At 35.9% G+C, this 127,473-nt stretch overlaps 16 protein-coding genes, 1 non-coding gene and 2 pseudogenes across 24 annotated transcripts; 10 read left to right on the top strand and 9 right to left on the bottom strand.

Moving 5' to 3' along the window:
• The first annotated feature begins 14,856 nt into the window (after nt 1-14,856).
• On the top strand, nt 14,857-18,350 carry LOC115720847 (uncharacterized). Of its 3 annotated transcripts, XM_030650033.2 has the most exons (12): nt 14,857-15,644; nt 15,743-15,853; nt 15,957-16,043; nt 16,320-16,376; nt 16,477-16,622; nt 16,717-16,867; nt 16,952-17,089; nt 17,323-17,394; nt 17,474-17,547; nt 17,636-17,777; nt 17,932-18,010; nt 18,095-18,350. In XM_030650033.2, exons 1-12 carry the CDS (start codon nt 15,450-15,452, stop codon nt 18,190-18,192), a joined length of 1,350 nt encoding a protein of 449 aa, XP_030505893.1. In that variant the 5' UTR covers nt 14,857-15,449; the 3' UTR covers nt 18,193-18,350. The 3 variants fall into 3 exon arrangements, 2 of the variants coding, with proteins under 2 accessions (XP_030505893.1, XP_030505894.1); XR_004012326.2 differs by lacking the exon at nt 18,095-18,350 and having other exon boundaries at nt 15,323-15,644; nt 17,647-17,777; nt 17,932-18,016; XM_030650034.2 differs by lacking the exons at nt 17,932-18,010; nt 18,095-18,350 and having other exon boundaries at nt 15,322-15,644; nt 17,647-17,778.
• A 1,097-nt stretch (nt 18,351-19,447) lies between these two features.
• Nucleotides 19,448-23,122, top strand: LOC115719375 (uncharacterized). 2 transcript variants are annotated; one of them, XM_030648393.2, is made up of 4 exons: nt 19,448-19,907; nt 21,489-21,979; nt 22,063-22,294; nt 22,401-23,122. In XM_030648393.2, the coding sequence occupies exons 1-4, from the start codon at nt 19,652-19,654 to the stop codon at nt 22,877-22,879; spliced, it is 1,458 nt and encodes a 485-aa protein (XP_030504253.1). In that variant the 5' UTR covers nt 19,448-19,651; the 3' UTR covers nt 22,880-23,122. The 2 variants fall into 2 exon arrangements, with proteins under 2 accessions (XP_030504253.1, XP_060967054.1); XM_061111071.1 differs by having other exon boundaries at nt 19,781-19,907; nt 21,123-21,979.
• On the bottom strand, nt 23,076-28,966 carry LOC115719374 (uncharacterized). The gene is made up of 12 exons (XM_030648392.2): nt 28,773-28,966; nt 27,182-28,621; nt 26,619-26,626; nt 25,902-26,077; nt 25,748-25,808; nt 25,545-25,643; nt 24,981-25,075; nt 24,665-24,778; nt 24,125-24,192; nt 23,865-23,975; nt 23,545-23,776; nt 23,076-23,443 (listed from the first exon to the last, which is right to left on the bottom strand). The coding sequence occupies exons 2-12, from the start codon at nt 28,519-28,521 to the stop codon at nt 23,333-23,335; spliced, it is 2,415 nt and encodes an 804-aa protein (XP_030504252.2). The 5' UTR covers nt 28,522-28,621; nt 28,773-28,966; the 3' UTR covers nt 23,076-23,332.
• A 3,373-nt stretch (nt 28,967-32,339) lies between these two features.
• Nucleotides 32,340-34,928, bottom strand: LOC115721330 (uncharacterized). Of its 3 annotated transcripts, none has more exons than XM_061111072.1 (7): nt 34,715-34,928; nt 34,588-34,641; nt 34,436-34,509; nt 34,184-34,301; nt 33,661-33,719; nt 33,414-33,535; nt 32,340-33,041 (listed from the first exon to the last, which is right to left on the bottom strand). In XM_061111072.1, the coding sequence occupies exons 1-6, from the start codon at nt 34,850-34,852 to the stop codon at nt 33,457-33,459; spliced, it is 522 nt and encodes a 173-aa protein (XP_060967055.1). In that variant the 5' UTR covers nt 34,853-34,928; the 3' UTR covers nt 32,340-33,041; nt 33,414-33,456. The 3 variants fall into 3 exon arrangements, with proteins under 3 accessions (XP_060967055.1, XP_030506462.1, XP_030506463.1); XM_030650602.2 differs by having other exon boundaries at nt 32,340-33,037; XM_030650603.2 differs by having other exon boundaries at nt 32,340-32,898.
• A 768-nt stretch (nt 34,929-35,696) lies between these two features.
• Nucleotides 35,697-39,270, top strand: LOC115719400 (protein SUPPRESSOR OF GENE SILENCING 3). Its single transcript, XM_030648435.2, has 6 exons — nt 35,697-35,861; nt 36,566-37,486; nt 37,602-37,899; nt 38,017-38,261; nt 38,586-38,731; nt 38,819-39,270. Exons 1-6 carry the CDS (start codon nt 35,712-35,714, stop codon nt 39,027-39,029), a joined length of 1,971 nt encoding a protein of 656 aa, XP_030504295.2. The 5' UTR covers nt 35,697-35,711; the 3' UTR covers nt 39,030-39,270.
• Nucleotides 39,271-39,864: 594 nt separating this feature from the next.
• On the bottom strand, nt 39,865-44,051 carry LOC115719057 (uncharacterized). Its single transcript, XM_030647944.2, has 12 exons — nt 43,542-44,051; nt 43,307-43,453; nt 43,103-43,217; nt 42,473-42,573; nt 42,276-42,379; nt 41,997-42,034; nt 41,565-41,800; nt 41,180-41,273; nt 40,895-41,085; nt 40,588-40,807; nt 40,330-40,497; nt 39,865-40,233 (listed from the first exon to the last, which is right to left on the bottom strand). The coding sequence occupies exons 1-12, from the start codon at nt 43,791-43,793 to the stop codon at nt 40,067-40,069; spliced, it is 1,833 nt and encodes a 610-aa protein (XP_030503804.2). The 5' UTR covers nt 43,794-44,051; the 3' UTR covers nt 39,865-40,066.
• Nucleotides 44,052-51,211: 7,160 nt separating this feature from the next.
• LOC115721194 (protein DYAD) lies at nt 51,212-54,254 on the top strand. The gene is made up of 8 exons (XM_030650452.2): nt 51,212-51,522; nt 51,749-52,203; nt 52,280-52,666; nt 52,760-52,817; nt 52,922-53,005; nt 53,124-53,482; nt 53,563-53,677; nt 53,773-54,254. The coding sequence occupies exons 2-8, from the start codon at nt 51,881-51,883 to the stop codon at nt 53,872-53,874; spliced, it is 1,428 nt and encodes a 475-aa protein (XP_030506312.2). The 5' UTR covers nt 51,212-51,522; nt 51,749-51,880; the 3' UTR covers nt 53,875-54,254.
• Nucleotides 54,255-56,283: 2,029 nt separating this feature from the next.
• On the top strand, nt 56,284-59,615 carry LOC115718751 (calcium-dependent protein kinase SK5). Its single transcript, XM_030647574.2, has 7 exons — nt 56,284-57,026; nt 57,142-57,285; nt 57,856-58,008; nt 58,133-58,248; nt 58,693-58,860; nt 58,946-59,170; nt 59,247-59,615. Exons 1-7 carry the CDS (start codon nt 56,483-56,485, stop codon nt 59,418-59,420), a joined length of 1,524 nt encoding a protein of 507 aa, XP_030503434.1. The 5' UTR covers nt 56,284-56,482; the 3' UTR covers nt 59,421-59,615.
• Nucleotides 59,616-59,785: 170 nt separating this feature from the next.
• LOC115718752 (uncharacterized) lies at nt 59,786-61,689 on the bottom strand. Of its 2 annotated transcripts, none has more exons than XM_030647575.2 (3): nt 61,489-61,689; nt 61,251-61,394; nt 59,786-60,105 (listed from the first exon to the last, which is right to left on the bottom strand). In XM_030647575.2, exons 1-3 carry the CDS (start codon nt 61,651-61,653, stop codon nt 59,962-59,964), a joined length of 453 nt encoding a protein of 150 aa, XP_030503435.1. In that variant the 5' UTR covers nt 61,654-61,689; the 3' UTR covers nt 59,786-59,961. The 2 variants fall into 2 exon arrangements, with proteins under 2 accessions (XP_030503435.1, XP_060967053.1); XM_061111070.1 differs by having other exon boundaries at nt 61,251-61,391.
• Nucleotides 61,690-70,642: 8,953 nt separating this feature from the next.
• LOC115718509 (uncharacterized) lies at nt 70,643-72,386 on the bottom strand. The gene is made up of 3 exons (XM_030647307.2): nt 72,130-72,386; nt 71,905-72,048; nt 70,643-70,870 (listed from the first exon to the last, which is right to left on the bottom strand). The coding sequence occupies exons 1-3, from the start codon at nt 72,286-72,288 to the stop codon at nt 70,727-70,729; spliced, it is 447 nt and encodes a 148-aa protein (XP_030503167.2). The 5' UTR covers nt 72,289-72,386; the 3' UTR covers nt 70,643-70,726.
• A 1,069-nt stretch (nt 72,387-73,455) lies between these two features.
• On the top strand, nt 73,456-75,931 carry LOC115718480 (uncharacterized). 2 transcript variants are annotated; one of them, XR_009686485.1, is made up of 4 exons: nt 73,456-74,079; nt 74,502-74,948; nt 75,033-75,230; nt 75,767-75,931. XR_009686485.1 is itself a non-coding variant. In XM_061111069.1 (3 exons), the coding sequence occupies exons 1-3, from the start codon at nt 73,547-73,549 to the stop codon at nt 75,094-75,096; spliced, it is 1,044 nt and encodes a 347-aa protein (XP_060967052.1). In that variant the 5' UTR covers nt 73,456-73,546; the 3' UTR covers nt 75,097-75,822. The 2 variants fall into 2 exon arrangements, 1 of the variants encoding a protein (XP_060967052.1); XM_061111069.1 differs by having other exon boundaries at nt 75,033-75,822.
• A 532-nt stretch (nt 75,932-76,463) lies between these two features.
• On the bottom strand, nt 76,464-84,711 carry LOC115721384 (probable manganese-transporting ATPase PDR2). Its single transcript, XM_030650669.2, has 22 exons — nt 84,469-84,711; nt 84,122-84,385; nt 83,506-83,598; nt 83,225-83,403; nt 83,057-83,129; nt 82,798-82,970; nt 82,553-82,724; nt 82,081-82,185; nt 81,876-81,986; nt 81,682-81,768; nt 81,410-81,592; nt 81,181-81,231; nt 80,963-81,088; nt 80,661-80,740; nt 80,412-80,520; nt 80,062-80,190; nt 79,744-79,809; nt 79,513-79,584; nt 79,085-79,236; nt 78,238-78,349; nt 78,031-78,147; nt 76,464-77,912 (listed from the first exon to the last, which is right to left on the bottom strand). The coding sequence occupies exons 2-22, from the start codon at nt 84,368-84,370 to the stop codon at nt 76,842-76,844; spliced, it is 3,510 nt and encodes a 1,169-aa protein (XP_030506529.2). The 5' UTR covers nt 84,371-84,385; nt 84,469-84,711; the 3' UTR covers nt 76,464-76,841.
• Nucleotides 84,712-87,088: 2,377 nt separating this feature from the next.
• Nucleotides 87,089-89,053, bottom strand: LOC115720928 (putative pentatricopeptide repeat-containing protein At3g15200; annotated as a pseudogene).
• A 367-nt stretch (nt 89,054-89,420) lies between these two features.
• On the bottom strand, nt 89,421-93,068 carry LOC115720926 (pentatricopeptide repeat-containing protein At3g63370, chloroplastic). The gene is made up of 2 exons (XM_030650139.2): nt 92,861-93,068; nt 89,421-92,556 (listed from the first exon to the last, which is right to left on the bottom strand). The coding sequence occupies exon 2, from the start codon at nt 92,508-92,510 to the stop codon at nt 89,610-89,612; it is 2,901 nt and encodes a 966-aa protein (XP_030505999.2). The 5' UTR covers nt 92,511-92,556; nt 92,861-93,068; the 3' UTR covers nt 89,421-89,609.
• Nucleotides 93,069-94,518: 1,450 nt separating this feature from the next.
• On the top strand, nt 94,519-98,753 carry LOC133035201 (probable disease resistance RPP8-like protein 2). Its single transcript, XM_061111068.1, has 3 exons — nt 94,519-95,665; nt 96,389-98,249; nt 98,350-98,753. Exons 1-2 carry the CDS (start codon nt 94,615-94,617, stop codon nt 98,218-98,220), a joined length of 2,883 nt encoding a protein of 960 aa, XP_060967051.1. The 5' UTR covers nt 94,519-94,614; the 3' UTR covers nt 98,221-98,249; nt 98,350-98,753.
• A 2,966-nt stretch (nt 98,754-101,719) lies between these two features.
• LOC115720571 (putative disease resistance protein At1g50180) lies at nt 101,720-105,305 on the top strand. Its single transcript, XM_061109723.1, is given in 6 exon segments — nt 101,720-102,188; nt 102,191-102,745; nt 102,848-103,111; nt 103,114-103,424; nt 103,569-104,515; nt 104,605-105,305. Coding segments are annotated over 5 exon segments (2,535 nt in total). The 3' UTR covers nt 104,505-104,515; nt 104,605-105,305.
• A 109-nt stretch (nt 105,306-105,414) lies between these two features.
• LOC115720570 (putative disease resistance protein At1g50180) lies at nt 105,415-109,215 on the top strand (annotated as a pseudogene).
• Nucleotides 109,216-112,062: 2,847 nt separating this feature from the next.
• On the bottom strand, nt 112,063-115,146 carry LOC115719573 (U-box domain-containing protein 4). The gene is made up of 2 exons (XM_030648668.2): nt 114,669-115,146; nt 112,063-113,179 (listed from the first exon to the last, which is right to left on the bottom strand). The coding sequence occupies exons 1-2, from the start codon at nt 115,010-115,012 to the stop codon at nt 112,324-112,326; spliced, it is 1,200 nt and encodes a 399-aa protein (XP_030504528.1). The 5' UTR covers nt 115,013-115,146; the 3' UTR covers nt 112,063-112,323.
• Nucleotides 115,147-122,942: 7,796 nt separating this feature from the next.
• On the top strand, nt 122,943-123,049 carry LOC133035255 (small nucleolar RNA R71). Its single transcript, XR_009686532.1, has one exon. It is a non-coding gene; the product is annotated as a small nucleolar RNA R71 (small nucleolar RNA).
• The last annotated feature ends 4,424 nt before the right edge of the window (nt 123,050-127,473 follow it).

Raw genomic sequence — 127,473 nt, 5'->3', positions numbered from 1 at the left:
GTAATGGATTGGTGAGTGTGACAATGAGAGATTTAAGTCCTGTCAATTGTCAAAAATGTCATATTTCTTACATTATATTATATATATAAAAATCTATACTTTTATTTTATGACAGTGAAGGAAGGGAGTGCCTTGCCTTGCCTGGCCTGGCCTGACACACTCCTCCTTGGCCAGCTAGCTAGCTAATAGTTTGCCTTTGACCCCAAACTCAACTCAAATCTTCCCTCCTTTTTTTATAGTGTGTTTGGATATAATTATTAGGCTAATTAAGATGTTTGGTCTCTGAACTTTGACATGTATCAAATCATGCTCTCTGAACTTTTTAGGTCATCGAAAATACCCCCTTAACTATTGAGATTGTTGGATTTAAGGATGTTTTTCTAATTTTAGTAAAAAAGTCTAACATAGATGAAAGTTCAGAGGGCATAATTTAGTACATGTCAAAGTTCAAAGGGCATGATTTGGTAGATATCAAAGTCTGGGGAACATGATTTAGTACATAAACAATCATTGAAATAGTAAAATTGAATAAAATTAGACAAAAGTCCTTAAATCCAACAATCGCAATAGTTCAGAAGGCATTTTCAATAACCTTAATAGTTCAGGGGGCACGATTTGGTACATGTCAAAGTTCAGGGGGCAAAAATCCTAATTAGCCTAATTACTACCTAGTTTAATTATTAGAGTCTTAATTATACAGTCTAGTAATTAGGGATGTTTAGAAACTCAAGATATAATTTGTTGACCGAGGTTTTCGGCAACTAATGAAATATGAATATGATAATGAGCTGTAAGAAAGCGAGATGAAGACTTTTTACGTGGTTGGGGCGTTAACGAGCCTTAGTCCACGAGCCACTGATATTTATGGATGTCTTTAATACAGATCTTACACTTAGGAGAATGTTTCTCTCTTTAATACAAAGAATGTTCTTGGTGAGTTTTTTCTCTGTTTGCTCTTAAGCAGCCAAGATTCTCCGACCCCATTAAATGAGCTTTGAGGGGGTATTTATAGTGTTTTAGAGGGGCAATCCCTAGAATTGTACTTACACATGTGTCTGTAAGTATCCATAAAGTTGGGCATTTCCGATGAATATACCATGGGTGATGCATGGTCAAATCCCTAGGTGCTGTAGGGTTTTTATGGAGAATGTCCTTTTTGTCTTATGATTGACGTGACTCTTCGCAGAGTAGCCGTCGCTAGACTTAAATGATCATTCTTTGTAAGCTATTTGTTGTTTGGGGGATGTGCCGTCAGACTTTATTGCGTGTACAGTCCCAACACGCTTCCTCCCATGCAGCATTAAATGCGACTTGATGTCTCGGGAGAGACCTGACACATCCCGGAGTGCCTTTGAGCCATGTTCGCTTCCGGGAGTACCTTGTACTCCGGGTGCATCTTCCGGGACCCATTTGAATAACGCTTCCTGGTGTCATACAAGGGCTTAGCAGTTCTCTCTCAAGTAATTTGATCCACGTGTCCCTTCCTGACTGGTCCACGTATATTGGGCGATTTTAGGAGCAACATTTACCCCCCAAGCCTTGTTTACTTAGTAAAAATAAACCAAGGCTTGTCCAAGTATCTCCAGTTGACTCCTCGTTTCCCCAGCTCGAGTCTCGAGCGCGTGGGGGACACATTAAATGAGGTTATTTAATGCGATACTACGTTGTTCGTAGGAATGTTTCCAGCCGCCTCCTCGGTCTTACGATACGACGTGGGGCGCGTGAAGGTGTGCCTAATAATGGCATTAAATGCAGTGATTCACTTTTGCAGAGGTCGATTCGTTTTACGCCCCCTGATTGATGCGGCGCATTGATGGTGTCAGACGGATACTCAAACGTTTGCACCGCCTTAATGGCGGATTGATACGCTTGCCCGTTGATCTATTGGGAATTCGAATCGCGTGCTTCCCTAGCAGGTACGATTGGTAGGTGAAGGCGCCTGTTCCTCATGCATTTTTGCCTATAAAAGCCACCACCTTTCCTTCATTTTGGTTACTTTCCATTCCTTACCATTTTTGCTCGAATTTCTCAGAGAGAAAATTTCCTCAAAGTAGCACGAACCGCCTTAACACTTGAACATTTTCTGTAATCTTCCAGTGTTCGATTTCACCAGTGCTTCTCAACTCTCGCTCAATCATTCCCAGTACCCCCGGTTCAACAATCAACTGTAAGTTCTTCGAATCTTTAGACTCTAGCATGCTTACATTTATTTTGTTTGTTTTCTGGGTTCGTACTCAGAGATTTCTGGAGTGTGAGTGTTTGAGCTCTTTGAGTCCTACTCTTACGTTTCACTGTAGTAGTAGTAGTCGTACAGTTTTGTTTGAAGAAGGCCGTGTATCCTTCGTTTAGCATTTGCTTAGGGCATAGGAAGACCTTTTCTTTTCCTTTTTGCAAAACCGCTTTTACTGTTATTTTACTGCACCCGACACTCGTTCAGGGATTCTCTTTCGAGTTTCCCAGATGACACGTGTCCGGAGGGGGCCTCTTTCCAGCGGTTAGGGGACCCCCACTCCCTTTTTTCTGGTTTAGGGTTTGATACGGGGCCTAACTGCTGGGTTTTTTCTTTTCGTTTTTCTCGAGCATATCATGTACGCCGGCTCAAAGTCCTCGAAGAAGAAGGGGAAGAGTATTGCTACCCTGGAGGAGGTTTCTCTGGGACCTGTTGCCCAGGAAGGGTACAAGTCCCGCGCCACTGGCTGGGAGGCGGCCGAGCTTCGATCGACACGACACCGCCCTCACCAGCTGGAGAACATCATTAACGTGGCTGGAATCAAACCCTCTACCTCAGGGACTTTCCACCGGCCTCCTCGTGACTCGGAGACACCCAACCTTAACTATGATGGCTTCGGGGCTTGGAGTCAGACCCATCTGATGGCCGGCGCAATGCTCCCGCTCCAGGACTATTTTGTTGATTTTCTTGTTTTTGTCGGCCTTGCGCCATACCAACTTATTCCTCAAGCGTACCGCCTGCTCTCAGGCTTATTTATTTTTTATGCCGCACGCGGCTGGGGGTCTCCCAGCCCGGCGGAAATTTTGTATTTTTACGAACTTGTATCCGTCCCCAAGAAAGGGGACAAACTTAAGGACGGCTTTTATGGGTTCCGGATCCACCCTGCTAACGAAGGGGTGGTTCCGTATAATAGGCAGACTCATGTTAAGGAGTACCGCCACCGATTTTTCTTCTCCTCCGGTTTTAGGGCCGTGGACCATCCGGAGCTGCTCACGGAGTGGGTGCGGATCCCACCTTACCAGCGGACGCTCACCACCCAGGCGTTCCTTCGAAGGGCCCAAGCCTTCGCCTCTTACGACCATGCCGATCTTGACGTCGGGGGCTTGGTCACCACGGAGAATTGCAGAAAGGCCAAACTTATCCTTTCTCACCAATCCGTGGATGACTCCAACCTTTCCAAGGTTATCTGCCCTAACGTGAGGGCGCCAGTCGCGGAGAAGGCCTTCCGGGATGAGCTTATTGCTACGGCAGAGAAGAAGTACCAAGATTATCTCTACCGGAAGGCCCAGGAGAAGGCGTATTCCAGTGCCCAGGCTGCCTCTGGGAGAGGGCTCCGTGTGGGGAGCCCGGTGGTGCGAAGGAGCCAAGCTATCGGCGGGAAGTCCGAAGCTAAATTTTTTGATAAGATACTTCAAGAAGAGATTGGAGGTCCTTCCGCCGGGGGACCTCTTCGTCTTGAAGGTTCTTCTGAGAACCAGGCTTCCCGGCCTCAGCCTTCAGTCCGAACCAAACTCGGGGCGCTCCCGGTGCTAGCACTTACAGTGCTGGTGGTAAGTCTCCTTTGATAATTCAATATGTCCCTTCTGTTGATGAATATACCAGTCGTAGGCCCATAGGGTTCGACGAGCGTCTACGTAGGTTTAAGATGCCGTCGACCCGGTGGGGGGATCATTTGAAGGAGTTTTATTTTACAAACTTAGGAGATTACCTAGGTCGGTCCCGGATGGGCCCCGGCCCTCCGGAACCTATTCCCTTAGGTCCGTCGGCTTACATAGCGTCCAGCTGGTTTCGGCCCTCGGACAGTTACCTTGGAGATGATGCTGCCAGCATTAAAGTTCAGGACTTTGCTAGGGCCGAACTAGGGAGTCCGGGTAGGAGTAGTTTATTTACTGCGCCTTTTTGCAAGTAGTTTCTCACGGACTTTTAACACTTGCTTGTTTTAATGGAACAGGTACCTCCATGGATGCCATCCTGGAACGGCTGGCTGGGGTCCATACTCCGGTGGCTCCTCCGGCTTTCACCCCCTCTCCCCCGGCCCCTTCCTTGAAGGTTTCTTCCGGCGCCCCTCCCGAAACCATCGACTTGGTGGATGACGAGGAGGTGCTTCCGGGAGAAGGCCAGGGGAAAGGATGGGACTTCTCGGAGGAAGCCGCCGAGGGTGCTGGAGACCCTCAAGCTCTCCCAGTGATAGCAGAGGAGGACGAGGAGGAGTCAGAAGTGGCTCTGATCCGCAAGCGCAAGGGCAAGATGATTGCCCAAGACGAGCCGAAGAGGCCTCGGAGGGCCGACACTCCCGCTCATGGCCTAGACGGCGGGGTGTCCCCGATGGAGGAAAATCCTGCTCCTCCTCGCATTGAGCTCACCCCAATTCCGGGGGATGAGGCCAGGCAGGAGCTTCGCATAGCGAAACACAACTACGCTATGGACGAGTACTCCCGGGGATATGCCGATGTGGAGGCCCTTAGGAGGATCCTGCGGGCGGAGGTTGAGGCGAGCATTAACCACCCGGAATATCATGATCCGTGGAACCTCAACCTGGATCCTTTGGCAGACTGGTTCCGTCCCCTCCTTGGGCCCACTCTGGCTCCTTTTGCTGCGGAAATGACCGGTGAGTTCGCCTCTCAGCTTACACGCTGTGCGCCCAAGCGGTTTGCCACTTGTGCTTCCCTGAACTCTATCTTCCAAGTCCAGGACCTCAGCCATTCCCTCACAGTGGTAAGTACTTTGCAATTTCTTACGTTTCCTTTTTGGTGTTTGTATTTTGTTTTCCTCCTTTGAGGAATTTTTCCTTACATCCCCTTATGGCTCAGCTTGCAGCTGAGGCGGGTCGCCTCTCCAAGAACATTATAAGCCATGGCTTCGCTCTGTCCGATTTTGGGGACATGAACGACGTCAAGAAGGTCCTTCAAGACCTTACTGCGGAGAGGCTGATCTACCAGGAGGCCGCCGAGCGCCAGGAGGCTGCGGCCAAGGCTAAGGAAGAGAGGGCCAAGGCCAGGGAGGAGGAGGCCATCCGGAGGGAGGCTCAGGCGGAGGACATGATCCAGGCCGAGGCCCAGCGGAGAGGCAGGATGGAGGCCCATCATCAGGAGGAGCTGAGGGCTCGGCGGGGCTGCCGAGAAGGCCAGGCGGGACCTTCGGGAGGCCAGGGAGGCTTTGGACGAAATGGCCGCCAAGGTGAAGTCTCTAGAGGAGACTCACCAGTCGGATATTGAATCCAAGGCCGCTCTGGCTGCGGAGTTGAAGGAGCTTCGGGACTATAAAGATCAGTCTATTAGGAAGGCCAAGAGGGCCGAGCTCCTTTCTCCCGTCTCCTGCGCCCGGTGCCCGAAGCGCTTTGATGATGGTGTCTACATGGCTTGGGCCACCAACGATCAGAGCATCAAGCTTTCTTTCTATCCCAAACCCGAGGACATGATTGCCAAATTTCGGGAGAAGAAGAAGAGACTTGATGCTGAGCTTGAGGCACGGATCGGACCTCGTCTTCCGCCACGGGCTGACTGAGCTGCCCTATTATTGACCCAGATTATACCCGTTCTTTTCATAACTCTTTTTTTTTTCTTTGTACATATTTGCTGCTGCCTTAGAACAGTTTACTTACAGGCGGCAGCCTTTATTTAAAGGGGAGACAATTTAAGGCCTGTCCCCGGGCCATTTATATGTGTATGACCTAACCTTCGGGTTAGGATATTTTATTATATATATATTTTTTTTTATATATATATGTGCGATCTTTTCTCCACACTTTATATATTTCAACCTGTCCTTTGGCTCAGGATTTCATACTTACGCCTTTTATTTTTTGCGCATGTTTATGACCTGCCCTTTGGGTCAGGATATTTTACTTAGCTTAACCTGCCCTTTGGGTCAGGATGTTTTACTTAGCTTGACCTGCCCTTTGGGTCAGGATATTTTACTTAGCTTAACCTGCCCTTTGGGTCAGGATGTTTTACTTAGCTTGACCTGCCCTTCGGGTCAGGATGTTTTACTTAGCTTGTTTTTGTTTGTCCGTGCGGTATACCCTAGTACCCCCCTGAGTGGCATAGAAACTTTGTTTTTAAGGCACTCAGTTTTATTTAATATAGAGGAGGCATACATTTGGACGGTACAAACCCTTTAAACAAAAGCTAAGTTTAATTCGCTACTGGTAGTATTTTCTGAGGTGATCGGCATTCCAGGCTCTTGGGACAGTAATTCCGTCCATTCTTTTCAGTTTGTAAGTGCCAGAGCCGATTTCGTCCTCGATTTCATATGGTCCTTCCCAATTTGGTCCAAGTACCCCCACTCCGGGTTCTTGGGTGGCTGGGAAGACCCTTCTTAGGACCATGTCACCGATAGCGAATTTTCTGTTTTTAACCTTGGAGTTAAAATACTTGGTCACCTTCTTTTGATAAGCGGCCATCCGTATTTGGGACTCATCCCGGAGTTCTTCGACTTGATCCAGAGCTTCTTGGAGCAGGGCCTGATTGGTGGCCGGATCATAAGTCGTTCTCCTGTGGGATGGGAATAATGTTTCCACCGGGACCATGGCTTCACAACCGTACGCCATTGAGAACGGCGAGTGACCGGTTGTGGTTCTGGGGGTCGTCCGGTAGGCCCACAATACCCTTGGCAATTCTTCAGGCCAGTTATTTTTACAAGCCAGCAGCTTCTTTTTCAAGGTGACCTTTAGGATTTTATTGACTGCCTCCGCCTGGCCGTTTGTTTGAGGCCGGGCTACCGCGGAGAAGCTTTTCACTACTCCGTGTCGGTTGCAGAAGTCAGTAAATTCCTCGCAATCAAATTGCTTTCCATTGTCTGAGACTATTTTATGAGGTAAGCCGTATCGACACACTATGTTTTTGACAACAAAGTCCAACGCCTTCTTAGCGGTTATTGTCTTCATAGGCTCAGCCTCTGTCCATTTGGTGAAGTAGTCTACTGCTACTATTGCATACTTTACTCCTCCTTTTCCCGTAGGTAGAGACCCGATGAGATCTATGCCCCAGACCGCGAAGGGCCAGGGGCTTGTCATCAGCGTGATCTCATTTGGAGGAGCTCTCGGTATGTTCGCGTACCTTTGGCACGAGTCACACTTTTGGACATAGTCTATACAATCTTTTTTCATTGTTGGCCAGAAGTATCCCTGCCTCAATATTTTCTTTGAGAGGCTGGGTCCTCCCGTATGATCTCCACAGAACCCTTCGTGGACCTCCAGCATGATTTGTCTAGCTTCAGGGTCCGATACACACCTTAAATAAGGCATGCTGAGTCCTCTCCGGTAGAATTTGGTCCATCATTACATAACGATGAGCTCGATGCGAATCTTTCGAGACAGTGCCCTCTCTTGGGGCAACTCACCTGTGGTTATGTATTTTATGATGGGGACCATCCAGCTGGGTTCTTGCCCAACCGTTTGTGTGGTCTCTTTTATTTTGATGCTTGGCTCTGCCAAGCGTTCCACGGGTACTACCCCCAGTTCTTCGATTTCACTATCCGAGGCTAACTTAGCCAGACAGTCCGCATGAGCGTTCTTTTCTCGGGGGATTCTTTCTATTTTGTAGTCCGTGAACTCGTGGAGCAGTTCCCGGACTATTGTTACGTACGCGGCCATTCTTTCGCCGCGGGTTTGGTATTCTCCGGAAACTTGGTTTACGACCAGCTGGGAATCACTGTAGATTTCCACCCTCTTGGCTCCTACAGCTTTAGCCAATCTTAGCCCTGCTATTAGAGCCTCATATTCGGCTTCATTGTTCGAAGCTGTGAAGTTGAATCGGAGTCTTTTGGAGCCGCAACCCAGTGGGTGATATCATAGCTACTCCGGCTCCCGAACCGTTTTCGTTTGAAGCTCCATCCACGAATACTCTCCAAGTGGGGATGGGTGGCTCCGGAGTATTGGCTGTTGCCTCGGCTTCATTACATTCGGTGATGAAGTCTGCCAAGGCTTGGCCTTTTACAGAAATCCGGGGCACGTAATGCAAGTCAAACTGACTCAATTCCATTGCCCATTTGAGGAGTCTTCCGGAGGCTTCAGGTTTCTGGAGGACTTGCCGGAGTGGATGATTGGTCAAAACTCTGATTGGATGGGCTTGGAAGTATGGTCTCAGCTTCCGTGATGCCATCAGGAGGCAGAATACCAGTTTTTCGATGACCGGGTACCTCGTCTCGGCTCCTATCATGCGTTTACTAACATAGTACACGGGATGCTGGACCTTTTCTTCCTCCCGGACCAATGCAGCACTGACCGCATGTTCGGAGACCGCCAAGTAAAGGAACAAGTCTTCTCCAAGGACGGGCTTTGATAGGATAGGAGGTTTTGCCATATGGTCTTTTAACCTTTTGAATGCCTCCTCGCATTCGTCCGTCCATTCGAACTTTTGGCATTTCTTCAGTATGTTGAAGAAGGGTATGCACTTGTCCGTGGATCGTGAGATAAAACGGCTCAACGCGGCTACCTTTCCGGTCAAACTTTGCACGTCCTTATGTTTCCTGGGGGATGGCATCTCCAAGAGAGCTTGAATTTTCTCCGGGTTCGCCTCAATCCCTCTCTGGCTGACTATGAAGCCCAGGAATTTTCCTGACTTGACTCCGAAGGTACACTTCTTCGGATTGAGCTTCATGCCGTATCTCCGGACGACTTCGAAACATTCTTCTAAGTCGTCTGCATGGCTATTGCATGCTTTGGATTTGACGAGCATGTCGTCTACATATACTTCCATGTTTCGTCCCAGGAGGCTTTTAAACATCCGGTTAACCATTCTTTGATAGGTTGCTCCGGCGTTTTTCAGTCTGAAAGGCATGACTAGGTAACTTGATATACCCCCTTATCGGTCCTGAAGCTAGTGCACTCCTGGTCTGCCGTATGCATCTTTATTTGGTTGTACCCAGCATAGGCATCCATGAAAGATAGCAGTTTAAATCCGGAGGTGGCGTCCACCATCTGGTCAATCCTGGGCAGCGGAAAGCAGTCCTTTGGGCAGGCTTTGTTTAGATCTGTGAAATCTATGCAAACCCGCCAAGTTCCGTTCGGCTTGGGCACCAGGACCGGATTGGCCAGCCATTCCGGATAGTATACGTCGCGGATCATGCTGTTGGACAAAAGTTTATCCACCTCTTTCTCTAAGGCCTCGGCTTTCGCCGAGTCGAGCGGGCGTCTCTTTTGTTGTATAGGGGGCATGTCCGGATTGACGTTGAGGACATGCGTGATGACATGAGGGCTGATGCCGGTCATGTCCTCTTGGCGCCACGCAAAAACATCAATGGCGCCCTTCAGTGTTTTTATTATTTTATCCTTTTCCTCCGGATCTAGGCCTTTTCCTATCCGGAGTACTTTGGTGGAGTCGTCGTCGCACACTGGTATCTCTTCGACGTCCTCCATTGGTTCTACGACCCTTTCGGATCCTATACGAGGATCCAACTCGTCTTCTTCAGCCTTCTCTACTTCGGGGGGCCCCCGGACCATGAGTACTGGCAAATGGGTGGCAACATTGTAACATTGCCTGGCCTCTCCTTGGTTTCCCCTCACCGTTCCGACTCCGGCTTCCTGGGTGGGAAATTTTAGGCATAGGTGTCGGATAGAAGTTATTGCACCGAAGTCGACGAGGGCCGGTCGGCCTAAGATTGCGTTGTAGGCTGTTGGACAGTCTACCACCACGAAGGTGCAATACTTAAACGTGCTCTGTGGAGTGTCCGGGCACAGGGTAACTGGGAGCCTGACTTTTCCCATCGGGATTAGAGTTGTCCCGTTAAACCCTGTGAGCTGCGATCCGCTAGGAGAGAGGTCCCGGTCGGTCAATCCTATCGCAGTGAAGGCCTCTTTGAAGAGCAAGTTCACGGAACTTCCATTATCAATCAGGACCCTGGCCACCACTTTATTTGCAATGGGGGTCTCTATGACCAGCGGGTCGTGATGAGGAAAACGCACCGTCTTGGCGTCTTCTTCCGTGAACGTTATGGGTTGGTCCATTAGCCGAGGCCTTTGAGCTGGGAGTTGAGTGACCTCCCACACTTCACTGTGCCTTGCTGCCTCGGCATATCTCTTTCGCTCCTTCCGAGTGTTTCCTCCGATATGGGGACCTCCGGAGATCATGGCTACCCGTCCATTAGGCCGAGGCGGTAGTCCGGGTATATGCTGGGTGTCACCTGCGGGAGCAGCTGGAGGCAATACTCCTGCTGTACCCCCTGGTGTCCCCGAAGGCATGCCCCCGGCCACCTGCCCCGGGTTAAGGTGGGGTAACCTATTTTTGATCCACTCATAGAGGTGGCCCAACCGGATCAGATTCTCAATCTCATCCTTGAGATTTTTACACTCGTTGGTGCTGTGACCGATGTCATTGTGATATTCGCACCTTTTGCTCGGATCTCTCCGAGAGCTGTCCCTGTACAAAGGCTGGGGTCTCCGGTAATGCGTATTCTGCCTTGTGGCAAAATAGACACGTTCCTGGGAGTCCGTGAGCTCTGTGTACTGGGTGTATTGGGGTGTGTACCCCTTCTTTTGGCGCTTCTCTCCCGTTCGGGTGCTGCCCTTGGAAGACCTCTTGCTTCTAGACCCTTGAGTGGGGCCTGTTAAGCTAGCGGTTGGGGTAGCCTGTGAAGGAGCCCGTCCATTCACCCCGGACGGATTGCCGTAATGGGAAGATGCCGGGGGCAGAGCTTGCCCTTGGTTGTACCCGGGAGTGGCAGAAAACTGTATGCCACTAACCGGAGGGGTCGCGGTCGGGGCAGTACCCGAGGGCGATACTCCTGGCATGTATCCTGCTATCCCGGTGGGATAGTAGCCTCCGTAAGCCACAATCTGGGCTTCTTCGAGGTTAATATATTTTTGGACTCGCTTCTGGAAGTCCTGAAGGCTAGCAGCGCCTTCTTGCTGTAATTCGTTCCAGAAGGGAGTCCCAGTACGGATTCCTGCTTGGAGAAGCGCAAGCTGTTGTCCGTCGTCAACCTTCTTGGTCTTCGAGGCTTCCTCTCGGAACCTCTTGATGTAATTTTTCAAAGTCTCGGTGGGCAGTTGCTTGATGTTAGTCAAGGCACTAACTTCCAAATTGACCTTCCTGGCGGCGACAAATTGCCTCCGGAAGTTGGTTTGGAGTTTGTTCCAACATCCCACCGATCCTGGTTCTAGTTTCTTGAACCACTCCTCCGCCGAACCGCTCAGAGTGAGGGGGAAGCATAGGCACTTGGCGTCATTGCTGACCCGCATGACTGTCATGACTCGGTTGAATCGTGACAGGTGATCACTGGGGTCGGAGTTCCCAGTATATGCCGCCATTTCGGGCATTTTGAAGTTTTTAGGGAGCTCCGCCTCCAGGATATGCTTGGCGCAGGGCTCCCGGTCCTCACTGTCCGAGTCGGAGTCATCTCCCTTCTGCCTTCGGGAGACTCGGGCAATATCTTTTCGAAGGCTGGCAAGCTCTGCCATAATCCCTTCGTTTACAGTACCCGAGGAGACTTCGGGTCTGTATCTTTTTTGATCAAGGTGATCCCGGAGGTCACCTTGATTCCCATTGATTTGATTTCTCAAATCAACGGGCGGACATTTCTGTCCTCCTCTTCCTCTACCCCCCGGTTCCTGGTGCACGGAAACGCTCTTTCGGTCCCCTCGATCCTGAGGGCCAAGACTCCCTCTTCGGGGCTTGCCCCTCTGCGGACCTTTCCCTTTAGGGAAATCTGAGCGGACCTTGCGCGGATCCTGCGCCTTTTTCTTCCGACCAGGGGCAGAAGTAGGGTTTTTCGTTTGGTTTTCCTCAGCAGGGTGCCTTATAGGGCTAGGTTCCCTGGGCCTTTGTTGCTGGGAATTGGGCGACGACGTAGCTGGCTCCCCATCGAGTCCAGCGGCCATTGCCTTGGGATGCACGTGAATGCCAGCGGCCTCCATGGCTTTTTGCATGGCTAGCATCACCTCGTGCATTTTTTGATTTTGCACTTTCTGAGCTTCGATCTCAGCTTCGTGATCGATGGCTTTTTGCCTGAGGAGCACCAGCTCTTGGTAGCTTCCATCATCGTAAGCGTATTCGTCGAGGTGTTCCTCGTGGTTCTCATCTGGAACTTCTTCCTCGGACTCCTCTGCTGCTCTTGAGGCTACATCCTCTTCATTGGGATCTTGAGCGTCTTCTAGAGGGCGAGGGTGACGTGTAGCTCTTGTCTCCACCATTGTTGTGAAGTTAAATGCTTGTTGCGAAGCAGCTTTCCTCAGCTCTCAATGAAAGCACCAAAATGTTGACCGAGGTTTTCGGCAACTAATGAAATATGAATATGATAATGAGCTGTAAGAAAGCGAGATGAAGACTTTTTACGTGGTTGGGGCGTTAACGAGCCTTAGTCCACGAGCCACTGATATTTATGGATGTCTTTAATACAGATCTTACACTTAGGAGAATGTTTCTCTCTTTAATACAAAGAATGTTCTTGGTGAGTTTTTTCTCTGTTTGCTCTTAAGCAGCCAAGATTCTCCGACCCCATTAAATGAGCTTTGAGGGGGTATTTATAGTGTTTTAGAGGGGCAATCCCTAGAATTGTACTTACACATGTGTCTGTAAGTATCCATAAAGTTGGGCATTTCCGATGAATATACCATGGGTGATGCATGGTCAAATCCCTAGGTGCTGTAGGGTTTTTATGGAGAATGTCCTTTTTGTCTTATGATTGACGTGACTCTTCGCAGAGTAGCCGTCGCTAGACTTAAATGATCATTACTGTAGCGCTGTTGTTTGGGGGATGTGCCGTCAGACTTTATTGCGTGTACAGTCCCAACACGCTTCCTCCCATGCAGCATTAAATGCGACTTGATGTCTCGGGAGAGACCTGACACATCCCGGAGTGCCTTTGAGCCATGTTCGCTTCCGGGAGTACCTTGTACTCCGGGTGCATCTTCCGGGACCCATTTGAATAACGCTTCCTGGTGTCATACAAGGGCTTAGCAGTTCTCTCTCAAGTAATTTGATCCACGTGTCCCTTCCTGACTGGTCCACGTATATTGGGCGATTTTAGGAGCAACATAATTGTATTAGTGTGTAATCCGAGATAATTATACAATTTAGAATGATTGTTTGATTATGTAATTACACTGTAATTGTGTAATTAAAAGTAATTGAGGGCTTCCATTTAACTCTCCAATTCTCCAATTTTTATAGCTCCATAAAAATTAAGTGTAATTATTAAAAACTTTCTATATTAAACATTATCTACTAAAAATATTATCGTATAAAGTATTTTATCAAACAAAATATTAAAAATTCATATATAATTATCTCATATCCAAACACAATATAATGTAATTACTACCATTCTAATAATTAGATAGTTACTTCTAAATATACCCATTAGATTTTAAAATATAATTTGAGTTGGTAATTACTTATGAATTTATAATATTTCTTGTTTAATAAAATAGTTAGTAATTATATAAAAAATATATTTTTTTTAGTAATTACATTCAATTTTCATGAGTGATCAAAATTGAAGACAGTAGTTAAAATTCCTCTCAATTAATTTCAATTACACAGTTACAATGTAATTACATGGTAACACAAAACATATAAAATTGTATAATTACTTCAAATTACACACAAATTTAATTATACAATCATTTTCCAAAAACAAACTTAATTTTATTTATTTATTCAAAACAAATAACAACAAACAACAAACAAGAAACCTTCTTCTTCTTTTTCATTCTTTCTTTATGTTTACTTTTATGATTGTACTTATACTAAGGCACATGACAATATGACATGACCAAAAAAAAGACAAATTAGACATGTTTCATTTTTGTTGTCAAACACATGTAAAGTAATAATCTACCTATGCTTATTATCTATACATACATACCACATGTAAATTGTAATCTAGTAATGTTGGATTAAATATACTTATATTGATTAAGCATCTTATTCTTTTATTAAAATAATTAAATTATAATAAAAAATAAATAGTAAATTGATGATGATGATGATTATCATGGCTGGCGTGCAAGGCCAAGGAGTGAGTTTTTTTTGTTGAAAATCACAATGAAATATATGTAATAATGTAACCAAAATGGCAGGCATTATTATTATTATTATTATTATTTACTAAATGAAATGAATTGGCTTTGCTTCAAAGTGCCGCAATGAATATATTACATATGCCCCATTTTTATATAATTATTATGTTTTTTTTTTTTAAAAAAAAAAAGAAAAAATTAGTTGACTTTACAATATATAACATTCTCTTACAACACAAGTGAGCTCAACTCACTATGTAGTGATTCTTGAGTTGAGTTGAACACTTTAACTAATTTACTAATTACTATTACTAAGCTCATACTCATTATTAACCTCATCAAACCTCTTTTTGTTAAAAATTTATAAATGAAATTAAAATTTATATTAAACATACATATAAAATTGATAAAAAGATTAAAATACCTTTAACTATTAATTATGAGACAACTTTAGATTGAAAATTAGAATGAGTATTCAAATTTTTAAGTTCTCAGTTACTTTTTTAGATCAAGTTACTTAAAATCAGAATAAACATTATATTTATAGGTAAAATACTTTATTAATGTTTAATTATTAAAATATTTTAACAATTAGCTCAAAAAATTATAGTAAATAATTAAAATATTTAATAATTAAATCTTACTACAATTATTCTCTCATTTAGTCATTATTTAAATTCATATTATTCTAACATCTTTTTCTTTTCTTAAGAAAAAAACATCTTTTTCTATGTGGATATATAACAAAGAAATTAAAATATAATACATCTTATAATTTAATCGTGCCTCATTTATTTTCTTAACCAAAAAAAATTATACACTAACATATACAATTTGTAGTTTTTATAGTATTAAAAACCTTTTTCTTTTCCAACATATATTATTAATTTTTCTTCAAAAAAAAAATAAAATAAAAGGTGTATATGATATGATACTGTATCTAACAACAAAATTTAAAGAATATATGTTAAAAGGCAATTAATTAATATTTAGATTTTATATAATCTACAAAAGGTGATATTGATATTAATTATCTTTGATTTTGTTTCATAAAAAACCAACCTTTATTTTTCTTCAAAAAATAAATAAAAGAAAACCTTTTTTTAATTTAATTAAATTAATTTGGGAATTTGGATCAAAATAAATAAAGGGGGAAAAAATTGAAAAGACCAGTTCCTGTTGGAGTTCATAAAGATTTGAGATTTGGGAATTTGGGAATTTCGATTAGGGATTTCGGATTTGTTGCAGAAGAAATCAGCCATGAATTCCAACTTCAATTTCAATCGGAAGAAGAAGATGATGGTTCTCACCGCCGACGAATCGAAAACGCTTTACACTTTTCTCAGAGCCGACCAACGACCTCTCAATCACATCATCTCCGATTTCAACTCAGTTTTCCCCACAACCTCTCTTCCTCACTACATCGCTTGCTTCTCTCTTTCCACTCTCTTACAGGTAACTTTTCTTTCTTTCTCATCTTCATTTTCAGTTGTTTCGGTTTTTTAGGGTTTCAATTTAGGTTTTTTTTTTGTTGTTGTTTCACCTTATTTCAGGATAAGAAGATGCTTAACTCTACTCAACGGTTGATTGCGTTTGCGCTTCTTCATCAGTCTTATTCTTCTCAGACTTCTTCTGCGAATCCATTCATTACTCTTTTCATCAATGTATGTTTCTGATTTTTTTTTCTGTTTGATCTTATGAAATTGGTGATGAAATGGTTTGTTGCATATTTTTTACAGTCTCGTATTCATTTCTTGTTATTATTAGGCTGCTTGCAATGATGATGCTGAAAAGTGTGAGAGGGCATTTCTTCTTCTGCTTTTAAGCTCAGATACTTCCAGTAATGGCAAAGAGGTTTTCATTCTTCATTTTTATCTCTTTTAAATTTGGATACCAACATTTCATTGATTAATTCTTTCAGCCAAAATTGAACAATATGTAATGAATGATTAGGAGGCTGTTTAGAGGTAATTAGGCAGCTAAGTGTTAGGTTGAAGAAAGAATTGGTTAGGGATGGATTGTGAATTTTATATGAATCACAATGTACTTGTTCTTTATGTCACTCTATAATTTGTTGCATTTCTTTTGTTATTTACAGACTTTAATATAGATTTCGGATTTACATTGCAGTTTCTTAAACAATCTGCTACAGACTACATCAACGGTTTTGATCCCTCGTCAATGAATGTATGTAGATTGTTTCTTTTTACAATGCACAATATGTAATAATGTGGTTATGTCACTGGACAGTCCTGTTGATTTTTCGGTTAATATTCGTTTGTATCAGGCATTCCCTCAGCAAGCGCAGTTGGAGCAACAATACTGTGACAAAGCTAATCCGGAGCCTTATAACTGCCTATTTAAAGATGGCTCAGTTAGAAATATCATTTCAGACCCTGATGTTCCCGATGGTTGCGATCCTAATTCATCAGAGTATTTCTGCTTTCCTTTTGCCCATTTGTTTTACTTTAAGCTATTTTTCTCAGTAAATTTCATGCATATATTGAGATTGATGATCATGTTCTAGGTTTGATTTGCAATGGAGAGACAAACCTAAGATTGGATCTGGTGATAGAGATGAGACAGTTCTGGGGTTTCTGTCAAGTTTATCAATGGAAGGGTTAGGTCCTCATTGGAGCCGGCCTGTTCCACCAAGACTCCCACTCCAAGATGGTGAAGTAAGATACTTTAAAGTTAAAAGTAACTTATTTTAGTGCTCACTTGAGTTTTTCTTTTATTGATATATGAATACTGTATTTCAGTTGGTATGGCTGAACCCTGGTGATAATCATGAACTATTATGGGACTATGGTATGTGTGTTGATACTAGCAGAGGAACAGCAGTAAGAGATTTGATCACCAAAGCTTTGAAAGGGCCACTTGTTCCTAACCAACAAGAGGTGCTGATGTACATGTTATGATATATTTCTGAGTACATGAGTGTGTGTTTTCATCCTTTTATATCTTTTTGAAGTTGAACCATGCATATCACTCAAGAGTATACCTGCTAGGATTCCAGTTTCAAAAAAAAAAATCAGTACATATACATAACTACAAGTCATGTTCATGTTAATGGCGTATTTCGGAGTGTTTATTCTTAGCTAACCCAATGTATTCCCTTTTCTTTTTCCAGCAAGTTTTATTGGAATTGGCAAATGACCCTAAACTTGTATATCACTGTGGACTCACACCAAGAAAGCTACCAGTATGTGATTCTGTAACATAATTGTTGATTTGCATCATTGGTATTTATTTATCCCAAGCCAAACTCGTATCTCTTTCAGGAACTGGTGGAAAATAATCCTCTTATTGCTGTTGAAGTTCTTACGAAGTTGATAAATTCCCCTGAAATAGCGGAGTACGTATTTGATACTTTAGTTTATTTATTTACTTTAGGTGCAATTGTTATAGATTTGCTTATTCTGACATGTCTTTCATAAACATAGTTACTTTACAGTGCTTGTCAATATGGACATGAGTCTTCACTCAATGGAGGTTGTGAACAGGCTAACAACTGCAGTAGAACTTCCTTCTGAGTTTATTCGGATGTACATAACTAACTGTATATCATCCTGTGAGAACATCAAGGTACTTCACCCATGCCCTTGTGTTTGTTTTTGTAATGTTTGAATGCTAAGATGTGAAGAAGAATCCAAAATATTTGCAGGTGTTCATGCATGTAGTAATGTTGTCATGGTTATGTTATTTTATCATATGTTTTATCCTTTTTTTTTGGTATCAGGACAAATACATGCAAAACAGACTTGTGAGGCTCGTATGCGTTTTTTTGCAGAGCCTTATCAGAAATAATATCATCAATGGTGAGTTTTGTTTTGGTATTAATATTACTATTGAGAGTGATTGGATAGGTAATAATTTTGTTTGTTTATGATGTATGGTTGCAGTTAAGGATCTGTTCATCGAAGTTCAAGCATTTTGTATCGAGTTCTCGAGGATTAGAGAAGCAGCAGCATTATTTAGGCTTCTCAAGTCATTGGAATGAATGAACAAACAAATTGAATGATTTCATCATATGCTTACTTAGCTTCTCATCTAATTTCTCTTATATTACATTTTGTAGATAATAATAATGCTTTAATTGAATCGAATTGAGATGTCATTTTTTCAGTGAAAGATATTGAAAGAATAGCTATTTGTTTTTGTGGTGTTCATCTCTTACTCAAGGCGATAGAGGAACTTGGTTTATCTTCCTTTCTTTGGGTGATTTTAACTTATAACAGAGAAACAAAAACTTGAGTTGGGGATATCAATTTGGGAGGAAAGATTAAACCAACATTTTGATGCAACAAAATCAAATCAAAACCAACAAGCAAAAATAACTCAATGGAAGTTGTTGTGAATGAACATTCAAATCTCTCTTACTCTCTTTCTATTTGAGCTAGTGTTTAAAAAATAAGATATTAGCAAATATATATATTTTTATATTTATTATTATTAGTAAGGTACTTCGGCTTAAAATGGCCTCAAAATTATTGAAGTCACTTTTGTTAGAGCAAGAGTGTATATTTCACCAATTTAGTGTAGATCTTCAAATATACACTACATTATTGTGCACCAAATTACACATTATACGATCATAAATTTTAATATGATGTGAATCGTATTATTTAATACGTAAAAAAATAATTTGTATTAACTTGTATTATAATATTTACGAAGGGTCTATGATTGGGGATCACAACTCCAAACTCGGCCTCGGTCTCGAACTCCATATCAGACTCCAAACTTGGACCAAGACCCCAAACCCAGACCTTGCCCTGGCACTGGCCCCAGCCCTAACCCTGGACCTAAATCTAGGCACCAAACCTGGCTTCGGCCCTGAACCCTAGATCTAGACTGGGACCTCGAATCTAAACTTAGACCCTACACCCGGACCTTAAACCTAGACGGGATTGGAGTTGGAATATAATTTTACACAAGCTATTAATACAAATCAATATCAAATATAGATATAGTATTGTATTAAATAATATTAATACAACACAATAGTATATAACACAATACAATACAATAAGACGTACCAAACGAGTTCTTAGAGAGCAAAACTTCACATGTCTATACAAATTCTATTTATTTTTTAAAAAATATATATATTAATTTTGTTATTAATTAATGTTAGAAACCCTTATGATTTTCCTCTTACATACAATTACATAGAAATAGACTAGACAATAAAAAAAATCAATAAAAATTAATAAAATTATTTTTTTTTTTAAAAAAAAAAAAAAAGTAAAACCCTAAACCACAATTCATAATTGGAGTGAGATTGTTCTTTCTTTCTTAATTTGCCCACTTATCAGTTCAAAGTTTCAAACTTTCTATCTCATAACTGATTTTGATTTCTGGGTTTCTCATTTCAACGCCTCAATTCATTATCAACACTAAAAATTCTTGAATCAATCAGAGAGAGAGAGAGAGAGAGAGTTGAATGAATCTTACCCATGTCTGCTGATCCTCGTGGTGCTTTCATGGATGAGGATGCTTCTTCAGGTGGGTCCGGAGACGACTCAAGCAAACGTCTTCAACCCGGAGGTCGTCGGAAGAGAAGTCGCAAAGCCGCTGGAGATGCCATTGTCGATGCTATGCTTCAAATAGCTTCAGCTTCGAAGATGAGAGCAGCTGCAATCATGAAGAACAATGAAGAAGACCCTTTCTCAATTACCAAATGCATCAATGTTTTGGATGATGAGATGCAAGGTCTTGATCAGAAAATTTACTTTTTTGCTTTGGATTTATTTGAAAATAATCCCAATGCTAGAGAAACTTTCATCTCACTTAAATCTGAAAAACGCTTCCCATGGTTGCAGAAAAAGTCCATTCCTTCTTCTTCTTCTTCTTCTCTTCTACCTGATTAAAATTACTCTTCTTTTGCTTTGCTTTGTACTTAAAAATTTGATTTTTATTTCTAATGATGACATTATTATTATTATGCCCCTTTGCTTCATTTCTCTGATTTTAGTATTGGGTTTTCTTTTTTAGTGTTTATTTTTCTTGTTATTGAAAATTCCATGGCATTGTAATCTTACATGATATTATTATGCCCTTTTGTGATTGTTTTCAACATGTTGCCACTATTTTTTAGTTGTGTCTGTTTTTTCTTGTATAGCTACCTTTTTCACTTGCCTTGATCTTTGTTAAAAGTTTATTACAAGTTTCTAAGAAGTATCCTAACTCTATGTTGTTCATAGTCTTTAGATGGATAGAGAATTAGTTTAGATATCCCTCATTTTTTTAAGAATGTATGATTTTAGATATATGATATTAGGATTATTTTCAAATAAATCCAAAGTAAAAAAGTAAATTCTCTCTTGCCTTGCTTTGTGCTCAACAAATTGATTTTTATTTCTAATGATGACATTATTATTTTTTTTATTACTATGGCCTTTTTGGTCTTTCTTAAAGGTTATTACAAGTTTGTCATCCAATTTTCTAGTTTGCTTTCTCTTTAGATGGATAGAGAACTTGTTTAGATAGATACTTTCACTTATTTCTTTAAGAATTTATCTTTTTTAGGATTATGATTATTTTGAAGAAAGGTGTTCATTTTTGCTACAAAACAAAAGAAACACATACTGCTGATTTTAGTATTGGAGTCTTTTTTTAGTGTTTATTTTTCCTGTTATGGAAAAGCCATAACCATATATACATACCAAAGTAGTACCAAATCAAACACCAAGCAAAGCAAATGCCCTCTTTGTTTATATAAATATATAATGTCTTGTAGAGAAAATAAATCTTATTTCTAACGATGACATTACATTCTTATTATGCCCTTTTGCTTCATTTCATGTTTTTTCAACATATTGCCACTATTTTCTAGCAGTTGTGTCATCTTTTTCTTATATAGCTACCATTTTCACTGACCTTGCTCTTTGTTAAAGCTTATTACAAGTTCCTCGTCCGATTTTTCAGGAGTATTCTTAATCTATGTTGTTCGTGGATTAGTGTGCATGCTCTTTAGATGGATAGAGTACTTGTTTAGATAAATGTTGGATAGAGAACTTGTTTAGATAGATGCTATCCCTCATTTTTCCAAGAATGTATCTTTTGACAATGTATGATATTATGATTATTTTCAATGAAGTTGTTTATTGCTACAAAAGAAAGCATATACTGCTGATTTTAGTATTGGTTTTTTTTCTTTAGTGTTTATTTTTTCTTGTTATACCAAGTAAGTAGTACAAAACCAAACACCAAGCAAAGCAAATGCCATCATTGTCTGTATAAATAAATAAAGGCATTGCAATCTTGTAGAGTACATAAATCTTATTTGTGCAGATATGTCAGAGAAAAGCAAGGATGATTTTGACTTAGAATTGGATGAGATGGAATTGATTGCAGCAGCTGCAGGCTACTATTACTATAACACCTTAACAACTCAACCTTGTCCTAGTTTATCACCAACCCGAGGCTGTGGATTCATGACTGAAGTTCTAAATGGTCCTGAAGATCTTTGTAGGGAGATGTTTCGAATGGACAAACATGTCTTTCAAAACCTCTGCAACGTTCTTCGCCAAAAATCCATGTTAAGAGACACTGCTGGTGTTATGATTGAGGAACAGCTAGGAATTTTCTTGAACATTATAGGCCATAATGAGCGCAACCGAGTTATTCAAGAGCGGTTTCAACACTCAGGCGAAACTATAAGTCGTCATTTTAACAATGTATTAAAGGCAGTCAAATCACTGTCCCGGGAGGTTTTACAACCACCACCAGTCAACACTCCTTCAGAAATTATTGTTAACAATAGATTTTTCCCTTATTTCCAGGTTTTGATTCTATCAGTTTGGTTCATATCTTATGTTGCTGTTGTATAGTAAGTCATCTTTGAGTCAAGCTTTATCTTACACAGGATTGCATTGGAGTTATTGATGGAATGCACATCCCTGCCAATGTCCCAGCCAAGGATCAATCCCGATTTCGCAACAGAAAAGGTTTTCTTTCTCAGAATGTATTGGCTGCATGCACATTTGATCTGCAGTTCATCTTCATTTATCCTGGTTGGGAAGGCTCAGCTGCTGACGCCCGTGTATTGAGGGCCGTTCTTGATGATCCCGACCAAAACTTTCCTCAAGTTCCACAAGGTTTAAGCATATTATAACACACCACTTTATCTGCTTTGATTACTTTAGAACATAATATATTTTGCACAAAAGTGAGGTTAAAAGACAGTTATTTACATGTATTTAGGCAAATATTACCTGGTTGACATGGGATACTCAAACATGGAAGGCTTCATCGCCCCATACGAGGGAGTCCGGTGTCACCTTCATGAATTCAGAGGTGCTAATCAGTTGCCTAGAAATGCAAAGGAGCTATTCAACCACAGACATTCATGTCTAAGGAATGCCATTCACAAGTCATTTCATGTGTTGAAGACTCGGTTTCCAATTCTCAAACTCGCCCCACAATACGCCTTTCACATTCAACGGGACATAGTTATAGCTGCTTGTGCTTTACACAACTTCATCCGCCGAGAGGAACAAGATAAGGATTGGTTGTTCTCCAGTGTGGAAGGTATAAAAGTGGATGTGATGCCTGATATTCTTGATGAACAGGCTGAAATTCAATTGGTTTCTTCGATACAAGAACAAGTCGCATTCTCAGTAAGAGATTCAATTGCTGCAGCTATGTGGGAGGACTACATTAATAATTGGGATGAATGGTGATCCAATCCAATGCCTCTTTCACCATTTTCACTTTGTAGCTTTCCAATTTGTTTTGTTCTGAAGAAGAGACTAAATGAAAATCAATAGGAGGGGTTTTGGCTTTTGTTAGAAACAAATATTTTAACTTTGATTCATTTACAAATGATTCAGAATTCAGATCATGGGATCTTTTTTTCTTTTGTCAAAATTCACTTGGTTGGAAATCTTACAATATTTGATTTGCTCTTTATACATTTTTGACAACCATCTTCTTCATCGATGTTTGAGGTGTTAGAATAACATTTAGCTTAAATTTATAGAAAATGAACTTGCATACAACAATTACATCAAATTCTAAATAAATAATTAATAAATAAAAAGAAGGGGGTGTTTTATTCTATCCGTACATCAAATCTTAGTGGGTACAAGAAATTACATCAAGGAAAAGAGTAGATATGGATATGGTGAAGAAAGCTAATTCATAGAAAGAAAATGCACCCGAGCAAGTGTGTATTCCTTTCCGGCAATCCAAACACCAGTTTGCGACCACTGAACGTCTTCCCAGTCGAGATTCTCCTCCAATACCTGAAACACCATAGCCACACCGTACAGTGTGTCATTTCATTTTCATTCGATGAACAACGTTACAAACGCAAAATGTATAGCTACGAACAATGTATTTATACCTCCACATATTCGAGGGGCAGTGGAATCCCGACTGAACGCATTACTTTCTGTGGAAGAGGCTTCTTACATCGAGACCATCGGAATGTATCAATGACAATGTTTTCAACATCATTTCTTTCACCATTTGCAGAATGTGAATGGTGATTATGGGACTTCTCTGAATCGGGTTCATGTGACTGAGATGACTGCGTTGCTCTCACCATCTTCTCTCCAGTGAAACATAGCTCATACCTAAATACAACACATAGTAAAGAGGATAAGAAACTAACTGTTCCTGTTCTTACATGATTTTAACTCATGTCGGGATAAGAATTATTACCTGCGTGAATGTGTCTCCAAGTACAATACTTCTCCCTTCTTCAAACGCGCAGATGTATAAAGTGGTTTTTTCAGACCCTTGTCTGCAACTATGCTTATACTGTACTTGATCCTACAGAAACAAAATGCATCGTTTCGGATTAGATATAATTGGAATTGGAATCCTTGGTGAGATGAGTTGAGTTATGTGTTATGACTTCACATATAGTCAAACATAGATTCTTATATACAGTACAGATAATCAAAACGAGACTGGCTTACCAAGGCTCATTGCAGAGGTTGTATTGTATTGTAACTTCTCGCACAAATCTCTGTTGTCGCAATGCATTCTAAAGAATGAAATATTGTGAGCCAATAAATACAGAAAAATATAGGTGATTGAGCGTGTATGACAAGTTAAAACTCACACAGCACAAATATTTGCAAAATAATCGCAGATAACAAAATTTCGCTCTATACTGAATTAAAATGAGAAGACCCTAACTTATTTGTATATGGCCTCATATTATATACATTGTTCAGACCCTGCTAATCTACTGTAGCAAAAACAAATGAAGATACAGCTAATCCACCCAACTCCACAACTTTTCAGAAACATGCAGAAATAATCCTTAAGGCTGAGATTAAGAAACAGATTAGACTGTTGGTTAGTTGAGTGGTAGGATTAGTCAGTTAGAATTCCATTGAGCTATTGTAATCAGAGTGAGAAACAAAAGACAAGGCAAAGAAGAATTTATGGAAAGACAGACATGTTTCAGCATATATAAAACCCAAAATTGAGTATAAGATGTCAAGTAATACCGAAGCTGCAGCCCTTGTAGTCATCGTCCGCTCTACAGCCACGGGAGCAAGGGTCGGCTCCACAGTAGATGTATGTGTAAGACAAGGCTCAAGATCAATGGTTCCACCACCTTTCTGAAAAGTTTAAAGGTAAGAAGATACATCAAGATTATAACCCAGTGGTACCATGAAAAATCTGTAATCAGTAATTTAAGCATCTTTTAGAGTGTTAGAAAGAACCCATGATAAATGGAACAAAATATATAAAAATCTCAGCAATCACTAACTTGTCAAAAGACATAAATAAATAAAAAAACTGACTATCAACTTTTAGCACCTTCACAATGCAACACCTTTCAACACGGTAGCTACAACCAATTGCTGCTCCCCACGCACGAGAACGAACGTTGTTTCTCAGGGTAGATACATAACCTAATAAGTGCTAGAATTAGAGTAAACAAAGAGTGTATACACAAGTATGTAACCAAAATGGCAATAGCATAAAGTGGAAAGAAGAAAAAAGGTGTTTAGTAACTACAAAATGCAATTTTTCATCCTACAATTCCCCAAGCATGTGCATGATGATGACCATAAACTATTGGATAGACAAAAGAAAGAATTCTGTTAAATCTATTAATTGGAGCTTCCTTGTTAAGTGATTATAATTGTGAGTGAAAGACCCCAGATTATAATGTGTGTAATACCACATATACCACCCTATACTAATGGACAAGAAAACAAAAGGTTTTGAAACACAAAACAAAAGAATAGAAGTAGGTGGAAACAAACCAAATAGAAGCTAAAGTAGCAAAAATGAAAAATATTTGGATCATTGGCAAAGGGCTACAAGTAATGAGAAGTTAATGTGCATAAAAATCAAGTACAGATGAATCCTACTTACAATCTTGAGGAGGTAGCACCCTGATAGTGGCACGCAACTCCTGTATAGCAGAAGGCGGAGGAGAAGCTGTGGGGCGGCAGTAACCAGTATGCATGAGAACTGTAATGCGTAATTGTGATATTAGTACTAGACAGTTTTCTCATACCACCAGGGTCTTAGACAACATTAATATAAAATTAATTTCAACTATCACACTGACATACCGGCCACAAGATCTGAGTCATCTGTGTATATGTCCGTCCCCCAAAGCTGGCCCCCTCTAACCTGCACATAATGGCATTTTTAAAAAAATCATATATAGATAACCAAAATTTGCAACATCAGTAAAAAAATTCCTCATCACAAAGCAGATCATACTTGGCGATTTGTGGCAGTAACATGCTCAGCTGGTATCCGTATTTCAAGTGTAGGTCCACTACTTGAACTTTCCCCATTCTTTTCAGTTTGTGATGCTTCATACTCCTTCCACAACCTTATCAATTCTTGCATACATTCACCGACTTTATAGACCACGGAGGAAACCTCGGTTTTTCCTGTAACTGCAAGCAACTTAAGAGACATGTAAAGAAAACTAACACCTAAAACACAAAATGTGATAGAATTAGGTGTCCAAGTATGCAAATTTATAAAAGCCAATGTCGTATTTGCAATACCTCATCAGGTATAAGTATAACCTCACAGTAGAAATCAGCTTTTACTAGGATTCAACAACCAGATTCTAATATCATCACAATCCTAAAAGCCTAAAACTGATTTGAAAATTGGTGATAATTAATGATGATCGAAAATTTAATATTTTTATTAAATTTTGGACGCCACTGAGTATATTTCTAAGTACAAGTTGTGTTCAGATTTACCCATTTTCACCGTCTACAATCAGCCTTCAGAATCTGAAGTCTAGTACCTCTAAAGAACTAACCATGTTATTTATTCACTATATAACCTTTGCATTTCCAAAAACATACACACAGACATTGCAGAGGTAAATCAGGGATTTCACCAGGGCATCACTTCCTCTGAAATTATGGCAAACTTAAAAAGCTCCACATAATGTAAATGATTATGACAACTCACCTTGAGATCTGCCACCAAAGAAAACAATGAAAAAGAGAACATCAAAAATAAGTACCAAAAAAAAAGGAAGAAAAGCTGTACAATAAACAGCATAAAGATATATACTTTTGATTTCGTTTAACCTTTGAAAAAGAAACAATGTACCAAAGCTTCTATTTCCTGGTCCACCTTATCATAACCTTTATCCATATCCAGTTCTTTTCAATAAAAAAAAAAGAGTCTAATCCCCAATATCCCTGATATAAATGCAGTGATAACTATGCAATTATAATGTGTTCTTGATGTTGTATTCCAAATCGAATGCTTATGAACTATTTTTCACAAATAGCAATACCATTTATGTTTCCTTAAAGACAAGAAGCTATAAGGAACAAGCATGATATAGAAACCAGACTACGAGGCTATATCTTAACTAAAAATTGATAGGTTTAAGTATGCTTAGCAGAAAATCCTGTAGTCTATTTCCCATTCCAGTAAACAAATAAAACTTAATCAGTGAACTAATCACATGTGCAAATGAAAAAATAAATAAAATATGGAAAAGGAAAGAAAGTACCACATACCCTTCATGATCTTGAGTACGATTCCTAAAACGGGGCTCACGGTTTGTCACTTGAGGGCTAACCCGAGACCGTTGCATTCTTTTACGCTGTTGCACTCCATAATTATTATAAACTTCTCTTTCCCGTTCAACAGTCCCTTCAGCATCTGCACATCCATCATCTGATTCTTTTTCAAATATCCTGCTGCGTTTTTCAGGTCTGTCTCCATCTCCATCACCATCTCGTTCTTTCTTTCTGTCTCTAGATTCTTTTTCTGCAGTTTTCCAGCTCTCAGATTCTTTATGTTTCTTTTCTGACAATAAATTATCCGGCTCTGGCAGTCGGTTGGATCCTCCATCCCCGACATCTTTGTCATTACTCTCTTTGTCTGCTCCAGGCCACAAGTCTCTCTTAATAGGGTCCTTTTCCCTTTCTTTTACTCTTTCCTTATCTTTGGTAGGGTCCTTCCTCTCCCACTTCTCTGCATATCTTTCCTCCTTTGCCAAGTCTTTTACATCATTACTCGTATTAGCTACTTGCATAGTACTCCTACGATCAATCCTTTCCCTCTCTTTATCCCCCCAATCCCGGTACTTGACATTCATATCCTTCCTTTTCCTATCCTTATCCTTCAATTTGTCATCAAATTTGTTCTCTCCAACAGCCTCATGGGGTTCTACATGATCCTTCTCCTCGGCAGTGGAAAAATCCTTTCCAAACTCAGAGGGATCCGTATCCGCAAGTGAGTGGGGATCAGAAAATCTTTTTCCTACGTAGCCGCGAAACACCCCTGAATCTTTCCGATTCAAGTGAACTGCAGAGACAGAATAAGCATCCTTGTCTGTCTTTGCTTCACTCTTAACATCCTCCCTATCATGTTTCATCTCTTTACTCTCATGCCTTAAATCCTTGGGGTCAAGCTTGCCCCTTTCTCTCTCCCTGTCCTCAGAGGGCAGATAAGGATTAGGAATGGGAGTAGGAGTGGGAGTGGGAGCAGCAGGAGTGGGAGTAGGATTGAGACTGGAAATGGTAATGGGGTTTGGGTTAGGATTGGGTTTAGGACTGAGACTAGAACCAAGACTGGGATTTGGATTGGGATTGGGATTGGGATTGGGATTGGGATTGGGGTTGGGGTTGTCTACATGGGCTTGAGTTTCAGATAAATATCGAAAAAGGGCAGAAGGTCTCCTCTCAAGATCTCGAGGATGAGTATGAGGTCTAATATTGAGAGGGATTTCATAGGTAGTGGGATGATGATATGCAGTAACAGTGGAAGAATCTTCATGGGAATATTTAGTATTATTAGTATTAGCAGTAACAGTCGAAGTTTCTTCGTGAGATCTTTTAGGTGCGCCGCTCATACTATATAATCTTTTTATTGTAAAAACAACAATAAATGAATAAAAATGTTCCAAAAATTCCAAAACAGAGCATGCATTTGATGTTGCTCACAACCAAACCCTAAACAAACAACAAAAATGCATTCGTATTCATAATCATCGTAATCATATTCAAATTCAAATTCATATTCATACAGTTACAGCTCATCCTAATTAAAACAAGAAAAACCCTAAAGAAAAATGCATAAAAAGAAAGAGAGAAAGAAGGTTACTTTAGTTGTAGAACAAAGAAACTGGAATTTGATGATGATGATGATTATGTTTGCAGAATCAAAATCAAAATCAAAATCAAATGTATAAATCTCTGATTTGGTGAATTGAATTGAGTTTGTTGTTTTTGGTTACACACTCAGTCTCTCTCTCTCTCTAATCTTTTATATGACTTGTCTAATTCTTTCCTTAAAAACTAAAATAAGAGTTATTTTTTTTTTATATTTATATCCTAAAAAGAAAAAAGAAAAAAAGCAAAGCCCAACAAAGGCCCATTATGGACATTCCTTTCCTTAAACGACAACAAAAATATAATCTAATCTCTTCCAATATACTACACTAGTTTAACCTTTTAACTTTTAAGGGTATGCCAGTGTCTTTTTTCTATAAAGGGATAATTGGGACAAATATTACTCATTTTGTAATACTAAAAAAACATATTAGGGTTCTACATGGATTAGCTCGCTATGTTTTTCGGGTGAATAGAGAACTAGTATAGTTTAATGAAATTTTTCTTTTATTGGAGTTTCTTAATACTTAGAGTTTCTAAGTTATTCATGGTACAAAAAAAAAATGTTAGAATATTAAATAAATTAAAAATTCAAGACAAAAATATAATGATTTGCAGATTTTAAATGTGTTTAGGGTAATAATTAGTTTTTACAAGCATAATGTAATTATGTAGTAATTTAATTTTATGCAGTTTCTTTTTAAATATGAATTTTAGTTTTATTTAAAAGATCATCTGAATTATTTAATAATAAAGAATATGCGAGAAATAAGAATATTAAATGCTAATTTTTCATTCCATGTTTATTATTAAATACTAAGTTAAATCATGATACATGAGTCGCTATAATAAAATTGTAATCTATAAGTTGTTGATAGTTAATATCAATGATAAAGATTTCGAACAAGTTTCCTTAACCAAAAATCCACATACAGAAATTTAGTTAAGACTAATAATTAAAAATCGAAATTCTACTTAGTAAAAACCAATAATAAAGGCTAAAGATACTGATTAAAAACCGAAATTTCACGTAGAAAAAGAAAAAAACTAAGTATACTTAATAGTAATATATACATGAATATAAAGAAAATTATAATGAGCAAAGTTCAATTTTAACTATTGGAACTTACCTTTTGTTAAAAATGGTAGATATATTATTGCAACCTGTTGAAAATTATGGGATTCTATCTCAAAACCAATTGGTTATGAGTGGATTAGCTCATATTCTTATATATGGCTCAATATTTTTACATTTAATCCATGTGAGACAATGTTCTCCAATATCCCCCCTCAAGATGGTGGCTATTTTTGCTCACCAATCTTGAATCACCTTATCACATACCCTGTCATTTGCTCGCTTATTTTTGTTTGGATCTCAAATGTCTTTGCACCATCTGGATCTCGTGCAGGTGGCTAACCATCTAAATAGGTGTGGATCGAAAGCCCGCTAGGAATATGGCTCTGATACCATGTTGAGAATCATGGGGTTCCATCTCAAAACACATTGGCTATGAGTGGAGTAGCCCATGTTCTTATATATGGCTCAATACTTTTACATTTAATCCATGTAGGACTATATTCTCCAATACAACCTAATAATAAAAGGGATATTGGCGGCTAAACTACTTGAATTTTAATTTTTTTAATACTTAACCACAAAAATTGATTTTTTGGGGGCAAAACTACCTTAACTCGTATTCTGTTTTGCTCTGTACCCCTCCGTCCAAAAATCACAGTTAAGTGCCACAGGTGGCCCACGTAATAATAATTTTAAAAAATAATTATAAATATTTAAAAAATTATAAAATTAGAAAAAAAAAATTTATATTGGCAGCTAAACCATCCGAATTTTAAATTTTTTAACACTTAACCACAAAAAATGAAAATAATTATAAATTTTTGTTTTACTTTTTTTTTTCTTTTTCTTCTTTCTTCTTTCTTTCTTAAACTTTTTGAAACCCTAATCTCTCAACCCTCCCTCCCATGCCCTTTCTTTTTCTCTCTCTCGTCTCACCACCTAAGACCTCACTAGAGTCGAAGCACCCAGACCCTCGCCGGAGCCATTTGCCCTCTCTCTCTCTCTCTCTCTCTCTCTCTCTCTCTCTCTCTCTCTCTCTCTCTCTCTCTCTCTCTCTCTCTCGATCTTCTCCTTCCTAGACCATCTCTCTCTCTCTCTCTCTCTCTCTCTCTCTCTCTCTCTCTCTCTCTCTCTCTCTCTCTCTCTCTCTTCGTGGTGATCGCCGGAGGGGGTCGGACTGAACGAAAAAAAATAGAGGGGGGATCGGAGAAACATCGAAGGAGAGAGAGAAGAGGGCAGATCAGGATTGGGATTTTTTGGGTCGTGGAGTTCAGCTCTGTGGCCCGTCTGACATGGGGTGGTCGGAGAAGGTCGACGTTGTGCACCGTGAGAGAGAGTGTGTGAGAGGGGAGTCGGAGAAGGTTGGGTCGTGGGGTAGGCGACTGGGTGCTAGGGTTTCTTCAGTTAAGAAGAAGAAGAAAAGAAAAGAAAAGAAAAGGGAAAAGTGTTAAAAACGGAATGGAAGAGGTAGTTTTGCCCCCAAAAAAATCAATTTTTGTGGTTAAGTGTTTAAAAATTTAAAATTCGTGTGGTTTAGCTGTCAATATCCCAAAAAGAAAATATTTTTAAAATTATTTTGTTTTTTTGTTTTTTTTTTAATTTTTTAAATATTTATAATTATTTTTCAAAATTAATATTACGTGGGCCACTAAAAAGTTGCCATGTCTATAAGTGTGTACACGTGGACAATCCACTGTGACACTTAACTTGTCACTTAACTATGATTTTTGAACGGAGGGGTACAGAGTAAAATAAAATGCGAGTTTAGGTAATTTTGCCCCCCAAAAATTAATTTTTGTGGTTAAGTGTTAAAAAATTTAAAGTCAGGTAGTTTAGCCACCGATATCCCATATATAATTAATATGTCAATATCTATTACTGTAATTAAAAATATAAAAAATCTTACAATTGTACTTTAATAAAATGTGTCAAGAAAATAAATTATATATATATATATCAATGCAACAAAAAAAAAATGTGAGAATAAAAAATAAACAATAATTAAAATATGAAAAACTAAACAAAAGACTATAAATAAATTGTTGGTAAAATTTACAATAACAACGTCGGAAAAATCATTGGAGTAGACATCAACGGTGAAAAGTCGTTAGAAAAGTCATGAATGCTGAAAAAGTCACCAAAATTGTCATCGTTGTTAGAAAAGTCACCGAAATTAGATGTCTTAGATCTAAATTAAAAAACAAAGGTATTAAAAATAAGCATGACATTGTACAATTTATTAACAATATTTATTAAAAATTATTAAATTGAATTCTATAAAACTCGTTACTTAATTTACTAATAACAATATAACACTTAAAAGGATGTTAGGCAACAATAATATTTATTTTAGGATTTCTCATTAAAAAAGATTCAAAGTTGACATGACTATGAGTAGTGTGACTGTGCATATTTAGTGTGTGCATATCATAACTTTAAAAATTAGGAGTGTGTGAGGCATAAGTAGTTAAGTACATGTTGTTTTTGTGTTGTTGCAATTTCTTTATTTATTTTATTTGATTTTTTTTTTTTTTTTTTTTTTTTTTTATTAATAAAACATACCTTCATAAAACTAAAGTGGTGATCACACCACCACCCAAAAGTTCAAAAATACCTAAAAACATTAGCATGGGCTTCCCACACCAGAAGCTGGTGACAAGGGTTTCTTGTCAACTAATGTGTTGTACTAATTGCAAGAGTTTGAGCAAAATAAAAAAGGAAGAGAAATGTTGAGGATTCGATATGAGTCAATTTTTATTACAAGCATGCAATCTTCAATGGAAGTGTGCCTCCACTGTTGCATAGACCGATTTGGCGTGGCTACAAACAGTTCATCTAGTAAGAACTTTGCTTGATGCAACCAGTTTACAATTATCCTGAAACCTTCACACAATGTCCAAATTCAAAACTGTTCGAGCTTTGTCTCACAAATCGTCTTCTCGCCTTTGTCATGATGAGATTGTCTTCAAAGACTTTCACTCGCAAAGGTGATCGAGTTGGACTTCTTGCTCAATGCCTATCCCAACTCGTGAAAACCCAACTATTGTGAAAAAGACATTCTTACTTGTTACATTGATTTTAAACGAAAAGTTCACAATACTCTCTGCCTATAAATACCACTTATGGTAGGATTTATTCTCTTCCATCTTTTGACTTTTCACATTCGAACAAATATTACCCTGTCTAACAGATTTATACATAGTATTATAGTTGTTAATGTAAAATTTAGATATGAGACAAGTAATATAATCACTCACATTTTGCAAGATAAGTTATCATGTCAATAAGAATCAGACTATCAGTTTATGGTTTATTAAAGAAATGAGTCAAAGACAGATAAAATACACTTTTCTGTTTCTGTATCTCTACTTTGGATATTATACTTACAAAGTACAAACAAACAACAAATGTCTCACAAAATGACACCACTCCAACCATATTCTGTGCTTTCTTGATTGTGGCACATACATTGCATATAAGTGTTATTATGTCAACATTGTTAATCTCTCATCAAAATACACAGAATTTGGTATCAAACAAGAAAGGTAAACTGACCTCCCATTGTGGATTGGTAGTGTTATGTGTTCTTATCATCAGCCTAGAAATCAGTGTCAAAACAAGATACCATAACCTTGGATACCATGGACCTAGCAAAAGGGATGTAGCTCAAACTGTACCTGTGTCATTTGATTACAAGACCAAATTAATACACAAGTTGTTAGTTACTATCTATATCTACTAAACAAAATACACATAAAAGAAAGAAACAAGGAAAAAGAAAGAGAGTAATTTAATTTATTACCAGATCAAAGCACCAAACTCTAAAATAATTGCAAAGAGTGTCAAAAACTTGTTATGAACCTGCAAAACAAGAAGAATCATAGAATGAAATGATGATGATGATGATGAAAATAAGATAATAATGTATGGTTTCGTTTGGTACCCGTATTAAATCGTATTGTATAGTATTATATTCAATTATATCGTATATTTAAGGACTTCTATCTAATTTCGTTTAATTTTACTAATGCAGCGATTGTCTATATATTAAATCAAGCTTCAACACTTTAATATATACCAAATTGTGCTCCCAAACATTGACATGTAACAAATCGTGTCCCTTAAATATTCGTCAATGTCAAAGTTCTATTAGTAAAATTAAACGAAAATCTTTAAATTCAACCATTTTTATAGTTTGGGAAATTATTAACAAAGAATTATGATTCGGAACATGTCAAATATCAAAGTTTGGGCAGCAAAAATCATAATTAGCCAATAAGGTAATATGGTGTAATAAACTGAGTCTTAATATATGAAAAACTTACATAGAGAGCACAAAACAAGGCAATTATAATACTAGCAAGGTATATGGCCGTGGCATAGATACGAACAGGGTCAAGCATCATGGTCACCTGTCGTTTAGGGCCTATAAGAAATCCTGTGCTGCAATTAGAAATGAAAATGAAGTGAAAAACACAAACTCATTCATTCATTCAATCCAAAACACTGTAAAGATCAAAGCTCATCAGTTCAGCTCAGCTCAGATCAGAGCAAGCAGACTAACCTTAATTACTTACCTTCCTAGCGCAAGAAGATTACCAAGAGTAAATGCGATTCCAAACTTGATAGGATTAAAGAAGACAAGCATTGACTGTCAAAATCTCGGTTAGTTAGTTAATCACTCTCAGTGTCAGTATGAGCAGAAATTGGATTTAAAAAATGGATTTACCAGAAGAGTGCAGGCCAATCCAGAAGCCAAACAAATTGCGAATCCGTAAAATCTCTGAGAGAAGATGAGATCTGGTTATGGCGAAAGTGGATTGAAATGAAGAAAGAAAGAAAGAAAGGTTAAGTACCTGAGTGGTGGACAAGGTGCAATTGCGATTGAAATCGTCAATGAAGGAATCAGATTGTTGAGCAGAGGCTTCTTCTTCGTCGACTTCCATGCCTACAAGCATCTTCATCCTCTCCACTGCACTGTTCATCTTCTCCATTTTTTCTCCAAATTTCACAGACTCAAACAAAAGAGAGAGAGAGAAGACTATTTATTAAGACAAGACAATCTCTCCTACTTCTTAAAAATTACTCTCTTTCTAACTAACAGAGTACGTATTAAGCAATCCTTCCCAGGCCCAGGCCCAGGCCCAGGCCCAGGCCCAAACCCCGGCCCAATTAAGTAAGAGTTGCATTATTTTGTTTATTTTTAAAGGATTATTTCATATTTTTTAACTAAAAAAGAAAAAAAAATGAATGTATGAATTATAACTTACCTATACATTATTTTTTTAATTTTTTTAAATTTACGGTTTGAATTGCTCCTATAGTTTTTATATGGGTTGATATGTGAATTTTAGTTGCGATTTAAATTGTTCTGTTGATTGCTATGTAGATTTTCGTAAAAATGTAAAAAAAAAAAACTACTGTGTAAAAATAAAAAAAAAAATAATTTTTTTTATAATAAAAATATGAGCTATTATTTTCACATTATATTTCATGTTATTTGCATGTCCTTTTGTTGTTGTTTTAATATTGTATATATATTTTTTATTATTATTTTCGTGTTATTTTTATAAAATTGTAATCAAAAGAATAAAAAAATTGTTAAATTAAAATATATATATTTTGATAGTATACATATTTAAACTCAACCAAAAATATTTTATGTAACAAACACTATTTTTAAAGCATATATCGTGATATAAGATGATAAATTTTTGACACAAAATATAGTACCAAAAACCTTCCCAGGCCCAGGCCCAGGCCCAAGCCCAAGCCCATGCCCATGCCCAAGAGTAATTGAGGAGAGAGAATATTGTTGTCTTTAAAAGGGAAAATAAAAAGTTAAAATGAATAATGAATTGGTGTCCGATAAAATCATTTAAAACGGAACCTTCCTTTTCATTTCATTTCATTTCTTCTTCACTTGTTGACTCACTCACTCGCTCACTCACTCGCTCACTCACTCGGTCTTCGTCTTCCTCAACTCTTTCTTCTTCTTCTCAGGTAATAATGTATCTTATCTAATCACTGCATTTTCTTTTCGCTTTCTTTCTATATGATTATCGATGCTGATTCTTCATTGTTACTTTTGGCTTTAGCTAGTTTCAATATTTATATATATATGCTATGAATGATGATCAGCTGCGTCTTTACAGTTCAGATGATTATAACCGCAAGAAAGGAACAGTTTCTTCCTGTTAATACTCGTTCTTGTCCTAAATTACTCACTGTCAGTCTCTTAGGTCTTTTAATAACTGTTTTTTCAGTGAGCAGAAAGAAATTTGATATAATGTTAAAGAAAATGTAATTAATCTCAAACTTTGGTTTATGTTAGAAAAGAAAAGGTGCTTTTTTTTTTCAAAAAAAAAAAAAGTTGATATAATTTATCCTAATCTTTATGGCTGCATGTTACTGAAAGAGGTTGTTTTGGTATGAATATTTGTGTAATGTTTTGTTTTTAGAAAAGAAAGGGTTTTCTTTCTTTCTTTTATGTTAGGTTTTTTTTTATGAACATCATTGTTTATGATTGCATGTTAGTGGTAGAGGTTGTTCTAGTGTGAATACAACCATGGTGTTTGGTGTGTCAGTTCTTTTGTGTTAGGGTTTTAAATTTTAATAATCATCATGACCAAAATGTACTGTACATCTTTTTCATGTAATTTGTGTTTATAGAGTTAATTTACATTATCTGACTCTGCATGTTTCAGAAAGGGATTATCAAGATGAGTTCAAGAAGGGCATCTTCATATTCTTCATCAAGCAAAGGTAAAGCTGTAGCAAATAATTTTGAGCAGCTGAGCCAATCTGTGGAAGGTCTTTCTCTGGAGTCATCCCAAGACAGCGGCAAGTGGGAGGAAGTGACTACTAAAAAATCGAAGAACAGAGCTGGAAATGGATACAATGCTGCTAAACCATGGCCTACTCAAAATTCCAGCCCCAATGCATGGGCTAAGAAGCCTGTTGTTGGAGGAAACCCGAGGCCATTATCATCCGCTTCCCCTCCGCAGCCTTACCAAAAGGCCCCTCAGCCTCAATCCATCATTCCCCCGCCATTACAGAATGGATGGAACTGGCAATCAAGACCAGCGTCACAACAACATCTGGATAAACCCCAAGTATCTAATCCTTCTTTCGATGAGGAGGATGATGATGATGAAGTCCAGGAACATGATGACGAGTCTGATGAATTGGAGGATTACAGTGATGATGATGAAGATTTTGACTCCGATTCGAGCGAGAAGAGCCATGATGCTCTTAAAAAAACGAAATGGTTTGTTAAATTTTTCAAGATCATTGATGATCTGAAAGTTAGTGAGATAAATGATCTTGAAAGGCAATGGCACTGCCCAGCGTGCCAAGGTGGTCCTGGCTCCATTGATTGGTTCAAAGGCTTGCAGCCCCTAATGGCTCATGCCAAAACTAAAGGGGGTGACAGGCTGAAACTCCATAGGCAGTTCGCTAAAATTTTGGAGGTGGAGTTGCGGAATAAAGGAACTTCAGTTGTACCTCCTGGTGAAACTTTTGGCAAATGGAAGGGATTACAAGAGGAGGAAAAGGATCATGAGATAGTCTGGCCTCCCATGGTTATTGTCATGAACACCAAGCTAGAGCAAGATGAAAATGAGAAGGTAAATCATAATTTCAAACATTAATTGGATAATGTATGTGTGTGTTTTTCTTTTAGAGAATAGGTTATTAATTGCTATATAAATGCTTAATATTATTTTGGATATTTTATTTTAGTGGATTGGGATGGGTAACCAAGAGTTGCTAGAACATTTTGACACCTACCATCCTGCTAAGGCTCGACATGCATATGGTCCACAAGGCCATCGGGGGATGAGTGTTCTGATTTTTGAGGCATCAGCTAGGGGCTACTTGGAGGCTGAACGCCTCCATAAGCATTATGTAGCAAAAGGATCAGACAGGGATGCTTGGAATCGGCGTAATCGAATCTTGTTTTTACCTGGTGGGAATCGCCGTCTTTATGCTTTTCTGGCTGTTAAAGAAGACTTGGATCTTTTTAACCAGCATTCACAAGGTCTCTCTCTTACTTTGTGTATTGATTGTATGGTTCTTATTTTAAATGTGTTTAATATAATTTCTTGTTCATTTGAAGATCTTATACAATACACTTTTCCTTTTTTCACTTTGTTAGGGAAGTCAAGGCTGAAGCATGAGATGCGATCATATCATGAAACGGTCGTGACTGAGATTAGACAGATGAGTGAGGACAATCAACAGCTTGGCTACTACAAGGACAAATACTCCAGAGAACATTTGCATAATAAAAGTCTCAAAGCATCTATGGTTAAGGTTTCTAATAGGCTGCGCCAAACTTTGGAACAAAATCGAATTGTGAGGGAGAGGAGCAAGATGCAGCATGACGAGAACACAGAAGAGGTAATTTAACAACTTCTGATGAATGTTCCTTAAGATTAGTGTGTTTTTATTATAGTGGAGTGTTATATATGTTTAGGCGCACCCACATCACATCTATATAAAGAAAATCTCACTTGACCCAAGTTCATATATGGTTTATGCTTTCCTTTCAAGTCCCATTTTCAGCTTTTGAGCTTATAGGACATGTAGTGATTTGCCTGGCATAGTTGATATCTGCTGTTTTGCCTGAAACGTACTCCTTTGTGTAGCTCCGTTATTGCAATGTCTTATTGATTCTAATTCCATTTTGGCTGATTTTGTTGTCTCTCTAAAAAATAATTACAGATGAAGGAGCAAGAGGAGTTCTTTAAGGAACAACTGAAGATCATCCAAGAATCAAGAGAGGAAAAGGAGGAAAATTTTGAGCGGATACAACAGGAAGAACGTGAAAAGGTTTCCAAATCAAAGGCTAAGACTTCAAAGAATGCAGGGTAATGCGGCTGACTTTTGGATTTCTTATTGAACTTTAATTAACACTTGATGAATGTAAAATGTCCTTTTTCTTTTTTCATGTTCAGAGCTGAAGAAATCTCCAAATTTGTGGAGCTACAAGATAAGGAGATGGAACTTTATGTGGAGGAGAGGGAGAAACTCGAAAAAGCTCACGAAGAGAAGATTAAAGAAATGAAAAAGAGACATTTTGAGGAGGAAGTACAACTTGAGAAGGAGCTGAATGAGAAGTTGGCACTTCTCATGGAAAAGTACTCTCCTCTCCATCCCAAAGAGTAATGTTCAAATTAAATTTAAATATATTGGTATCAAAATCTTGCTTCTTCATTGTGGACTCCAAACAATTTACCAATCTGCTAAAAATGTTTACAACATAATTAGGTTATTAATGTCTTTTTAAGTTTTTGGTTTGTTTTAGTATGTAATCAATCTCTCTTTGGAGAAAATTTTCACAATTATATCCAAATATTCTGGCATCTTGAACATGTAAATAATATACATTTTACAAAGCTTTGTAATTTTTTTCCTTTTCACTTTTTTGGATGATAGTTGCTACTTTTTTAGTGTCTTGTTTTTGTAACTTTCAAACCTTTGAAATGGTTTTGGAATTGGAATTTTGACTTTTTACTTGCAGTATAGTTTGATATTATAATAAATTCACAATTACATTCCAATCCCAAATATACTCATTGCAGTATATACTATATTAGTTATTTACTACTACACATTTATAGAATATTATTATTCTGAAATTTTTGAAAAAAGTGGAGTTTGGGTAATTTATTTTAAAGAAGTTATGTGAAAGTATGCTATAAAATGAAGAAAGATATAGTAGAGAAACCGTCATAGTTTTAAGCACAAGAATGTCTAGTTAGATTACTGAGTTAAATTGTCCTTCAAAATATCTCCTCATTTCAATAATGTCTCTTTGCTCATATCATATATGGTAAAAACTGTATTTATTTTAGAAATAACTAACTGCAAGTTTTTACATACAATGGCTTAAGGGATACATGAAATCAAATTGAGTCTCAAACAAGGATTAATTTAATTTTAGTGGAGAGACTGAGAGTGGAGCAAAAAAAAAAAAAGCTTTGGTAAATATCAAATCAAATTGAAAAAAATGAAAAGACTTTACTATAAAACTGCTGCTGCTGCATCATATGTTATCAAATTAAGTTGGAAAATTAATAGTAACAAACAAAATTTAGAGAAACCCTAACAAATAAAAAAAAAACAAAAATAATTCAAACCTAACTAAGGGTTTTAAGTATAGTGTTAATAGTTGAGATTATCCAAAATGTAAAATCAGCTAACTAATTGGTCTTCTTCTCATCCTCATTGGCGACTGTGGTTGTCGCATCTGCTGCAGCCCCGTCGGTAAGCTGTTGATCATCCTCACCGCCAAAACCAAACTCATTTACACGTTTCTTGTCCACTGGATAAATCCATCTTTGGTACACATATATCAAAAATATAATATCTGCAATTCCAAACAATTTGAATCAGATTAAAACACAAGTAAATAGTGTATAAGTTGAAGTGGTGGACAAGAAAAATGTACAAATAGGATTCTCACCGTCACGGAAGACAGAAAGGCGATGTAGTGTTGGCATTTTTATGACAAAGGCGAATAAATCGTCGATGATTGTGTTGAGGAACTTGTATGTCATCTGCCTCCACGGTAGATGTGCCACAGACTTGAGTTTATAGTTTATAAAAAGCTGAGGACACATCATTATGAAACCTGCACGAACCACATCACAACACAATAAGAAAACCAATAACACCGAAATCAGTCTTTTCGATTATAGTTAGAATAAGTTAAGAAACTTACCGAACATATAGACACAGCTTGTGAGTGAAGAGAGAATCCAAGAATACCAGCTCCTGTGACGCTCATACTTGAGCGAATAGATAGACGAACACACAGCAAGGAAGAAAAGAACGTAGGACAAATACTTCATAGCCGTGTCATCATATTCTTTTGTCTTGTTACTTGAATATGACTCGCGATCTCTGAACCTTAACATAGGGATCCTCCCGGTTCTATCAATCTAACAAACGAGAAGAATGATTAACTTAACATACTCCCCATGAAATCTTATACATTCAAAAAAAGATGGATGTACTAAATGTGATACCTCAATGTGCATGGCTTTCCCAATTTTCCAAAATTCAATGCAGCAGCCAACTCCAGAACTTGCAAGTATCATCCAGGATGTATCGTTGTCGAGAAGATAGAGAAACACTATGAGCTGACTTATGAAATTCACCACAACAGACTTTGCAGAGAGTCCTTCCATAGACTTATTTTTGTTCCAAAATTGGATATCTGTATGGAAAAAAGAAAATTCGGATTAGTGTAATGGTGGAATCTCGAGATTTTATAGAATTAAAGAGTTTGATCTTGAAAGTAAATAACTCACCGTTCTTGAATGCCAAGAAGTCGAACACTGAATGTAATAAAGAGACCACCATGGTGATTCCTAGTAGGTAAGGGTTCCCTTCCACGAATACTCTCTGAAATAAGAAATAAAGAGTTTAGAACTTTTAAGTCAACAGGCACTACGAAAAGGTAGATATCTCTTTCGGCGCTAACATAGAACTCGACAAAATTTAGTTTACAGATTTCCAACCACAACTGAATTTACTAAACTGTGTAGCAACTGTTACTAGCAGCATGGTGGAGGATCATTATACATAATTATGTTGCCAAAACAATTTTAAGTCATCCAAATCAAATTGGGAAGACTAACTACAAATCCAAGATCAAAAGCAGATTAGAATTTTCATGTAATAGAATAAACACACCTTTAGTTCATCAGCCTCGCCTTCAATCATGCTTCCATAACTACGGTGAATCTGGAAAGACTGATCAATCTGCAAAAACAGCTGCCACTTGGTCATGCTTATGGGACCCACCTCGAGATTAAGTGGTAGCTCTGTCACTGTTTCATTTAAAGGTATTAATTTATCTCGGAGCAACCAAAACTCGTTGAAATAGACGGTTGGGTAGTAGTTCCCTGAAGTAGGCTCGACATTCAAGTCTGCAATTCTAAAATTAAGGACCTCAAACATCACAGATTGCTAATTAGTAGTTTGACATGTACAATTATATGCCTTAAAACACAAGCATATCTCACACAAACAAATGAGAGGAACATGCTCTTAGCTCCGGATATGTAAGTGACGAGGACATGCTACCGGAGACTTAAGTACAAAACTATAAAATTTCAAGGATACATGGAGCAATATTGGGTGGTACACCATTGTGAGCATATCTGCCAAAAGGAAAAAAAGGGGGGGAAATTCAGCTATTAGGAGTAAAAGAAAGCTCATCAACTAATGAAGAGAAGCAAAATGTAATAATGAGTGAGCATGAGTGTCCTTATGGAACTATCTTCTAATGACTCAAATATCCTCATACAAACACTAGAGATTCAATACTAGTATTCATGAAGGAAATATAAAGAGCAAACTAATGACTACTAAAAGAGGAGAAAAATAAGTTAATAAGCATACCGAGTGAAATCATCAACCAAATTAATTGTAATATTTGGTTTCCAATATGGTAACCACTCTGCAGGAGCATCATCTTTAACATCACCTTCAGTATCTTCATCAACCTAAAGCAACAACCACAAAATCTATATGTTAGCATTGAACACAATAATTTATCACATGTAAGGAGTAAAAAACAAGAAAAGGACAGGGCATACCTGTGTTACAGTTTGAGTTTGAGTTTGAGGGTCATCAGAAGAAGCTCCCAATAAACTCCTCTTCTTATCATTTTTCGACTTGGGAAAGTATGCTACGATTGCTGAAAGAGGAAAGAAAGAGTGAGACACAAGAAAATAGAGTGTGAAAGAAATATGGTGAACATATTTACTCGGTACCTTGTGTTTTTATCAAAAGAAAGAATTTGTACCCTATGTTTTGAATAATGCTCATATAAACTCTGACTTTTGAAAATGTCCATATTTGGTATCTGAACTCAAATTTGATCAAGAAAATTGTATCAATTTGATCGATCTGTTGTTAAATATGTATGATTTCAAGATACATTGTATCAGATGAGCATTATTAGAGAGAAATGCTAAAAGGCACCAGTAGTGCCTAGTACCTTCCAACATGTCATATCGCTATTGGTACGATACTCGTCCCATATAAATTAATAGAATAACTTTTATAGGGCATCGGTAACTAATCACAAGACACCGTCTCTTGGTGGTGCCTGGTGCCAGCCTTATAGCAATGCTCTTATTGAAAGCACAGAGTACCAAACGAGTACACACCCAACAAAGAACGAAAGAAAGAGAGTGATAATACTTATAGATAAGAAGTCTTACGATGTGTCCTTCCAAATGCAGCAAGAGGAAGATACTCAGGATCATTTGGGTCAGGAGAAAAACCAGAACGAGCAAAGAAAACATGAACATACACAGTTGCATTGTTCTTCACAGCCTAAAAAGACAATGATATCAATTATTTACAACAACCATAACAAACTGAAATTGGATTTCAAACTTTGATCAAACAATTCAAACGCATACCTCAGATGGATAATACTTCAAAGAAAGAGTTCTACTACTCTCAGGTCCCCAAACAGCATAAGGAATATTATTTTCATGCCAAAGAAGGGCACTTTCATTACCAAAATCATTAAATTTCTCCTTCTCAGATAAATACACCCACATATCCTAATCGATCCAAACAAAAAAAAAAAACAATTCAAATTCATGAACAACAGTGAAATCAAAGCAAAATCCAATAATTAACAATACAAACCAAAGGTTCGGCCTTGTGGAAAAGATTGGAGATGAGAACTGGAGGCTCTGAACCTGGGCCAGTGGGGCGTTTGGAAGTGAAGAACTTTGAAGCGAAGTACCAGAAGACTGCAATTCGAATGATACCGGTGATTGTTTGGCCAAATCCAGCGGCTGGTTGTTGTTGTTGCTGTCTTTGTTGTGGAGCTCCGCCTGCTACTACTGCAGCGGCGGCTCCAGCTCCGGCTCCGGCTGCTGGCGGCGCCATTTCCATGGTCGAGGGTTGAGTTTTCTCAGATTGGGTTCGGATCTGAGTTCAAATTCAACACCGATCGAGAGAGAAGAATTCAAGGTGAGATATTTTGCTTTATATATAATTAATAATTTTTATTTAATTATTTTAAAGTTATTCTTTGCAAACATCGAATAGTATCGAACACTATCAATCTCATAGTACTAGTGGCCTGCTCCTCTCTCTCTCCTTCATTCTTTTTTACAAATATCTTATCAAAATTTGGGTAGTTTTTTTGCTTGCTCAAAGTAGTATATGGTTTCACAAAATATATTTTTCGGTTAGACGATGAGCTATTAAAGTAAGGTTATTACGTTTTTTTTTTTAAAGAAGTTAGGTTCTTACATTATTTATGGATATTTACATCATAAATTTATAAGTGATAACTAAAAATAATATTTTACTACTGAGTGTTTGGTATAGTTGGTTAGATGATTTTACGTTAATGAGGCGTTTACTAAACTGTAATTGGAATCAGAATAATTAATAAGAGAAATGAATCGATTTAAAATAAAAAATAATCAAAAATAATATTTTATTATGCTGTTTATTAAATTGTCCGAAAAAAAATCCAGAATTATATTATTTTATTTACATAACTAGGAAAGGTAATAGAATGCTTTAATTTGACAAGATTGTCATGGCTATAACATGCAATTATTTTTTGTTTATAGATTTTTAAAGGGTATATTTATCTTTTTCATTTTTAATTAAGGGTAAATATCATTTTAGATTCTGTATGTTGCAAAAGTTACCAATTGGACCCTCTGTTTTGTTAAATGATAAAATGAATCTTATATTTTTCAAAATAGTACAAATAAGACCCTAAACTGATTTTTTTTGTATTAAGCGATTAATTATTTAGCTCATTTTTTAATTCTAATTAAATTACATGATATTATTTTAACTGATTACGATTAATAAAATTACATGATTCATTAAAAATAAATTACTACTAGTAATGTGTCAATTTAAATGTAATTTAAATGTTAGATCTCATATTATTCAAATTTTATTGGATAAAAAACAATGACTTTATCTAACTAGTATGTTCACCACTAGAGGCTAGCTCAAGTGGCCATAAAAGGGTGCGTTTGTGTTGGAGGTCCTAAGTTCGAGTCCTAAATTATGCATGGTTGTAATATATAAACGCTTAAATAAAAAAAAAAAATATCTAACTAGTATGTTTAGCCTCAAGTTTTTTTCATTATTAGGTACAAGAATGGTACACGATATACAATATATGAGAAATAATATATACTTTTATTGATTTTATTTTTGACCAACCATACTAGTCTTTAAAGCGATTAAGAATAATTAGATTCAAATAGAAATTGAATAATATAAAACAAAATAAGAACACAAAATTGTTATAAAAATTCGACCCTTTAATATCGATAATAACCTACCCTTATAACTATATTGACTTGTGAGATGAGAAGTAAAAAAAAAAAAAAAGTTTCTCTCTCAAAAGTATTTACAAAGATTCAATACCCCAAGTGCTCTTTTTTTTTTTTTTTTTTTTTTTTTAACAAAGTGATTAAAATCACTCATGAATTTACGACGTCCACGTCCGCCACCGGCGCTGAAACCTCCTCGAACCAGGATAGCTCATCGTCTAACCGCAGAGCATGCTTTGCCAACTGTCACGGGCTCACCTTTTCAGGCAGCGGAACACCCGTGCGGCACCTTGACTTCTCTAAGCCAAGGTCAGCCTTCCAACCATCCGAGTAACAATGGGCTCATTTTTCGCGCGACCGTGTGCCTCGGGCACACTCCCGTCTCTCGAACAACTCCCGCCGAGTCATGCTCGCAAGCATCCATGAGTGCATTCATGTACCGAGACTCTCTAGCCAAGATACTCGCACTGTCCATAGGTTCCCACCATGGTCAGACAAATCCCAACACCGACGCTCACCTTGTCACTCGTGACCAAGGTAGCATGTGTGGCGAGATGCCAACACCAAGCCAACGTGCCAACGCCTCTATCATGCCCCATTCGATACTGTCCGAATAGTCTCCCTCGTCGCCCAAGGACTCCCATACGTCCATGGACCAATCCTCAAGGCGCCATGCCTCCACGCATGTTGGCAGGCCCTCAAGACAAGCCACCAAACCAGTTGCATACATTAGACCTTTGCCCCTTTCCAACATGGTGCATCCGTCCCATGCGCGTATGCAAACTAGTCCACGAATGACTACCCGTGTCATCTCGTGTTGAGACTCGTGGCCTAGGCGCACCACGACGTCTCTTGGAGGATCTAGGCCACGTCTCGTGCAAGCGGCATACCGGCAAGCCAAGGGAAACGTACCATTGAACCTCTGGCGGCACTCTTCGACGCACTACCGGGTCGGCCCGATAATGTCCATGAGTACTCTAACTCATGGAGACATATGAGTCCCCTCGTGGTCCTCATATGCCCGCCCTACTAGTCCCCACTGGCTAGTAGTAGCTCACTTAGCACCAAGGTGCAAGGGGTGGTGGAGAGCTGACACCAGAGTACCCCCTTAAAGAGCATTCTGAGCTTTTAGCCTTCTACCAGGAACATAGATGATTTTTGCTCTGTAGACATATGGGAAGCACCATATACCAAATCACCTAGTTTTGCCAAACCGATTGCACCATTCTATTTGTAGACCCAAATAAATGGTGAATACCAAGTCCCGTCCCGATCCGGACAATAATGAAGATATTTACGAAAATGCCACTGCATACAAACTAAGCATCAGCATGCCACCTGCATGCACCACAACATGCGCCACCACTTGGCCAACTTGTGGGCATCACTTAGCTTGTAACGTGCCATCATAGACTGCACGTAACATTCTCCCCCACTTCAACATGTCGATGCCCTCATCGACGGACCGCAGGCAAATCTCCCTGATCTCGACTCCTAAGCTTACCCCAAGCTTCTCCCGAATCCTAAGTCTGCACTTGTCCCCTACCTCCGTAGAACCACCCTCTTGGTGATGATCTCGCACGCCCACTCTTGGACTTGATCAAAGACCCTGTGCCACTGTCGCTATTCAGATCCACCCATGGAGTAGTGCCTCTGCACTAGAATACTTCCCCCTACATGAACTCCTCCGAGTCCATCACAACGTCCCTCCAGTCAACCAAGTAGCCCTTGCAACACTGACCCTGAAGCTACCACATCCTCTGATTGCAGCTCACTCGCCAATCGTCCAATGCATACTCCTTTTGACAAGGACAAAGTATGGTGCACCCCTCGGGGTGAGGTTCGCAAACCAACCGTTCCCAACGGCACCTACAAAACACGCTTTCACTGAAGCCAAGTCCCTCTGGACAAGTCCCTTCGGAAACTACACACGCCAACTCTATGGCGCACCATCCTCCTGATGGCAATCGAGCAAGACACTCTCATCGCAGGATAAAGTTTGGTGCGTCCCACCTGGACGAGGCTCGCAAGCCAACTGCACCCAATGCAGCACCAAGTGCACTCTTGCACCCAATTTCTTCGCGAAGTTCACAACATTGGCCCTCCGGCCCAACCGCATACCCACGGCTTCATGCAAAAGGTCCCACTGACCCACTGCACACTCGCTCCTCTGAGCTCCTGCTTGTGTCGGCTCCCAAAATAGTGTCACAAGTTTATCTCCCAAAATCAACCCTGCATCCTCTGATGACTCGCTAATTTTCGATAAACTTGATGACAGCCAGTCTTACTCTTAAGACTCGAAGTCGTCCCAATCCGCTATCTCCCATCGACATATGTTCTCTGAACCATTCGGCTTACAGTGTCCCATACAACACCAGTGTTCCCATAAACACAAAACATGCCCATAACATGCCGCAAACTAGCTCAGTCTTGATCTCAGTCTACGCCCTTGCATATTGTCTATCTGCAGCTTGCAGCAATCATGCAAGTCTTCACCCTGAACAACCAATCTGTTGTAGTGTTTCCCTCTGGATTCACACACCTAAACTGAACAAGTACCCTGATTCTTCAAACACATGGATTAGTGGGCTCCCCCACTTCAACTTGGGAAGAACTTCTCTCTAAGAGGAATACCTCTCAAGGTACAGCTCGCAAGCTAACCGCATACTCGCATACGGTTCCTCCACTCCACATTTCACTTTGATGAAGATGTTGAACTAATGCCTCGATCATTCTGACTCTTCGCCCCTCGACATTTCAATGTTGCCTTAGTACCCTAGTCCTGCTGACTTTTGCCTTAGGCCAACATTGCCATGGTGTTATCTTAGTACCTGAGTCCTGCGGACTTTCACCCTAGATAACTGGCTCTGCCTGTGTCCTGAGTCTTCTTGACTTTACATCCTGAACAACAATCAATCTCCATGATACTCATCTCGATGCTTGTAATGAATAACTAGTCTTGTTGAGTGAACCGTGAAGGTCTCTCCCCCACTTCATCTGTTGGCGTCCTCGACAACATGCCCACACGCAAATGCCTGACCGCCCCAACTCTTCATGCACACCATGTCATCTAAAAGTGCATCCCGCAGGATGTGACTCTCGAGTCAACTATTTCATTAGCACCCCTGTCGATTTCCACATGCATGCACTAACTTCCCACTCAACCATCCAACTGATTCACACTTGCATCACGCCCTTCTGGCTCCCACGGTGTACTAAGTTCCAATGACGCAGCCCTCTGGCCTTCATGCAAACTGTAGCACCCTTCTCGACCTTCGCAGGCCAACATGACTACTAAGTCTCACTGGCACGGCCCTCTGGCCTCCACACAAACTCTAGCGCCATCTCAATGCTTGCGCTCGGTCTTCTCAGCCCTGCTGGCTTCCTTGATGCCTTTATTCCACAACTCCGCAACTCTACCGATGTCTTTGTGTGACTTACGCCCTCTGGTGATTTAACAAGCCAACACATTCCACTCAACTGCCTCGGCGCTTCCATATGGATCAAATAAAACTCGCATGCGAACACCTCCAAGTACAACCATCCTCTGACGATTGCGGCCTCTGCCTGCCTTGGTCTCCATGTGCGTCCCATCTTGACACACACATGTAGCAACTGAAGCATTCCATGTCTATCCCAATTAGACCCATCTCAGTTATCAACTCTCGACCTCTGTCGTGACTAACAAGGATTTGACGGTCCCTGCACTACTTCCACACTCCTGCCAGCAAGCTTCCTTTTCAACAAAAGCGCCTCCTGCGGCTTACAATGTCACTCAGGCAAACTTGGCCTAGTGTACCAAGCATACAGCATGGACTATCCCCTCAACCTTGTCCTATGCCAACGAGTTTCAAACATTCTGTTGCGCCTCTCTACAGTCTCACGTGGTAGTTGTCTTTCTAGCATCTCTGAACTTGACTCGAAGCAACCATCAACGTCTCCTCTCTAGGATGTCCAGTATTCCCATGAAGAAAAGCAACCCCGTCTTAACTCCATCTCAGCCTACTGATCCTCTTTAAAAGACTAACTGGCTCAACGACGTCTTGTTCCAACATTCGGACCATCTCGATCCGTCCACACGTCTATATCCTCTCTAGGATAGGCCAACCAGGTTCACCTCCCACTGAGATGAACCTGGCTCTGATACCAACTGTCACGGGCTCACCTTTTCAGGCAGCGGAACACCCGTGCGGCACCTTGACTTCTCTAAGCCAAGGTCAGCCTTCCAACCATCCGAGTAACAATGGGCTCATTTTTCGCGCGACCGTGTGCCTCGGGCACACTCCCGTCTCTCGAACAACTCCCGCCGAGTCATGCTCGCAAGCATCCATGAGTGCATTCATGTACCGAGACTCTCTAGCCAAGATACTCGCACTGTCCATAGGTTCCCACCATGGTCAGACAAATCCCAACACCGACGCTCACCTTGTCACTCGTGACCAAGGTAGCATGTGTGGCGAGATGCCAACACCAAGCCAACGTGCCAACGCCTCTATCATGCCCCATTCGATACTGTCCGAATAGTCTCCCTCGTCGCCCAAGGACTCCCATACGTCCATGGACCAATCCTCAAGGCGCCATGCCTCCACGCATGTTGACAGGCCCTCAAGACAAGCCACCAAACCAGTTGCATACATTAGACCTTTGCCCCTTTCCAACATGGTGCATCCATCCCATGCGCGTATGCAAACTAGTCCACGAATGACTACCCGTGTCATCTCGTGTTGAGACTCGTGGCCTAGGCGCACCACGACGTCTCTTGGAGGATCTAGGCCACGTCTCGTGCAAGCGGCATACCGGCAAGCCAAGGGAAACGTACCATTGAACCTCTGGCGGCACTCTTCGACGCACTACCGGGTCGGCCCGATAATGTCCATGAGTACTCTAACTCATGGAGACATATGAGTCCCCTCGTGGTCCTCATATGCCCGCCCTACTAGTCCCCACTGGCTAGTAGTAGCTCACTTAGCACCAAGGTGCAAGGGGTGGTGGAGAGCTGACACCAGAGTACCCCCTTAAAGAGCATTCTGAGCTTTTAGCCTTCTACCAGGAACATAGATGATTTTTGCTCTGTAGACATATGGGAAGCACCATATACCAAATCACCTAGTTTTGCCAAACCGATTGCACCATTCTATTTGTAGACCCAAATAAATGGTGAATACCAAGTCCCGTCCCGATCCGGACAATAATGAAGATATTTACGAAAATGCCACTGCATACAAACTAAGCATCAGCATGCCACCTGCATGCACCACAACATGCGCCACCACTTGGCCAACTTGTGGGCATCACTTAGCTTGTAACGTGCCATCATAGACTGCACGTAACACCAACCATAGGCCGCTAAAATCTTAGAGCGAGCCCCATGTGACAAAACTGCCCCCGAAAATTTAGACAATAAAGCTATAACATCTTCCAATAACTAAAATTACTTTCTTAATTCACACCAATCACAAGCTAGAATCTCTTAAAAGTAGGGATTTGATTTACATTAAAAAAGGAAAGTAATTTCACTAACTTGATCCACACATCTACCTTGGACGAATATTCACCCACGGTGTAATAACCTTATTTTCCAAGCAACAATATGTTAGCAAGCCATTTATCTTGGATGACACACCCACATTTTAGAATACCAACTTCAAAAACATTTTATTTTGAAATCAAATAAAGATGAGTTGTTTCTTTTGTTAAAGAAAAATTGTACTAATGATGTATTGGTTGATACAAATTTGAATAATGATGTATTATTTACCTTAAAACTTGATAAACTCAGTTGAGTTGTTAGCATAAATTTATGTCGGAATGTTTGTATTTGTAATTCCTAGGACAAAATGTGATGTTATCTATTCTATAGTCCCAATTCCTAAATACATAAACTCACAAAATACTCATTTTTCATTTTCATATCACACACTTACACATAAAAAAGTCATCTTTTTTATTTTTACCAACGAGAAAACTATAAAAATCAATTTTTTTTTATTTGACAAAAATAAAAATGAAATCTTTTTTTGTTTCCCAGAAATAAAAATTAAAAATTTGATTGGAGAGGAGAGGAGCTGAGAGCAAGGGCAGTGAAGTGAGGTGTGGCTTTTTGATTGGGGAGAGAGAGAGAGAGAGTGTGTGTGAAGAGTGAGAAGTTGACGGTTTAGGGTTTAGGAAGGTTTCTTTCTCCTCCTTTTCCTTTTTTTTCTCCTCTGTTTTGTTCTACTCTGTAAATAATCACAACCCAAAATCAACTCACCTTTCTTCTTCATCATCATCATCATCTTCAACAATGGTGCTTCATTCTCATTCTTACTAAGGTGAAACCACTTAACCTCTTTTCCCTTACTATTACATTACATTACATTTGCTCGTTATTTATTGTTTAGTATTAGGGTTTTACAGCACAACCCTTTTGTGTTTTTTGGTTTTTTTTTTGTTGACCCATTTTCTCCTTTGGTTTGTTTTGTTGAAACAAACCCAAATCCTTGTTTTTTTTTTATTATTATTTATTAATATATATATATTTTTTGTTGGGGTTGTCAGTTGGTAGGTAAGGTGTTTCATTGTGAAACTCAAACTCAAAACTCATTTACTGCTGAAATGTACTGTGTCTGAGAAGAAGAAGAAGAAGAAGAAGAAGAAGGGTTTGTGTGTGATTTTTGAGGTGTGCCCTCAATGGCTGAGTGGGGTATTCGTCCTCATATGGTGTTTAAAAACCCCAATGTAATTCAAGACAAGAAGAATCCTTGTTTGCTTTCATTAGACTCATCATCATCATCACCTGAACCCAAAGAGAAAGGTGGTGTTGTTGTTGTTGTCAAGACTGAAACCCTTCAATTACCCCAAGAAGGACTTACCAAGAGGAAGCGCCTTAACCGAACACAACTCAAAGAAGCTAAGGCTGCAAAATTACATGGGAAGCAGAAGCAGACTAGTAGTTCTAAGCGTAAGTCCAGGAAGAAGAATGATTGTCAAATAGAAAGGTGGTCTGCTGAGAGGTAATTTCGGTTGTGTTGTGTTTTGTCTTTTCTTTTCTGGTTGAGTTTTGTTTATGATGATAATCGAAATGTGCAGGTATAAGATGGCAGAGGAAAACATGTTGGACATTTTGAAAACTAAAGGAGCAACTTTTCAGAACCCAATTTCGAGACAAGAACTGAGGGGTGCTGCTCGTAAATCCATAGGCGATACAGGCCTGCTTGATCATATGCTGAAGCATCTTGATGGGAAGGTGGCTCCAGGTGGGACTGAGCGGTTTAGAAGGTGGCATAACAGAGATGGTGCGATGGAATACTGGTTGGAGGATGCTGAACTTGATGACATACGACAGCAAGCCGGGGTGGAAGATCCTTTCTGGATTCCATCATCAGGGAAGAGCATGAAGCCAGTGGATGATGATGATTCTGTTACTGCTGCTCGAGAACTGAAAATGCTTAGAACCGAGTTGAACAAAATGAAGAGGTAGTAAAGCTAGTTGGTTTTCAGTTTTTTGTTGTAACTTTTATTAAAGATGATGTGCATTGTTTCTAAATTGTTTCTTCTGCATAAAAAAAGTGATATGGAAGAGTTATCGCGCAAGAAGCAAGAGCCATACAATGGCAATCGAATTGAGGTGAGCTCTCAAAACAACATTTGTTTGGTTAGTATTAATTATGATGATGATCATCATTATTCTTTTTTTGCTTGCTAAACCCCAATTGCTGTTCAAATTTGCAGGAAATGTTTAAGGAAATGGTGAAATGGAAAGCTGAGACTGATCAAAACCTGAAACTGATTTTAACTTCTTGGAAGAGCATGCAGGTTTTTTTTGCTCATTCATGTTTACTTGCAACTGTTTTCTGTTGGACAGAAGATGCATTTTGTGTTTCAATTTCGATTTAGTCATATGAAGCCAAATTTGAATGTTCTTTCTCAATAGGGAATGTATGAGGACTTAATAACATGGAAAGCGAAACTCGAGCAGCAGCTGGTGGAAATTAAAAATTTCTTAAGTAGTATGCAAGAATCTCAGCTACAACATCCTACTTCCAGTCCTCAAGCTCATGAACAGTGGGAAGATTGGTTAGAGAGTACTAAACTCGATGATGGCCAGGGAAGCGAACTTTTACCATGGTTCGATAGCACTACTACTACTACCAGCCTTCTTAATCTTGAGCAAGATATTGTGATGCAAGATCTCTACTCATTCTTGCCTATTCCTTCCAAGACCGGGGATTGCCTATCTCAAGGCGCTGCTTCTTCAAGAGAAATGGAACGATTGAAAGACAAAATGATAAAGTAAGAAGATCACCATAAAGTTTAACACAATAATCATATTTAAGAGTTACCCTTGATTAATTTGTGTTTTGCAAACTCAGGGATGGCCAGGAGTTTCCGAGAAATCAGAAAGAAGATCCTGCTAACGTGACACCCGATTCTTCTATTACTGCTAACTCCATATCAGATTTCCACAATTCATCATTTATGTGTCAGGTAATAATCTGTATTTTTCATCTCAATCAATGATACTGCATAAGAGTAACCGAAAATCTCATTCGAAATATGTATTCTGTTTTCTTTTGTGGCAGGAAATGTTTCAAGAGTTGTTTAATTGGAAGGCTAAAATGGAAGAGAAGGTGAATGAAATAGCTAGTTTTGTCAATATGATTAGGCATCCATCTAATTATTAGATTGGTTGGACATTTTGGTGGGGGGTTTGAGAAGGAGGAGAGGAGGGTATAGTGAGGGAGGGATATGATATGATGATTGGTTTTTTGTTTCCTAGTTGTTACTTAGTACTAGATTTAGGATCTTAACTTCTTAGATTGTGTTAGCATTTTTAACATGATGATGATCGTGAACATGATATGCATGAATCAACTAACGAGTAGGACTGACTTATAGCCAAGCTTATCGGCTTATGCTACTTGCTGCTGCTGAGCCTGATGATGATATGATATGATACACTATTACTTACTAGTTAGATTTTAGTACTAAAATACTATGCTTGTCAAGTTTATCAACAACCCCAAAAACCTTATATATTAATTTACATGTTATGTCAAGTAAATTGCATAGTGTCCCTTTGGTGTTTTTGTTGAAGACATTTATTCTTATGCTTACGTATTTGATATCATCCAAATCTAATATTTTGCTAAGGGGTCAATTTGACATTATAATATAATAACACTTCATATACTCATTTATAGCCATTATTATTAATTATTAGAGTATTGTTTTTGGGTATCAATGGTGTACACAACATCTTATTTTTTATCAGTGACGCTATAAGAGTAGTTAGTGATATTTTTTAAAAATTATTTATTTTAAATTATACTGTAGTTGATATTTAATTACACTAATAATAATATAATAATAATGAAATAATATAATAATGAAGAGAATAGTGACAACTAATGATACTTTTTAACAATTTTTTAATTATTATGATTTGGGCACATGCAACCCACCCACCAGTGCATGCACGTGTGTGGTCACGTGCAAATAGACATTATTGGGGTACCATACCAATTGCCATTTTTGATGTTTATTTTTGTAAGAGTTTTTTGTCATTATTATCCATTTCTTTCTCTCTCTCTTCTCAAATCACAAGAACATAACACATTTATTACACAACCAAGATAGATACCAACTAATAATTTATATGGATTTTCTATCAAACAAAAGCTCCACCATCGCATAATCTCTTGTCCCCCTATTATGTTTTATAGATCAAAATAAATAAAAAAAATAAAGCATAATTTTATGCATAATTTGTTTACCCAATAACCATTAACTATAAGCAAGAATGAAGTAAATCACAATATACTCCAAATATTATAATGTTTAATTTAGAAAATAAATAATAAATAAAGGGATAAAAAGAAGCAAGCAGGTGAGGTGAGTAGTAGCACTACTCTTTTTGTCTGAGAAAGAAAAATTAATAATATTATTATATTAATGAGAAAGTTTATAGCACACGGTTTATTTCTGTAAAAGATTTTTAGTCTATTTTTTATTAGAAAATTTCAAAATTATGTTGTTAAAAATAAAGTTAAGATATTTTATTTTGTGACTTTTTTTGCACGTATAAATTTTATTTTTGACATAATAAATTATTAAATTTTTTTAAAAAAATTTAGAGACAATCTTAAATAGCTATATATATAGGATGAATGATAGAAATAAAATAAAAAATAGACTAAAAATTCTCTCATACGACTATTAATGCAATTAAGAGAAATATTAAAAGGTACTAATAATATATATTAAGGTAAATATCATTTTAGACCTTGTGTTTTACAAAAGTTACAGATTAGATCCTGTATTTTGTTAAATGACAAAATAGACCCTATATTTTCTAAAAATGGTAAAAATATGACCTTGAACTTAATTTTAGACATTTTTTTTTAATACAACTAACTTGAAGATAATTCCTAATACGAACAGATATAAAAAATGTAAACAGTTTTGTCATAACACTTTTAGATCGAATTATAATTAATCTTTCAAAATCAATTCAGGGTCCTATTTGTACAATTTTAGAAAATACAGGGTCCATTTTGTCATTTAATAAAATACATGGTACAATTGGTAACTTTTGCAAAACACAGGGTCCAAAATAGTATTTACCCTATATATTACCCTTATCGTTATCATATCGTTATTGGTGTAATTAAATATCAAGTCTCATATAATTTAATATAATAATAATTTTTAGACAATATTGTTAACCAATCACAGAATGTTGCCTCTAAAAGGTGTTAAACACAATTAATAGTAATAATAATAATTTCTAATTAAGTATTGAATCTCACATAATCTAATTTAGAGAAATGTTATAAAATATTAGTGATGTACATTACCTTTTATAGGTGGTGTCTTGATTAACGATATTTCTTAAATTATATAAAATTCAATACTTTATTACATTAATAGCTAATGGTACTATACCCGATAATAATATCAATAAAAATGCTCTAAATTAAATGATATTAGAATGAATATTTAATTATATAATAACAATATGACTTTTAAACATTTATTTTATTTTATTAATTATCAAAAAAGATAAAATAAAATAAATAATACTTTTATTTATATATTATAATATATAATTATATATTTATAGATTCAGACTGAGAGGAAGAGAGAGAAGTGGTGGCTTTTTTGGGTCGTCGTCGTTTTCTTCTTCATCTTCTTCTTCTTCCTTCAAATTCCAATTGGAACTGGATTTGAATTGATCTTACTCATCTGGGTTTTTCTGGGTTATGCTCTGTTTCTTGTTCTGATTCACCAATGAAGAAATCCACTTCGATTCCTCAATCGAAACCCATATGGGTCCTTCCATATCGGACCCAAAGCGTAACTGAGCTATACAATCTTGGAAGAAAGCTTGGCCAAGGTCAGTTCGGTACTACCTTCCTTTGTACGGACAAATCAACTGGGTTTCGTTTCGCCTGTAAATCGATCCCAAAAAGAAAGCTCCTTTGCTCTGAGGATTACGAGGATGTTTGGAGAGAGATTCAGATAATGCACCACTTGTCTGAACACCCAAACGTGGTTAGGATCCGTGGTACTTATGAAGATTCTTACACTGTTCATTTGGTTATGGAGCTTTGTGAAGGTGGTGAGCTTTTTGATAGGATTGTTAAGAAAGGTCAGTATAGTGAAAGAGAGGCTGCTAAGTTGACCAAGACCATTGTTGGGGTTGTTGAGGCTTGTCATTCTCTTGGGGTTATGCATAGAGATCTTAAGCCTGAGAATTTCTTGTTTGATACTGTTGAGGAAGATGCTGCTCTTAAAGCCACTGACTTTGGTCTCTCTGTTTTTTACAAACCAGGTTTGGTTTCTTGTTCTTTGATCTTTAGGGTTTTGTTTTGTTATATAATATAGTTTTAGTCTTTACTTATGATTTTCAAGAAAGTTTGTTTCTTTTTATGCTTTTTATTTTTCAGGTGAAACGTTTTCTGATGTTGTGGGTAGTCCTTATTATGTTGCTCCTGAGGTTTTGCGTAAGCTTTATGGACCTGAAGCTGATGTATGGAGTGCAGGGGTTATACTTTACATCTTGTTAAGTGGAGTGCCACCTTTCTGGGCAGGTATATAATTATATATATATGTATATATATAGAGAGAGACAGAGGGAGAGTAGATTTTGTAATGCATTTTGTGGTCTCGGTAACTATTGGATCAAGATTGAGTTTGATGAGTCTAAAGTACATTTCACTTTAATCAGATTACATAAAACAAACTATATGTATCATGTATATGAGAAATGTGTATGTATATACAAATATATAAAGAGAGAGAGAGAGAGAGTGGATTTTGTAATGCATTTTGTTGTCTCGGTAACTATTGGATCAAGATTGAGTTGATTACATCAAAATCGAGTCTAAAGTACATTCCACCTTAATCAAATTACATAAAACAAAGTTTATAGAACGGGATGTATATGTCTATGTATATGAGAAATGTGTCATCGATTGTTGTTTTTGAATCCCGTGAGGGTATGCATTGTGTGGTTTCCATAACTATTGGATTAAGATTGAGTTGATCTAATGGTTGGAAGCCAAAGTATATCTTATTATAGTACATAACGGAATGTATATTTATTTGTGAGAAATGTGTCATTGAATGTTGTGTTTGAATCTTTTCTATGTCACCTGCAGAGACTGAAATGGGGATCTTTAGACAGATATTGCAAGGAAAACTTGATTTTGAATCTGAACCATGGCCTGGTATTTCGGAAAGTGCCAAGGATCTAATAAGAAAAATGCTTGAAAGAAACCCAAAGAAAAGACTGACTGCTCATGAGGTTCTTTGTAAGTCTTGACTTTGACTTTAGGGAATCCTAAAACAATAGATGAGGGAGGCTTCTTGAAATATTTCACTGTGTGGTTAATCATATTGTTCTCTAATCAAACTAGAATTATCTTTTACTTTCAGGCCATCCTTGGATTGTAGATGACAGGATTGCACCAGATAAACCCCTTGATTCTGCTGTGCTTTCGCGCCTCAAGCAATTCTCTGCTATGAATAAACTCAAAAAAATGGCTTTGCGAGTAAGCGATTAACATGATTGTAATGCTCATTTAGTTAAGCAGAGTCTGAATTTTGCACTACGGAGGTTTTTCGTAACTTGGAATTATAATGAAGCTTACATGGTTCTTCATTTATTGGGTGAATAAATATTTTCGTGATTTAACAGATGCACAAATTGTTGGGTATTACATGATTATATGAATCAATGGTTTGATGTAGTATTTACTTTGCCAATGTTCAAAGTTGGAATGAGGGTTCTTTACTCAGTTGAATCCCATTAGCATTATGGGAAACTTGTTGCATTATGTGCTTTGATCATGGCATCTCACATAGATTAATTTTGTTGGAGGAATTTACTTGTAGGTTTTTCGGTTTAAAGCCTAGAGACTATTTGTGCTGTTAATGTTCTTAAGTTGGATATCTCCCTCTCGATCGCAGAACACTAATTTCTCGTTCGCGTTCAGGTCATAGCTGAGAGGCTTTCGGAAGAAGAAATTGGCGGTTTAAAAGAGTTGTTCAAAATGATAGACACCGACAATAGTGGAACTATCACATATGATGAACTTAAAGAGGGACTAAACAGAGTTGGTTCTGAGCTCATGGAATCCGAAATCAAAGATCTCATGGATGCAGTAAGAGGATGTTACTAATTTCACCATTAGATTCTAAAACGGGCATAACATTTTGCTTAACATTTTGCTTGTGAGTTATTTGCAGGCAGATATTGACAACAGTGGAACGATCGATTATGGTGAATTTCTTGCTGCAACTGTGCACTTGAATAAGCTGGAAAGAGAGGAAAACTTATTGTCAGCATTTTCATTTTTCGATAAAGATGGTAGCGGTTTCATAACAATCGATGAGCTTCAACAAGCCTGCAAAGAGTTTGGTTTGAACGACTTCCACCTCGACGAGATGATACAAGAAATCGATCAAGATAATGTATGCTTTTTGTTTAGTTTTTTCGATAGAGAGAAAAATGTGTTAAGCATTTAAAAGTTATTATCTGAAATTGCAGGATGGACAAATTGATTATGGGGAATTCGCTGCGATGATGAGAAAGGGCAATGGGGGAATAGGGAGGCGAACAATGCGAAACCAGATCAACTTGGGAGATGCTCTAGGATTGTCTAACTCGAACTCGAGCTCCAGCCATGGAGATGGAGATAGAGTTCCTAATGTTGATGAGTGACATAATTTAGTAACTTCCACCTTAAGAGAGATTGAGAAGAGTTTTTGGTGGAGTGGGAGTGGATAGTCTTTTTGAGAATGTTATTACAACATGAAGAGAAACCATTTCTATATATATTATTTGGTTAAATCATGGTAATTGTAATCTAGACTCATTTCTTTAATTAATTGGTTGACATATTATATTATGCTTTTAGTTTCTCTTTTTCTTTACATTATCATTATGTTTATGTTGGTTGTTTCATGATAATAGATCTCAAAGCAAGAAACAATACTAGAGCATGAGGCACTCATGAAGTGTTGTTTTATAATAATTTGTCCATTTTTAAAATAAGTGAGATCTAATATTGAGTTCACAAATAACCATACAAGAACATTAGTAGGCACCTGTGTGTCCTTTTTTAACATTTCTCTACTAATAAATCAATCAATGTATTAAGTGGGCTTCGAAGTTGTAGTAATAGTAGTGTATTAAACCCAAAGATTAACATAACATAATTACAATATAACATCATTATTATTATTATGATGAGGGTGAATTTTCACATTTTACTAGAGCCAACAAGGTACTTAGAATGCCTTCCATGAGCAATAATTTTGCCTGTATTTTTCTTCCTAAGCTCCACACTCACAACACCAATTGCTTTCCCAAGGAGCAAAGTCTTGGCCTCCACCTCAATTTCCTCCTGAATATCCACAATATCCAATCCAATCATATAATAATAATTATTATTATTTCTAATAATTGACAAACAGAAGCTTCAAGCTTTAAGCTGTAAAGAAGAATAAGAATGTCAAAGCATTAATCTTTAAGAAGAAAAAGTAGAGACCCACACCAGCATATGCAGAATCCAATCCAATCATATTTATTATATTATTCTCCTAATTATTAACAAACAAAAGCTTCAAGCTTTAAACTCTAAAGAAGAATAAGAATGTCAAAGCTTTAATCTTTAAGAAGAAGAAACATACACTCAAACTAGCATAAGTAGAATCCAATCCAATCATATTATTATATTATTCTTCTAATAATTAACAAACAAAAGCTTTATCTCTAAGAAGAAGAAGAAGAAGTAGACACACCAGCATAAGCAGAATCCAATTAAATCATATCATTATTTATTACTTTTCTAATAATAGCAAACAAAAACTCCAAGCTTTAAGCTCTAAAGAAGAAGAAGAGGAAGAATTTCAAAGCTTTAATCTTTAAGAAGAAGTAGACAATCACACCAGCATAATCACAATCCAATTAAATCATATTATTATTAATATTCTAATAATTAACAAACAAAAGCTTCAACTTCAAGCTTTAAGCTCTAAAGAAGAAGTAGAAAGTATCACACCAGCATGATCAGAATCCAATTAAATCATATTATTATTAAAATCCCAATAACTAAACAAACAAAAGCTTCAAGCTTTAAGCTCTAAGAAGAAGAAGAAAAATCTGCAATTATTTCACCATTAACAAACAAAATCAAAGCTTTAATCATCTAAGAAGGCTCTTACTTACACAAGCATAATCACAATCCAATTAAATGATCATTATTATATTAAAATCCCAATAACTAAACAAACAAAAGCTTCAAGCTTTAAGCTCTAAAGAAGAAGAAGAAGAATCTGCAAATATTTCACCATTAACTATAAAAATTAAAGCTTTAATCATTTACTTACACCAGCATAATCACAATCCAATTAAATGATCATTGTTATATTAAAATCTCAATAACTAAACAAACAAAAGCTTCAAGCTTTAAGCTCTAAGAACAAGAAGAAGAATCTGCAAATATTTCACCATTAACAAATAAAATTAAAGCTTTAATCATTTACTTACACCAGCATAAGCAGAATCCAAGTAAGATATATTGATCTCCACAGAGACCCCACTAGCTGGAACTCCATGGGTATACAACACAGCTGAACCAATCAAATCCACCATAGTCGCCGTTGCACCACCGTGTAGGGAATTATCACCCTTCTACACAATTCAATTCACTTTCATAATCATAACCCAAAAGAAGAAAAAAAAAACCCCCCCAAAAAAAAAGAGAAAAAAGCTGAGGTGAGCTGACCAGGAGACGAGTTGGGACTGTGAGAGAACATATAATACGACCTGGCTCAATAAGATGGAGATGGTAACCTTGACTCACCAAAACCTCAAACAATCTTCTGGGAACTGTTTCAATGTCAAACTCATTCTCCTTTTTCTCCAAATACCTCTTGGCTGCTTCCTCCATTGAATTCTTCGGATTCCAAATTCCAAAGATAAAAAAGTTCTCTATATATATATGGACAATTTTTATTTATATAATATTATAAAAAATATAAAAAAAAAATATAATTATGTAGTTTTATGAATATTTATAAATATATATATATTTATAATTTTAATTTATTATTTACTTTTAATTAATTTTCTAAAAAAAAAAATAGGTAAAACTAAATATTTAAATATAAAATTTAATACAATAGAACCTGTATTCAAGAATATACTTAGAAAATTATATTTTAATTGAGATGTTATAACTAAATAGAGTTACACTAAAAAAAATTAAAATACCAAAAAATATCAATATAATAATAATAAACAATCATTAATACTATATCATAATAGAATTATTTTAGAGTAAATATAATATTTATACATGTATTACAGTAGCCCCTAATTAAAAATTGAAAATATTCTTTTTTTCAAGGTAAATATTAACAAGTTTTTTCCTTACTCTTACACTCGTTAGTGTTCTGTTAAAATCTCACACTACATATCTCCAAAAATTGTGAAATTTCACAGGGACAAAGGCAAGACCGTTGTGCATCACTTTTTAATTGGACACGTTGAGAGAAAAAGTAATTTTCATGCACTAACAATCATTTTAATCGAAATAGTGAAAATCTCACATTTCTGATAGTGGTACCCCTTTGTGAAATGTGGCTCGGACCCATCTCAGAATATTTTTTGTCACTAGTCACATTGAATTGGTGCTACAAAGATGTGTATATGAAGATTGGTTTCGCGTTAAATTTGATTTAAATGACCCCCTAACTCAAAAATTGAAAACATTCTTCTTTTTATGGTAAATTTTAACAAGTTTTTTCTTTACTCTTACACTCGTTAGTGTTCTGTTAAAATCTCACCCTACACATCTCCAAAATTCGTGAAATTTCACGGGGACGAAGCCAAGACCATTGATCATCACTTTCTATTGGACGCGTTGAGAGAAAAAGTAGTTTTTGTGCACACACAATCATTTTAATCGAAATAGTGAAAATTTCACATTTCTGATAGTGATACACCATTGTGAAATATGGCCTGAATCCATCTTCGAATATTTTTTTACCACTAATCACAATGAATTCGTGCTACTAAGACGTGAATATGAAGATTAGATTCGCGTTAATTTGGTTAAAATGACTCCCTAATTTAAAAATTGAAAATATTCTTCTTTTCAGGATAAATTTTAACAAGTTTTTTCCTTACTCTTATACTCGTTGGTGTTCTCTTAAAATCTCACCCTATACATCTCAAAAATCGTGAAATTTTACGGGAACAAAGCCAAGATTGTTCTGCATCACTTTTCTATTGGACATGTTGAGAGAAAAAGTAGTTTGCATGCACTAACAATTATTTTAATAAAAATAGTGAAAATGTCACATTTCTGATAGTGACACCCCTTTGTGAAATGTGGCCTGAACCCATCTTGGAATATTTTTTGCCACTAGTCACAATGAATTCGTGCTACTAAGACATGAATATGAAGATTAATTTCGCGTTAAATTTTGTTCAAATGGCCCCCTAATTCAAAAGATGAAAATATTCTTCTTTTTCAGGGTAAATTTTAACAAGTTTTTTTCTTACCCTTACACTTGTTGGTGTTCTATTGAAATCTCAAACTACACATCTCCAAAAATTGTGAAATATCACGGGGACAAAGCCAAGACCGTTGTGCATCACTTTTCTTTTGGGCACGTTGAGAGAAAAAATAGTTTTCATGCACTAATAATCATTTTAATCGAAATAGTGAAAATGTCACATTTCTGATAGTAGTACCCCTTTGTGAAATGTGGCCCAAACCATTTCGAAATATTTTTTGCCACTAGTCGCAATGAATTTTTACTACTAAGTCGTGAATATGAAGATTTTTCAAGAAAGAGAATCTTATGATATGTTGGGAATCTATTATGATAATCATCCACGTCTGAAACGTATCTTAATGCCCGAAAGTTGGATAGGATGGCCTTTACGTAAGGATTATATTGCCCCTAATTTTTATGAAATACAAGATGCTCATTGAATAATCAGAAACTAACCTTCACTTTTCCAACAACTCCAACTCTAGTCTAGATATTCAAAGAGATGAAGTCTCATTCACATAGTATGGATAAGCTAAATAAAACAAAAAAACAATTAGAGAGATTCATTACGAATTTCCTATTTTTTTACGTTAAATTTAGTTAAAATAGTCCCCTAATTTAAAAATTGAAAATATTCTTCTTTTTCAGGGTTAATTTTAAAAAGTTTTTTCCTTACTCTTACACTCGTTAGTGTTTTGTTAAAATCTCACCCTACATATCTCCAAAAATTGTGAAATTTTACGGGGATGTAGCCAAGACCGTTGTGCATCACTTTTCTATTGGACATGTTGACAGAAAAAGTAGTTTTCATGCACTAATAATTATTTTAATTGAAATAGTAAAAATCTCACAATTCTGATAGTATTACCCCTATGTAAAATGTGGCCCGGACCCATATCGAAATATTTTTTGTCACTAGTCACATTGAATTGGTACAACTAAGACGTGAATTTGGTTTCACGTTAAATTTGGTTAAAATGGCCTCCTAATTCAAAAATTAAAAATATTCTTCTTTTCAGGGTAAATTTTAACAAATTTTTTCCTTACTCTTACACTCGTTAGGGTTCTGTTAAAATCTTACTCTACACATCTCCAAAATTCATGAAATTTCATGGGGACGAAGTCAAGACCATTGTGCATCAAAATATTAAGATGTGTTGTTGAAGCATAAAAATCAAAATATTCGAGGTAGAATGATAGCTTCATAGAATAAGCTTTAATATGTCGTAAGGTCAGTATTGTCATACAGCTAATCGCCCATAATGTGTTGAGAAAAAATTGAGTCGGGGTAGGTCGGGTCAGCCCCAAACCAATAAAAAAAGTAGTAAGGCGGGACGAAGACCCAAATAGTGTTAGGCTATTTTTAGCCTAAGTTTCGGGTCGCATTTTATAGTTGTTTTTCTTCTTTATTATTATTTTTGGAATAGAATTACGCTTGTTTTCTTTGATTTCAGGTTTCAACACTTGGAATGTATAAATTGGACAAATTTCAGAAAACAGTGATCTATAAAATAGAGAAAATTTTAAAAGAGAATAAAGCTGAAACTTCAAGCCTAAATTTGACTATGTTCTGATCATATTTTGGAAAACGTCAAAACATAAAAGTTTTAGATCTCTTTCGTATCTTTCCAACGCATCTTGAATCAGCCCATTTGGAGTTTGTATGAGAAAGTTATGCCCATTTTACTAAAAGATGTCGAAGCTGAAAATTCCATCTCGCCGCGGCGAGATTTCCATGGCCGCGGCTAGAAAGTCTGGGCAGAAACGTAGTTATTTGATGCACTTTTGGCCGCGGCGAGACCACGTTTGGCCGCGGCGAGCGTCCGTACGGTCAGGGGTATTTTTGTCCGACGAACCCTAAAAATTAGTTATAAATAGAAAACTCCGATTGGAAGTCAGGGGAAGCGATTTGGAACCCTAAAACACAGCAGAAAGTGGCAGGAAGAGTAGAGGAAATCAAAGTGAAGATCCAGAGTCATTCCACCAACAGTTTTTTTCTTTATTCCTCTTTAATTTATTTATGTTGAATATTGCTATAGGAATGGTTATGGATTTATTTCTGAACTAAATTTCCCATTTAGGGAGGATGATGATTGTTGTTTAATGTTTTGCCTAGTTAATGTTTAATTACCATTCCTCAATTCTTGTGTGTGAAATTATCTTAGTTTGTTCTTAATTTCATGTTTAAGATTGATCACCTTGTGCATGCTCTATGATCTCAATTCAAAATCTGAAAAGTGAGAATTGAGAATGCTAAAATTAAGATAATCAATGTTCTATGTGAAACGAAAGTATTTGCATGACTTATGTGACGAGTAGATTATTGCTTAATGCTGATTTCATGTTAGTTTAATTAAGGAATTAATTAGATAACATGTGATTTAGAATCTAGAAGATCTGAAAGGAGCTAGGTTATTTCATAATCTGTCATTCACTCCAAGAATAGGATAGTAATTAAGCATTAACGACTTGGGTAAACAACAACAGGATTCTCCTCCCTATTGTCTCATCTTGCTCAACTTTAAATTGTGTTATTAAGTTTTCTGAATTTCTTTCATATTTTACTGTTTTTAAATCATAATTGCTTTCGATTTACCGAATAGAATCATAAGTATAATTTAGTGGTACTTAATCCAATTCCCTGTGGGATCGACCTCACCTGTGTGAGATTTACTACTTGATTGCGTATACTTGCGTAGTGTTTAAAATTATAGCAACAAGTTTTTGGCGCCGTTGCCGGGGAATTGTATAAAGATTGATATTACATAAAATTATACTAACTTCTACTTTGGTTAATTTTTTTTGCTTATTTCTAATCTGTTTCTTTTAGATTAAATTTTGTAATATTATTAAAAATTAAATTTTGTTCTAATTTAGTTTTTCTTTTTGGTTTTAGTATTAATTTTGTTGTTTTAAATTTTTATTCTTTTTAGTACTAATCTAGTTTTATTTTTCTTTTAATTTTACTAATGTTTTACTTATGAGTTTGACCTGCAAGATAAATCCAGATGCTATATCTTGAGGATTTTGCCCAACAACACAATGAACCATTCTATTCTGCTTGGAGGAGATTTAAAGAGCTTGGAGAGAGATGTTATCCCACTTTCTCAAGTGGATGTTTTACGTGGCTCTTTTATAACGGACTTAATGATGAAACAAGAAACTGGGTTGATTATGGAGTAGAGGTCACTGGAGCGCCTCTATTAATGAGAGGTTATGACGTAATAAATCTGTTGAATGATATGGCAGAATTTGATTACGACTGGCATTGGGATCCATCACTTCAGGGTTGGAGTCACCAATACCCACCTTATTGCCCAAATTCATCCCAACAAACTGAAAAAGAGAAGCAACTACTATCACTTCTACAATCACTTCCAGGAGAGATTAACCGCTTAACTGACATGGTGAGATCCTTATGTGATAATTCAATGACTCATGATTCAGAATGTAATAACTCCAATGATGAAAGTTATGAGAGTTATTGCTACAATGAAGAAGGGTCATTAGTTGAATACAAGGAAGATAATGAGCCTACAATTGAAGATCAAGATCCTTGTGAAGAAGAACTCATTGAATATGAAATCACAAGCAAGGGTATGGATAGCCAAGTGGAGAGTGAACAACAAGAAGAAGTGTTGTTAGATGAAAGTGTAGAAACTGTGACATTGGAGGATGAAGAAGAACATGACATCATTGATTCGACTTCATCAATGATATTGACTGATAAACCACCAATGAATCCATATATTTCATATACACCATATTATATCCTCTACAAGCTACAAAAGGCATCTCCCCAAGCACATCATCCAAAGTCTTATGTTGTTGGTGCTGATTTTAGTTCAAACTCATCACTTGCCAAGCTTGAAGGCAAGTACAACAACAATTTTCAAGTTGTCTTGCATGACGCTTATTACGGGCGTCAACCGCTTATTGATGTGGCACTCAGGTAAGTTTCCTTTCCTTTTTCTTTAATGTCACATTGGGGACAATGTGCATCTTTAGTTTGGGGGGGAGAGATTTAATTTTTTTTCAGTTTTTCAGTTTATGTTTTCGTTTTTTTTTTAGTTTAGTTTTTGTTTTTGTTAGTGTCATGTGTTGATAACTGAGCTAGAATATTGATTGACTTACTGTTATTCACTTGTGTAATGGATTGAAATCTTAACCGTGTGCTTGAGTCATAACTCTTTAAATTAAATTGGATGTGTATTAGAAGGTTGTTCATTTAGATGTAAAACATTTATTTTTGACGCATATCACTTGTGTTCTATTTGGATTGTGGAATGATTTGGCTTGACATGAAATAGAATTTGTTTGACATACTCTCTTGAAGCGAAATTCTTGTTGATTTTTGTTTGGAAAATGATCTAGGAAAATTTTCTTTGGATCGATTGAGCCTTTCAAGCCTACCTAAAAAAGTTTTATCCTTAGTATACCCAAAGTTGAGCCTTAGCTTATTCTAAAAAAATTTTCACCACTTAACTAAGCTTAATTCATTATCTTTAACTACTTTCACCCTCAACATACCTTATTATGCCATAAGCTTTTAAGCAAGTTTGGGGGGATAAATTATTGTAAGTGGGGGAATAATTTTTGCAGTAAGAGATTAAAAAAAAAATTAAATAGTTGTCATGTGTTGTGCCTCTATTGAAAAAAAGAGAAAGAAGAAAAACAAAAGAGAAAAATGACATGTGATAATTTCTTCTTGAGAATCAATTGTGAACAATGGGGTAGGCACATAGGAAAAAATATGCAATCTCTTACTATCTTCTTTGGGATATATGAAAAAGAAAAAAATGGATAAGTGTGGGTGCTTGTTTGGTATAATTGTGCTTATGGTATAATGTAACCTAAATGACTTCTCATCTACCCGTTTTGCCTAAGCCATGCTATTATAACCGAAAAAGACCTTTTGATTCCGAGCAAAAATTGTCAACATTAGTGGAGAGAGGTATGTCATCCAAACTTATTGAACATGGGTTAGCGGAATGTTGGAAAGTGTAGAATGGTTGTGATATGAATGTCAAAAGCGATGTTTTGTGCCTGTATGAATTACTTACTTCTGAATTATGCATCCAAGTTAGTTCGTAGAGTTATTGAGTTGAAATTCTGGTTATTGATTTGCTTGAAGTTGTACAGGTGGTAGTGGGAGTTCAATCAATTGAAGGTTTAGTTATCGATTGCATTGTTTAATTTCAGTTTGAGTTTTAGATTTACTCGAGGGCGAGTAAAGATTCAGTTTGGGGGAATTTGTTAGGCTATTTTTAGCCTAAGTTTCGGGTCGCATTTTATAGTTGTTTTTCTTCTTTATTATTATTTTTGGAATAGAATTACGCTTGTTTTCTTTGATTTCAGGTTTCAACACTTGGAATGTATAAATTTGACAAATTTCAGAAAACAGTGATCTATAAAATAGAGAAAATTTTAAAAGAGAATAAAGCTGAAACTTCAAGCCTAAATTTGACCATGTTCTGATCATATTTTGGAAAACGTCAAAACATAAAAGTTTTAGATCTCTTTCTTATCTTTCCAACGCATCTTGAATCAGCCCATTTGGAGTTTGTATGAGAAAGTTATGCCCATTTTACTAAAAGATGTCGAAGCTGAAAATTCCATCTCACTTGCGGCAGATTTCCATGGCCAGCGGCTAGAAAGTACGGCGAAACGTAGTTATTTGATGCACTTTTGGCCGCGGCGAGACCACGTTTGGCCGCGGCGAGCGTCCGTACGGTCAGGGGTATTTTTGTCCGACGAACCCTAAAAATTAGTTATAAATAGAAAACTGCGATTGGAAGTCAGGGGAAGCGATTTGGAACCCTAAAACACAGCAGAAAGTGGCAGGAAGAGTAGAGGAAATCAAAGTGAAGATCCAGAGTCATTCCACCAACAGTTTTTTTTCTTTATTCCTCTTTAATTTATTTATGTTGAATATTGCTATAGGAATGGTTATGGATTTATTTCTGAACTAAATTTCCCATTTAGGGAGGATGATGATTGTTGTTTAATGTTTTGCCTAGTTAATGTTTAATTACCATTCCTCAATTCTTGTGTGTGAAATTATCTTAGTTTGTTCTTAATTTCATGTTTAAGATTGATCACCTTGTGCATGCTCTATGATCTCAATTCAAAATCTGAAAAGTGAGAATTGAGAATGCTAAAATTAAGATAATCAATGTTCTATGTGAAACGAAAGTATTTGCATGACTTATGTGACGAGTAGATTATTGCTTAATGCTGATTTCATGTTAGTTTAATTAAGGAATTAATTAGATAACATGTGATTTAGAATCTAGAAGATCTGAAAGGAGCTAGGTTATTTCATAATCTGTCATTCACTCCAAGAATAGGATAGTAATTAAGCATTAACGACTTGGGTAAACAACAACAGGATTCTCCTCCCTATTGTCTCATCTTGCTCAACTTTAAATTGTGTTATTAAGTTTTCTGAATTTCTTTCATATTTTACTGTTTTTAAATCATAATTGCTTTCGATTTACCGAATAGAATCATAAGTATAATTTAGTGGTACTTAATCCAATTCCCTGTGGGATCGACCTCACATGTGTGAGATTTACTACTTGATTGCGTATACTTGCGTAGTGTTTAAAATTATAGCAACAAATAGCGAACTGGATGTCCCACGACAGGCCCCGACTCGGCCCACTAAATTGCTCAATTTCACTATCCTTATCTACATTCATCTCAAATAAAACAACTGAGAAAAAAACACTCAACACTGTCATTTAGAGAACCCAAAAAACACATGGAGAAAAAAAAACTTGTTTAAATTGTGCCTCTATATCAACTATTAATACTTTAAAATTTGTAATTTTTTTAATATTATTTTTCTTTTATACTTCATGAGTTATTTATGAATTGCTTCTTTTAAACATAGTTGAGAAAATTAATTAATTTTTTTTTTTTGTAACTTTTAAGTAGAAATATTCAAGGGAAATTTACATGGTATACTAACTTTTGTTAATTTTTTACAAAAATACTGCCAGACGGTATTTTTTACTTTTTTACTGTGTTTTTTTATAAGCTTCATACTGCAGTATACTGTGTTAAGTTTTCACTGGTGTTTAACTGATGTTTTGTAGTTGTTCTACTGTTGTTTTGAGTTATTCTGCTTTGTGTTTTACTAGTGTTTTATAAAAACACAGTATTTTTGAAAACTTTTCTGTGTGACAGTATTTTTGTAAAAGTTAACTCAAATTACAGTATTTTTATAAATTTCCCAATATTCAATCTATATCACTAAATTTAATTTTTAAATAAATACACAATTTTAATAAGTTCATTTATTTTAGGTAAAATATTGATGTTTCATTTGGTATATTATACTAGTCTAGACTCTATTTCCTTTTGATGTTTTATAATAACAAGAAAAAGATCATTCCTTTATTGTAAACTAAATCCATACATTAACATAAGAAAATGAACTCAATTTTTTCTTCATAATCTACTTGAAATACCAAAGTACTTAGTATGACGACCTTGAGCAACAATTTTACCACTTTTCTTCTTTCTAAACTCAACACTCACAACACCAATTGCTTTTCCCATCCTCAAAGTCTTGGCTTCAACCTCAATCTCCTCCTAAAACAAAATTAAAATCAAAATCAAATCAAATAATATCATAATTAAAAGAGTCATTGATATTAAACACCTTAAGCTACTTATCACTATACTAACATGACATGTCGTATAACGAGTGGTAGTATTTTTTAAACTTCTGGTTGACTAAACTTATAAAAACTGGTTTTGGGCTTCTGAAACTCCAAAATCACTTCCACTAGTTGGGTAACGAGTGGATTTTAAGTTTTAACTCTAAAAAGCTTTAATGTAGTAGCTTTCTCAAAAAGAACTTCATAAAATACTAAAAGCAGAAAGCAAAAACAAACTTAGTGCAACTAAGTATTAAGTGTCATATAAATTAATTATATAACTTTTAGAGTACTTTGTAAAAATTTTAAAAAAAAAAACTTTTAAAAATATCGCTAATTGCAAGGTGCTAGAAATTTTCCAATATCAATGCTCATCAAAATGTGTAGATCTGATATTATTGATATAATTAATTTTAAAAAGTATCAATGGTGTCTATGACCTTCCTAAGTGTTATACTGCTATTGATGCTATCGAATTATCGATATAATGATGACACCGTGTGTTACACCTTGAAATAGTGTAGGGACTTATTAGTAATTTAAAAATGGTGTGAAGGCCTATAAAAACTTTGGTTCAATTGAAGATTGACACTGTCTTAAAGAGTGCATTTAGAGTTTGGCACTGACTTAAGTTCATCTCTCAATGAAAGCACTAATGATAGAATATAGTCCTCTTGGAAACATGACAAATCTCCAAATGCACTCTTCAATTGAATAAAAGTTCTATTTTCTCGTTTCATATTGCACAATAGCTACACAATTACTAGATTTTCATACCTTTTTCAAATTACTAATAAGCTTCTTCTACACTAGACATTACTATTATTGTCCAATAACAATGCTCCACACCTTAGAGTAGCTCTTATCATTTCACTAATTCAAATGCAATGATTTCATTCATAATCATTAACATTAACAAAAGCAAAAAACAAAACTCAATGAAAGCATTTGATACTAAGTACTAACCCCAACATAAGCAGCATCCAAATATGAAACATTAATCTCAATAGAAACACCAGTCATGCTAACCCCACTTGTCAACATCACACCTGAACCAATCACATCCACCAGCGCCGCCGTTGCACCGCCGTGCATGAAGTTTCCGGCGTTCTTATACCCACCAAACAATTGAATTCACTTTATTTGATTTGTTATAAAAAAACCCAAAAAAAGAAAAGGAAAAGAACTCACCAGAAGACGATTTGGGACTATGAAAGAGCAGAGAAGACGACCTGGCTCAACAAGCTCGAGTTTTAGGCCATGACTCACTAATGGCTCGATGAATATTGGAGGAAGTGAGTCTATTTCGATTTTGTTCTCTTTCTCCAAAAATCTCTTTGCTGCTTCCATAATCTTCTTTCCCAAAATTCACAATTGGGGGAAAAAAGATCCAATTTTTAGGGATTTTGGTCATCAAAATTAAAATTAGGCATTTGGGTCAATTCACAAAGTCAAACTTTTATATATAGAAATTTTCAACCTAACACATCACAAATTTGAAAAAAGAATAATTAAGATGTACCAAATCAAATTCTAAAAGCCTTTTAAAAATTTTGTGAACTGATGAGTTTGTTGAATTTATATATTTTTGTTTAATTTTAATAAAAAGGATTTAACATAATAAAATGAAAGTTATAATTGGTTAGATATTAAAATTTGAAAAGTATTATTTAGTACATAACTAATTATTGAATTATCAAAATTAAATAAAATTAGACAAATTTTTTAAAATTTAACAATGTTAAGAATGTTTAACAATCAAAAAAATAAATTAAAAGCATAATTTATCATGTGTCAAAATTTAGGTGATAAAAATTCTAATTAGTCAAAAAGAAAATATTAATACAGTGTAATTTATTACTTTCACGGTTGAGTTTTTTATTTATAAAAATATATGTTTTAGTAAAACCAATTTTTTTTTTTGAAAAGAATAGTAAAACCAATTAACTGTGATGTTGTTTGCTTTTCTTTTCTTTTTTTTTTTTTGTTTGTTTTTCAGTTTATTTTATTTTTTTTATATTATAATAAAAATATATTTTTATAATTTAAGAAAAAAACCTATTTTTATCTAAAATTACTTATTAATTGTTTTTGATTTTGTATTAATTGTTTTATTTCAGATTTTATTATAAATTTATTAAATTAATTTTTATGTAAATATTTTTTGTAAAGCAAATTTAATTTTTACTTGATTAATATTAGGTGGCTATTTAATAAGATGAAGTGACATTATTTTAAATGACGTGGCATTATTTTAAATGACGTGTCATGCCATTTGGTGTCCAGTGTGCAAGATAACGTGAGAATGCTATAGGAATGTCCAGTGTAACGGAAGGTATTTATGCCGCCAAAATTTTAACTTAGGTATTAAATTGCAACTGGAAGATAAACTTTGGTATTTATGCCGCAAATTACTCTTTTAAAAATTAAATTTATGTATTTGTAAAATAAAAATGCAAATAAAATATATAAAAAACGAATTTAAAAATACCACTTTAGATATTATTATAATATATATTTACGTGTAATTACAATTGGTGGGTGTTGTGTTCCTAAAGTTTGGATCTTTCTCTCAATTTTCTCCAATTTCAGCGGCAAAAATCTGGAGATGTCGTTGGGTGGAGATGGGAATGGAAAATCTCGTGGATGGGCAGCCTTTGACCGCCATCAACGACAAAAGCAAGGTCTTTTACCTCTCAACCATGACCCTTTTCCCTCCTTACCTTCTTCTTCTTCTTCTTCTTCTTCTTCCTCCATTAATAACACTAGTTCTGGTTCTGATGGGGGTGATGTTCATAAGCTTAAACAGCTATACTCATGGGCTGATCATACCTTGATTCAAGATGTTATGGTAGCTGTTGACCATGATTTTCATAAAGCCTCTACTTTGTTACAAGCCATGAATTCCCCTTCATTATCAACAACCTATGACCATGAAACTAATAAGTACCGAAACAGAAACCCAATGTTGGAAGAGGAAACTTGTTCTAGTGAGGGTAATAAGAATCCACCAATTCCTGTCATTGAAACTGCATTTGGCTATGTGCCTATTGAGCCTGAATGGGAAGGTTATGACTATGATGAAGATGGTGATGGTGGTGTTTACTTGAAGCATCGAAAGGAGGCCTTGAGAGCTATGAGGTGTGTGTATGTATGTCATTTTTGTTTGTATTCTACCTTTATAAATTATTGGCTAACTAGGATTTTACTCTTAACTTTGATATAGTATTAAATTGTGTTTTCTAAACTTTTTAGGTAGTTAAAAGTTTTCTAAAACTAATGAGATTGTTAGATTAAAGAATTTTCGTTCAATTAACTTATGTACCATAGTTTAGTACTGAGATTGTTAGTAAAATTGGAGGAATTGGACGAAATTTTTTAAATCTTACTGTTTCAATAGTTTGGAAATTTTTTTAACAGGGAGGGAGCACGACTTAGTAAATGCCAAAGTTTAGGGAAAAAAATCTTAATAAGTCTAAAATTATATGTATGTTTCTTTTTATGTGTATTGAAATTGAAAGAGTGAGAAAATATATGAATTGGGTTTGGTTTGGTTTGAGTAGATCAGCATCACAACATTCAAAGGCAGCAACAAATGCATTTCTTAAAGGGAATCACAGTTCAGCTCACCAACATTCCCATAAAGCACAACAACAGCGGTTAGCTGCTGAAGCACTAAATGCCAAGGCAGCCAATGATATCTTAAGCTTAAGAAACAGCCAAAACAATGTGTGGAATCTTGACTTACATGGTCTTCATGCAACTGAAGCTGTTCAAGCCTTGAAGCAGCGCCTTCATCGAATCGAAACTCAGCTCTTGTCCAATAACAGTTCTTTTTCTACAAACAGAAGGAGAACTGTAAGCTCTTCTTCACTTGAATCAATGGAGAAAGCATCCTTAAGAGGACAGAGACCATCATCTTTACATGTCATAACAGGTGTTGGTAATCATAGCAGAGGAGGACAAGCTTCTCTACCAGCTGCAGTCACAGGATTCCTCAATGAAAATGGGTATTCAATAACTCTACTTTATATCATTGTTGTTTTGATGTTTGGTGATGATAAATGGATTGATTTTATGTTCATCTTTTGTAGGTATCATTATGAAGAATTGAAGCCTGGTGTGGTTACCGTTCGGCCCAAATTTCGTGTTTTATAGTTAAACATTGTTGGTTATTTGTACCTTTGTATTGAGTTTAGTTTAGGACACCCAATGATTGAATATGATGAACTAATGATTTGTTATTTTTGTTTGAAACCATGGTATTATTTGTAAACAAGTTAGACAGACAGGTAGGGTTAGAGATGGAAATTGGTCGGTTAATGTACGGGGAATGCAATCCCCGCCCCCATCCCCGTTACCTATTTATACCCCCATCCCTGCCCCATCCCCGTCTAATAACCAACGGATTCGGGGTAGGGGAATACCCATCGGTTATGGGGAACCCATCGGGTATCCATTAAGGTAAAATGAAAAAACAAATTAATTTAAAATAAGTTAAACTAATATTCTCACAAATATTTATTATGGATTCATAATTCATAGAAGATAAAAAATAAACCTACTTAAAAAAAGCATAACCTAATAGAAAATAAAAACTAAATATGTGTCAAAGTTTGAAAAAAAAAACAAAAAAAATTATATATATCTATATCGGGGTCGGATATGGTGCGGATAGTATTATCCCCGCCCCCGTCCCATCCCCGCTTCGGGTATTGAAATTGTCCCCCACCACCGCCCCATTAACCACTAAGATGGGGAATCCCCACCCCATTAGGGGTGGGTCCCCGCGATTACCCATCCCCACGGTATAAATTTCCATCTCTAGGTAGGGTGTTATGCTGGTTTAGTGCAATGCAATGAAATTTGATTGATTGTTGTGTTTGTCATGTCCTCTTTTAAATTTATGATAACCCCCAAATCTTGGAGCTGAAGCTGAACTTTTTCCATGTATGTATTTGGTGTTGTTGAGTAAAAGTGTTTCAAACTGACAGTTATGGTTGGTTAATGGTTAGTGAAAGAGAAATGCCATTGTGAAGTGTAATATTGTTATTGGTTCAATTCAATATATATTTAAGTAAATTTAAAAAATATATATTTTTACATTTTATTAAGAAATTCTTAGTTTTTAAATCGTATGATATTTGATACAAATATTCTAATTTTTTTAGTATCCAAATAATTATAGAAAATTTAAGAACTTGTTTAAGTTTAAAAAACCGAACAAACTATGAATTAATATGAACCACTTTTTTTACATTTATATAATAGTCAGACAATTTTTAAATTATAACCAACCAAACCGATTATTACTCACCCCTAATAATTTTAGTAATATCAAGTAAAATATCACTAGATATTTGTAAGATGCCACTTCGTAGCGGTGAGTGCCTAATGACAATGCTCATATTATACTTAGTAATCATGCTATTGCTGCCTTTTAGAGACACCATAGTGTGGGGTAATTTCCCTTTAATAAAGAAATTTGGTACACTTTACAAATTTAATTATTTAAAATACCAATATTTTTAACTATTGAAAAATAAATTACTCAACATGAATATAGTAACTTAACTATCCTTGACAAAAGGAATTAGATACACTTCATTGACTCAATAGTCAAGAGCTAACAAAAAGAGCATTTTCCAAATAATAGCAAAATAATTTGTAGCTGTGAATTCTAGGGTGTAATTAGTAGTGTCATAATATTTTCAAACTAAAATGTAGCAAATTTCCCCTACAAAAAAAGGAAAGGAATTCCTCAGTTCCATGCTTTAGAAATGCAAAAATCCAGTGAGATATTATACCCTCGCCTCTCCGCTACTCTCGCTCTTGTGCCACCGTTTATGCTACATAATCGTATTAAGCTTATCATGCTTTCTTCACCTCGAAAATTCATTTGATCAAACATGTTTCTTCTTTTCTAATTTAGCTTCAGCATGTCGTTGTCGCTTCTTCCATTCCGGGATTTTACCAGGGAACGCCCATCGCAAAAATCTCTCCCATGAGTAACAAGTTAAGAACATGAGCAAAGCCCATCCCAATAGCTTATTTCTCAACCCTTCAGGCAAAGGCACCAACTTCAAGCTATCATTCAAGCCTCTAAACAGATCAGAAGTGATAACAACAAAGAATCCAACAGCAGACAAGAGCGCATACAAGAATGGCTTGTTTTCCGATACACTCTGGTTAAAGGGATGCCCCATGTAGTTGACAGCAAAGGTAGCAACCTGAAGCATCATGTTCACCATGTAGGAAACTGTGTTCACTAGGTTTGGATGGAAGTTCGAGTCTGGTTCAATGCATTCTTCGGGCATGTGTTTCTCTGCCTCTTGAACAGAAGATATCAAGAAACATAGGTGTATAGCAAACTGTCCTAACAGAGAGAGGAACACATAAAAGCAAAAGATATTAGGATGTGGTCGATCTGCTGAAAGGGTTGGGAGCGGTCGGGCATGTGAGATGAACAGAAAAAAGGCTGCTGTAAATACACCACTGATCGTAGCCTGGACATCCCCGAGCTTCACACCGTCCAAATACATCACACTCAATACGTACGCTGTAGCGAGGCAATTAAGGCCAAGAATTTTGAACATCTGGAGGGTTGTTACTAGAGTACTACGACCTTGTCGAATAATGTCTGTAGTTGGGCAAACCGATGCATGCTTAGCTGTAAATGGCGAAGCCATGGAAGCATCGCCAAGCTTGACAATGGGGGCACGGCCATCTGAATCATCATTCAGTTCTTCCATCATTTTCTTCAGCTTTTGCTGTCTCTCTAATGCTGTTGTGTGGCGGTTACTCATAGAGTTGTTTGTAGCAACTTTAGATTTTGAAGAACCTTCTGCTTCAGAAGCAAGTTTTGATTTCTTTACTTTGGCAACCTTTATGCTTTCGTCTTTGGATGTTTCTGAAGATGGCTTTTCAGTTTGAGTTGGAGGAACTGCATTCAACAACGCAACTCCTACATGCGCCTGGAAAATGTATTGCAAATTATATTTTGTTTGAAATAGCAGAGAAGTTAAATACAGCACAATTGCAAATGAATTCATATATCGAACTTTAAAGGTTTAATCCGTAAGCAATCATTACCTGCTTCAGAGCTCCAACATCATTGGTGCCATCCCCACACATCAAAGTTATACGGCCCACAGTTTTAAATGTGGTCATGATGAGTTCTTTCTGCTCAGGAGCAACTCTTGCAAATACCTGAGAAACACACAACAAGCAATGTCGAAAATGAACCCCATGTCGGTGTTAGTTAGCTATCGCTTAACAAAACAAACAGCATTTACAAACCTTCACAAACGGAATGACTCGTGTTACAGCACCAGTCTGTTGCAACATTTCCATGCAGTCACCACCAATACAGAGATCATGAGTCTCTGATAAAGCTTCAACCTCTTTGTCACTGATACAAATTGTCCAAACAATGAAATCAATCCAAGATTTTCATAGCAATGTATATTTCTCTGATCCATCCTAATAGATGGACAGAGTATAGGAGAATATGGAAACATTTATTGTGGTATTAGAGTTACCAACCAAAGGTATTAGGTGGGGAAGGAAACTATGAATTTAGCTACACAACCATTTGGAATATATTGTACAATAAAGGCCTCGTTTGGCCAAGTTTTTATTTTTCTTATAGCTAGAAGTATAAGATAAGTAGAAGTTTTAACTCATTTTTACCGTTTGGATAACTATTAAGTATTTTTGAAGTGTTTGAATATCATTTAAAAAAGATCTTTTGTAAGTAAATCGTGAATTATACAAATTGTTTTAATTTTAAAAACTGCTCTTAAAAGTTCTTAAGCTACAAATCTTAGCTTCTCCCAAAAGAAACATTTTATTTTTTATCCAAACACTCGTGGAAGGACTTTTTTAATGCTAAAAGCGAAAAAAATAGCTTATAGAAGCTAAGCCGAACGAGGCTTTACAATAGGAGGACCAAACACTCAAATAAATAAACAATTGGGGGAGAAATATGGATGCTTTTGGGGACCTCAGGGAGAAACTCTGATGTATAAAACAGTAAAAGAGTGGCGAAGAGGGTGTAACTGTTCTTATTTATAAATCTAAAAGCGAATTTCAGCATGGTAATAAAAATGGCAATGGCAACAACCAAAACAAAACAGTATTTTACCTAAACGGCATCCTCTCCACCTCATCTGGAGATATCCACTCATATCCTTCGCCATTCACTCTTCGACTGAGAATCAGTGCTGGTTTCGATACAATATGAACTTGGCTAGCAACATGGCATGCTGTTAAGGCTTGGTCACCAGTAATCATCACCTATGATTAATTAAATTCATATCAAGAACAGAGTGACACAACTCAATAACTGCAACATAGCTCAGATGGCCACGGGCTGAAAAATCTTGGTTTAGTGTGTAAACAAAATCTTCCCAATGCTTACTGATATCAGCAAAACATTTATTGTAATAATTTATTAAATCAGACACCTGATGCAAATGTTACTCTCTCAATATTTGGGTTACGACATATGTTCTAGATACAATCGAATATATTTCAGCATATCTGTGTGAGTGCATAAGAAAAGATACTTACCAAGTCATGTGATGAGCCTTTCAATTCAGACAATACAGTGGCTGAATCTGCTCTAATTGGACAATTAAAAACCTGTCAAATGCAAAAATATAGCGATAAAAATAGGGAATCAGTAATTCAAAAACACTAGAAAATCATTTGACTGTGTCACTAATACTTGTTTTATCCATAAATACTTAACCATCTTGTCAATAAACAGAAGGAAAAGTAAGAATAGGACAAAAGAAATACCGCAAAACCAGCAAACGTAAGACCGCTCTCCACTATTTCCCTATCCAAGCTTCTAGCTTCACTGACCTTCACATGATTGACAGATAAATGAATAAGAGTACAGACATATTACTAAGCTTTGTAAAGCCGAGAAATATTTAGCAAAATATAAAGGGCAACTGTGGCAGCTATTTTAATCTACTTCAGAATCTGCCTTATCTTCCAGTGTGAGGTGCTTAACATAGTTAAACATGAAAACAATGCAATGGCTTAAACAGATAAATTGAAAAGGGTTACTATATTTTCAATGCTTTCGGTAAAATGTCAGAGAACTCTCACTGTCATGTCTGGAAGGGATTTGAAAGCAAGAGCTAGAACACGGGATCCTTGCCGAGTATACTTTTTGTATGTTTCCACGTAAAATGGAGGGACTTCCGTAAGCCTATCTTGAATAGTTTCGGGGGCACCCTGTAAAGAATAAATTAGAAAAAAGGCATTTATTGATCCACTATGACAAATCAGGTCAACATCTGAAAAATGACACTTGTTTTCCCATTCAACTGCGTTGAGACTTCAAAAGGAACCACCTAACCAGTGAGCTAGCCTCGGTGACTGTCAAGATATGAATTTTGTAACTCTCATCATTCTCTTTAACAAACATATTGCCTCAGAAAGATCCATACACATACCTTCACAAATGCCAAAAATTCCTCCTCCATGCGAACAACAACTGCCATTCTTTTCAAGTAGGAAGCAAAATGGTGTCTCTGGACAATTTGAACAGAATGACCACTTCCTCTGCAGTTAATAACAAATTTTTTATTCAACAAATAAATTATTATCTAAATTATACAAAAGGATCAATCACAAACTTCTATACAAGATCAAGCTAAGAAATACTATTCATTATCTGAATGAGAAAGATTCAAAAGTTTTACCTCTTTGGCATGGCTTTCTCGTCAGATTTATAGGTCCAATCTATTCCCTTAAGTGCAGCCTTTTCAAGAGGATCACCAACCTGCAGACAAGAAAAGCATTAAAGCAACATATTGATATGTTATGCAGAACACAAAACATTGTTGTAAACGCAAAAATTCTGTAATAATTAAACAAAGGGGTAATAAATACCAAAGGTTTGCTAACTCCGAGTAAATATAATCAAGAACAATGTTATGCTTTACAACAAGTATAAGTAGAGAAGCTAGTCTTTTAACACGAGTCTACGAAATTTTAAGCATACCAACTTGTTATCGACGAAAACTAATGCATGACAAGAAGCCATTATCTCCACAGTGCGAGGCGGTAATTTAGTTGCATCAGATTCTAATTCCATAGAACTATTTAATCCAACAACTCCACAGAATTCCTGTGAAGGAACAAGAAAAGAAGAGATAAGCATAATAAAACAAGAGCACTTAGAACATAAATACAATAGATTGTTTCATAACACAAGTATACCATGTCATCTGATGTAAGTGTTCCAGTTTTGTCGAAACAGCAAATATCAACCTGGAGGAGCCAAAACAAACAGTTCAAAATGTCTCTCTATCTAGCAGAACAGAAAGTGTGCCTTATAATTGAGTGCATACAAATTAGGAAGAGGAATAAAAGTATGAACCAAAAGAAATTAGAAAATCAAATGAATATGGTAAATCAAAAGACAGTCCCTAAAGTTGTCTAAACATACCTTTCCAGCAAATGGAATGCGAAAAGGTTCGGTACAATATATTCCACGTCGTGCTAATGCAATCAGAGATGTATTAACAGCTATGGATAATTCCATTGGCAGCTCAGGAGGGATCACAGAAGTAATAATGAGTGAACAGCTTAGGAAAAGCTTGTACTTGCTTCTAGTAGGATCCTCTAGCCCCTACATCATTAACTCATTTTGATCAAGAAACAGCTAAATCCAAAGCCAAAGAAATATCGATTAGGTATGCAATGTTTTCAGTTATTCACCTTTTTTAGAACATAACCAGCAGCTATAATAGCGAATACAACTAAAAATAGGATAAACAACCCACTTTCCCAACTATTAGCAGTAACCTGAAAGTCAAGAAGTACGAAGGAAAAAACCAATCAGAAAAGAACAAGAGGAATCAACCGCTGTTGATTTAAATAAGCATGGATGATGAAATATCAATACAAATTACCCTCTCGGTAGAAAATAAAATTGTTCGCATCAGTTTTCCTTGACTTGTTTCAAAACCAGTTCTTAGAACGACAGCCACACAACCACCATCAGGGGTCTTCAAAGGGAAGCTCTGATTCCAGTTTTGTTTAAACAGATAAACAAAGCAGGTGAGCACGAGAATATTCAGAATACAAAATACATGAATTTCTTCAAGTCTGAGTTACCTTGTCTGGAGTATGCTGAAGAATTTTCGTTCCACCAAACAAAACATGGTTTTTATCTCTCTTAACAGATAACTTCTCATCAGCTCCTCTACCCATAACCGAAACCTGAACACGAAGCATCCAAATTAAAGACTCCAGCTTTCCCAATTTCTAAATGAACCATCACTCAGTATGCTACAGCTATCAGAGAGAACATAACAATCTCAACTCTAACAATGACAGAAACCATGTAAGCTAGGCTCCACTCACAAGAAAATGAGACGGCAAAGGATATGTATTTTATTTCAACATTTATACAAGTGCACGCCAGTGTGTATACATCATGCTACATACAACTTCATTCATTAAAACATGTTATACGTTAAAATTGTTCTTCCCTAGTACCAGTAAGCCTATGTGCAGAACGATTATTTGTTTTGTCTTAAAACTTTAAGGTTTAAGGTCCAGCACTAGTAACAAACAGAAGAATTACCTTCCATTGGGGAGTAGACTCTCCTGTGAGAATGGCCTCATTGACAATAGCACTTCCAGCTAAGATAAGCATATCGGCTGGTACAGACTTATCTTCTCCATTCTGACCAGAAGAGCGTCCAACAGAGACGACATCCCCGGGCAAAAGATCTGTCCCAGAGAGCTTCACCCACCTGAAAAGATCAACAACATTAATAGCAAGTTTTCTATACTGAATCTGTGTACAAATGTTGTGTGATAACATACTTCCCACAACGATGCACCATTAGAGTCTGGTTGTCTACTCTAACACGTCTAAGCTCAGTTAGCGTCTTCAACCTACTTTTCGCCATTGTTGACTCAAACATAAACAACATGAATAGGGTGAACAAACTGTAATACCAATATTCATCCAAACACCAGAGGCCAACACAGAACACCTACATTACGAAAAAGTACCAAACGAAGAGTGAATACCCCAAATGAGAGCAGAGATAGGGTGGGGAGTTGGAGTTGAAGAGAGAACCTGAAATACAAAGAAGGGCTCCATACAGTGCTCCTTCATCAATTTCTGAAACGTGGGCTGTGGATACTCAAACCTAAGCAAAATGAAATCAAATTATCAAGCAAGAACATTTGAAATCAAAGACCCGAAAATGATGAAACAAAGTCAAAAAAGGCAGTAGTAACCTACACATTCCTTCCCCACTTATCAGTGGCAACAACGATTTTAGATTCAGTTCCATGGCCAGTGTTTTTCAGATAATATCCAAAACTTTCCTTTGTAGGGTAAGGAAGCTTGCTAAAGTTCTGATTTTCTTTTGAGTAAATGAAACGTTGCTTTCTAAAATCAAAGTAAATCTCTTCACCGAGCTGAACCAAACACAAACAATGTAAATACAAATTAAGATTAAAAAATATTTAACTTGTTCATTAGACAAAACAAACAAACAAGAATTGAATTAGTTGACTTACTTGTTCACGGAAATTTAGTGACACAACTTCCTTAGGACCAGAGAATTTAGCCGGAGTTACTTTGCATGAATCCGCATGGTGAATATCATTAACCTGAAATTCATTAATCAATGTTCATATAATTCACAATCCGTGATTCAAAATCCCAACCAATCCAGACCAAACCATTTGAGACCGGACCAAATGAATCCGGTGTCAACAGTATGGTCAATCCAAAATATACATCAACTACATGTTAGTAAAAAGCTGCAACTGAGAGCAGCATTTGGATTATTTGGCATTTCCGGTAAATACTATAATCAAAAGCACCGTTTATAATTCTGTGGTTCGGTCACGGTTTTATAATTCTTGTTCGTAATTAAACCAAACCAAATCCCCTAATCTTTTATACATTATTTATGAACAATTACCTAAAGGAAATAGAAACATCTACGAATTACAAACTATAGTTTCCAACCAAACCAATTCGTTCTGAGGTTGATTAATTTAGTTTAGTTTGAGCATTTGATTGGTCTGGTTTGGTTTTGAATTTTAAAAAACCAGGTTTGGTTCTCCATGAACATATATATAGAGATATATATTTACCTATATAGATAAAGATAGTGTTTTTACATACCTGAGCATATTGGACGAAGCATTTAAAGTCAACAGACCAAACAGTGAAGAGAAAAACCAAAATGTGAAGAGTTGCAATTGCACCGAAAACTATGGAAGCGTCGACAATGTCTATACTTGGAAGAATGGTAGTGAGCCAAATAGCATAGAGAAGAGCAAAAGGCCAAACATCGAAACGCCATGGCCAATGCTTCTTCCTCAAAAGATCAATTCTTTCAACGACTTTGCCGCCAACATGAAATCTCAACATCGTTCTTCGCTTCTCCTGTGACCAAAAATCAAATCTTTGCAACAAATTGAAATTGAACAGAACAGATCCCCAATTCGAATTAAAAAAGAAGAAAATACCTTCGATTAGATTGGATTAGAAGTTTGAGTATCTGAAGAAGAAGAAGAAGCAAAGGTTGAAGACGGAGTGAGATTATTCCTCTTCCTCTCTCGTCTAAGTCGCAGAAGCCGCCATGTGAGATGAGAATATATTTATATATTTCTTAATTAAAAAACAAATGAAAATTTTAACTAAAAAGGAAAAGTAAAGCACTTGTTGAGTGTTTGGCTATATTTCTATCTTGGTTTAGGAAGTTGGGGTTCGGGTTCGGGTTCGGGTCGAGGTTGGAATTGGAGTTTAGGTCTAGAGTGGGGTTCGGGGGACAAATTTTAGGTTTAAGTCAGAGTTGGGGTCAAGGTCAGGATTTAGGGATGAGGTCGAGGCCAGGGTTTGAGTTTGGCTCGGAATTAGAATTGAGGTCTAGAGTGGAGTTTGGGGACCCGGGATCTAGGTCTAAGTCAGAATCGGGGTCGAGGTTAAGGTTAGGATCTAGGGTCAAATTCAGGGTTGAGATGTGTGTTAGAGTTGAGGTCGAGGTCAAGGTTTAAGATCGCGTTCGGGAGCCGCGTTCGAGGTCGAGATCGAAATCGAGGTCTGTGTTCCGATCTAAGTCAAGTCAGGGTTCGAGTTTAGATATTGGTCAGAGTACAAATCAAATGTTCAAGCTAGATTGAGTGTGACGTAGTGAAAATATTTTTCATGATATTGTATAAGAGGTTGAAAATAAGTTACTATTAAAAATTATATATTTTTAGAATTAAATTAATTATAATTAACCTTATAAAAAAATATTATATAATAACTAGAATCTTTTTTATTTTTACACTTTTAATTTTTTAATTTTTTTTTTTTGTATTTTTACAGAATTTTATATAAAAACCTTTATTACAACTAGCGTTGCAATCTAAATCGCAACAAAAAATCGTATAGAAACTTCTATTGCAACTAGCGTTGCAACCACTTTAGAAACTCAAATCGGAAATAAAAAAAACAGTATATGAAATAATTCCCTTAATAACTAACAGTAAAAACTAATTATAATTATAATTATAATTAAATTTAATTTTGACATCAAATTATTGTTAATTAATATTTTATAAGAAAACAAAATATACTAGTAATAAAATATGATCAAATTAGTATTAAGTTATTAATACCTTATTAATTACTTTTAATTAAAATTTAAATTAAATAATTATCCAATAATTAAAGCAAATGTAAACCATTGAAAATTCTCATATGCATGCTAACTTGATTACACAAAAGTAAATTTGCAAATTTGTGTTTCATGATCCTCCCTAATTTAGAAAAATCTCACATTATGTCTTTTAATTTTTGTGTTATTTATTTTCCCAAGATAATGATTATATAAGCCAACTAAAAAAATAAATTATCAACAAAAAATTAAATTCATCCCTATCCCCGATCCTTGATCCTGTGAACCCAAAGTCCTCTAACCCTTGAAACTCAAAACCCAACCCTTTGAGTATCCCTAACCTTCAAACTCTGGCGCTTGAAGAGGGTTTGGGTTTTTTTTATTCATTGTTTTCTTGGAATTCAGTTTTGATTTGGGGTTCAATTTTAATTTTTCTATGTTAAAATTGAGTTCGTTTGAATCGGAGTAGACCACTATAAGGAGGTAGTTTAATTTACAATAATACACTAACCTTCCAAAATAGCTTATTAATGTCAATTGATATAATCTATAAGTAGAATAATACAAACATTCACATACTCCGAAATTCATTTCCATTTTCAAATCATTTTCAAATCCATTTCGTCATCTTTTCAAGAATGTCACCTTCTTTCACTCAATTAACCTTCAAATTCTAAGTATATTTATATCGAATATTAAATTGATAAGAATAAATAATCATAGAAACTCTCATTTTATAGTTGTATTTAAAATCTTCTCTTAGTTTGTAACTAATATGGGACTATTTTCACTGACATTCCATTAATGAATAACAAGAGACCTCTACAGAAAGATAAATACATGGAATTCAAATACTATCCAATCTATTTTCTTCAGTTTGAAAATAAAAAAACAGGTTTTAATTTTATCATATTAGTATTTACTATCCAAAAATGCTTTATGGATCATTCATTTTCAAAGGCACAAACTACTATTGTGGATTTCCCTAAGTAATTAGTGCTCACTGTTCGTATCAAAGTCTGCTCAATTCTTTGCCTAAAGTTACACATATTATTGTATCTTTATTCAATACATAAAAATACATATTTACATAAAAAAAAAGAATGGGTTTTCCAACCACAATAAGGAAACCAAAGACTTGAACCCCTTGTAGGAATAGCAATTCCATTCAGCTATAAAAAGAATTATGCATGTTTGAACATTTTCATGCTGAGCCAATGAAAGTATACAGCAACCACAAGAACAGGGAGAGTCAATGGAACCAAGAAGCAATAATACCAGTCATTTTGTATGGCGGAAATTATTGGGTTATTCGATGGAGGAAGAAGCTTCGAAACAATGGCCGCGTAAAAGAATCCCAAGAACAAAACCAAGCCAATTGCTATAGAGAAGCATCCCCGCAACTGATTCGAACAAGAGCCAGACATTGATGAACCAAAACAGAGACGATGGAACTAGCAGAAGATGAGAGAGATGGAGACTGCCTGAGAAAAAAGACAAACATACGAAGAAAATTTCTTAGCTTTGACAAATCTCACATAACTGCACAAAAGTTCCACAAAGTTCATACATCAAAAGAAGAAACAAAACTTAATTGTTATGATTCTTAACTCATGCAACTAATTTCTTTTCATCACAACTCAAATTCATAGAAACAACTAATTTCTCAGTTCTTGGTTCCAATTGAAAACCCTACAATTTCATCTCTCGGTAATAGCGCAAGGCGTCGTCTCTTCTCCCAATACCCATGAATCATAACTATATAAGACCTTTGATCAGGCCCCAAACCATGTCTTTCCATCTCATTCCAAGTATGTTCAACTCTTTCTTGACAATCCCAATCCATATACAACTTCAACAACCAATTACAAGTATCACCAATCAAGCTATAATCATTCCTCTCCATTCTCTCCAAAAGATCAGGAACCTCTTCTGCTCCTTTCAAAGACTTAAGCAAGAAGCTATAAGTAACATGGTTAGGCAAACAATCGCCTTGTTTCCGTTCAATTTCATCAACAAACTCATAAACCTTCTCCATTCGCCGAATATTACAAAGATACTTAATCAAAGTGTTGTATGTTGCAGCATTCGGTTCACAACCTCGCTCCTTCATTTCTTCGAAAACCTGCAAAGCCTCAGGAATCCTTTTCTTGAAACAAAGTGCATTAATGATAGAATTACATATTGTAACATCTGGATTACATCTCTTATAACCCCACATTGCTCTGAACAACTTCAATGCTGTACCTAGCTTCCCTTTCTTGGTCAAAGCATTAATGAAAATCCCACAAGTAAAAAGATCAGGGGGGACATCCAGAAGCAAGTAAATCACTCCAAAACCTCTTGGCTTCATGAACATTCCCTCTAACACACCATCCATTAAGAACAATATTCCATGTCTTAATATCTGAATAAACAAGCTCATGTTGTTTACTAAAAGAGTAAAACAAATTCTCTGCTACTTCAACATGTTTATACCTACACAACCACATCAAAAGTGTTTGAAATGCTAACAAATCAAGCTCGAACCCGAACCCGAAATCTTTCCTCCTCTTGAACACACCAATGGCTTCATCCACCATATGTGCTGCAGCATATCTATTAAGCAGCATACCTTTTCTTTCAGACATTTCATTGAACACTTGGTGTAATTCCTCAAAACGTCTCATTTTACCAAGAATGTCAAGAATCTTGTTGTATGGCTCAGACCCCATCAAAAGATCAGATCTTTTAGAGACCCAATTGAAGAATACATAAGCTGGTTGCCAATCTGAATGGTGTCTATGGAGTACATTCAAAACTAAATCTTCTGCCAACTCGAACCGCATCGTTCAAGAGCTTTCTCGATTTCATTTGTCGGCTTTTGCCTTCGAAAATTGATGATGTTTAGAATCAAAATGGATGTTTCTCCAATTGGGTCAGTGGAATTTGATGGTAGCGAATGTAGTAACCGAGTTCTTGGGTTGAAAATGAAACTACGTAGACCGAGTAAGAAGAAACCTATATTCCTTGGCATTTTCTTTAGTATTTTTTTTCCTCTAAATAAGAAAAAAGAAAACTCTATGCTTTCGGTCCGAGACTCCGGCTGTGGTTTCTTCTGATACCACTTTCAGTTGTTCATTTCCATAACACAAAGAGGCAAAAACACTTAAAGGCAATGCAGATATAGATTTTACCTAAGCAAATATCATAACCCTACATCTTTAAATGCACCCTATACAATCAAGTCATAAATGGCACAAGAATATTGATTATAAATTATTGATTAAGTGAGTTGTTAGCCAAAAGGAAATACTAATATACATGTTATAACACAAGAATTACATCTGTGATAATAATATACCCACTGAGGTATCTCCTATATTGATAAAAAGTATAACACTAAAATATGCAGCAAAAAGATGAAAAAAAACAGATCATTCAAGTAAAAAAAAATGGAAAGGATTCTGTAAATACCTGAAATCAGATGATTTATTGGATTGCTGTGATTACATAATCCAGCTACAGAAATATATAAGAAAATAAAATTAATTAGTTTTCTATCATAATTAATTTTATACAGAGTAATGTGAAAAAACATTAGAAAAAAAAAGTTGCAGAAAAGAGCTAAAGTAGTAAAGAAAAGAACAAACAATGAGAATAATTATATATAGATAAATAGATATATCTTTGGTTTGCATCAAACAAAAGATAGAGTTGTTATTATTATTAATATTGTTATTGTAGATGTCTTCAGCCGTAGTTACCTGAAATATACTCCATAAAATATTAAGAGTAAGATCATCAAATCATGTAGTAAATCCAAGCAATCTCAACTGAGCAAAAGTCCATCAACATAAAAGTACCAAAAATTGTTTAAAAATTATTCTAAGCAAACATATATATATATATATATATATATATATATAATGTCAATATATTCCAAGCAAAAATTATTCCAATAATGTAAGCAATGAATCCCAGAACATGTGTTATCTCTTTTTCTTTTCTTTTTGTGTGGATCTATCACCAAAAATCATTACAAGAACAGAATCCTTTCTTAAAATGATGAAATCTATTGGCATCCCTCACAACAAGTTCACGCTCAAAGAATTTCGATACTAGTTTGCTGAAAGTATGACAATCACTACAAACACGAAGGTTCTTTGTGATTCTAATAGGAGTTCCATTGGGAGTACTAATCAAACCATATGCAATAGCTAATCTTTCACTATGTCCATGAAGAATCTCAACTTTCTCTTCTTCCTCTACATTGTGCAAAACTAACTTGGTTTGAGCCACATAACCTGCTTCCCTTTGCAAAGTCTTAGTAACTTGATCTAATTTTCTGTATATCTTTACAGACTCTGGATGTGATTTATCTCTGGCACTAAATGTATGGACCTTGTTTTTAACTTCAATCCAACTACATCCAGGATTTTTCTTCAACCCACTTCCTTTCATTCTCATTCTCAATTCATGTACATCTTTCCACTTTCCACTGGCAGCAAGAACATTAGATATCAGCACATATTTTCCTGGATTCTCGGGGTCCAATTCTAAGAGCTTCCTGGCTGCAATTTCTCCTAATTCTTTGTTAGAGTAAACCCTGCAAGCCCCGAGGAGAGCACACCACACCTCGGCAGTAGGTTTACCTTCAATGCTATTTACAAACTCGTAGGCCTCTTCCAAGCAGTTGGCACGACCAAGAAGATCGACGAAGCAAGCATAATGCTCTGGCCATGGCTCTAAATGATAATCCCTTCCCATGGAATTGAAATACCTTCGACCTTCTTCGATTAAACCCGAATGACTACATGCATATAGAATTGCCAGAAAGGTGATATGATCAGGAACTAATCCTTCGTCCTCCATCTTCCTGAATAAATCAATCGCTTTCTTGCCATGACCATACATTCCATATGCATTAATCATAGTAGTCCACAGGACTAAATCTATAATTTTAACGCTGTCATATACCTTAATAGCGTACTCCAAATTCCCACAGCTGGCATACATCTCTACTAATGAGCGAGAAACAGGTCCCTCTGGGGAAAAACCCTTTCTAACAAAGAAGCCATGGATTTCTTTTCCTTTATGTAAGGCAGACAAACTAGCTGCTGCTGAAAGTATGCTCACTAGTGCTATCGTATCAAGTTCCACATTGGTTCCTTTCATCGCGTCTAGAAGTTCAAATGCCTCATTTGCAAGCCCATTATGAACATAACAAGATAGCATGCTTGTCCAAGACACAATATCTTTAGACTCTATCAGTTCAAACATTCGATTCGCATACTCTACGTAGCCACACTCTCCATATACATTGACAATTGCATTTTGAAGCACTTGATCATACAATCCCCTTCTCATAATATAACCATGAGTTTCTTTTACCAAGTAAGTAATTTTTAACCCTTTACATGCCAGCAAAATACTTTCAATCATCATTGAATCTACAACCACTCCTTCCGTTTGTGCTTTCTTGCTCAATTCTAAGGCCCTCGCATGAAAATTGTTCTGAGCATAACCAGCAATGATTGTCGTCCATGAAATGAAATCCTTGACAGCCATCCTATCAAAAGCGCGACCCATGAAGTTCAAACAACAACACTTAGCATACATATCTACAAGTGTGTTTCCAATCTGCAAATTAGAATCTAATCCCTCTTTTATTGCATAAGCATGAGCTTCCTTTCCATACAATAAGTTTCCTAATCGACCAGATGCCGCAATGACATTTACAATCGAAACATGATCAGGTTTTTCACCATAACTTTGCATATAACGGAACAGCTTTAGAGCTTCATTGTAAAGACCGTTTTGGACATAACCAGATAGCATAGTGTTGTAAGAGAAAATATCCTTGCCCTCCAGGTTGTTAAAAACTCTCATCGCCTCAACCATCTTACCAAATCTGACATACATAGCAAGTAAAGCATTCACCACATAAATATCAAGATTGAGACTTGATTTCAATATTGCAGCATGAATCTCCATGCCCAACTTCTCAAAAACTGAATCTTCACAGGCTTGAAGAGCAGAGACCAAAGTATATGAGTTGGATGAAACATTCAACTTCTGCATTTCTCTGAAAAGCTCCAATGCCTCCAGAGCTTTTCCATTGGCAGCATACGCATATATTATTGAATTCCAAGACACAATATCATCTTTTACAGTAATATTGCCAAATAACTTCCTTGCCCCATTAAGATTATTGCACTTAGCATACATAGAAACTAATGCATTCACAACAAACGACACAGAATGGCACCCAGTTTTGATAGCCAGACCATGAATTTCAGTGCCACATCTAAGATCGTTAAGAGAACCACAAGCTTTCAGTATGCACGGAAATGTGCATGAATCAAGAGAAGCTCCTGAAACCCGCATCTCTCTATAAAGTTCAATTGCTCTTAAAAGCTCACCATTTGAAACACATGCCCCAATCATTGCATTCCACGTGAAAATTGTTCTCTCACACATTCTATCAAACAGCTTCTGGGCATTCACAATAGAACCACATTTTCCATACATAAACAAAAGCTTAGTACTCAGAAACACAGAATCAGATACGCCACAAGATTTTGTGATATGGGCATGAACTTGTTGGCCTTGGAGTAGAGCTTTCTTGCTAGCACAAAGTTGGAGAACAGTTGAATAAGCATCGTCAAGACAAAACTGGGCGTGTGAAGTTTGGTCTGCAAACAAACTGTCAAGTGATTGAAAAGCTTCACGGAGCTCAGAAATGTGTTTGAAGGATTGAAGGTGGGTTTGGTTTCGAGAGAAATTGGGTAGTGATAATGAACAAGATTTCTTGAACATAATGGAGTGGCGTTGGTATGGTAGATTTGAGGAAGTGAAGTGAGAGTAACTGAGTGGGAGTGAAGAAGCCATTAGAGAGTAACACTGTGAGGGTGGCCGTACCATCGAATAATATCATGATTTATTGAATTGCTGTGATTTCATAATGCAGCTACAAAAATATATAACAAACTAAAAATAATTATTCTTACATAATAAAATTTTATATCAAGTTTTACAAATTGTTCATTAGAAAATCACTGATTTTGATTACAGAAAAACAACATCTTCCATTCAATCTGAACTAATCCAAAAAAAATTATCCAATACAATTATATATATTTAAAGAAAATGGTGTAGAATCTTTGATCAAATCTTCCAAATTGAATATATTTGCACTTAAATTTGAAAGAGACCAATCCATATCCAAACAACAAAAGAAAAAAGCTAAAAGCTTCAATGTTAAGAGAACTCACAGTTGGAGGTTGGAGGTAGGAAGAGAGTGACGGAGACACTGCCAGAAGTGGCAACGGACGGCGAAGGTGGGGATAGCCGGCGCCGGCGTGGGAGGAGTAGAATGTTGTCGAGAGAGAGAGAGAGGAGAGTTGGATTTAAGGATTTTGGGCTAGAAAGAAATAGATGAAGAGTCCAATAATGTTTTCATGGGCTTCAACCCAATCAAGCTTTTCGACCCAATAATACTATCGAATCATTATCATTGGGCTTAAGCTGAAAATAGGCCCAGATTTAAAAGTTCAGATCACAACCCATGGGATTGGGAATGAAAGCCTATCATTGGAGCCTGCAATCACCAAAGGTTTCGGCCATAGCTACATAACAACTAGGGAAATTTTCGACTTTTATGGTTTTTAAAGTGTAAATTTGCAACATTTTTAAAATGGGTATTATAAATTTACAAATTTTTTTTTTAAAAAAAGTTATTTTATGAGAAAATTTTAGAGAAAAATTAAAAAAAAAAATAGAAAAAAATAGCATAAAGTATCTCGTTACCCTTCTGGTTATTTTTCCATATTTTTTAACTTTTTCTTCACTTTTCTCATAAATAACTTTTTTGAAAAAAAAAATCATATTTTTTTACACAAAATGTATAAAAATCTTTATCATAAGATAATTGCTAAATTTCTACTCTTCTTTTCGTTTTATTTTTACTTATATTTTGTTTTTTCCACTCAAAAAGGAAAATGAATAATTATATAAGGTACCATGTTTTGTAAAATAATTAAATTGTTACGTTTAAAGAATATCTTTTTATATTTTTACGGTTTCCCAAAAAATAATAGGAAAACAACATACAATCAACAAGAAAACTACATAAAAGCAACATGAAAATAACATCAAAATAACAACAAAAGATAACATACAGATAACAAAAAATCAACAACAAATTAACAAGATTACAACATAAAAAGACCGTATTTTCTGTAAATAAAATCAAAAAAATCGTAAAAATATTTAAAATTCCGTGAAACTGTATATTTGTAATTTTTTAGTTGTTTTTATGTTTTTGTGAAATAATCCCAATAGAAAAAGCAATACATCTAGCACCCATGAAACTACTTATTAATATAACTAGTTTTAATTTAGTCAATTATTTTGAATTGTTATTAAATATAATTTGTAAATAAACGTACAAGGCCAATTTTAGGAGTAGCTAGAATACATAACAATTATCTTAAAATAATTAATCAATGAAAATAATGTAGACCACTAAAAATTTATTACGTGTATACATTGTGGCATGTCCACCATAACATTTAATAGAATCTTTTAGACAGGAGAGATAAATAATTAACAAAATGACGTTCGGATGATTGACCACCAAAAAATCGATTTATGTGATTAAATGTCACTAATTCTAAAATTCAGATAATTTTACGGCTAATATCACTTACTAATTGTATCATATACTGTATCATGTCAGAAGTGAGTTTTGGAAGGATTTACCGCAAGAAAATTAGTTATATAGTTAAGTGTAAGTAATTAAGAGTTTAGGTAATTCTGACGCTAATATCTCATTCTAATATTATACCTAACGACATCGTTTAGTTCGAGTAACACGTAAACGTAACCGTTTTAACCGCAGACAGTTATTGTTGACATTTGACTTTTAAAATTAGTTAGTTGACTCTTCTCTTCAAGTCTTCTGTCTTCTTCTTCATCATGAAACTTTCTTCTTCTCCAACAACAAAAATTCCAATCTCATCCAAAAATGGCGGAAGGCATAGTCAGTTTCGTGATCGGAAGACTCGGAGACTTACTCATAAACGAAGCTAATTTCTTGTACGGAATCCGAGACCAAGTTGAGGATGCAAAATCTGAGCTCCAACGAATCAAATGCTTTCTCGAAGATGCCGATGCTCGCGCCAGACACGGAGACAAGTCTCTTCGTCTTCATGTAGCTGAAATTGGTGAGTATGCTTATGATTTGGAAGATGTTATCACCAATTATGTATTGAAAGAATCTTCTAGGGTTAGCAATAGTGGTAGTAGCAGCAGTAGTAGTAGTAGAATGTTCTCTTGTGGTAATTTCATCGAATTTCACAAGGTTGGATCGAGAATTGAGAAGATTTCAGCTAGGGTTTCTAAGTCAAGATTGAGTTTTCAATCTTATGGGTTGGTTCAATCTAGGGGAAATGATGAAGCTGCTACTAATTTTTCAACTAGGTTAGAATTTAGGCGAACTTTTTCTCATAATATTGATTCTGATTTTGTTGGGTTTGAAGAAAATATTAATGAATTGGTTGAGCATTTGAAGAAAAAAGGGAGAAATTTGCATAGTGTTGTGTCGATTTGCGGTATGGGTGGTCTTGGAAAAACTACTCTTGCTAGACAGGTTTACTATCATGGTGAAATTAGGCGTTATTTTGATTGTTTTGCTTGGGCTTCTGTATCTCAAAAATGTCAACCTAGGGATGTTTGGGAAGGGATTTTGATTAGGTTGACATCTCCTGCATCTGAAAGGAGAAGAGAGATTAAAGAAATGAAAGACAGTGAAATCGCTAAGGCTTTGTTCAAAGTTTGTACTGAAAAAAGGTGTCTTGTTGTTCTTGATGATATTTGGAGTTCTTCGACATGGGATTGCCTCAAGCTTGCTTTCCCTAATGTTGGATCAGACAGTAAAATAATGCTTACCACTCGTAATAGAGAGGTCGCTTTCCATGCAGATCGAAATAGCATTCTTCATGAACCCAGGTGCTTTAACAAAAATGAAACTTGGGAGTTGTTTATGATGAAAACTCATTTCGGAACGGATGATATCGGTTAGTAATATGTCTCTCAACTTCTGTTTCTTTTGCTATCTTCTTAGTGTATGTGTATAATATTAAAAGTTAAAGTTTAACAATGAAAGCTTAAACTTTGAGGAGATTTATCTGTGTGTTGTGTTCATGAGTACATGTGAGGTGGAAAACTATTTTAAACTAAAATTATATCCTGAATACATATTTCTTAGTTATTAACATTTAAGGTAGTTAGTTAGTTGGTTACTTGTTTGCTAGGATTGGTAGTTATTTGTTATGAACGTTGGTTATTTTCTTTAGTTAGTTCCGATCCGAGCCTATCTTCTATACATAGGTATATTAGTCTTAGTTTCATTTAGTCTTATAACATTCCTTTTACAAAGCAATAAAGAGGTTGAGAGTGATTTACAGTTCTTGTTCTTGGTTGTGTGACTGTTTTGTTTTGATAGTTCTTTGTTCTCAAAACTATTTTTTGGATTGTTTTTGGTGTGTGATTGATTCAAGCTTGGATAACAATACAATAGTAGAACATATCAAGAATAAAACTCAGCCTTATTGTAATCTTACATTTACATTGAGCTAATATCAAAATTTAATGAATATAATTTTGCAACTACCTTAGAAAGATTAAAAGAATAACAAATTTGATTGGTTCTGTATACTCGTATACAAATCAAGTATACAGCAGCAGCTCAACTAAGTACTAACTATTTCTGTTTCCTGCATTGTGTTTATGCTTTGCAGATTCAGAGGATTACAAGAGGAAGAAAAAGTTAGCAGGGGAGATGCTTGAATATTGTGGTGGTTTGCCATTAGCCATTACAGTGCTCGGAGGACTTCTATCTCGTAAACCAACTGCAGATGAGTGGGAGACATTGCATAAGAATATTAAGACATGTATAAGGAAAGGAAAAATAAATGAGCAAGAAGACTCTAACTTTGGTGTCTCTTGGGTGTTGGGTTTAAGTTACGACGAGCTACCATACTATTTAAAGCCATGTTTTTTGCATTTAGCTTATTTTCCGGAAGATTTTGAAATAAGGGCTAGAGATTTGTGCCTAGTATGGTTGGCAGAAGGCTTCGTATCGAAGGAGGAGAGAGCATATGAGTGCTTAAGTGAATTGGTTGAAAGGTGCATAATTCAAGTAGCAGAGTGGAGCTCAACTGGCACAATTAAAACATGTCGTATTCATGATCTCATGCGGGATTTATGCTTAGTAAAGGCTGAGGAGGAAGGTTTTTTGCAGCATGCTGATTTACGCAATCATCACGAGGTAACAAATTTTTCCTCTTCCTCTGTTGGAGCTGCAACAAATTTAGAGCCAATTAATAAGGTTCGTAGACTTGCGATCTACTTGAACAACACCAGTGTTGATGAATTGGTTTCTTTAATAAGACATAAGGATGGTTGTCTTAGGTCTCTTATATGCTTCAATTCAGAACCAGATACATCCTATGAGCAAGTGATGAAGCCCCTGTTCAATCAATTCCATTTGCTTAGAGTTTTGAAGTTTGAGAATTATACTCACGGTCATGTTGGAAAGTTGCCTAAAGAAATAGGGAATCTTATCCACTTAAGGCTATTTAGTCTCAAGGATACTTATGTGGAAAAATTTCCATCATCTATAGGCAATTTGAGATGCCTGCAAACTTTAGATTTGAGAGTTAAAAACCTGTATATCGACAAACAACTTCAATCTTCAAAATTACCACCTGTCCTTTGGAAATTGGAGCAGTTGAGACATTTGTATCTGCCTCAAAAGTATTTGACAGAAGCTGAGAGAAGCAAGTTTACAGTTACTCACAATGAGAATATTTTGCGGTTGGGTAATCTAACCAATTTGCGAACATTGGTGAATGTTTCGGTTAATTATCATTACTTGAATGATTTGGAGAAACTAACCAATCTTACCAAATTAAAAATAAATTTGGGGTCTTGCTTCCGGGGCACAAGAATTAAATTTATCAATCTTAGATCTTTATCCATTTGTTATGATGACATCATCATCGAGAGCGAAGAGTACGGTACAATAAGACGAGGAGTTGAATTCTCCCACCTTGAGATAATACTTCTTCTACTGAGCTGTCCTCAACTTCATAAACTGCATCTGCAAGTTTCAATGGTGAAGTTACCAGAAGAAAATCAGTTTTCTTCAAATCTCATCAAGCTAACGCTGCTTCGAACTTGTCTCAAGGATGATCCAATGGCAACATTAGAAAAGCTCCCGCATTTAAGGATTCTCCTCCTCGATCACAATGCCTTCCTCGGACAGAAAATGAATTGCACCAGTAAAGGTTTTCCTCGACTCGAGTCTCTATCCATTTGTTATCTTTACGATTTCATAGAGTGGAAGGTGGAGGAAGGTGCCTTGCCCAGTCTTCGTCGCTTGCATATTGTAAACTGCTTAAGGTTGAGGACAGTTCCGGATGGCCTGAGATTTGTTGATACACTCAAGGAAATTGTGATCAAACACATGCTTAGGCAATTCAAAAAGAAGGTTGAAGAAGGAGGAGAGGATTTCTACAAAGTCCATCACGTGCCTTCACTTGTATTCACCAATACTTTGGACTTCTAGCTAGCATGGATCGATAAAATTATCGTCTGGTACTTATCAAACTTACAATCCTAGAACTTGATTTTAATCTCTCTATTTTTTCATGTTCCTTGAATGTTAAAACTAATTGTTAATCAAATTTCGATGCAGTAAGAGAATACGTATGTATAAATGAAGCTGTTGAAAAAAGAACGAGGAGTGTTTACCTCAATAAGTGTCATGGGGAAGATCAAGTGAAGCTGGTGTGAAGTAATAATAATAAAGTAGCTCATTCATTGTATACTATAGGGTAGGTAGCTCATTCAAGTTTTCTTCTTGAAACTGAAGTTGTTTTGTGTCTTTAAGATTATGAACAAGCCTAAATGATGTTATAGCTTTTGAACAATTGTATATAATATGAATATGATGAAAATGTTGATCATCTCATCTTCTTTAATTTTATGATTGTCTTGTTGGTAGTGATATGCAAGGTCCTCTGTTATCATTACCTTGTGCTCTATGTATGTATGACCTTATTTAGTGTTGCTATTGTTATTACTATTGGTATCGTATCATATATGATAATTGTGGAAATAATAGTTAGAATTAACCATAGCAAATGACCTCTTGCTTAAAATAATTCAAACTCATTAAGTGGAAATAAAAAAATGAGCCAAAAAATGTACATGTGAAAATATAGCTTGGAATCTTGATGTTCTCAGTTTAAAATATTACTTAGAGTTGATAATATAAATAATAAGCATTGAAAACAGGTAAAAGTTAGAAATTTGCATAAAAAATTTCAAATGGAAAAAGATTATTTAATAACAACTTTTAAAGGCCTTATGAAATAAAAATGATATCTTGCATAGATATAGTCAAATCTACATGTGTACCTAAGGACATCGAGAAAAGAAAATATTGTTTAATGATAGCTTTTAATTTAGAGGAAATGCTTTGCTTTATCAGTCATTCTTATACAAAGTTGTCATAGCAAGCTTGTAATAGAGTTACCTGTAACATTTGATTTACTGAAGAACAAGATGAAGAAGAAGAAGAAGAAGAAGAGGAAGGAGTAGAGATGGCAGTGGAAGAGGCTGTTGTTTCATTTGTTATTGAAAGGCTTGGTGGCTTGTTACATTCTCAAGATCTTTGAGAATGTAAAGATCAAACTCAAATGTATGAGGGCTTTCTTGAAAGATGCAGATGCTTTTGTAAGAAATGGCGATGAGAGACGTCGCCTTTTGGTTGTTCAAGTAAGAGAAAATTCTTATGCGTTGGAAGATGTTATTGAAACTTATGTATTCAAGGTGGCTTTGAAGAGAAATGGAGGTGTCATAAGTGTGGTGAAAAGGTCTGTTTGCATACTCTAAAGAGTTAATTGATGTGCATAGAGTTGGATCAAAGATAGAGGAGATTTCAACCAATACTGATACTTGGACTTCAGAATTAGAAAAATATGGAGTACAAAAATCATGCTGAAACTTCTTCAAACCAAGTTCAAGAGCAGAGACGACGAGCTTATTCTCATGTTGTGGAGAGTAATGTTGTTGGATTCGATGAAGACATTAAAAATTCGGTAGCTCTTTTGACTGCAAATGAGAATCCTCAAAGTCATAGGGTGATCTCTGTATGTGGGATAGTGAGAAAGGTTTGTCATCATCCTTAAGTCAGGAGTCACTTTGATTGTTTTGCTTGGGTCTCAATCTCTCAACAATGTAATAAACCCAATGTTTGGGAAGGGATTTTATTTTCTTTCACTTCTCCAACCAAGGAAAGAAGAGAGGAAATTATAATCCCAAGTGATGATGAATTAGTTGAGGAGCTTTACAAGTTTCAGAAAGAGAAGAAATGTTTGGTGCTCCTCGATGATATATGGTCCACTGATATATATCGCCAAGAAGACATTCAACAGAAACTATGAATTGGTGGATAGGAGCATGGTTCAGGTAGAGAATTGGGGTTTAACCGGAAGAATGAAAACATTTCGCATACATGATCTTATGCGGGATTTGTGCTTGTCTAAAGCACAAGATGAGAACTTCCTTACATCTTATTAATTTGAAGAATAAGGTTGAGGAGCCACTAAGATCAGTATCTACCAACGTTAGGAGAGTTTCCCTTTGTCTTGATTATGATCATTTTGGTCATTTTTCTTGTTTCGTTGATAGTGAAAATGACTCTCTTAGGTGTCTTATTGTAGATATGAAATGTACGGAAAAACGAGTTTTGAGACATGTGTTCAATAGTTTTTTCATGCTATGGTTAAGCCAAATTGGGCTCACTGGAAATTGTTCATAAAGTGACCCCACTCTTAAAAAATTGCATTATTTCAAGGTAACAAATTGATACAAGAGAAAACAAGAACAGATCTCACTACTTAACACACAAACTAACTCGTATATAAGACCATAGATGTCCAACTAAGAAAAACTGAATTAACTAACTTATTCTAAATTTCAAGAGAGATCATCCACCTGTAGTCTTCATCTTAAACATTTAATATAAGTCCAACAAAATGCTTCAACTTTTGAAAATGTCATGCTGCTTGTTTGGTTAGCAGTCTTAATATGTGCACATTCTCTGTCTGTTCAAAATAGTTGTTGCAGAAAATAAAATGAACAAATTTATCGAATTAAAATTTGGGTTGAGTCGCAGACTAGGTCGCTCTCTTTAAGACGTTTGCGCCACTGCTTAGAATTGTGCAAGCAAACTATCAACCCTTGTCGCCCCAGAATAGAACAACCTAGTCGAACAACTGTATTGGAGCTCTATTGCATGATAAAGAACCGTCAAAATACCACACTCAATAATTGTATTACTGCTCGGATTACATTTGTAATATAATCGTATATAACATGTTTAAAAACTGTTTTAATTAATTAAATAAAATAATAATTTAATAAATAAATTTTCTCCAAAAAATAAAGTGACACCACACCCGCCTGACAGCTCAACACGGTTGCACAGATAGACGGCGTGAGTCCTCATCAGTGCGCACAAAACTGGGTACCCCTTGAGACCTCAACCCATGTTCCAAATTTGCACATTATATACACTTCTAATGAAGTGTTCCTTCCCATGTGAGACTCAATACACTCACACACATTTCATCAGAGTCCCAACACTATCTTTGTTATTTCTCATTCAAATCTTAATTATATATATAAATATATGTCTTTTGTTTTTTGTTAATTAAGAAAATAGTTTAAAATGCTGGTATTTCATTGGGGTTAGTAAACAAATGACCACTTGCATTAAACAATGTTAAAGTCATTTTTTAGAGGAAATACATTACACAGATGAGTAGTATACTCAATTTTAAATTATTTTTGGTACGACCAAAGGACCACATGTGCACCTTTTAAGGAAATCCACAAACAAAAATATGTTATCTTGCATAGATTTCTTCAAATTCACATGTGCAGCAGATGAAATCGAGAATTTGAACGATCAAGTTGTCCTAAGACTAATTAAGTTGGCAAGAAAACTTTATGGAAACAAATCTGTTACAACAATTCATTTATTCACTGAAGAAGTTATGGCTGAGGCTGTTGTTTCATTTGTGGTTGAAAGGCTTGGAGACTTGGTACTTAATGAAGCTAAGTTCTTGGGTGGTGTCAGAGGCCAAGTCATGGATGCACAGACCAAGCTGCAATGGATGTTTGCTTTCTTGAAAGACGCCGATGCTCATGTAAGAGATGGCGATTCAAGAGTGCGCCTTTGGGTTGTCCAGGTTAGAAATATTTCTTATGATTTGGAGGATGTTATTGAAACTTATGTCCTGAAAGTAGCTTCCATGAGGAACGGTAGAGGTGTTATAAGTGTGTTGAAAAGGTATTCTTGCATGTTTAAGAAAGGAATCAATGTCCGTAGAGTTGGATTAGAGATTGAGAAGATCTCATCTAGCATTGCTACTTTGACGTCGAATTTACAAACATATGGCATAAGGGAGTTAAGGGTCAATGAGTTAGGTGAAACTTCATCAAACAACAACCAACGGAGAAGAGAATTGAGGTCGTTGGATTCGAAGAAGACATCAAAGTGTTGGTATCCCTTTTGACTACAAACGACAAGCATAGGGTGATCTCTATATGCGGTATGGGTGGTTTGGGGAAGACTACTCTTGCAAGAAAAGTTTATCATCATCCTCGAGTCAGGACTCACTTTGATTGTTTTGCTTGGGCCGCGATATCTCAACAATGTGTAGTGAGAGATGTATGGGAAGAAATCTTGATTAGTCTGACTTCTCCTACACAAGCCAAACGATCAGAAATCAAAAGCATGGGCGATAGTGAAATAGCTAAAGAGCTTTACAATCTTCAGAAACAGAGGAAATGTTTGGTGCTCCTTGATGACATTTGGGACACTCTAACTTGGGATTGTCTAAAAGCTGCATTTCCTCAAGATGAAAATGACAGCAAGATTTTAATCACAACTCGAAATAAGAATGTAGCTCTTCATGCTGATCAAAATGGTGTTATTCATGAACCTCATTGTCTCGACGAGGATGAAAGTTGGGAGCTCTTTCGAAACAAATCTTCATGTTTTGGAAATGATCCAACAAGTAATACACTTCACACTCAGTTTTTTACATTTTCTTCAATTAAGAATATTATTTAGTTGTAGTAATATATATGGGTTTAATGTTTTGTGCATATGTTATCAGACTCCAGAGATAAAGAAAGAAAAGAAGTACTGGGGCGAGAGATGCTTAGATACTGCTCGGGTTTGCCATTAGCCATCATCGTGCTGAGCGGGCTTCTATCTATGAAACACACAGTTAATGAGTGGGAGGAGATGACAGGAAATATAGTGACATACATAACTAAAGGCAGAGAGCATGACTCAGAATATCAAGGTGTTTCATGGGTTTTAGGTTTGAGTTACGATGAGTTACCAATTTATTTGAAGCCTTGTTTTCTATACTTGTCTCTGTACCTGAAGACTCGAAGATACAAGTAAATGAATTATGTCTTATGCTAATTGCGGAAGGTTTCATATCATCAACCAGAGGAAGTACAACATATTCTATGGAGGATGTGGCATATGATTGGTTAAGTGAGTTAGTTCATAGAAGCATGATTCAAGTAGAAAATTGGAGTTTAAGAGGAAGAATGAAAACATTTCAAATACATGATCTAATGCGAGACTTGTGCCTGTCTAGAGCTGAAAAGGAGAGCTTTTTACAATTTATTGACATGAGGAATAAATGGGAGGAGCCACTACAACCTATAGCAACTGATGTACGAAGAGTTGCTATCTATTCCAATGATAGTCGACTTCGTGATCATCTTCGTTCTGCAAACAACACAAATTGAGGATATACTTATAACAAAAAAGTATTCAAACAAGTGTTTAATCGCTTTCACATGCTTAGAGTTTTAAAGCTACGTATGGATGCATGCAGGCGAACATTACCAAAAGAAATTGGAAAGCTTATTCACTTAAGGATGTTAAGTATTGAGGCCGATGTGAGAAAGATCCCGTCTTCTATTGGTAATTTGAGATGCTTGCAGACATTAAAGTTAAAATGTGGGATTTTGGAAAGGAAAATGCCTAATGTAATATGGAAGTTGGAACAATTAAGGCATTTATACATACCCTCATTCTCTAGTAAATGGTTGAGGTTACCTAAAGATTTACAAACATTGGCATGTGTTCAAACCAAATACCTTGTTAGGAAAGATTTTCTGCAATTGAAGAATCTAAAGAAGTTACATATTTATGTGGACAAAAACTTTGGGAGAATTTTTCAAGATCCTCCAACCATCACATTCAACCGTCTTTGGAATTTACAAGTATTTTCTCAATCATATGATAGTATTGATATTGTTCCTATGTTATTAAGCTGCCCTCAAATTTATAAGCTCAAATTGTGGTCTCCTGTGATAAAATTGCCTGAAGACAGCCAATTCTCTCCGAACCGAATCAAGTTAGATTTGAGAGACACTCGTCTTAAGGATGATCCAATGCCAACCCTTGAAAAGCTACCAAATTTAAGAGTCCTTTGTTTTCGAGCTTATAGCTTCAAGGGGAATGTGATGGTGTGCTCAAATGGAGGTGTCCCTCAGTTGGAATCTCTTCACATTGATTCTCTATCTTGCTTAAGAGAGTTGAAGATGGAGGAAGGGGCTTTGTCTAGTCTTTGCTTTTTTGGGATTAAAAGCTCGGGGTTCGACAGTGTTCCAGATGGATTAAGATACATTACTACACTTAAGGAAATCAAGATTGAAGGTATGTCTGAAATATTCAAAGAGAGGTTAAAGGAAGGAGGACAGGATTTCGACAAAGTCAAGCACATCCCATCCCGTCTACTTCTCTAGTGATGATTAAGGTAAGAGTACATTATACATATAAGTACTTTTTCATTCCATTTTGATAGTAATGAATTTTGTATACAATGATATTACTATGTTAATGCAGATTATTGTATCATTAAATTTGAGGTGTTGGACCTGAAGCTGAATTCTTCTCATTTGTTGGCTTTGGCCAAAGCCAGCACACAGTTCTTCAAGGTGTTGGAACTCTGGCTTAGTTTTTTTACTTGTTACTTTGTTACTTTTCTCATCTGCAATATGAAACTCTTTTACAAGACGCAGTTTCAATAGCGCTTCTGAAATCTTTCATCCAAGTTGGATCGCGGGGAGCTCATTGTGCTATGAAGCTGCTATGGCCATTCTCAGAGATTGTTGACTCATTAGGACAACTGAAAGATCAGAGATCCCTTTATAAGGAATTGGGTGAATGGACTTGGTGGAGTGAAATCTAATGGTGTTCTCACATAACTACCTTAAGTTTTAGTTATGTGTTCTAAGCTGAATTCCCAAAGATAAATTCACCTTTTAGTCTTTAATTTTTGTTTTGGTTATTCAAATCAAGTTCAGCAGGAAGAAGTGTATGAGGTGAAGTTGGTTTGATCTCCTCCATTAGCACATGAAAGACTTCTGAGGAGAATAACAGAGAAATATATTACTTTATTTATTATTATTTTCAATGTTATTAGTTTATGATATTTCTAATGGAAAAAAAAATCCATATAAAAAAAGTGTGGTGCTTAAATGACAGTAATCAAAATGGATAAGTGTTTATCGAGGTTCAATTACATGTTTTGGATAGAACTTGAATCTAATCCCCTGGGTAGAACTGTGGTTTTTCTTTATTGATAAATGACAAAGATGAAGATTACAAAGCTAAGATCAAGCACACTAACTCCTCCAATGGTGATACACAATACAATCAATCAACCACATGACCACATTGCCTACACCGAGGCTCATCACCTTTGTTGACCCGGCTCTGATGCTACTTGTTGGGACGTCGGACACCATCCATCTCCACTTTTGGACGGTTTTGTTCTTGGACACCGTCCAATGGTGATACACACCATTTACAATACAATCAATCAACAGTGTTGGATGGACACCATCCATCTCCACTTTTGGAACACAGTACCACATTGCCTACACTTAGGCTCATCATCTTTGTTGACCCAGCTCTGATGCTACTTATTGGGACATCGGACACCATCTATCTCTATTTTTGGTATGATATTATCCGCTTTAGGACTAAACTCTTACGGTTTTGTTCTTGGGCACCTTCCCGAAAAGCCTCATACTAATAGAGATAGTGTTCATCCTTATATACTCAAGATCCTTCCCATTTCTAGCCAATGTAGAATTTTGGTTGCACACCCAACAATCACTTATTTGGTGAAATAAGACACATTATAATAATAATAATAATAATAATAATAATAAAACTATTACATAAAACAGAAACAAAAGCTGCAAAATGCAAATTGTTTATTAGAATTTTTGATTAATAAAATAATAGCCCATTTGCATTTTGCATTAGACCCTATATAGCAAAAGGACCACCATCCAACCATTTTAAAATAATCATTGAAAACTGAAAAAGATGACAACTTGCATTGAAGAAGACAAAATATTCAAATTGAAAAAGAAAAAAGATATCTTGCATAGATATATTCAAATCTACATGTGCAACTAAGGAAATCGAGATTATAAAATTTTGTTGTTTAATGATAGCTTTGGTTATCAATTGTTGTTGGACAAAGTTGTCATTGAAAGCTTGAAACACAGTTAAGTACAGTTGATATACTGAAGAAAAAGAAGAAGATAATGGCAGTGGAAGAAGCTGTTGTTTCGTTTGTGATTGAAAGGCTTGGAGACTTGCTAATTAATGAAGCCAAGTTCTTGTATGGTGTCAAAAGCCAAGTTGAGAATGCAAAGATCAAACTCGAATGTATGAGGGCTTTCTTAAAAGATGCAGATGCTTCTGTAAGAAATGGTGATGAGAGAGTTCGCCTTTTGGTTGTCCAAGTAAGAGAAAACTCTTATGCCTTGGAGGATGTTATTGAAACTTACATCTTCAAAGTGGCTTTGAAGAAGAACAAAGGTGTGATAAGTGTACTTAAAAGATCTGTTTGCATCTTCAAAAGAGGAGTTGATGTCCATAGAGTTGGAGCTAAGATAGAGGAGATCTCATCAAACATTGATACATGGACTTTAGAGTTACAAAAATATGGAGTAACGAAATCAATGGACAACGCTGCAGATCAAACTTGTTCGAGTTATGTTCAAGAACAAAGAGAGTTGAGGCGAACTTATTCTCATTTCGGGGAGACTGATGTTGTTGGACTCACCAAAGACATAGAAGAATTGGTACAACATCTGACTGTAAAAGAGATTCCTTATAAGCATAGAGTGATTTCTATATGTGGGATGGGCGGTTTGGGGAAAACTACTCTTGCAAGAAAAGTTTATAATCATCCTCGAGTCAGGACTCACTTTGATTGTTTTGCTTGGGCCGCGATTTCTCAACAATGTGTAGTGAGAGATGTATGGGAAGAAATTTTGATTAGTTTGAGTTCTCCTACTGAGGAGAAATTGAAAGAAATCAAAAGCATGAGCGATAGTAAAATTGCCAAGGAGCTTTACAATGTTCAGAAACAGAGGAAATGTTAAAAGTTGCATTCCCTCCTCAAGACGAAACAGATAGTAAGATTTTACTCACTACTCGAGTTAAAAATGTTGCTTTGCGTGTGGATCAAAATGGTTTGATCCATGTACCTCGGTGTCTCAATGATGATGAAAGTTGGAAGCTATTTCAGAAGAAATGCTCATGCATTGGAAAGGATCCAACAAGTAAGATATACACTTCAATCTCATTTTATTTTATATTTTTTGATTTGATAATGTTTTCTAGTCTTACAATATCAATTTTTGTGTGTATGTGATCAGCCTCTAGAGATATTGAAAAAATGGAAGTACTAGGACGAGAGATGCTTAGGAATTGTTCTGGTTTGCCATTAGCCATTACTGTGCTTAGTGGCCTTCTATCAAAGAAACCAACACTAAATGAGTGGGAGGAGATGAAAGGAAATGTACTGAGATACATAAGTAATGGCAAAGAGAATAGTGACTCTGAATATGATGGTGTTTCATGGGTGTTAAGTTTGAGTTACAATGACTTGCCATATTACTTAAAGCCTTGTTTTTTGTACTTGGCTCGTTATCCTGAAGACGCCACGATACAAGTAAAAGAGTTATGTCTTATGCTCATAGCAGAAGGTTTCGTATCGCCAAGAAGACGCTCAACAGAAACTATTGAAGATGTGGCATATGATTACTTAAGCCAGTTGGTGGAAAGGAGCATGGTTCAAGTAGATAATTGGAGTTTGAGAGGAAGAATGAAAACATTTCATATTCATGATCTTATGCGAGATTTGTGTGTGTCTAAAGCCGAAGATGAGAACTTTCTACAATTCATTGATTTGAGGAATAAGGTTGAGGATGAGCCACTAAGATCTATATCTACTGTTGTAAGGAGAGTTGCTATTTATTTTGATCCCGTTGATGATTTTTCTAGTTTTGTTGATAGTAAAAATAGCTCTCTTAGGTGTGTTACTATAGATTTAAGAAGTAGTAAGAAACAAGTAATGAGACGTGTGTTCAATAGTTTTTTCATGCTAAGAGTTTTAAATCTAAGTTTTTCTTGGCATAAGGAAGTGAAATTGCCTAAAGAGATTGGAAAGCTTATTCACCTAAGGTTGCTTAGTATTAGAGGCGTTAGTATTACAAAGATTCCATCTTCAATTGGCAATTTGAGATGCTTGCAGACATTAAAGTTGGCATTGGGTAGGTCTAAAGTAGTACCAAGTGTAATTTGGAAGTTAGAACAACTTAGACATTTACACTTTGTCTATGTTGGCATAGGAGAATTTGAATGGTTGAAAACGAGCTTGAGGTCACCTAACATTAGAAATTTACAAACATTGACGGGTGTTTCGACTGAGTGCTTTGATTATAATGATCTTCTACAGTTGAAAAAACTCAAGAAATTAGCAATTCATCTGGGTGAAGATTTAAAGAGAATTTACCACGATTCCCCAAGTGTCACATTTGATTGTCTTCGACATTTAAAACTATATTACTATAAGGATGATGGGATAGATATTGTTCCTTTGATATTAAGCTACCCTCGAATCTATAAGCTTAAAATGCAGGGTCGGATTGTAAAATTACCAGAAGACAGCCAATTCTCTCCAAACCTTATCAAGTTGCGATTGCGAGAGACCATAACGGATCAGTTTTGTGGGTGGCAGCAAAAAGGTTACACTTCTCTGACCCACTCGCTGGAGAAGCCGCGGCCTGTCTTTTAGCCATGGAGACGGCGGTTTCTTTGCATCATCCTTTTGTTTTGGTGGAGAGTGATTCAGCGATTGTAATCAAGAACCTAAAAGGGGATAACCCTACTTGGGGGATTGAGAACTATGTGCGTCCCTGCAAACTCCTCTCTACTTTTATGACTAATTGTAATTTTTCTTCTATAGCTAGAAACTGTAACTTTGCGGCCCATAATGTGGCCAAATGGGCGTTTGCCAACAATGTCACGGGCATGGTAGACATATCTACTATACCTTTTGTAATGACCATGAGGTCTAACTTCAATTTTATTTATAAACGCATTTTTCAAAAAAAAAAGACTTAATGATGATCCAATGCGAATCCTAGAAAAGCTATCGAGTTTGAGAGTCCTTTCCTTTCGTTATAACAGCTTTGTCGGGAATGAGATGATGTGCTCAAAAGGAGGTTTCCCTCAACTTGAATCTCTGATTATTAGACATCTACCAAACTTAGAAGAGTGGAAGGTGGAGGAAGGGGCCTTATCTAGTCTTCTCTTTTTAAGCGTTCAGTATTGTTTAAAATTGAGAAAATTGACTGATGGATTGAGATACATTACTATGCTTGAGGAAATGAAGATTGTCTATATGTCAAGAGAATTCAAAGAAAGGGTGGAGGAAGGAGGAGAGGATTTCTACAAAGTCCGCCACATCCCATCTCGTCTATTTCTCAAATGTGACCATTAAATTCAGGTAACATATTTATGTGGTTTACAAGTTTAGAACTAATCTATTCCATTCCATTTTGATGGTAATTTTGTTTCTCATTCTCATTTTCACAAGGGTAATATAATAGATCGATGAACTCGAGCAAGAGAAGGTGAGGAGTTAGAGCAATTTCGGAGAACAGAGAGTTAGTAGTGTACAAGTAATAACTCAAATTCTCTTCTCTTTTAAATATATTGCAATACCCAAATTGGCAAATATCATATTGAACCATATATGCAGCAATTATTGTTGTTTTTATTTCTTGTTTACAACTTTTCATTTCCATTCCATTTTATTTTTCTTAGAAACTCTCTGTTTTATACTCTCTTGATTTAAGGGATTGGCAGAATTATTGTCAAAACTTGGTCAACTATATTAAACATTATTACCTAGAATTTACTGTTATTGGCAATGTGGTTATAAGTGATTTATGTACCAGTAACACTAACAGAAATAACTAACAATCCTAATCTGAACCGACCAACTAAAACTAATCCAACTTACTCATATAATTTTCAGCCTCAATTTTATTTTCAATGAGAGGCTTAATAACATAACTAAGGTGGCGTTTGGTTAGGAGGAATGAAAATATAGGAATGAGAATGAGAATGGGAATGGAATGGAATAAAATTTAAAATGCATAAAAAAAATTGATAAAAAAATTATTAAATATTTTCTCATCATGCATTGGAATGGTATTTCCTTCCATTTTAAAATGCAATTGTTATTCCACCAAAATGGTGGAAAGGCCATTCTATTGGAATGATATTCCAACACTTTAATATGCAACCAAACAAAAGAATGGAATAGAGATTGTTTCCTTTCTTTTCTATTCCATTTCATTACCTCCAACCAAATGCCACCTAAGTCTCTAGGTGAGAAAACCTATATATTTTTAGTTCTAAGACCAGTATGGTCTAGGAGTGGACTCGCTTCAATTAAATTGTTTCTCATTATTAAAAAAATAAATAACAAACATAAAATACGAGCTTGCAATAGTAATTAAACTTTTTGAGACTTAATGAAAGTCAGAAACGGACACACTAATAGTAGTGTGGGAGCTATAGTCCCAGTAAAACAAAAATTAGTGTTAAAAAAATTAAATATCTTTTCTTTAATTAAATAATTATACAATAAAAATTCTTACAAAATAATTATAATTTTTATGTAAAATAAATATAAATATTTTTATAACAATTAAGCCCAGACATATCAAAAATCTTAAGTCCTGCCACTGAAATCAAATGTGATATAATATGATATTTGTATGTAAGGGTGGTAATGCTGATAATACAAGTTGGATTAGTCATATCTAATGCCAAAATTTTGGCTTAATTAATGTTATGTGCCCTCTTTTCTGAGTGGAAAAGAAAGTTCTTTAGAAATTTATTCATCCCATTCTCCTTTTTAATAATACTATGAAGACATGTTGTAGTTCTTGAGGGCCTCTTTCGATATCAAGAGCTATAACTTCAAACTCTGGCCCTCCTTTGTTTCCTGGTTTTCAATCCAGAGATCCTTAGGCCTAGGCCAAACTCTCTTCAACAACTAACTTATTCCTCTTCTCTTCTTTGCTTTATAATTTATGCCTCTTGGGCATTGGAATTATTTACTGCATGATGATATGATATGATATTGTATGTATGGGTGGTGTTAATACTATTAACACAAGTTGGATTTTTTTTTTTTTTTTAAGAAAGTAATCGAACTTTATTAAACTTCAAATTCTGCAACCAAAAAAGGAAGCATATACGATCAGGGTAAGAAATAGCAACTTTAGCAATTGCATGAGCTACTAAATTTGTTGACTGTTTAACAAAAGAAATAGTAACACCTCTTAACCTCATAAGCAAGTTTTGACACTCTTTAATTACATCACCAAAGAAAGAGATCATATGAATTGGACTACGTATTGCTTGTATCACCACCAAACAATCAGTTTCTAAGATCACATTCGGCCATTGCTTATCTTTAATCCAACTAAGAGCCTCTCGAACTCCAATTGCTTCAGCTAACTCCGGTCGAATGCAAAATTTTGACTTATTAGTGTTATGTGCCCTCTTTTATGACTTATTGTAAATGTATTAGTATTAGATCTTACAATAACATCAATTAATAACATGTATATACAAATTAATCAAATGGATTAACTTTCTCAAAATTGAAATAATCAATGGAGTTTTTAAATAATATGGGGTTACCCAACTTAACAATCATAACCCTTTATTTGAAATTAAAAGTCAGATTAGATTAGGTGGAAACCCAACAATTGACAGTTATTTATTATTAGAAGGATAAGAAAAGAAAGTCATGAAACTTAATTGTCTTGTCCACTCCTAAGTCATTAAAATCTTAAACGAATAATCAATATAATATGATACAAAAGTCATCTTTTGACTTCAAATACTCATAATCAATAGTCTGAAACTTAAACCCTATCATAGAGAATTGTGTTTGAGATTATATACTAAAACAAAAACGACACAAGCCCTCGAATTTCATAATTTGATACAACAACAAGTTTTCTTTACAAACACAAAACAAACTGACATAAACATAATTTTATTGACACTCACCAGTCACTCGACACCACCACAAAGGCCTGGACTGGCATCTCTTACTTTATATCACTATAGTTTCATTTTTCTCAAGAGGGATGGTTCGTTTTTTCTATAGACAACTTAATATATATATATATCACAAAACATCATGAAAATAAAAAAAAACAGTTACTTTGAGGAAACTTCAGAAGTACAACTAGCATTGATAGGTAAATCGGTTGGTGTGCATACCAGAGCCCTTTGCTGTAAATGTCTCAAGCTTTGCTCCATGCTAACTTGCACCATCTCGGCTAGCATCTTCTTAGCTTTTCCAGATTGTTCGTCTCCATCGATCTGCGAGATTATGTTGCACACGATATTCTCTAGAGTGTCTGGTTCCAGTTCAGATCTCGGGTACGGAGAGTCCCTTAGTAACCTCAAAAGGGTTTGTGCTTTTGACTGAGATTTCGGTGTTCCTTGTACTGTTAGTTCAAGAAGTCCCGGGATTACTCCTTCTTTCAGAATCGGTTCCCTGTATTTACAACGGTCACTTTGACACATTGTCAGTAAGGCACCGACAGCGTGTTCACGGCTCTGAAGAGAGCCGTTTTCGAGCACCTCGATAACTGCAAGAACTCCACCCTCTTCAGACGTTAAGGCAGATCTTCCCTCGTCGAAACTCACCAAAGATTCTATCAGAGCGCAGCATTTTTCAGCAGGCTTTGAAGATTTCTTACAGCTTTTAAGCAAACTAATGATGGATGGGACCGGTTTTGATTCTAGAATGGTGCTGAGGTTGTTGGGATATGTAGAGAGATTCGAAAGTGCCATTACAGCATCAACCTTGGCTTGTGAGCTCCCATGTTTAAGGGTTTCGACAAGTAGAGGAATCGCCCCGGAAGCACCAATAACTGGCTTGTTATTTGCGGAAGCAGATAAAGTAAGCAAAGAAGCAGCTGCATACTCCTGTAGATTCGAATTTTCGGAGGTTAAGAAACTGATTATTGGTTCTAATGCTCCGGCTTCAACAATTTTCGTCTTGTTCCTGTAAAAATCAAAGATACGAAACAGACACAATGTTTAATTCTCTCCAATAAACAAGGAAAAAATACTCAGTTCAACCATATGAATGTTAAGTGACAAATAAATCAAAGAAAAGGTAAGAATTTGCAATTGAATTTCATAACCATATGGACAACCAAAATGCCAATGCTCAACAACTACACTGAACACATATTTTAACCGCTGAAAAATTCGGGGGCACAATTTAGTATATATCAAAAATATGAAACATTCAACTTCAACCATACGAATGTTGAGTGACAAATAAATCAAAGAAAAACTAAAAGAAAAAGTCTGGGAAAGGGTAAGAATTTGCAGGTGAATCTCATAACCATATGGACAACCAAAATGCCAATGCTCAACAACTACACTAAACACATATTTTACCAGTCTGAAAAGTTCGGGGATACAATTTAATACATATCAAATTTCGTTGGGTAAAAATCTTAATAAACCCATATTTTAGAATCATTTATAGTCTTGCCAAAGAAAGAAAGAATCATCAGTTAATTCAGTCTCAAAAGCTTAATAAAGTGATTTGTGTTTTAGCTAATAAGCTTGGATTAATTGATTCCAAAACTAAAGAAAGAAAAGGATAAAAAAGAACATGCTGAAAGTTACATAGAAGAACTAAAGAACTGTCATAAAGATATATTAAGATATCTTCACAAAACAGAATCCTTTACTTCCAAAATACGATTAAATAAATTAAAAAGTGCAAAATAAGAAAAAGGTGAACAGATAGAGTAACTTATCAACCAAAGAACATATTATTAGCCTTCCAATCCCACGAGGCCTCAACCATAACATGTCCCAATTCAAATTCAAATAAATTAATAAAAAAACTCTTCAAATTATTACCAAAAAGAAAAAAACTTGAAATATAAGCAACCAACCACATATTGAAGGCCCCTTAATTCATAATACTTTTTGTTTCCTTAATCCTTAATAGGCTTATCAACATATATACAATTTGAATTTTTTCTTAACCTAATTTTAAAATATAAGTATGAGGTGATAAGTATTTATTAATTTTTAATGTTTTGTTTAACAAAATAGTTAGTAATTATATAAGAAATAATAATTTTTAGTATTTAATATCTCAAACAATCAATTACACTCAATTCTAATTCCTCCTAGAGTACAATAAAGCTCATTCGAATTTCGTTACAATTTGTCTTAAACCAAAAACATAATTAAAATAAAACAGAAAATAATAAAACCTGATTAAACATGCTTTCTTGGCATCCAATCACATCAAAAAGAAAGAAAAAAAAAAGGCCAATTACCTAATTTAAAATTACATAAAACTCCATTAAAAGGAAATAAATAAAGTAATTAAAGAACTCATTCACAAATTCCGAGAAAATCTTTTATAAACAAGATTATTAATTTAATTTAATTTAATTTTGAATCAAGCTAAAATAATAATAACATAATAAAAGAGAGAGAGAGAAGAGAGAATATCATACATTTCGTCGCGAACGGCGAGGTTGAGTATGGCGAGAAGAGCCGACTCGTTCAACTCGGGCGAGTCACGAACTCGGAGCATATTTATAAGCGGAAGGACAGAATCAGAAAGCAACCGACGACATCGCTGTGATGTTTTAGTAAGACGCCGAATTTCTCGAGCACCTTGGAGCTTCGATTCAACTTCGTCTGACTGAACCAGAAGCAGAGCTCGTCGTACAGAGGAAGAAGGAGAGGTTGTTTGAGGTTTGGAATTAGTGTCGGTGGAAGCTCCAGTAGAGTAGTCGGATGAAGTTGAAGAGCAGAAGGAAGAAGAAGAAGGAGATGAGGTGTAGGAAGACTCCATGGAAGGAAGGGAATTGAGGTTGAGATTAGTCAGAGAGAGAGAGAGTTTGGAGGGTTTGGTTTCTCTGTCCTAACTCCTGTGATGGAGTTTTAGAGAGAGAAACAGAATGAGAAAATCTGAGGATTATAAGAGAAGAGAGAGAGAGAGACAAAATACAATAAATAAATATTATGAGAAAATTCTATAATTTACTATAAATTGTATTTTGGTATTAAAATAATCTTTTAGTTAAAATTTTTATAGTTATAATTGTTTAAAATATTTTGTAAAATTTTAAAAAATGAAAAAGAAAAAAAATAAGATTGAAATAAATTATAAGAGGAGAGAGAGACAAAATAAAATAAATAAATATTATAGAAATATTCTATAATTAACACTACACTAATATACATTTATATTTGTTTTGGTCTTTAAAATAATTTTTTAATTAAAATTTGTTTTGAAGTTATGTAATTTATAATTATTTAATATATTTTGTAAAATTTTAAAAAATTTAAAATTTAAAGAGTATTGTACTCATGCTTATTTTATTTTATACGCGTATGAAATAAATTGTTTAAAACATTGCTTTCTTTATTGTAATTATTTTGAATTTTTATCTTAACTAATTAAAACCAATATGAAAAAAATAGATTAAAAAATTATTTTGGATATCGAGATAGGTAGATAATACATTAGTGCATCTTTTTTATAAGGTATATTGTAGACGCATCTAATATTATATATTTTTGGGTGATTCTACAATGCACAATCTTATAAAATGTGCACTGATGCAACTCCTATCTATTTTTGCATTCGAAAAAAAAATAGTTTAATTTTTTTTATAGTTGTATACGTTATAGTTATTTAAAACATTCTATAAAATTCTAAAAAATCCAAAATACTTTACAATATAGAAAACAGTGTTCAAACAGTCTCAAAAATTTTTAGTATGTTAAATTTCTCTGTAGGTCTCAAAATTTTGTAAGATATTTTAAATAATTACAACATACATAATTATAAAAAAGATTAGATTAAAAAAATCTCTTGGATGCCGAAATAGATAAGAGTGTATCGATACATGTCTTTTAAAAATATGTATTGTAGAATTTTTTATATTTTTTTATTAGAATAATTTAGATTTTTATTTCCAAACTTTTCGTGCTTCTAATTTTACTATCAAAAGATAAAATTTAATACATATAAAAATTTGGTAACAAAGTTTAGTATGTATTAAAATTTAGTGTTCAATATTGAACATAAGTCTCCAATTTGGTAACAAAGTTTAGTATGTATTAAAATTTAGTGTTCAATATTGACCATAAGTCTTTAAATTTTTTATAAGTGAGAAATTAAAAAGTATATTTTAGTATATGTTAAAACTTATGCTAAAAAATTTAATTAGTATTTTTTAAATTAAAAGTTGAAAAAGGGAGAAATAATTATTAAAAGAAAAGTAAGAAAAAAAAAAAGTGAGTGAGTGAGATGTGGCAAGGTGGGGTTGGCTTTAAGCAACAATTTAATAAAAAGAAAAAGACTAGAGACGTAGGGTGAGGATGTGGTCATGTGACTCATCACTCATATATGCCTTATTTCGGATTTGTTTGGCTGAGTTTTTGTTTTTTGTTTTTTGTTTTAATTTTTAGAGTTAAAAATTTAAAATTTAGTGATTTCTCAATCAACAACAAAAGTGGTTTAACAGCTTCATAAGTTTAAAAACACAGCCAATCTCCATTAGTTTTGCTAGAACTAAAACATTCCATAGACTCGATTCATTTCAAATTAAGTTTAAATTATTGATTAAATTCGAGCCAATTTAAAAAATATATATAAAATATATTTAATAGAATCAATCAGTTTAATCTAACATTCAATATATAATCAAGTCTAAAAAAATTTTAAAACATTAGATTTAGTTTAATAAACATCCATAGTGCAACGTTGACTTGGTTAATTAGTAATTTTTTCCCTTGAATTTTGACATGTACCAAATCATGATCCCTGAACTTTTTTTGCCGTTAAAAATTCCCCCTGAACTATTGAGATTGTTAGATTTAAGGACTTTTGTCTAATTTTAGTAAAAAAAAATTAACATGGATGAAAATTCAAGGGGCATGATTTAGTACATATCGAAGTTTGAGGGGCATGATTTGGTAGATATCAAAGTTTGGGGAGTATGATTTAGTACATAAACAATCACTGAAATAATAAAATTGAATGAAATTAGACAAATTAAAAATCCTTAAATTTAACAATCTCAATAGTTCGGAGGAAATTTTTAACGGCTAAAAAAGTTCAGGAGTACGATTTAGTACATGTTAAAATTCAGGGAAAAAATTATAATAAAGGTTAGAAGAAAGAAAAAAGAAAAATTGCAGATTAACGTACATTTAAAATTTAACATCATTAATAACATGTAATTTAGTGAATATTTATTTAGTATATGAAATGGTATAAAAAATTTGAAGTTAATCTAATTAAATAGTGCACACTTAAAGATACTCTTACTTTGTTCCTTTTATATTCTCCATCCTTTTTATTATCTTGCTTCTTTTTGAACCTCATTATTTTCTTTTTCTTTTTTGTTTTTTTGTTCTTCCTTTTGGGTTTTTAATTTAGTGGACATTTAACTTTTTTGTCTTAATACACTTAAGTAATTGTTGTCTTCTTTCAATTGTTAAAGATATTTAGATTGGAAATAATATAATATAGGAGGGATGATGACTTGTGCACTAGTTAGTTAGTTGTAAAATTGATTGGTTGTATTTAATATGAAATGTTGTTTCAAAATATAAATCATACTATATATATAATAGACATAATTTAATTTTCATATACTCTTACCTTATATAAAGGGTATTTTTATTTGTGTGGTATTATTCATATAATTAAAGAGGTATGAATGCCATAAATTACATGAGTACGTGATAATTTAATATTTATATTTATTAATTAATATTTTGTTAATATTTACATAAGTTAACTTTATTTTAACTTCCATATATTTTATTTTGTTTCGGAATTATTGTGAGACATTTTAATAATATTAAAATATAGTTTTTTTTGTCTTTTGCTTCAACTATTTTATATTATGATTAATTTATTAATTAATTATAGTACAATTAAAATTAGTTATAATAATTTATGTTACTTTTATATATTTTCTTTTTACATTATTAATCATTGAGTAAATGTTAGAATGTGTTAAATATTTTTATTTATCATGTTATGGCTATATTATAATAATATTTTTTCTAAAAAAGATTGTTATTATATATATTTAATTTGTAATGGTAACTATTATAATTATATATTAGAGAAAAGAACGCTAAGAGATAAAGTGAAGATATTTTTCTATTTAAAAAAGTCTCTTATCTATTTTAAGGATACCTTGAATCAATTTATAAGTCACAATATTAATATTGGAAGGGAAATTTGAATTTCCATACTTACAAAATCCCATTATTTTTTTTCCTAAATACATACTTACTAAAATTGGTAATATATGACAATTTTACTAATTTTCCAAAACTAACCCTCCCATTTGAATTCCTACTCTCAGCCGACTCTCTCTCTCTCTCAACTCACCAACACCCAACGCCACCCATCAACCCCAAACGGTCACCCACGAAACGCTCACCCACGCTCAACCCCAACTCCAAACGGTCACCGACGCTCAACCCACGGAACCCGAAGCAAACCCCAACCTGTTAAACACTACGCAAGTATACGCAATCAAGTAGTAAATCTCACACAGGTGAGGTCGATCCCACAGGGAATTGGATTAAGTACCACTAAATTATACTTATGATTCTATTCGGTAAATCAAAAGCAATTATGATTTAAAAACAGTAAAATATGAAAGAAATTCAGAAAACTTAATAACACAATTTAAAGTTGAGCAAGATGAGACAATAGGGAGGAGAATCCTGTTGTTGTTTACCCAAATTGTTAATGATTAATTACTATCCTATTCTTGGAGTGAATGACAGATTATGAAATAACCTAGCTCCTTTCAGATCTTCTAGATTCTAAATCACATGTTATCTAATTAATTCCTTAATTAAACTAACATGAAATCAGCATTAAGTAATAATCTACTCGTCACATAAGTCATGTAAATACTTTCGTTTCACATAGAACATCGATTATCTTAATTTTAGCATTCTCAATTCTCACTTTTCAGATTTTGAATTGAGATCATAGAACATGCACAAGGTGATCAATCTTAAACATGAAATTAAACACAAATTAAGATAATTTCACACACAAGAATTGAGGAATGGTAATTAAACATTAACTAGGCAAAACATTAAACAACAATCATCATCCTCCCTAAATGGGAAATTTAGTTCAGAAACAAATCCATAACCATTCCTATGACAATATTCAACATAAATAAATTAAAGAGGAATAAAGAAAAGAACTGTTGGAGGATGAATTCTGGATCTTCACTTGAATCTCTATGCTCTTCCTGCCGCTCTCAGCTGTGTTTTAGGGTTCTAAATCGCTCTCCCTGACTTTCAATCGCAGTTTTCTATTTATAATTGAAATTTAGGGTTCGATGGACGAAAATGCCCCTGGTCCGTACGGGATCTCGCCGCGGCCAAGCTTCCTCTCGCCGCGGCGAGAATATTGAAATTTTGGGTGCTTTCTGTATCTCGTAACTCGCCGCGGCGAGCCTCTTCATCGCCGCGGCGACTGATGCCTTTCGAATTCTTGAGATCTAGCCGCGGCCAAGTTGTGTTTAGCCGCGGCCAGATATGCACAAAAACTCAAAAATTGAGTTTTCTTCGGCTCAGCACGCCTTTTAACGAATTTCTGCACCCGAGACTTCTTTTATTCCAAAGAACCTGAAAACATAGAAAACAAGCGTAATTCCGTCCCAACACAGCTAAAAATGCACATAAATTGGATCCAAAACATAGGCTAAAAATAGCCTAACAAACTCCCCCAAACTGACTCTTTACTCGTCCCCGAGTAAACTAAAACTAAACTAAAAAAAACTGACAATGATAGCTGAACTTTCCAACAATTTAAGTGTTACCACCACCTGCACAACTTCAATCCATCAATAACCAGAATTTCAACTTGCCAACTCTAAGAACTAAGTTGAATGTGCAATTTACAAGTAAGTAAGTCATACAAACATAAAACATCGCAATTTCCATCAATATCACAACTGTTCTAACTTTCCAACATCCCACTAACACATGATCAATAAGTTTGAATGACATACCTCTCTCTACTAATGTTGACAAATTTCTATTTGGAATCAATAGGTCTTTTTCGGTTAACATCACATGGCTTAGGTACATGGGTAGGTGAGAAGTCATTTAGGCTATACTATACCATAAGCACTATTAACCAAGCAAGCCTAGACATTTATTTTGCTTTCTTTCCATATATCCCAAAAACAGAAATAAGAGATTGCAATTTTTTTCTTATGTGTGTGCCTCATAATTTTCTTAACTTTTTTTTTTCAAGAAGCCACATTTTTTTCTTTTTTTTTCTTTTCCATAGGCACAACACACAATATTATTTTTTTTCAATCTCTCATTCCTACACTTTATATTTTTTTCACTTACAGCACTTATTCCCCCCAAACTTGCTTCAAGGCTCATGGCATAATAAGGTATGTTCAGGGTGAAAAGAGTTTAAGATAACGAATTCAGCTCAGTTAAGTGGTGAAAAAATTTTTTTTTAAAACAGGCTAAGGCTCAACTTTGGGTATACTAAGGATAAAACTTTTTTTTTTTTAGGTAGGCTTGAAAGGCTCAATCGTTCCAAAGAAAACTTGCCTAAATCACTTTCCAAACAAAAATCATCAAGGATTTCGCTTCAAGAGAGTATGTCAAACAAATTCTATTTCATGTTCAATCAGTCATTCCACAATCCAAATAGAACAAAAGTGATATGTGAGAATAGCAAATGTTTTAAATCTACATGAATCACTTCCTAACACACATCCAATTTAATTCAAACAGTTGCAAGTCAAGCACACAGTTATGTTTCAATCCATTGCACAAGTGAATAACAACAATTTAATCCATCTTTCAATTTAGCTATCACACAAGACTAAAAGAAAAACTAAAACAAACTAAACTAGAACAAATAAACGCGAAAAAATAAATTAAGTCCCCCCCCCAAACTAAAATGCACATTGTCCCCAATGTGTGAAAATAAACCAGGGTGAGAGAAACTTACCTGAGCGCCACATCAGTATGGCGGTGGAGGTGGTGGCGGGTAGAATCCACCTCTCGCATCCATGAGGGCCTTTGTGCCAAACGAAGAAAACTGACCTCCAATGTTGCAAATTTTAAAGCTTTCCTTAGATTGAGAGTCACCTTCATATTTCCCACACAACAGTCTTTTCATACGTCGTCGAACAGTTCGAAATCGTTCTTTAGACTTCCCTTTCGTCTTGTTGGTAGTGACTTCTCGACCATCCTTTACAACTTCCAGTCGACAACAAGTAGGAATTTCAGTTGCAGCAAATACTTTGAAAGTCTCTTCTTCTTTTTGAACACGCAACTTTAACTCCCCCTTCTGTACATCAATTAATGCTCTTCCCGTTGCTAGGAATGGTCTTCCCAAGATGATAGGAATATTCTCATCTTCTTCCATGTCAAGTATTAAGAAATCAGCAGGGAAGATGAACTTACCAACCTTTACCAAGACATCTTCAATTATACCCCGAGGATGAGTCAAAGACCGATCTGCCATTTGTAAAGTAACTGTTGTGGGTTTTGCTTCCCCTAATTTTAATCTTTTGAACATTGATAGGGGCATTAAGTTGATACTGGCTCCCAGATCACATAAAGCTTTTGTTTGTATAGAACCCCCTATTGAGCATGGAATGTTGAAACTACCCGGATCTTTAAGCTTGGGCGGTAGTTTCTTTTGCAAAATGGCGCTACACTCCTCAGTTAATGCCACTGTTTCATAGTCCTCCATTTTTCTCTTCTTAGACAATATCTCCTTCATGAACTTCACATAACGGGGCATTTGTTCCAAGGCTTCAGCAAAAGGAATGTTGATGTGTAGTCTTTTGAAGACCTCTAGAAATTTTGTAAACTGCTTGTCTAGATTGGTCTTTCGGAGTCTCTGAGGATAAGGTATCTTCACATGATGATCAATACTGATTGGTGGAGACTGTTGTTGTGGTGCAGGACTATCAGTAGCCTTCTTTTCTATTGACGTTGGAGTTGGTGCTGATTGATCTATAACTTCTTCATTGAATGGTTGTACCACATCAGGCCCATCATAATTCTTTCCACTCCTCAAGGAAATTGCTTTACATTGCTCTTTTCCTTTTGCCTCACTAGTGCTAGGTGAATTTCCTTGAGCTTGGTTTGCCACTTGAGTAGCCAATTGTTCCATTTGAGTTTCTAGAGTTTTAATAGAGGCTCTAGTTTCCATCATGAATTGGAGCAATAAATCAGCTTGGATATTGGAGCCACTAGGTCTTTGTTGTTGGTTTTGTTGGGGCTGATTTCTCTGTTGATAGAACCCACTATTTCTTCGGTTGTTATTCTGGTTGAACCCATAATTGTTGTTGTTGTTGTTCTGTGAAAAATTCCCAATGGCCTTAGCTTCATCCATTGGCAAATCATCCACATCTGCTTGACACTCCGAAAAGTGATGACTTCCTCCACATAACTCACAAACAATTTGGGCTTGTTTAGCTTGCCCTGCAATTAGCTTTGTCAATGCCTCTACCTGAGCTGTTAACTTTGTGATGGCATCGACTTCTAACACACCAGCTACCTTCTTGGATTGACTCCTTTCAGTTGGCCACTGCTGGTTGTTTAGAGCCATCTCCTCCAATAGATCATATGCCTCATTAGCACTCTTTCTCATAAAAGCTCCGCCCGCTGCTGCATCTATTAAAGTTCTAGTATTACCAACCAGCCCGTTGTAGAAGTTGTGAACCAGCATCCACTTTTCTATACCATGATGGGGACACCTCCTGATCAGATCTTTAAACCTCTCCCAAGCCTCATGGAGAGATTCATTATCTTGTTGGCAGAAATTATTGATTTCTCCTCTTAGCTTTGCAGACTTAGCTGGAGGAAAGAACTTTGACAAGAATTTTGTTGCCAGATCATTCCATGTAGCAATAGAATTAGGTGGCAAAGAATTCAACCAACTCTTGGCTCGTTCTCTGAGCGAGAATGGAAACAACCTCAATCTAATGGCATCGTCGCTAACTCCATTAACTTTAAAAGTTTCACAAAGTTCCATGAAGTTAGAGAGATGCAAATTAGGATCTTCAGAAGGGAGACCACCAAACTCGAAGAAGACTGCACCATTTGAAGGATGGCAGGTTTGATCTCGAAGTTGTTTGCATCCACTGCCGGTGGCCTAATACATGACTGCACTCCCGTCAGAGTAGGGAGAATGTAATCTCTCAAGCTACGGCCATTAGCTTGATCTTCCACAGCGCCTCCATTATTACCATTATTACGCCCATTGTTCCCAACATTATTGTTCACATTGGCGGACCATGATTTACGATGTTTCGGCGATTCTTTGCTGAAACTCTTTCTTGCCTTTTGTTCTTTCGATTCCTCCTGCAAGTTTTCTCGATTTCAGGATCAACTGGTAATATGACTGCTTGTCCTTGACGGCGCATACACTTAGGATTCCTGAAATATATCAAGACAATATTGCAAAAAAAAAGTTAGAAAAATCAGCAAGAGAAAATATACCAAAGTAGAAGTTAGTATAATTTTATGTAATATTAATCTTTAACAATTCCCCGGCAACGGCGCCAAAAACTTGTTGCTATAATTTTAAACACTACGCAAGTATACGCAATCAAGTAGTAAATCTCACACAGGTGAGGTCGATCCCACAGGGAATTGGATTAAGTACCACTAAATTATACTTATGATTCTATTCGGTAAATCAAAAGCAATTATGATTTAAAAACAGTAAAATATGAAAGAAATTCAGAAAACTTAATAACACAATTTAAAGTTGAGCAAGATGAGACAATAGGGAGGAGAATCCTGTTGTTGTTTACCCAAATTGTTAATGATTAATTACTATCCTATTCTTGGAGTGAATGACAGATTATGAAATAACCTAGCTCCTTTCAGATCTTCTAGATTCTAAATCACATGTTATCTAATTAATTCCTTAATTAAACTAACATGAAATCAGCATTAAGTAATAATCTACTCGTCACATAAGTCATGTAAATACTTTCGTTTCACATAGAACATCGATTATCTTAATTTTAGCATTCTCAATTCTCACTTTTCAGATTTTGAATTGAGATCATAGAACATGCACAAGGTGATCAATCTTAAACATGAAATTAAACACAAATTAAGATAATTTCACACACAAGAATTGAGGAATGGTAATTAAACATTAACTAGGCAAAACATTAAACAACAATCATCATCCTCCCTAAATGGGAAATTTAGTTCAGAAACAAATCCATAACCATTCCTATGACAATATTCAACATAAATAAATTAAAGAGGAATAAAGAAAAGAACTGTTGGAGGATGAATTCTGGATCTTCACTTGAATCTCTATGCTCTTCCTGCCGCTCTCAGCTGTGTTTTAGGGTTCTAAATCGCTCTCCCTGACTTTCAATCGCAGTTTTCTATTTATAATTGAAATTTAGGGTTCGATGGACGAAAATGCCCCTGGTCCGTACGGGATCTCGCCGCGGCCAAGCTTCCTCTCGCCGCGGCGAGAATATTGAAATTTTGGGTGCTTTCTGTATCTCGTAACTCGCCGCGGCGAGCCTCTTCATCGCCGCGGCGACTGATGCCTTTCGAATTCTTGAGATCTAGCCGCGGCCAAGTTGTGTTTAGCCGCGGCCAGATATGCACAAAAACTCAAAAATTGAGTTTTCTTCGGCTCAGCACGCCTTTTAACGAATTTCTGCACCCGAGACTTCTTTTATTCCAAAGAACCTGAAAACATAGAAAACAAGCGTAATTCCGTCCCAACACAGCTAAAAATGCACATAAATTGGATCCAAAACATAAGCTAAAAATAGCCTAACACAACCCCAGCCCCCTCTCCATGTCCGAGATGAAGGGTTTCGGTGTCGATGTGAGGGCTCACACAGTCAAAATGTGGAGGAAGTGGTTAGAGGAAGTAGGTCAACAGAGTTGCCCTTGGACGAGCTCGAACTCGACATGTGGAGTTTCGGTTGCCGGAGACGATGACCAAAGCTCGTTGGGGCGGTCTTTGTTGACGGCGAGCACGGAGGAGATGGCAGTGGAGAGGTTCGCTGGGGCAGTCTTTGTGTTGCGAAAATTATTAATTACTACGCAAGTGCACGCAATCAAGTAGTATACTCACGCAAGTGAGGTCGAACCACAGGGAATCAGATTAATTACTACTAAACTATACTTATAATTCTATTTGACAAATCAAAAGTATTTATGATTGAAAAAGGAAGAAAGAAATTCAAGAAACTTAAAGAAACAAGTGAATATTAATCAAGATGAGAGAATAGGGAGACGAATCCTGTTGTTAAGTTACCAATGTTAATGTCTAATTGCTATCCTTCTCTTGAAGTGAATGACAAATTATAAATTAACCTAGCTCTTTTCAGATCTTCTAGGTTCTAAATCTCATGCTCTCTAATTAATCTCTTAATTAAACTAACATGAAATCAGCATTAAGCAATAATCTAAATGTCACAAAGGCTATGTAAATACTTTCGTTTCACATCAAAACCTAGACTATCCAATTTTAGCATTCTCAATTCTCACTTTTCAGATTTCGAATTGAGATCATAAAACATGTAAAAGGTGATCAATCTTACACATGGAAATTAAACACAAATATGAATAGTGTTCACAATCAAGATGGAGGAATGGCAATTAATCATTAACTAGGAAAAACTTAAACAACATTCATCATTCTCCCTAAATAGGAGTTTAGTTCAAAACATCCATAATCAAATCCATAATTAACATTGAAATAGAAAAGAACATAGAAAAATTAAAGAGAAGAGAAAGAACTAGTTGAAGCAATTGATCCAGGTCGCCACAAGCCGCTCTTCTAGCCTCCTCCTTTGTTTCTAGGGTTCCAATTCTGAATAATCCCTAATTTTCACGAACTCTCTCTATTTAAACCAAATCTCATCTTTAAAATTCGTGAAATTACGAAACTGCCCAAAAATCCCGTCACTGGGGTCCCCGTCGCGACGGGGTTAAACTTTGAAACTTCTTGAAAATCTCTCTGCCAGTTCCCGTCGCGACTGGCAAATTCCCCGTCGCGACTGGAACAGGCAGCGACACAATATTTGGTTTTTCTTCTCGATTCTTTCACCACTTGTCCTCAATTCTTGTACATACTCTCTTTAAACACCCAAGGACCTGAAACAAAAGAATCAAGCGTAAAATAGCCCTAAAACTAGAAACAAAGAGCGAAAACTAACCCAAAATATGACCCGAAACTTAGACTAATTTTAGCCTAACACTTTGTTGACAGCGAGCACAAAGGAGATGATAGTGGAGAGGTTTGGGGCGATGGCACTGGAAATGAGAGTAATTTTTGAGGTGGTACGAGACCTAAACGACAACAACGACAACAGTTCTTGCCCCTTCAGTGACTTCTCCACTGTCGCACCTCTCTCTCTTTCATTTATTTCTTTTGATAGATTTAATTGTTATATCTAAGATTTAATTTAGCAAAATAAAACAAAATAAAATAATAATAAAAAAAAAGACTTGGAAATTCATTATATCAGTTTTGATATCATAATGTACCAATTAGTGAAATCTTATTTAACCTTATTTGATTTGGGCTTTTCGTGGGCCTTTACCTTTTATTTTATTGGGCTTTTGAAATTTATCCATCAACATGTAGCACTCAGTACTCACCCAGCTATAATTATGTACAAATAATAATCCAAACTCAAACAAATAGTAAAAAGAATTAACATCTGTGTTTTGATTAATCAAGCCTAATCTCTATGTTCAGGTCATGATAACATAACAGAATCCATGTTAATTATTATACATGAGAAAATTAATATAATTTGAAAGATATATATACACACACTATGTCTATGTATGATATTATAACATTGACATGGATATGCTAACTCAGAGGAATTAATAACAAAAGCCCATTTGTCATTGGTTATAAAAATCTTAATTTGACCAGCATATGTTGTTTTATAGGAACTTGTCATTATTTTTCTAAGGTTATTAATTTCGTTAACAATGAAGCTCGTTATCTCTAGGGTCGAGCCTGAGATAAGGCGGATTAGGCCCACGTCTAAAGCCCACCCAATAATGTTATTGTTTTCTATGAAGAAAGTACACTCTATACCTTTTTTATATTGTCCTCTTTTATTTTTATTCTATTTTTTAAAGTCTATTATTTTTACCTCTTTTTTAAAACATTATACCAATTTTACCCCTGTCACTTCAAGATATTCTTCATGTGACTCTCTTATGTCCGGGTATATTGGGTACAATACACATAAAAAG

Source organism: Cannabis sativa, chromosome 2 (genome assembly GCF_029168945.1).
Source record: "Cannabis sativa cultivar Pink pepper isolate KNU-18-1 chromosome 2, ASM2916894v1, whole genome shotgun sequence".
Lineage (NCBI taxonomy): Eukaryota > Viridiplantae > Streptophyta > Magnoliopsida > Rosales > Cannabaceae > Cannabis > Cannabis sativa.
This window is presented reverse-complemented; position numbering and strand designations above follow the sequence as displayed.

Coding starts and splice junctions, on each gene's coding strand:
- LOC115719374 (XM_030648392.2), bottom strand. CDS start 28,521: ATGAGCGGCGCACCTAAAAGATCTCACGAAGAAACTTCGACTGTTACT. Junction 25,644..25,747: donor TGACTCAGATCTTGTGGCCG/GTATGTCAGTGT, acceptor TACGCATTACAG/TTCTCATGCATACTGGTTAC. Junction 24,193..24,664: donor CTACAAGGGCTGCAGCTTCG/GTATTACTTGAC, acceptor TTCATTCTTTAG/AATGCATTGCGACAACAGAG.
- LOC115721330 (XM_061111072.1), bottom strand. CDS start 34,852: ATGGAGAAGATGAACAGTGCAGTGGAGAGGATGAAGATGCTTGTAGGC. Junction 33,720..34,183: donor CCTTGTTTTGTGCTCTCTAT/GTAAGTTTTTCA, acceptor CTTGTTTTGCAG/GTTCATAACAAGTTTTTGAC. Junction 33,536..33,660: donor GAGTTTGGTGCTTTGATCTG/GTAATAAATTAA, acceptor CAAATGACACAG/GTACAGTTTGAGCTACATCC.
- LOC115721194 (XM_030650452.2), top strand. CDS start 51,881: ATGGCTGAGTGGGGTATTCGTCCTCATATGGTGTTTAAAAACCCCAAT. Junction 52,667..52,759: donor GAGTTGAACAAAATGAAGAG/GTAGTAAAGCTA, acceptor GCATAAAAAAAG/TGATATGGAAGAGTTATCGC. Junction 53,483..53,562: donor TTGAAAGACAAAATGATAAA/GTAAGAAGATCA, acceptor TTGCAAACTCAG/GGATGGCCAGGAGTTTCCGA.
- LOC133035201 (XM_061111068.1), top strand. CDS start 94,615: ATGGCGGAAGGCATAGTCAGTTTCGTGATCGGAAGACTCGGAGACTTA. Junction 95,666..96,388: donor TTTCGGAACGGATGATATCG/GTTAGTAATATG, acceptor TATGCTTTGCAG/ATTCAGAGGATTACAAGAGG.
- LOC115719400 (XM_030648435.2), top strand. CDS start 35,712: ATGAATTGGTGTCCGATAAAATCATTTAAAACGGAACCTTCCTTTTCA. Junction 35,862..36,565: donor CTCTTTCTTCTTCTTCTCAG/GTAATAATGTAT, acceptor TGCATGTTTCAG/AAAGGGATTATCAAGATGAG. Junction 37,487..37,601: donor AGCAAGATGAAAATGAGAAG/GTAAATCATAAT, acceptor ATTTTATTTTAG/TGGATTGGGATGGGTAACCA.
- LOC115719375 (XM_030648393.2), top strand. CDS start 19,652: ATGTCTGCTGATCCTCGTGGTGCTTTCATGGATGAGGATGCTTCTTCA. Junction 19,908..21,488: donor TTTGGATGATGAGATGCAAG/GTCTTGATCAGA, acceptor TTATTTGTGCAG/ATATGTCAGAGAAAAGCAAG. Junction 22,295..22,400: donor CTTTCCTCAAGTTCCACAAG/GTTTAAGCATAT, acceptor ACATGTATTTAG/GCAAATATTACCTGGTTGAC.
- LOC115718752 (XM_030647575.2), bottom strand. CDS start 61,653: ATGGAGGAAGCAGCCAAGAGGTATTTGGAGAAAAAGGAGAATGAGTTT. Junction 61,395..61,488: donor CAGTCCCAACTCGTCTCCTG/GTCAGCTCACCT, acceptor TGAATTGTGTAG/AAGGGTGATAATTCCCTACA. Junction 60,106..61,250: donor TGGATTCTGCTTATGCTGGT/GTAAGTAAATGA, acceptor GTGGATATTCAG/GAGGAAATTGAGGTGGAGGC.
- LOC115718509 (XM_030647307.2), bottom strand. CDS start 72,288: ATGGAAGCAGCAAAGAGATTTTTGGAGAAAGAGAACAAAATCGAAATA. Junction 72,049..72,129: donor TAGTCCCAAATCGTCTTCTG/GTGAGTTCTTTT, acceptor GGTGGGTATAAG/AACGCCGGAAACTTCATGCA. Junction 70,871..71,904: donor TGGATGCTGCTTATGTTGGG/GTTAGTACTTAG, acceptor ATTTTGTTTTAG/GAGGAGATTGAGGTTGAAGC.
- LOC115720847 (XM_030650033.2), top strand. CDS start 15,450: ATGAATTCCAACTTCAATTTCAATCGGAAGAAGAAGATGATGGTTCTC. Junction 17,548..17,635: donor AATTCCCCTGAAATAGCGGA/GTACGTATTTGA, acceptor TCATAAACATAG/TTACTTTACAGTGCTTGTCA. Junction 17,778..17,931: donor CATCCTGTGAGAACATCAAG/GTACTTCACCCA, acceptor TTTTGGTATCAG/GACAAATACATGCAAAACAG.
- LOC115718751 (XM_030647574.2), top strand. CDS start 56,483: ATGAAGAAATCCACTTCGATTCCTCAATCGAAACCCATATGGGTCCTT. Junction 57,027..57,141: donor CTCTGTTTTTTACAAACCAG/GTTTGGTTTCTT, acceptor TTTATTTTTCAG/GTGAAACGTTTTCTGATGTT. Junction 58,861..58,945: donor TCAAAGATCTCATGGATGCA/GTAAGAGGATGT, acceptor AGTTATTTGCAG/GCAGATATTGACAACAGTGG.
- LOC115719057 (XM_030647944.2), bottom strand. CDS start 43,793: ATGGAAATGGCGCCGCCAGCAGCCGGAGCCGGAGCTGGAGCCGCCGCT. Junction 42,035..42,275: donor TTGGTTGATGATTTCACTCG/GTATGCTTATTA, acceptor TCCTTTTGGCAG/ATATGCTCACAATGGTGTAC. Junction 40,234..40,329: donor CCTTTCTGTCTTCCGTGACG/GTGAGAATCCTA, acceptor TTGGAATTGCAG/ATATTATATTTTTGATATAT.
- LOC115719573 (XM_030648668.2), bottom strand. CDS start 115,012: ATGGAGTCTTCCTACACCTCATCTCCTTCTTCTTCTTCCTTCTGCTCT. Junction 113,180..114,668: donor CTCGCCGTTCGCGACGAAAT/GTATGATATTCT, acceptor TGATTTTTACAG/GAACAAGACGAAAATTGTTG.
- LOC115718480 (XM_061111069.1), top strand. CDS start 73,547: ATGTCGTTGGGTGGAGATGGGAATGGAAAATCTCGTGGATGGGCAGCC. Junction 74,080..74,501: donor GAGGCCTTGAGAGCTATGAG/GTGTGTGTATGT, acceptor TGGTTTGAGTAG/ATCAGCATCACAACATTCAA. Junction 74,949..75,032: donor GGATTCCTCAATGAAAATGG/GTATTCAATAAC, acceptor CATCTTTTGTAG/GTATCATTATGAAGAATTGA.
- LOC115720926 (XM_030650139.2), bottom strand. CDS start 92,510: ATGGTACGGCCACCCTCACAGTGTTACTCTCTAATGGCTTCTTCACTC.
- LOC115721384 (XM_030650669.2), bottom strand. CDS start 84,370: ATGTTGAGATTTCATGTTGGCGGCAAAGTCGTTGAAAGAATTGATCTT. Junction 83,130..83,224: donor GATAAGTGGGGAAGGAATGT/GTAGGTTACTAC, acceptor CATTTTGCTTAG/GTTTGAGTATCCACAGCCCA. Junction 81,987..82,080: donor TTCAGCATACTCCAGACAAG/GTAACTCAGACT, acceptor AACTGGAATCAG/AGCTTCCCTTTGAAGACCCC.